The sequence below is a fragment of the Ascaphus truei genome, chromosome 1, assembly GCF_040206685.1.
Source record: "Ascaphus truei isolate aAscTru1 chromosome 1, aAscTru1.hap1, whole genome shotgun sequence".
Lineage (NCBI taxonomy): Eukaryota > Metazoa > Chordata > Amphibia > Anura > Ascaphidae > Ascaphus > Ascaphus truei.
The window spans coordinates 220,816,282-220,960,460 of NC_134483.1; the positions used below are offsets into that span (position 1 = coordinate 220,816,282).

Here is a 144,179-nt window from a genome sequence, read left to right on the forward strand (position 1 = left end):
CCCCATTAACTATGCTGTAACAGAAATTAAGTCTGTTTCTGTCTCTGGTGGTTCGTGCTTGCAAATATTTAGCCAAAGTTTTTGTTTATTAACTGTTTTAGTTAAGCCTAGGCCTCAGAACCAACAGGAGCAAGGAGAATAAGGCTTGCCCTGTCCTGTTTCTGATAGCTTAGGTGCATAATGGGTTAACTTTTTGTCTCTTACTAAAATGTCTACGATGCTGAAATTATGTTGCTTTTGCTGTGAACAGATGATGCTGTTAGAAATAACTTGTTGTGAGAAGCGCTAGTCTAGCTGGCCTCCCCCATTTCCCTAGCTGGCCCCTTGGCTGGATGCCTGAATGTGTTTCCTGATAGGTTTGTTCGGCACACAAGATTAACAGACTGTAACCCGTAGCTCACCACAAACGAGGCGCGACCGCGGGGCTGAGGTAGGGATTGATATAGAACGCCGACCACAACCGCGAGGGCGCGTCGTAGAATGTAGGATAGTCTTGCAAGCAGGGTCAGGGTTATAGAGGACAGCGTAAACGTGGAACTTGCCGGGTCTAAGAGTGGAGAGCAGCGGATCGTTGGGGTACGTAGCCGGAGTCAGGATTGGAGAGAGCAGAGTCGTCGTAAAGCCAAAGCCAGGGTCAGTGCAGGAGAGTATCACAAAGTCCAAGGTACAAGCAGGGTCAGGCAGCAAGGTAAGAGGTAGACAGGCAGGATGCAGTGAGGTTCAGCGTCACAAAACAGGAGTTATGCTCGGCAAGGAATGAGAGTTCAGACAAGATATTTAAAGGACCTCCCACCAATGGGAGGTATCCAGGAAGCAGAAGCGCCCTCTCTGATAGGCTGCTGGATCTTGCAGGTGCGTCCTATTACACAGCCGATTGAGATAGAGGATGGGACTCGAGAGAGTTCGCGTGCGCCGCGTGTACCCCGCGCATCACGCTGGCGAACTGGTCGCACGCCATTCGTGCGCTCCACGGTACCCGTGTCAGTTCGGGGGCGGAGACCGGAGACGGGACCCGCGGAGAGAGAGGAGCAGCGTGTGGAACTGCTAAGCCGCGTAGCTCTGATGTCAGAGCGGGGGCGGGACCGAGAGACGGAGGCCGCAGACCGGAGAGAGTGCGCACCGCGCATGTGTCGCACGTCAATGCTGCAGGTAGGAGAGTGCACCCTGGACACGGGAACCACGGAGACCGACAGAGCCCGCGCACTGCCCGCGTGCCGTGCATGAGTACCACCGCTGAGATGCCCTCCTTGAGTACCACTGGATAAAGACGGACAGGTGAAGGTTAATGGGGACAAAACCGACAGAATGGCAAATCCTCACAGTACCCCCTCCCCCCCTCTAGGAGCGACCTCTGGGCGACTCCATGAAGGCTTCTCTGGAAAATAAGATGAAATCTCCTGACCATTCTTGCCGCATGAACCCGATGACTGGGAACCCAAGACCTCTCTTCTGGACCGAATCCCTTCCAGTGAATGAGATAGTACAAAGAGCCTCTAGAAACTTTGGAATCTAAGATAGATTGAATTTCATATTCGGGCTGACCCTGTACCAACATGTAGGTGGTGGGTGGAACGGGGACCGAGTGGGCGTTCTGGATCACTGGTTTGACTAGCAACACATGAGAGACCGAAGGAATTCTCATGGATGGAGGTAAGGACAGACGATAAGCTACCGGATTGATTTTTTTGGAAATAGGGAACGGGCCGAGGAATAGGCCCGAACTTCAACGACGGGACATTCAGCATAATGTTTTTAGAAGACAACCAGACTTTGTCGCCAGGCCTGAATTTAGGAGCTGGTCTGCGATGGCGATCAGCCTGACGTTTCTGTGTCTCGACGGCTGACTTGATATTCTTTTGGATCCTTTTCCACGGAGTTTGAAGCTCCTTGATCCTGTTGACGGCTTCTGAGACCCCTGAGGTAGCAACTGTAAGAGGAAGAGTACCTGGATGGAACCCGTAATTGATGAAAAAAGGAGATTCATTGGTCGTTTCAGTACGGAAGAAGCTCCGACCAATCGTCCTGGGAATCGGACACAAAGCACCGAATGAATTGCTCCAAAGACTGGTTGGTCCTCTTCGTCTGCCCATTAGTTTGCGGGTGGTACCCAGAAGAAAAGTGAAGAGATATGTCCAACTGAAGACAAAAAGAGCGCCAAAATTTAGATACGAACTTTTGATCCTCTATCAAACAAAATCACTGTCGGAACCCCATGCAGACGAAAGATCTCCTTGATGAATATCTCAGCAAGTTTGGGAGAGCTAGGCAGGCCTTTGAGCGGTACAAAATGTGATTGCTTGGAGAACCGATCTACTACTACAAGAATAGTGTTCATACCCTTAGAAATAGGTAAATCCACCACGAAATCCATGGATAAGTGTGTCCATGGCTGAACCGGAACAGGTAATGGCTGAAGTAAACAAGCAGGGAGGTTTCTGGGAGTCTTAGTCCTTGCACAAGTTGGGCACGCAAGTACAAAGTCCTTAACATCCTTCTGCATCCCAGGCCACCAGAAGGTCCGGGAGATGAGATCCAACGTCCTCTTTGCCCAGGGATGACCTGCTGATTTGGAAGAGTGTCCCCACTCAAGGACCTGTTTGCGCAAAGGAGGAGAGGTAAACAGATGAACCTCAGGAACCGTAAGTTTATCAGGAATCTGGTTTTGTTGAAGAACGGTATCCTTTAAAGCCTCAAAGTTAGTGGAAAGAAGAATAAGTTTAAATGGAAGAATAGACTTGAGTTGATCCTCTGAATTATCCTCAAGAGAAAATTGATGAGACAGAGCATCTGCTTTGACGTTTTTCGTTCCAGGAAGGTAGGAGATAACAAAGTTGAACCTTGAAAAGAAGAGTGACCATCTGGCTTGGCGAGCTCCCAGGCGACGAGCTCCCTCTACTGTATGTACAACAAATTCTTGTGATCCGTAAGAATTGTTACAGGCACCTCTGTTCCTTCTAGAAGGTGTCTCCATTCTTCCAAGGCAAGATTCATGGCCAAGATTTCACGATTATCAATATCATAGTTACGTTCAGCTGCGGAAAATTTCTTGGAGAAAAAAGCACACGGATGCAACCTGGCCTGACGATTCTTCCTCTGGAAAAGCACAGCACCCACGCCGACATCGGATGCATCCACCTCGAGGGTAAAGGGGAGCTTAGGATCGGGATGAACCAGAACCGGGGCGGATACGAACATTTTTTTCAAGAGATCAAAAGACTTGACTGCAGCAGAAGACCAAAACGAGGGATCTGCTCCTTTTTTGGTAAGAGCCATCAGGGGAGCTACTAGAGAAGAGAAATTCTGAATGAATTTGCGATAATAATTGGAAAACCTAAAGAAGCGCTGTACAGCCTTGAGAGTGGTGGGTCGGGACCAGTCCAAAACCGCTTTGACCTTGACAGGATCCATCGTAAGACTGGTATCCGAAATGATCTATCCTAAGAAAACTGTAGAAGATTGATGGAAGTGACACTTTTCGAGTTTAGCGAATAAATTATTTTCTCACAGACGAAGAAGTACTTGTTTGACGTGTGCTACATGTTCCTGCACTGATTTAGAAAAGATCAGGATATCATCCAAGTAAACAATTACAAAAGAGTTGAGAAGATCTCTGAATATCTCATTGACAAAGTCTTGGAACACAGCTGAGGCATTACAGAGCCGAAAGGCATGACCAAGTACTCGTAGTGTCCATCCCGGGTATTAAATGCAGTTTTCCATTCGTCGCCTTGACGAATTCTGATAAGGTTATACGCACCCTGTAGGTCCAGTTTGGAAAAGATTCTAGCTCCTTGAAGACGATCAAAAAGTTTGGATATGAGAGGAAGAGGATAGAGATTTTTGATAGTCATTTTGTTGAGGCCCCAATAGTCAATGCAAGGTCGCAAGGTATCATCTTTTTTCTTTACAAGACAAACCTGGCGCCAGTGGGAGATGTGGATTTGCGGATGAACCCCCTCTGAAGGTTCTCGGCAATATATTCTTTCATGGCTTTAGTTTCAGGCATAGACAATGGATAGGTGGCTCCTCTATGTGGTGTGGTTTCGGGAAGCAATTCGATAGGACAATTGTAGGGGCGATGTGCAGGAAGTATTTCAGACTTGACTTTGTCGAAGACATCCTTGAAGTCAGTATATTCCTCCGGCAACAGTATCCTTGGTTTGTCCTCAGCTACGGTTGTAGCGCAGACACTATTTGGGACCTCGAGACAATTTTGAACGCAGTATGGACTCCACTGGATAGGTTCCTTGTTTAACCAATCAATCCGAGGATTATGGAGTTGTAGCCAGGGTAGACCCAGGATTACTGCTATGGAAGGAGTGTGAATGGCGTTCAAAGAAATATCTTCCACGTGGTTATCTGCAGACCATAGCTGAAGAATCTGAGTCTCCAAAGAAATTAACGCAGGCTGAAGTGGTCTACCATAAATAGCCTTCAAGGCAATTGGATTGTTCTTGCACACGAGAGGAATATTATGGTTCTCTGCAAAGCTCTGATCAATAAAGTTGCCACCGGAACCAGAATCAAGAAAGGCCAATGTGGATACAGAAAATCCCTTACCCGACAAGGAGATAGGCACAAGGATCCTTGTGGGATTAGAAGTGGCTACAGGGGATAAAGAGATTGTTCCCAATGAGACTCCCCTAGGCCTCATGGGAACCTTGGTTTCCCGCCTTGTTGGGGCAAGAGAATGTGAAGTGTCCAGGACCCCACAATACAGACAAAGTCCAGCGTCTATGCGGCGTTGCTTCTCCAAGCGTGAGAGAGTAGTGACACCCAACTGCATAGGTTCAGATGAGTCTGAGGCCGATATTTCAAACTGGCTCACCTGGCTGGTGCTTATTCTGGTAGGGGGCGTGCGATGAAGTCGTCTCTCTGTTCTTCTCTACTAAAGGCGATGGTCCACCTTGATGTAGATCGCAATGAGATCTTCCAGATCGGTGGGCCGGTCGTGAGTCGCAAGTTCATCTTTCACGGTTTCAGACAATCCCTGCCAGAAGGCAGCAGACAATGATTCTCCGTTCCAGTCCGTCTCTGCGACAATGGTCCTAAACTCGAGTGCATAATGAGCGACTGGGCGGTTACCCTGGGAAACAGAGAATAAAGCAGAAGCTGCAGATACCTTTCGACCCGGTGTATCGAACACCCTGCGGAATTCCTTGGTAAAGGCTCCTATGCTTTGGGTGAGGTCGGATCTTCGCTCCCAGATAGGAGAAGCCCAGGCAAGTGCATCATCTACGAGAAGAGAGATTTTGTAGGCTACCTTGGAATGAGGAGAGGTGAAGCGGGAATGATTCATCTCAAACTGAATGAAGCATTAAGGAAACCCCGACACTCGTGAGGATTCCCACCATACCGATTGGGTGTGGGAAGCCAGGGTTCAGACAGAAAAGAAGGCATGACTGGGGTACTAGTGACCAAGTGTGAGGGGTCTGTGCGTGACCCTTGTAGATGGAGGGATAGGTTTCTAAAGTCCTCCTGGAGGGTCCTCAAATGTTGGTCATTAGACTCCCATTTATTTTCAAGACTCGACAGGGCGTTGGCGTGCGTGCTCAGGACTCTTCCTACCTCAGTGGGGTCGAAGTTTGTTTGGTCGAGCATACTGTAACGCGTAGCTCACCACAAACGAGATGCGACTGCGGGGCTGAGGTAGGGATTGATAAAGAACGCCGACCACAACCATGAGGGCGCGTCATAGAGTGTAGGATAGTCTTGCAAGCAGAGTCAGGGTTATAGAGGACAGCGTAAACATGGAACTTGCCGGTCTAAGAGTGGAGAGCAGCGGATCGTTGGGGTACGTAGCCGGAGTCAGGATTGGAGAGAGCAGAGTCGTCGTAAAGCCAAAGCCAGGGTCAGTGCAGGAGAGTATCACAAAGTCCAAGGTACAAGCAGGGTCAGGCAGCAAGATAAGAGGTAGACAGGCAGGATGCATTGAGGTTCAGCATCACAAACAGAAGTTATGCTCGGCAAGGAAGGAGAGTTCAGGCAAGGTATTTAAAGGACCTCCCACCAATGGGAGGCACCAAGGAAGCAAAAGTTCCCTCTCTGGTAGGCTGCTGGATCTTGCAGGTGTGTCCTATTACACAGCCGATTGAGGTAGAGGAGGGGACTCGAGAGAGTGCGCGCGCGCCACGCATACCCTGCACATCACGCTGGCGACCCGGTTGCACGCCGTTCGTGCGCTCCACGGTACCCGTGTCAGCACGGGGGCGGAGACCGGAGGTGGGACCCGCGGAGACAGAGGAGGAGCGTGTGGAACTGCTGAGCCGCGTAGCTCTGATGTCAGAGCAGGGCGGGACCGAGAGACGGAGGCCGCAGACCGCCGGGGAGAGCGCACACTGCGCATGCGTCGCACATCAATGCTGCAGGTAGGAGAGTGCACCCTGGACACGGAAACTGTGGAGACCGACGGAGCCCGCGCGCCGTGCATGGGTACCACCGCTGAGATGCCCTCCTTGAGTACCACTGGATCCTGACGGACAGGTGAGGGTTAAGGGGACAGAACCGACAGAATAGCGAATCTGCAGCTGAACCAACTAGTGTGCTCGGTTCTGCATGCAGGACAAATGTATAAGGAATCTGGTGCCTCACCTCCCGTCGGTACTCAGGCGTCCCAGCGCCTGCAGCGCAATTCCCACATACCTCCGTTGTCTGCCACTAGCACTCAGGCTCCTCGCCATCACAGGATTTCACCTACCGAAGAGGTGCCTGTTGAACCGCAGCCTCTGCGTGTGTCTCCGGCTCTATGCTCACACGCGCGTCTGTCACCGAATCCACGCGCACACGCGCGCCAGCCCCAGACGTTATGCGCACGCATTCCCAGCTTACAAAGCACACGCCTAACAGAGGCCTGTTACCCACTGCCCCCGCAGTGAGGCGCCGCCCCCAAGCACCACACGGTTCCATGCAAATCAATGATTACACTCAGCTGGGCTGTAACACCTCCCTCCTATCAGGGAGGACTCCTTGCAGTCCTCCAGGCATGCCCCCTCTTCCCATTGGCCTGCCCAGCTTTATTATGCCTGTGCTTCCCATCACTCGTCGCTCTACATAGTTCTGTATGGAAGCATTTGACTACTCTCTCAGTGACTCCTCAGGTATCGACGCGGCTTGGACGACAACCCCCTCTGGCTCTCGACTTCGGCTCTACTTGGACTTCGTGACTGCTGATATCCATGACACACGGCTTATACCTTCGACCTTCTGCAACTCTCCAGTCCCTGACCTTAGCAACGGCAATAACTACCCTTCCTCTAATACCGGTAACGGCAAGTATTGTCTTATTTACTATACCTGGCCAGGCAACACTAACACCACACTCCGGACACGCTCCCTTTGCTGCGGGTGCGTGTATCCCTACGTCCCACCTCAACACAGGGGACGGCGTAACAAAATGTAATCACAGAAATACAACTTCTCTGAAATGGTGCGGGTCCCCTGGTTGATACTGTGCAGTATCCTGATTGCTGTAAGATGCCGAATATACCTGAAGCTAAGTGACTAATAAATTGTATTTGACTAACACCTGGTGTTGGTATTATTTATGTGTGTACTCGTGGCTGAAATCGACAATCCGAATAAATCTCTTGAATAAGTATATTCTTGTCAGAACATATGCACTTTCCTTAGCCTCACACCTTCCAATTAAACACCTCTCACGTCTCCATTGTCCCTTTTTCTGTCCCCATACCCTCCTAAAACACCAAAGTGTGGTAGTGACAAAACAAATATCTAGTTAAAGAGGGTACTGTAAATAGTGTTATGTAGTTACATTAACAGGCTATATTTCACATAAAAGTATAGTACCTGGACCTCCCTCACTGACTGTCCCATGCCAAGCTTCTGGCGCTGGAAGTCCCCGGACCTCTCTCTCATGCCGGTGCGTGCCGGAAGCTGGGCCCAGCTTGCTTCCGGCGTGCGCTGACGTCAATAGCTCAGCATGGGAGAGTCAGTGAGGGAGGCCTGTAGCTGGGGGAGAGCCAGGGCAGGTGGCAACTAAAGGGCCAGCAGCCGGGCCAAACCAGAGGTCAGGCCCAACTTTCAGCGCTGGCCGGGCCCTCCGCAGCCACTGGTCCCAGGACACTTGTCCAGGCTCTCTCCCCCTGTCGGTGGCACTGAAGGAAAGGACTGCGAAGTTAGGAAACCAAGAAGGATGAGATCACCGTAGGGGGGGTTAGAAGAGATATAGGTAGAGAGGACCACTTGAGCTGGAGAGAGAGAGAGAGACAGACAGAGAGAGAGAGAGACAGAGAGAGAGAGAGAGGACCTGTCATGAGGAGCCTGGCGAGTGATAAAACACAGTAGCAGAGCTATCTAGTTTGGCAGAACAGCACATACCAGAGGTAGTGGGTACGATCCAGGAGACTACATCATCTGTAGAAAGGGGACCAGTGTAAGATGGGGGGTTCCAAAGCTGTGAGTAGACCCAGAGCAAACTACATCCAAGGGATTACCCCTACCACACTCCAGAATCCTTTTCATCATACACAGCTACCGCCATTCTTTGTGAAGTAACAATCTGCATCTATTAACACACCTACAGATTCAGCCAGACTTACAGATTCAGCCAGACGGCAGATCAACGCGCTGAGATCTGTGGCCCCGAAAACAGTACATTTTGCAGCATGGTTGGAGGATTATAGAGTTAATTCTACCGGGCCAGACAGTCTGTAAGAGCTGCACAGAGGAGTCCCAGAGAGAAGCAGTCTCTCTCTGGGTCACCCCGAGTAACTTCTAAAGGAGAAATTCATGCGATATATTATTTTTTTTACGCAGGTTTGAAGCAGGGGGTCTCCGGAGCTGAACCTCATTAATTTCAGCGTCGGAGACCCCTTTCTCCCTGAGATACGTACTTCCGAAGAGGGTTCCAGTATCTTGGCAAAGTTTAAAAACCCCAATCATGTGGTGCCAATAGGAAGCCTCACCGAGACGTCACAGCTTCCTATTGGAGCATTACATGAACCCTGCTGCCAAGCAGCTACCAGCATCCGAGGGTTCCCTGGAGCTGAAATTGTTGGGGTTCAGCTCTGGAGACCCCCATGACTCAAACCTATGTTAAAAATAATAATATTTTTTTTTTTTTTTTTAAATATTAGGTCTGCCGCTGCTCTGTCCTGTCCCCTGACGACACAGATAACTGAATATGGATCTCTACATCAGGGGTGCACAAACATTCCCTCCTGCACCCAATCTGCCTGCTCTCCCCCACTGCTCACACCCCCTCCCCCTCACCATGTCTCCAACATCAACTGAAGCCGCGGGTCATGTGACGTCGCGTTACCATGGCAAGCACTGATCCCTCGGCATCATTTAAATGCTTTGGGGAAGAGCGCAGGGCCTCTGTAAGAGCCGCACGCCCCTCCCCCCACCAGAAAATCTTGCACCTCCCTGTTTGCACACCCCTCCTCTACGTCATGAGGGGAACACTACAGGACCATATTCAGTCATCATCTATGTCATCTAGGGGAAGGACAGACGGGACTAAATTACATACCCCTTTCATTACCTTAGTGACTAACCGCTAAGGCAATGAAGGGATTAACCGCATCACCAACCCCAACACCCACAACAAAACTACCCCCTTCCAGACTAAGGCCCAATATCCCTGTGACGGTCGGAGGTAGCTGGCTTTCATTAGGTGAAGCCCATCCGGTTGCTTCTAGAGACGGTGGGTAATGGGCCAAGAGAGTTAGCTCTTGGGTCCAGTAAGGTAAAACCATGTCTTTTCTGTAACCATGTTCCCATATACGTTCCCCTGCAGGGTTGTGAGAGAGGAATGCCAAGTAGGGTTGTGATTTCCCCCACGAGATAGCTGCAGGAAAGGTACTTTGGGAGCAGAAAAGCAGGGGTGATTATTAGGGAACCCCTTATAGTCATCCCCATGTGTATTTGGGCAGCAATCCACTGAACAAAATGTATTAAAAGTATTTTTTGTGTTTTTCCCTTTCCTGCATGCAATCGAGCAGGGATTTCTGGTGCATGAGTTTTAAGGGGGATTTTGCGGAGAAAGTGGTGTCAGAATGTGCATACCAGGTCGGGACCAAAGTTACCGGTTCCCCGATAAATGTATCCGACAATCAGGTTTATTTTCGGATACATGTATGCACATTGCCCCGGCAATATCTCCCCTTAAAAACATAACCACGACACACCACTAGGGTGTCCTGCTTCAGCACAAGCTCAGGAAAGAAAGTGAGCCACGGTAAAATGTGTTCTAATATATTTAGAAAAGGGGTACCCCCTGTACCGGTATAGCTCCCCGCAAACAGTGTAGGCTTGTGGGTACCTGTCCATACATAATGACGGGGGGGGGAGAACTATGGAAGTCCCAGGTCAAGTATAGAAACAAACTGAACTATTTAGGGGCTTTTGGGGTTCCCTGTGTCGTAGATACATGAGATTTGGGGAGTGTGAGTTTTAGGTGGGATATTTGGGTGAAAATGTATTCTTTTTGTTTTGCAGGAGTTCGGGGGCCAAGCTACTGGTGGTCCCCTGATTCTCCCGGCGTGCAGGCACTATTTGTGGGTATGCGGGGTGAATTACATTGGAGCTTCCAAGTGTCCCCCAGAACTAAGGTTCCCCAAGGTTTATTCTTTATTAAAGTATGGTTTATGGGGTGTTATACTGTATGTAACAATCCATGCAGTCAGCCTAAGCATTTGCATAGAAGCCAGGATGTCTGCATAGCCATCTGGGCTCAAATGAGAACCAGGATGTCCAGAGGTGTCGGACCATTTGGTAGAAAGGAGGGGCAGAGGAATAGGCCCAAAAGCCATCTTTGTTCTCTGAGACTCTGTAGAGCCTGCCCAGGAGGTGGCCAGGAGTAAGATATGGGTTGGCACACCCCCTGCCTCTGACATCATCAGCCAGATGAGTGCCGCTCTGATTGGCTGGTGGGAAAAGTTCCCACGCTCTTAGTGGTAGGACTGTCCCTGTCCATTTTACACATATGACACAGAAGTCTATGAAAGTCTTTTCAGACTTATAGGTAATCTTGGGACTAGTCCAGTGAAGCGCCGGTAGGGTTTCCCAGGGGCATTGAGTTGCCAGGGATTCCTAGCCAAAGCTAAGGACTGGTTCTGAGGAATAAGGTTACCTTTTCCAGGCTTATTCCAGTGACGTGGAGTGAACAGGCTTTTGCTGAAGCAGGCGCCCTGCAACTAGAAAAGTGCTAGATCTCAACCCCCAGGCTCCAGTAAGTGTGTATATTTCCTGTATTTTGTGTTTCCGAAGTCTTATCCACATAAACTTCATTTTATTTCACTGCCTTGTTTTGCCTATTGACTGATCCCTTAAATATAAATGTGTTAAAAGACCTGGTCTACCTTGACAATCCCGATTAGCCAAGTGTGGGTAATTGTGATTTTGGGAACAAAAAAAAAATGTTTTAAAAAAACAAATCAGAACATGAAACAATCAATCTTACAATCAATAACTACAGATACAGATACCTGCGGAATATGTGCATAAGGCAAACAAGACACGCAAAAGCACAATATTACTTTGACATTTTTTGCCAGAATACATCAAATCCAGCTAACTTCTAGAAAATCATCAACAACCATGTAATATCATTAAGGAGGACATTACTAAAACAAATCCCACTGACACTGCAAATGCATTCAATGATTACTTTGTGGGGTGTGCTAATAATTTATTAGCGAAACGCAACCCGAATCACAAACATGAACCTCATTCTGAGAGTACCCCTATAGAACCAACCCTCTCCCAACCCTGCCCACAATTTTCAATGTGTCCCAGTATCTGAAGAGGAGATTACACAAGTGCTCCTCAAATTAAAACTAAACAGCCAATGTGGATCTGACTTACTTCAATCTAAGTTCCTACGACTTGGTGCACCAGCCATTGCCAAATCGATTGCTTCCCTAGTCAACTCTATTTTGTTTTCAGGCCATATCCCCAAGACCTAGAAAACTGCCAGAGTTGTCCCAATCTTCAAAAATGGGGACAAAAACACTGTATCAAACTATAGGCCAATCTCTTTTCTCCCAATTCTATCCAAAGTCATGGAAAAGTGTGTTCACTCCCAATTAAGCGATTACTACAGTATACCAAGACAAATTTCCCTAGCCAATAGCAATCTGGCTTTTGCCCCAAACATTCCATGGTAACTACCCTCCTAAAAGTGTGCAATGAGATTTAGTGTGGAATGGAACGGGGACAACTCACTGGTGCAGTATTCCTAGATTTTGCGAAGGCTTTTCATACTGTTGATTATGTTATCTTGCTAAACAAACGCCAGTACTCTGGAATAGGGAAGCATGCTTTAAACTGGTTTTAGTCCTACCTATCAGGTAGCTCCCAACATGTGTTTATCTCAGACTCTAACTCCAACCCCCTGGATATCACCTGCGGTGTCCTGCAAGGCTCTGTTCTGGAGCCCCTACTCTTCTCGGTGTTCATCAATGATCTTCCTACAGCTTGTAAGGGAGCTTCAATACACATGTATGTGGGTGACACAATCTTATATGCACACAGCCATAGCCTCTCCGACCTTGAACAAATACTTCAGTCTGACTTTTTGAGACTTGAAAATTGGATTTTCCAAAGCAAACTGTTTTAAAAAAACTCACAAGACTGTAATAATGGTATTTGGGGCCAAGGCTAAATTTTTAAAGCTTCCAATGACTGATCTCCAGATCAGAACCAACGCTAATACCACCCAAACTCCTGTTACTAGTTTTAAATACTTGGGCATATGGTTTGACTCCCACGTAACATTTGGGTTGCACATTGATACCCTGACATCCACAACCTATGCCAAGCTAGGTGTACTTTATAGGAACAAATCCTCCCTAAGTTTGCTGGTCAGAAAGCGTATCGCACAGCAGATGCTAATGCCAATTATAGACTATGGGGACATAGTATATGGCTCGGCACCTCAAACCCACCTTAGAAAACTTGATACCCTCTACAATACCATGTCATTTTGTCCTCCAATGCAACTACAACACACATCACTGTGAAATGCTCAAAGAACTAGATTGGTCATCACTTGAGTCTAGGCGGAAGTTCATATTTCCTGTCTTGCCTTCAGATACTTTCTGGGAAAGCTATCCACCTATCTGAACAAGCTCCTCCCCCCTACCACATGCAGCACTTATCATCTGAGTTCTGACTCCAAAAGATTGTTTATGGTCCCATGGTTCAGCAAAGTATCCGGCCGTTCCTCCTTCTCTTACCGTGTACCCCAAAACTGGAACAATCTACCGGAAACTCTCACAGCCACCACCAGTCTAAGTTCTTTCAAAACTAAAGCTGTCTCACATTTTAATCTGGTCTGTAACTGTTACATACTGTATGCCCATAACATATATCATCAGTGCGCAAACTGGGGGGCCCGCCCTCCGGGGTGGCGGGAGATTTTTCTGGGGGGGCGCGGGCGGTTGCAGAGGTCCCACGCTCTCCTCCAAGGCATTTAAATTAAATGCCGGGGGACCACGTGAGGCCTCTGAAACCTCTACTTACCGAGGTTCAGCCGGCCTCAGGGCGTGTGATCATGGCAACGCGGCGTCTAATGACACCGCGGGGTCATGTGACGTCACAGTTGCCACGGTAATGTGACGTCAATTGACGCAAGGTAAGGGGGGGCGCACCACCAGACCAGCACAGGTAGAGGGGGCGCAGCACCAAAAATTTGCGCGCCCTGACATATATTATCTCTTACTGTGCATGCAATGTCTTGTATAATGTATAACCCTGGTCACTTATGTAACTATGTATTTGTAACCATGTATTTGTCATCATAACTCTGTGCCCCAGACATAATTGAAAACGAGAGGTAACTCTCAATTTATTACTTCCTGGTAAACCAGAATGGAAGCAGGGCACTACGGATTTCTGCAAAACAATTTATTAAGACAATTTTCTAGAAAATTGGCTGAATAAATAGTTTTGCAGAAATCCATAGTGTCCTGCTTCCATTTTGGTTTCCCGATTCTGTAGTTTAGACAGGAATTCCCTGAACCAGGAGCACTATATCGATAATTCCCTTTTTCGTGTGCAGCATACATCTGTTTTATTACTTCCTGGTAAAACATTTTATAAATACAAAATAAACAAAATAAAATCCTTCAGTCGGTGTGACTCAGCAAGTACAATGTATTCTGTACAATGCTGCTCAAACAGCTGGGAATATTGGCAACAAATGATCACAAAAAGAAAAAAGAGTTCCTCAGTTATTTATCATTTTCAAGATCCTGAGTAGTGACAGTCCATTTGTACTACTCCACAAGGCATTTCTAAGGTCTCGGGCGGGGTCAGTTCTTATGCGCTGACCCGTGCTGAGGTGCGTTGCTGCTCGGCAGTGAGCCCCTGCAGCCGCAATGAGAACGGCTTTAGCAGGGGCTCGCGCACGCTTCCACAGGTGTGCGGAAGCGTAAGTCTTAGCAAAATTTAAAATTTAAGCGCTCAAGGGCCGGTCACGTGAGCGGTTCGCCCAATGACGTCACAGGCCCCCCCCCCGACACGCCCCCCGGACGGCGCGCGGACCAAGGCCCGGGAAAGCACCCGCTTTACCTCAGCCTCTGCGCAGCCTAAGGCCTAGGACATAGTGCACTCAGCGTCGCTGAACCGGGCTGAGTCGCGCTGAACAGATGCACAAAGCCCCTGCATCTGTTATCAGCGCGGCTATAGTTTCTCCCTCTGCATGCTTGCTGATGCGTGCGGAGGCTGAGAAACTTCCCCGAGACAGGTAGGAGCGGTCACGTGACCACTCCCATCCAATGGGGCTGCAGCCGGTCCTACGGAGCCACCAGACCAGACAGAGGCAGCACAGAGGTGTGTGTGTATGTGTATGTATGTGTGTGTGTGTATGTAGGAGGGGGGGGGAGCGGATGATGTGTCCCCCTTCTACCCCGATCTTTGTGCCTGTCTCCCTGCCCGCGTGGGAGATGCAGGGATGTTGCGCTGCCCCCATGGGTGGGGGAGCGGGTGATGTGTCCCCCTTCTGCCCCAATCACCGTAGCTGCATCCCTGCCAGCGCGGGAGATGGAGGGGGGTTGCGCGGCCGCCGGGGGGAGGAGAGGAAAGGGTTGTGTCTCGGAGCAGTGGTGGCAGCAAGGTGGTGTGTGTGTAATTATATATATGTATGTGTGTGTGTGTGTGTGTATGTGTGTGTATTTGTTTGTGTGTGTGTATATGTGTGTGTGTCTGTGTATGTGTGTATGTGTGTCTGTGTGTGTGTCTGTGTGTCTGTGTGTCTGTGTGTGTGTATGTGTGTGTGTGTGTGTATGTGTGTGTGCGCATGAATATATTTATCAAATTGCACAATGTTAATAAATAATTTATTCTCACATGTCTTTTTTTTAAATTTGTAAAATATTATATAACACACACACACACACACACACACACACACACACACACACACACACACACACACACACACACACACACACACACACACACACACACACACACACACACACACACACGTTCCCCAGTGACACACAAACACACAGACCATGTCAAAGTCACACACACACACACACACACTGACAGCTACCAAGTGATACACACACAGTGATACCCGCCTCCCAAGCGCGCTTGCTGTCTCCTCTGCCAGGACAGCAAAAAGCTCCTGGTAGAGCGAGCGGCAGCAAGCAAAAGCGAGCAGCAGCACCTAAGCGCTTACTATGTCCCAGGCCTTAGGCAGAAAAGCTGAATAGGATTTGTGCAGCAGAGCAAGTACAGTATATCACAACGTTTTAAGAACTCTGACTGGAAATAGTCAAGTGCAAAATTGGGGTCCAGTATCAAATTGATTCTGTACCAAGGGCATTTGGTAAGATCAACAAGCAATGGTTGAAGGTAAAGTTTCTAAACGTCCTAGTGAATAGGACTTTAGGACAAGATTTTCATTGTCTGATTTTACGTACACAATACACTATGGCCTGATCTCTGAGAATGTCAGGTAAAATATCAGAGAATGGGATTCTGTTGTGACAGGAAGATAAGATCTAATCTTACAGCAAGTGGCTGCAAGACATTAGATTTGATCGGGTACTGTAGGTTGAGAAATCAGTGGGGTTACATTTAGTGATTTGAATTGTGTACAGATTTTGTTGTTTTTAGGGTCAAGCCAATTGAGGTTGAAGTCACCAAGAAGTGAGAGCTCACTCTTTCCATTCAGAGAAGAAATATTGATAAGAAAATTAGACACAATAGGGATTGTAATAGGACGGTAAATGCTAACAATGATGGCAGCTTTAGAGAAAGGGAGGTACATTTTGCCAACTAATTTTTGAAATGAGACTGGGCTATCTGGGTTATTTAGTACCACACATTTTAAGTAATCTTCAATACAAAATAACACCCTTCCTCTCTTAAACCAATCTTTCCTAAACATTGAGTAACCTTGAATAGACATAGATGTAAAAAGAGGTTTTTTTCTGTAAGAATTATGGTTTTAGGTTTATATATGAAGCACCATGCCCTTAGTTCATCAACTTTGGGCAGTAGACTATAGTTTAACTTCTGTTCAATGCCTCTTACAAATATGGGCATTTTAAAAATAATCAATGCTGCTAAACTGTGTCTGTCCTTAAATATATATAGGTCTATGAAGTCTCCTGAGCAAAATTCAACTCTGCACAGAGAGACAAAGGTGAATTACGACATAAGAGGCACAAAAGACACATGTTTATGTTAATTATTTAAAGCTTATTATAGTTTTGATACAAATGCAGTTTTCAATGATCCTGCTTCCTTACGCCCTACACCTTACACCACCGAGTAATACAAAGAAGCCATGGAGATTACCAATAAAAAGTGGCAAGATCTCCAGATGACATTGCAGCTTTTTTATTGGCGGGTGGAGAAAGGCTGACCCCAGTGGTCATATTATTCCCTTACATATTTGCACCTGAGATTTAAATGTTTTGGGAATAATGGGTTCCCAAGAGATGTGTAAACAGCGGTTCAGCTATGAAGTACACACACACACACAGCTCTCATTTCAATTTCACATAGGACTACAGAGATAAACTCACTTGTTTAATTGGCTGAAACTAAGTGATTCATTCCTTAAACAAATCAGACAATGTCTTTTTTTTAAATCTTTTCCAGAATGTTTACCTTGGCAATGGTCAGTTACATTTACTGAGCTTCTCTCTACCTTTCTCTGTTCCTTTTATTAGTTGGGGAAGCGTGTGCAGAAATCTGATTACCATGGCATTGGTGTGGATTAACTATCACTCCTTCCAGGGTCCTTGCTACAAAAACAGAAACAAATTATATCTTTGAATGTTTCACAAATTATTTTAATTATAATTTAACTATAAATGAATTATACTTTTATCGGATTTTTTTTTTTTTACAAGTCTACATTTGTCTAGGACCGATACATCACTGGAGCTAGGAATATTGATCATTACGTTATGTTAAGCCTTTTAGTGAATTTACCCCATAGAAAACATTGAAGGCACGCAAAACACACAAAATAAATCTTAGTGTACAGAGCTTGGGTATAAATCTATTATCTTAAACTGAATTATCAGATACTACCATGATTTGCATGCACATTATTGTACTACAATGAATTATCACAGAGTTTAAATCAATACTTTTAAGCAATTATACTTTATTGCAAACATATTACTTAAAAACATAAACATGTTGATTTGGTCATTTAAGTGTGTATAAATGATTACTGAAGCTAACACATTACTTACATACTGTAGATTGATTCTGTCAACAAATGTTCACTGATACTTGTACCACTATATCGAATGTTCTAATGTCAATTCTGACATGTAAAGGATCAATCCATGCAATAACCTATGTGTGTTTAAAATAAAATAAAAAAGCAGTTCTGTAGTATTAGACAATACTTACTGCATTTTTTTTAAATTCAACTCTTAATGCCATTTGTTAAGTGTTTTAATATACTGAGCATCCATTGATTTCTATAGCAGGTTTAAGCCCACTTCCCCAGGAGTGAAAGATCTTTGCAACACTTTCCTGTTTGTGATTATTTGTTGCCAATGTTCAACGGTAAGCGGAGAAGGGCTGTTAATCAGGTCCGAGAACTGGCTCTTGGCGGTGCAGAGCCTTTGTTCACCTGAGACACTGAGGCGCCTACCCAGCGGGAGGTATGGGGCTGGCCAAGGAAACCGTTGCCGGGTCATGGTCCCGCAGGCACGATTCCCATTGGCAAGTTTAAATTCCCCGCTTGCTAGCAGCAACCTCATCGATGGTGGTCCCGAGTGCCTAAGCCAGACCCCTACTCTCATTGGTGCAGCCGGGTGAGCCTTCGTCCTCCGATTGGCTGCACCGTCACGACCCGCGATCTGATTGGTCATCGGCCTCTGCTCCATGAAAAAGATAGGCAACCGAGGGCTATGTAAGGAGCAAGCCCGATCAGAGTAGCAGATGAACTTTGGAGTCAATCTGAAACATGGCTGGTGTGATTTTCGAAAGTATTATTATCAAATAGCACTGAGAAGCCGGGGAAGAAGACGTTCAGGGCAAGCCTACTGAAGCAGGCCCCTGCACCTTGTGGAGGCTAGATTCTTACCGCGCAGGCCCCTGCACCTTGTGGAGGCTAGATTCTTACCGCGCAGGCCCCTGCACCTTGTGGAGGCTAGATTCTTACCGCGCAGGCCCCTGCACCTTGTGGAGGCTAGATTCTTACCGCGCAGGCCCCTGCACCTTGTGGAGGCTAGATTCTTACCGCGCAGGCCCCTGCACCTTGTGGAGGCTAGATTCTTACCGCGCAGGCCCCTGCACCTTGTGGAGGCTAGATTCTTACCGCGCAGGCCCCTGCACCTTGTGGAGGCTAGATTCTTACCGCGCAGGCCCCCATTTGGTGAGTGTTTCATTGTGACTGTGTATTTTATATGTTTGCTGGCTTGCCAGAATAAACTTTAGTTTATTCAACTTCTGTGTCCTGCCTGGTGATAGAGATCCCGGTGGTTTCGGTGTTAAAAGTTCTGGTCTCCCGTGACAGTGATGATAATAAACGTTCCACGGTGAATGTTTCCTTTCCACTGTATGCTGCAGCGCTCTAGACATATCTGCTTTTCTCTTGCAGACGTAGCTAGGTTCAGGAATCTGCAATTAGGAAAGAATGCAGAGATTGTTCATTAATTGGCAATCCAAGCGACACTTTTTAAATATATGATTAGCTTAATTGAAATTAGATTACATGAGCTGCCGATCCATTTGTTCTCCCAAGATCAATCAGCAAAATCCTGCTTCCCAGGGTTCGCTAAATGGCTGCCTTTCAGTTTCAATCAATCCTTCAGACAGTGTAACTCAGCAGCTACAATGTATTCTTATATTACGAAGGTCACATCATCAATTGTGACAGTTTCCTGCTCAAACTGCAGGGAATATTGGCAACAAATGATCACAAACAGGAAAGTGTTGCAAATATTTTTCACTCCTGGGTGAGTGTGCTAAACCTGCTATACAAACCAAAGGACGCTCTGTATAAGGCCGCGCTTATAGTGCCGTCGATAGCGACGGGTGACGTCACCCGTCGCCACAGGCAAAAGTTATATTTCGCTGGGCTGTTGCGTTGCGGGTTTCCGGCCATTTGATTGGTTTAAGGGCCGTCACATGAGGCGACAGCCCTTGAAAAATCAAATTTTGCCGGCTTCCAGTTTTCGCGACGTCGCTCCATCGCATTGTTGCCGGCACTATAAGCGCGGCCTTAGTCATTAAAAATGGCATCAAAAAAAATGCAGTAGGTATTCTCAAATACTACAGAACTGATTTAAAAAAAACACACACATGTAGGATATGCTTAGATAGCTCATGAGTGTCCTCATTTCCAGGGGTGCCTACAAACTTAATATGGAGGGACATACCACAAATAAAGACAATAGGGGTAATTTATTAAGGTCCCCTGGCTGCAGACATTGGCCAAAACGTATGCAAAAATACAGTGCACTGTATGTATGTATATCTTTATTTATATAGCCCACAGTTGTACTTAGTGCTTTGCAAGAGAGACAATACAGTACAGGGAATTATAATACAATAAGTGCAACAAATAAGATGAGACAATAGAAAAGGAAATCCCTGCCCCAGAGAGATGACAATAATTATTTCCTATTGTTACTTTCATGTCTGAAGCGCTTATTCCCACTACGTGTTATAATATGTGTTATAATATGCTGTGGAGCCCTATGTACCTGGATTGCTCTATATAAAGACATACATACGTCAATTAATGAAGAAAATCAAATTAGTATGAATATATTTGGTGATATTATTTGCAGCAAGGAGCCTTTGGGGGTGTGGTGTGTGTCCCTCTCTTAATTAAACATACACACCTATCTGTGATGGGGAATAAGACTTCTCACAATCCTGGATATGAAGCACATGGGATCTGCCCTTTGCAGCACAGACCATGTTGTATGACTTTCAGGGAAGGAGGGGAGGCACATGGGCGGTGCTAATCTGTGCACGGATTGGGTTGCGCTCATAAATTTTGCACATCATGACAGCCTATCAACTTTATTGCATTTTTACCCCCCCAAACCGAAACAACTAGGATACCAGCACAGCTCTCTCTCTCTCTCCCTGTTGGTTTCCCATTTGCATGCAGCTCGTCTTGCAAACTTGGGCAGAGTTGCTTCCAGCTCAAGTCATTAGCTGCCTGGGGCAGTCACTCCGCCTCATTAAGGAGTAGAAGATCCTTTTATATTCGTTTTAAAATGATCGGGTCCGACGAAATCAAGCAATTCGGCTTCATAATGGACGCCCTCACAAAGAAGCAGGTGAGGAGTCTGTGTAATGTATGAATCATATCTTAACAGTACATAACAGCAAATGCTGCAGAGTGCATGCAAGTTACCAGCAATAATCATGGTTTCAACTGGGAAAAGTAAGACAGAGGTGCTGATTGGCAAAGACAAGAAGATGAAACATACAATAATTCTGATTTCCTTCTATCAAATGTGTATAAATAATAATGGGTGCTTTGTAGTGGAGCATGGAGATAGCAGTACCAAGTGTCACATCTTATACATTGTCCCCCTCTATGCTAGTTAACCCCTAGGATCATCATTGTTGTTGTGTAAACTCTGGTACTGTGAGCCTATGTTTGTTTATTCCTGTCCCAAGGCTGCTTGTGTTCAAATATGTTTTATTTCATAGGTTTTGGAACACGTTTTCCTATACATTTTAAACTTGTTTGGGCTAAATAATGTTTATCAAGGGCACTTTAAGTATAGGTTTAGGGATAATGCTTATTTGCACAGCAGAGACATTAAGAACCCATGGTTCAGTGCTAATCAGCTCAGCTTTGACCCTACATTGCCTTATCCTTGGTTTTTCCTTGGTGGTGTTTCAGCTGACGGTCGCTGAATAATACATTTCACAAACTGTGTGTCCATCCACAGCCCAGATAGCAAAGAAACCTGTCTTTATGAATCATTAACTGCGCATAAAGCGTTACACATCCATAATGTTGTTATGCTATGAATGCCACACCCTGATGCACCCAAATACAACAAGCAAGGGGAGTGGCTGCAGCTGGTACATCTTTAAGGTGCTATCTTTAATTATTGAATACATTTTTCTTTCCCATTAAAAATGGGGCCCCTTCTGGTTCCAGAGCCACCCAGCTGAAAGCCACAAACCTTGTATTTCTTACTCTCCTCTTACTAAAAGGAATGTCGATGTAAAGGTGCTTAGAGCACACATACATTCCAATGACCCTTCTCTTATTGATACGTTATAGAGTAATGAAGGGCTGCAATTCTTTTATCCCTCATGGAAGGTATACTCCAAAAAAATCCTTGGCACTAATATATATGTATGTCATGGACCTGGAGGCTCCCAGAAATTAAACGAGTCAAAATAAAAAACAAAGTTGGAGAAACTATAACAATGGACAAAAAGAAGGTATACCAGTAGAGGTGGTTTCATATCATTTTTTTTTTTTTATAGCCGTAAGGATATTTATTAAGTGCCGATGAGGGGTATTGCACTCTGATTTGGCGTTAACCGCCATTGAAGTTAATGGTTAACGCCAGATGATGGTGCGATACCCTACATTGGTGCTTGGTGACTTCCGGAATAAGCGTGATACTGTATATAGGAAGATTCAGACTATCAATGATCATACAATTCAACAGTCTGTGTCTGAGGCACAGACCGACTTAAGGTCACAAGAATGATATGGACACCACTCCAAAGGTCAATAGCTTAATTTCACCCTCTGACAAAATAGCTAGTAATACTCCTTTAATTGTTTTGTAGATATAGGGTTAAAATAAATTCCCTTCACCCATTAGCACCAAGAGAAAACAAATCTGATAAAGTTCCTTCTTATGTAATATGAAATGCATGCAGAATGTGTTCAGGCTGTGTAAAATTAACTGTTAGCTAGTATTCAATATGTTGTTTAAAAGTAGTGGTACTGTGAACTGATGGACCCAGCCCTGTACTTTGCAGAGGCATGGCAATTTGCTTCTGGGTTTTATCATTGGTGTGCAATTTATTTATTTTTACCCTCAAGTTAGATGTGGCCTTGCTATGGATGGGACTCGTGCACACCCTCTTTATGTATACCTTTTTAAAATAAAATAACCGGTTTTAGAAGGTTCTTCATATTATCTATTTCCCCTGGTTTATTTATTTTATATAGTTACGTGAGTGCGCATTTGTTTTTGGTTGAGAACCCCACCTTCGTTTTTGTTCTTCTGTGCCACTCCTTGAAACATAAACACTAATACAAAAAAAGCTGTGTTGTGGTGGTTTATTTTTTCAGATCCTAAACTTGTTCTTTAGATCATGTTACAGAGCAGTGGTAGGCAACATGATATACCTCAAGGGCCGCACATTACCCACATATACATATGGTGTATAGGGACGATGCAGCCGTGGGTATAAACTTCTCCCTGCCCCCAACACTTGGCTTCTAAAATGCCAGCAGACTGTTTAATACTGTCCCACTCCTCTCTTTTACACAGGGAACTACTAAATCAAATCAAATCAGGTTTATTGGCATGACGAACATTTCAGTATTGTCAAAGCGTGAATAATAGGGGGTGGGGGACAATAATTACACGAATACTAGAGGGTAGGGTATAATGATTGCACGGTCTATGGGTAACAGTTTCACACAGGGATGTGGGGGTTAGTGGACGTCTCTCAGCTTGTGGCAGGTGCTGATATAGTGTGCAGCCAGTTCTGCTGTGGTTTCATCTTCTCCCAGGAGGATCGCTATTTTTTGGTTCTCTTCTGTATTATTAAAGTTCTGGATAAGAGCAGTGAGTTTCTCTAGGTGGGCACTCCTCACTTCAGAGTATTGTGTGCAACGCGACAGGCAGTGTGTTTCATCTTCTACCTCTCCTAGCTCACATCTTTGGCATAGTCTCATCTCCCGGGGCTTCCTGTTCTGTCTGTCTGCCTGTTTCTATTTCTAGGCTGTGGGCACTTATTCTGTACTGGCCCAGGGTCTGTCTCTGTTTTGAGTCTTTTACCTTCAGTATACGGTAGGGTGCCAGAGTGTATTCTCTCTGTAGGCTGTGGTAGGTTTCCAGCTTCTTTGAGCGCTGGATATCATTTTCCCACATTGTCACATACTGCTTCTTCATTTCGTTGGAGATTGAGTTGATTTCTTTTTTCGGCAGGTTGTTGATCTGTGTGGGGGGTTTTGTCCTTGGAGTGAGAGGACAAGTTGTTTGATGGCACAGGATTTAGTGAGGAGGTCCTGGCTTCGCATTGCTCTATAGCAGCAAGACTAATTAGCACGGACATTAGGCTGCTCAGGGAGTGGGAAGAAGCAACATCTCCACTCCCTCTGGACTGAGGAGAGGGCGGGTACAGGGGTGGCCAGCGGTTGGAGGGGGGACCGCATTTAACGCCCTTGATGGCCCTATGCGGCCCAACCATGCTACTAATGCTATATTTGTACTCTGACAACAGATTGGTGGAAAGCCTTTTCCAAACAAAATACACACGGTTTTGTTAAAGGGAAATTGTTATAACAAAAGGTAGTTGTGCTTTATATTGCCCTTAAAAATCACACGGATCACTGTTGACATCAATGCAGTATATGGCATCCCCAGCAGAATCAAATTTTTTTTTTCTTTCTCTTCTTTCCGTCATTCATTCTTTGGGTATCAAGTGATTTTTGTGTCCCCCCCCCATCAATATTTTATAGCTATTGGTATCTGGGGAGTATAGTACTATGCATACATAATGTACTGCCATGGAGAGCTAGAAGTCCTGTCTCATTTTTCATGTCTGCCCCACCTTTTGGGCTCATTAAAAAGGCCCCCTCTGTACTGTAAGGTCTCGGCCAGGCAGGGAACGGGCGCTCGTGCGCTGCGCCCTGCTCGGCCGGGCGATTCGTGGCCGGCTAGACGCGCGCTCGCCTGGAGGCGCGGCCACGACGTCACGGAGCTGGTTCGCCCTCATTGGGCGAATCGCTCATGTGACGCGCTTGCCAGCAGCAAATTCAAATTTGCTTGCTCGGCAAGCGGCTAAGCGCCGAGTAGGCGCGCCCGCCTGCTCACGCTGGCCACACACATTGTCGCAATGTGTCTCATTGTGGCGAGCGGCAGCGTGCCCGCCTGCTCAGCGCCACCCTGGACGAGGCCTAAGATCGCATGAAGCCACTTCCCTGTGATGGAGAAGAGTTCAACTCCATTCAATTGAATGGGCGTAAAATCTCTAGCACAGGGAAACTAATTCACAGCACAGTGTTTGGGCCAAGCATTTGATGATGGACATGCAATATTTGGCTTCTATGAGTATTGGGTTATTTTACTGTAACTAGTGATGAAATCACCAGATAGCTATAAACTTTGAAATATTGATTTGGCACCTCTGCACTGTGAGCATATTTTTGGCTTGTGCTACGTGTAACATTATATACAGTCTAAGAGTTATTTTTTTTTGTTCGTAGAATTAATACAGTATATGGTGAATTACATACAGTATTACCCTATTAATACTATCCCCTTCACCAACGTGGCAAATCCGCACTACCTGATTTTATTTTTAACGTCGCCTTTCCCGGGAGGATGATCTAGCTGCTGGAAATGTTCTGGTGTGCAAGACATGAATAAGGAGAGAGACTGACATACAACCTGTTTTATATGTATTCACTAATTTTTAGAGAGAATATTCTATAATAAAGTTCTCCATTGCAGATCACAAAGTTTGTTCCACACAACTTTCAGGGCTGAAAGTTTTTATAGTAAATGAGGATGTTGGTAATTGAACAGATTGGAGGCTGCCTGTTACCCACACAGATCAGTCTGTTGCAGACAGGCACATGTGCGTTTCTTTGTCAGTTATCTGAGGTGCTATCCAGTGAGGGTGTATATAAAAAAAAAAATGTTTTACATTTTTTCTCACATTGATTACCAATGGGAAAAATCTCTAGTGAATAGGACACTGAGCAGATGCATTCTCTTCCCACCCGTTCACACAACTTATCGCATCCACAACCTGGAGGGTGCCACAAATGCAAAAAAAAAACCCAGAGGTCTGGACAAAACATCCCTGAGCAGATTGCATGATACTGGCTGCTCTCAGAATGCAAACAAGGAGATAATACCTTAATGAAGTTAGAGGATTGAACAAACAATCTGTGCAATAACACGCCCTGCAAAAGCAAACAGCCGGTCTGCTAGTAATATAGTCATAACAAGACTGCGAAGTAGCTTGGCCCTCAAGGGTACTGACTCGAACACACATACATAACCAGAGGGCTGCAGGTGAGCCTGTAATTTGTACTGAAGACACATTCTATTAGACACGCGTCAAAATGCAATTTTTCTGAGCTATAAAAATATAACCCCTTGAACATTTTAGCGCTCTTGACAGAGGCCTCAGCTAACCTTTTACAGTTACAATATTGGGTTCACCATCATTATCACTTCACAGTGAGTGAAATCTGGAGGTAGGGGCAGTTTTCCCTCCCACCCCCACCCCAAGCACGATTATGTTAAATATTTTGTCACAATACTTTGCAGTAGGATGTTTTTTCACCTTTAAAAAAAAAAAAAAAAAACGTGCATAGTATGAATCTGTCAAATATTTATTGCCAGAATATAAAAGATATGAGGTAACACTCGCTCTGTATACTGTCTGATATAATATCTCTGCTTTATTACTGGGTCTGTATAATATTTTTTTGGTAAGATACATACATATAAAACATTAAAAATAAGTCCAAAACCTAAATTAATATGGCTGCTAACCCTCCCTCAGTGATGTTGGTAGAACTCAAGAAAAATGATCTGAGAAGATTTAAGATAAAACATTCCCCCCCCCCCCGATAAGAGCGTTTGTAGTCTGCATGGGAAATGGCTCTGTGCTGCCTGATGGACTGGAGAAAGTAAGAATAAATGGCAGGAGTTGCCATGTAAGCCTTATTTGCCCTTTTTAAACGTTTTTATTGTATATTCAACAGTAATAATGGGAGGTTGGGGGTACAGAACTCATGGGGAAAAGGGAGAGTATTTACAGAGGTGACACCATTTTTAATACAGTATAAATGCAAACATGTACCATACAGATTATTGACTTGGGTAGTACCGGGGCAAAGCAAACAAAAAACAACCACGAAATACAAATCTAGTTAAATAAAGTAAATCAAAGTAGAATACATGATTGTGCTATGCATCTTATTACAGACGTCGTTACAAGTTCTTGCAATATCTATAGGCCTGACGGATACTGATAAACATTCTCCTGGGGGTGATCACGCCCTCGTGCACATCGGTAAAGTATTCTTAAAGAATGTCAACCACTTTTTAAGGGCGTTTTAATACCATTGATGGAACATTTTAAACTCTTTCTCCTTGATCAATACACATAGAGCTCTGTGCAATTCCCTAAAATATATCCTCCCACCCTTCTTGGTCTAGCTCCTCTCATAGATCCCTTTCCCATCTCCTGAATCTGGGTTTAGCTGGGATCTCTGTATCTGACAATATTCTAATACATTGTTGAGATCAAACGTTTCTGAGCCTCTTTGCTGAGAGAGGCCTTCAAATGTCGTTCCATTTGCATAGGGGGCCTTGGTTCTACTGGAATCTCTTAGCTGGTAGTATCAAAACAAAGCCAAGTGATGCAGCCCTATTTTGTTAAATAACCACTGTATAAACAAATGTAATTCCATCTTCTCCCCATAGGATATAAGCTCTGACTATTGGGATATTTCCTTCTGTGAGATTGGTTGATATAGTGTTTTTTTTATTTTATTTCAGAAAGGAATAGTCTAGGCAACTCCGCTGTCTCAAGATAGCTTTTCCATTTTGCCTGAAAATCCCTGTCCATAGCCACCCGTACCTCGTTATAAAGTTCTCTATAGAATTTTGTCGATTCAGTTGGCTGTATACTTTGGATTGGATGTGCAGTCACTATTTCCCTTTCTAATTCCTTGTATTCTCGATTTTGTTCCCGAATCTTGCGCAGTCTAGCTGCTAACATAGTCTGCCTTATTGGCTTTAAAAAAAAAATGGTTGTCTTGTCCACGACATGGACCTTCTTTACCGGACAGATACAAGTTCAGTTCTCCTCTAAGGAATGTCGGTTCTTTTCCAATAGATTCATAGTTACTGTTTTGAGTGCTCTCTCCAAGTGTTCAATTTTCTGTTGGAGGGTCGAGACTTGGTGTTTTTTCTCCCAAGTTTCCCCCCTTTCAAAATGGGACAGATTGGGGGACGCTGCACCTATGGCACATACAGCATTTAGTCAAATATTGTACACTATTGCTCTGAAGCACGTGCGATGTGAAAGCTTCAGATTCTGGATTCATCTGCGGTCGGCTGCAAACGTTGGGCGTCTCAGGGAAATTAATTTCTAACCTCTGTCACGAATGGCACACCTGTGAGCACGTGACTTGTATATGTGACCAGGGTTAATACACCGCTATCAGCTTCAATTTTTGCCCGCTCAAGGTCCCTCAAATTAATATCTCCTCCCCTCAATCCGTCACAATATGTTTACTTCGCTGCCACCCCCAGAGTTCTGAAATATTAATTTGCAGAGTCTTTGGTCCCAGTTTTACTAAAGAAAATATGCACTTAACACATCTGTTGTAGAAAAATGAGTCCAAAAAAGGTGAATTACTCTCTACAGAACATGCAAGCTCAATCAGAGCTCAAAGATATACTTAAAGTTTAGATTTAATATACAAAAGTAGTACGGAAAAATATTACAAGAACATACAATACAATAAAGGCAGACCGTTTCATCAAATAAAAAGTATAAACAAGCAGAATTCCTTACCATACGTTACCAAGAATGTATCAGGATACAAGGTAATAGAACAATGTTCTGGTGAATGGTGCTCTAATGACTGTGGTAACTAGTCTGTTGAAGACAGAATAATGTGCATAATCTTGATTGAAGATCTTAATTAGATACAAAAATGCAAAGAAAGTGAGTGCTGGGGTACACGGGTAAGCGCTGAATGGTGAGACAAATGTGTATCATGTCCTAGGAGGTGCTAGATTAAGGCCTCGTTCAGGGTGCTGGCTTCGGAGGGAGGGCGTGCTGCCGTGAGAAACAAAGTATTCAATTTGAATACTGGTTGTCGGGGTAGCAACCGCCCTGTCTCCGAAGCCAGGAGTTGAAGCTGACTACAGTTTCAATAAACGAAAATTTCGTTTTTTGGAGCTGCAGCAGCGTCACAGGGACCAAGGCAGCCAATGAAATCATTCTTCAGAATGATTTCATGACTGCAACCTCGATACTTACCCTGCTGTGTGTAACCCCACCCCCTCCCCAACGCTGAAAAGTCTGCTGGGGGATAAACACAGATCGTCCAGCAAACTGCCGCACTGCCTCCCTCCCGCCCTCCCTCCGAGTCCTGCAGCTGGCACCCTGAACGAGGCCTTATTGGCTCCACTGAATCACTTCCAAATGGGACTGTGTCCTGGGAGCTAACATCCACCATGTGTATACATCCCAATAGCCAATATAGGGTAACTCACATGCATAGTCCTGATGAGCTTCTGTAGGCGTGCATCCCCTGGAATCAATAGAGAGTTATCCTCCGAAAAGGTAGGTAAAGCGGAGCACAGCCGTGCTTGTAGGGATATTGCAGGCTAACAGCCAGTAGAATAAAAGCTTCTTTATTAGGACAACATGGTGCAGACAGGAAAAACTCTTGCGCGTTTCACGGGCGCTTCGTCACTCGAAGCGCCAATTGTGGCGTGAAACGCGCAAGAGTTTTTCCTGTCTGCACCATGTTGTCCTAATAAAGAAGCTTTTATTCTACTGGCTGTTATCCTGCAATATCCCTACAAGCACGGCTGTGCTCCGCTTTACCTACCCTTTCGGAGGATTACTCTCCAAGAATGTATCAGATTCCGCCTCAAATGGTTTTGAGTTGATAATGCAATTTGACGTGTCCTAGTTGGCATAAGACACTCCCTTGGTTAAAATCTAATTCTTAATCACAAATGCAAGCTTTTTATCCCCCCAAATCCTTCGGCCTTGCAAACAGGACAAGACAACATTTCTGGGTTGGTCCTTACCCACCCGTCATCAAGAGATTTGAAGAAATTGTAATGGCTGAAGTGAGAAAATGCTCTTAAAAACGGTCTTAATATTTAAAAGACTTGCTAACTTAATTTCTATCATATTAAGACAAACACCATCTTTACTGTTGCGTGTGCATACTTAATATGTGCACCTGGATATGACACGTCATGTTTTAGGGCTCCGTTTGAGTGATATGGATATCTCACATTTGCAGTTTAACCTGTCCAGTATTTCTAAACTCCATTTGAACAACTGAACGTGCTGGTTAGAAATATGTTTTTTTGTATTTTTGTGCATCACATGAGATACAAGATATAATATTTTATATAGATCTCAAACTAAGCAGTGACCTGTTCGTCAGCTCTTTGTTTTTCACAGGTCATGTTTCAAGATCTGAGGTTCCTTTTGAGGCTGACCGCACACGATCTGGGTACTGTCTTCCATACTATACATAATTCACTTTTAGTGTGCCATCAATACTGTAATAACCCCAAGGTTCAGTTCACTTTCTAGATCAAGACAGAAACAGGAAGGGTCTTGACCTGTCAAAAACAATTCTTGTATTTTTAAGACCATTTGCAACTAAAACTAACCTCTGACGTGCCAGTTTTATTAAAATACTTAATCTCATGACCTTTTCATTGCAACCTCCATTTGGCCTCCCCTGCAATGCGTCGCTGCTCCCTGTACAACAGAATTAAATATTGTTAAACAGAACCAAACTGAGACCCTATAGTTGTTTGACCTTGGACACCACAGACATTTTGTCTATTGGGTTTGGTTAGTTTGGGAATTTGTATATTTGATTCATCAGGTCCTATGAATGAAGTATAAAGTTGTTGTTAAAGGTTATATATTTTGTATATCGGAATGCTAAATGTTTAGAATAGAAACACCCCGCCCCCTACACCGAAATGAAACACAGGAATTTTACATTCTTCATGAACAAACTCTGATCAGGTAAATAATTTAGCCATCCGAGAATTATGTGCGCATTGGTTAATTCAAACACTCCCAAAAGCGTCCATGCTTATTGTGGTACCAATTGTGTAATATGACTAAAGCCACCCAATTTAGGAATATTGGCGATGCATGGTTACATAGAAAAAGTAAAAAAAAAGTGCAATCGCCAGTGTGTTTATGAATTTAAGCTAGCAGTATGGCTCGCTGCCTTCCTCAAACATCCCACTAATAGATTTTATCGGACGCGGAGACCCCTAGCTGGAGGGGGGAGCGAGAACAAGAACCAAAACGTTGTAATCTCACTCCAAATAAAAAGACAACATTTTAGAACAACCAAGTAATAAGTCCAGAATTCACTTTGATAAGCGGAATATACTCTACTAGTTCAAAATGGGATTTTGCCATAACAATTACTTAATCTTCTCTCAACGGCCTAGAAGATGAGGGGAGACTGAGTCTGAATTAGGACGGTGCCAAAGCGCCCCCCCCCCCCTTAATTTATCTTATCCCATATCGGTCTCGAATTTGATTTTTATGAGCTCTGGGAGGAGGAGGGTAATTATACTTATTACTTTATGTTTTGTCAATTGGATGTAGCATTGGGCTCCCCCTGTCTTTTTTGTTTGTATACATTGGCCACGCTCAGTAGCACTCTTATTGACATAAATGTATATGTGTGGTGGGTGTTGAAGTTAGAGCGTGCTGGGAATGTGTGTGTTAATTTAGTTCCTGACTGGCAACAGTCGCTTGGAGGTAAGTGGCACCCATCCCACCTTTTTAACTTGGGAGGTTCTAGCATTTTGCTGAATGGACAGGACTCACTGTGGTTGCTTCCCCTCATACAGAGGTAAAAGGAAGTGTTCACAGTTTAGTGTTAGGACCTGCATTAATTTTGGTTATACCTTGACGTGGTATGCAGGCTTATGACGCTTTGGCCAAAGGGTTTATCTAAATAACCAAGTAAATAATAATCTTATTATTGAAGTATTTAAACTTTATACTTATTAATTTATATTTTGTCACTTGGATGTAGCATTGGGCAGCCCCTGTCTTTTGTTTACATACTAGATTTTACCTACAGCTTTATGCACTTCCCAGGGGTAGACGTTTGTTTCATTGTGGTACTGAGTGGACAGCTCCATTACTGGAGAGCATTTGACAAGTCCCATGCTCTCCCTATAAGTATTTATGTACAGTATATAGAAGTGTTTTTTTTTTTTGCATGGATACTACTGCTCATTCTCCAAGCTGTCCACACACTTCTTCCCATCCCCCCCCCCTTAGGAGGATCTCATTTCAAAGCACTTTTACTTCCCCCTTCTGCATGGCAGTATTTATGGTGGAAGGCAAAACAAAGGCAACTTTTGTTCACTTTGCATAAACCCATCCTCCTTTTATACACACTTTTTCTTTTTGCAACAACAGTAGGGCAGAGGGACAGCAGCAAGCGCCTGCCTCCTGAAATACTTTAGTACTGCCTTTTCTCAGATATAATCTGGCAAAAACCCTTCCGATTTTATTAGATAAAATGTATTGAGTCCAACAAACATCTTGAATGACAAAAAAAACAACCTACAAACAACATTATCTCCATGCTCTCATCACAAAGCAACAGGAATGAGTAGGATTGTATGGGTCAGTGTTTACATGGTAACCCCTCACACAGTAGTAGGCCTGCTATACTTCGACATTTGTACAGAGTACTCAAGCCTACCTTTTCTGACTATCATGCTCCTTGTTTGCCTGAAATATGAGTAAATGCACTGTTTCAGTATTTATGGAGGTTGATTTGGCATCAAAGGGATTAAGGAAATTGATGCAAATTTAGCAACTAATGGAAACCGTTAGATGTTCCAATTATTTAAATGTCCTTTTGTGCACTGTAAAAAGTGCAACCGACTTATTTTAGAGCAGGGGTCTTAACTGAAGTCCCTGGAGTATGACTGGTTTCCTGTGACTTGAGTATTGGTCCCTAGAGTCCCGTTTAAAATTAATTTTAGGCATCTCTCAACTGCCCATTATTGCTCGTTCTTTCGCTGTCAGCAGTTCATTGCTGAAGGTTGATTTCTAATATATTGTTTTTCAGATTCTAGTCCTCCAGGTTTTTATAAATATTTATATTTTTTTTGTTTGTACTTTTTAATGAACGGAGCCACAATGTAGGTGTGTGCAAGTTCTCCTCCACACCATTATTAACGTCAAAGTGTTCTGTGAAAAGGCAATGTTGAGAACCCGTTCTAGAGAAAATAAGACCTAAGAACCGTACAGTAGGGCCCCGCTTTTCGGCATTGCGCTAATATGGCGGTTTTCAATTCTATCCATGTTCATTATGTTCTGCTTTTTCTGCGTTCGGCATGACGCACTCAGTAACTGAAAGGGCGTATTGTTGGTGATTCAATCTGTCCGTGACAATAAGCTAAGGACGAACATATTTTAAGGTAAGCAATGTGTGTACAGTACTGTAGTTCAGACATATAAAGTGAATGCTGCACACCTTGAAAAAATTATTTTAAATGATACAATTACCGGTGCTCCCGTGATTGAACGAAAGCGTTTCCAGTCCTGAATCAGTAGCAGAAGAAACACAGGGCACAACGGATTTGCAAATCTAAACTCATTTATTTGAGCCAACAGTGTTGGCTCAAATAAATGAGTTTAGATTTGCAAATCCGATGTGCCCTGTGTTCCTTCTGCTACTGTACAGTACTGTATACATTTTATTTTTGAAAACGGGAGTGGTGATAGGGAGTTATCAACTACAAACCATACTAATGATTTCATTTGTTAATCGATAATTATAATATGTGGGTGCAAACTATGAAGTGAATCAGTAATCCGTGCTTCAGCACAAGTTTAGCCACCTGTGCTGAAGCTGGGATAACCTGAAAACCTGACCTGTTGGGGGGGGGGGGGGGGGCTCTTGAGGGCTGGAGTTGTGCACCCCTGTTCTAGTGTACCATAATGTGTAACTTTCAATGCAACTCTGCTCACAATGTCAGCAATGCAGTGATGGATGCAGTGTACATGCTGCAGATCAATTTGTAAAACCTAGTATTTGATCTATTAAAGCAGATACAGTATGTACCTCAACTGTTGGCAACTTGCCTGGCAAAGGAGAGAAGTTGTTGAAGTTAATCATTGTTGGAGTAGATCTATGCGGGTAATGGAAATGTATTTCCAGACTTTGCTTAATACACATGTACAGTATTTCCGACTAATCCTTACCACTACCTTTTTAGTGCTCTTTAGTTTCTGATGCAAACCACTTAGACAAACTAATTCTCTGGAGGTTCATGTGTAATACTTAATGCACGAATCAATGTGTAATGAGAAAATGGTGGATCATTCATTGTTTGGAAGCAGAATATCACATTGTTAGGGGACAAAGAATTTAGTGTTTAAAAAAAAAAAAAAAACTTTTTCTTTTAAGTCTTCCTGAATATAAATTGGTTGAGATTAGTGTTCCTGGTGTTTTTGTAAAGGGATTTTTTTAAAGACCCATAAATGAGCACTTCCAATCAATTGTTGAATATAAATACTAAAATGATTATAAATCAAATCCCATTTTTAATGTCTTTCAACTTCCTGAGCCAATGTTGGTGACCTATGCTTAAGGATTCCAGTTTAGAACCCCACCCCCCCAGTGCTTTCATGTTGTAAAGAAATATGTGCTTGTTTGTGCTAACCATAAATAAAATGGGCAGACATTTGAATTGTTTATTGGTGCACTTTTATTCCGTTTCTATACCCCCTTGTGTTTCTGTTGTTTGCTACCTAAAGATTTGGTGGAATGCAATAAGAAATTATGCTTCATTTCTGTTTCAGTTTTAATCAAAAGTGCAAAACGATCAATCGGGGCATTTTTTTTCTGCTTTAAAACCAGACCATCTACTTGTACATTTTAAGGCCATGCATGCCATGAGCAAAATGGTGTGACCGAAATCTTGTTTTCTGATTTCCTAGAAGTGCAAACTGCAGTTCTGTGGAAAAGATAAATAAAATCAGTGCTTTGTGTACTACAAAAGACCAGCCACTCTTCATCCATTGATGGTTTTTTTTTGCAAGTCATAGCATTATCTTCTATTGTCCAGAGAGAACAATACATCATGACCACTTAAGTAGAAAGCCTAGTTTAGAGATGAACAAATAAAGGGCATTTCACAGACAACATTGCTGCAGAATAAATGTGTTGCAGAAACGCACCATAGATGCAATACGATTTGTAACAATAACTCGTGTGCAGTGTTTAAAGATCCATCCTTACAGTACCAGAGCATGCAACACATTGTTTGGTGCTGTTTGTGTTCTTGCAGTACATTGATGGCGCCTTCTAGCTCAGGCTATTAATAAATACAACTTTTAATTCCTGGCACCTATTAGTTTAACAATATGTTGTATTCATACATAGGTGATTGGCCAAACGTGCATTTTCTTTTTGCATTGCATGACTGTGCACATGGTCTTCCTGTGAGTTTGTGGTGATTTCCTTCCCCCCCCCCTCTCCTCATGACCCTGAGTGTCATCACATTATGCAGTGTGTCCTCGTCTCTATGGTGACGCACCGGTCCCGCCCCTTCCCGCGCCCAATACACCTGCCGTGCTTGGCAGTGTGTCCCCACGCACCCCGGAAGCGCGGGACTGGCAAGAGCCACGTCCTGAATTCGCCTCGAGGCCGGGCTCCCGCGTGCAGATGCCAGTCGCTCTCGCGCCCCAAGAGGCAAGAGCCAACACCGTCACCCGTCCCCTTCCTTGGCGTCCAGTCCGCCTCTGCTGTCATCCCTTCCATTGACCACGCCCCTATATAGTGGAAGCGGCACCTTAGCCCCGCCCACTTGGTGCTGCTGGCCCCGCCCCGCGGGCGTTGGATGATTCCGCGTTGAGAGCGGTGCAGTTCGAACTTTGAGGTCCGTCAGCTAGTCGCGTGAGTGAGGTCCGGGCAGTGCTCGCGCCGCCGCTGCTTCCTGTGCCCGGAGCCGCTTGTGTCTGACAAGGAGGATGGAGGATCCGCCGATCCGGGAGGCGGGGGACTCGCAGGTGAGTGTGCCCGGGAGAGCGGGTGGGTGGAAACATCCCGGGGGCGAGAGAGAGACTATATATAATTACATAGATCTAATACACTTTACACGCAGTGATGTGAGATGCACGCGGAGTTGGGGTGTTTGTATGAATACAGATATCTTATCATGCACACGGTGCCTGGCACTTGCCTGGTTTCAAATCGTTCACATGGCAGAAGATCCCGTGCTGTAACGTGTGGCGGTGCTTCCTGCCTCTCTGGGTTTGGGGATTCCCCGTGTCTGTGGATAGTTTTTGTTACTTGATTCCTGGACTCTGCCCTCGTCCTCTTGCAGCCTGCGGCCATGCTCATTAGGCACAGCGGTGTTAACGCAGTCTGACAGCTCCGCACCATAAGAGACCTTCCCTTCTACATGTAGTTAAGCAAATCACAGTCACATTCGTGCTTGGGATCATTATTAATTTAAGGTAGCATTTTTTTTTCACTGTCGTGGGCTATGTCAATGATTTGGAAAAAAGACTTGGACTTTTGGTCATTCTGTTACAATTGCATGCAAGGAGTTGGGAGGCAAATGGGCTTGGCATCAGGCCCCCTCTGCCTGTGAAATGTAGTGCAGTACTGTAAAGGGATTCGCCTTAATCCATGAGATCAGTGATAGAGAAGCCCAATGTGTCCCGTGTTTCCCTCTAGTCTTTCATACAAGAGCAGTTTCTCTCTATGCATCAGCCCCAGAAAAAATATCTGCAGCATAGCAATGGGCGTCTCCTGAGAGAGGCGCATGGGACATCTCAAGAGCAGCCTTCAATGCTGATCTCCCAGAAGTGATGGTGCAGCCTGAAGTCCTTTTTGTTTTTGTAATCCCCCAGATTAGTCTACAAAGCAGTGTTTGAAAACGATGTGATTTTTCTTTAGAAGTGAAGTGCACATAGGAAATCCTCTGCCTGTAGAGTTTACAATTCAATTTTTGCTGTCGGGCATAAGGAAATGAAGGGACTTGCCCAACGCAAGAAGATGCTGACCCGGTGTTCAAACCTGGTTCACCCTCATTAGGTAGTGACGCTATTTGATATCTGCAAAATGAATCCTAGTGGCGAGCTCCCAGTGAGTTGAGTGCATGATTGTGGGAGAACAGTCACAAATCTTTTTAGTCATAGTGACATAACTCAAGTCATAATCTTTTAAAAGGCTATATATCCTATTCTTTTAAAAATAGACCCTCTGTTAAAAATGCCAGGTTATCATTGGTTAGTATAGTTATTTGTAAATGCAAAGTTTAGTGGTACCCTTTACTGCTTTAGCTTATTGGTGGGCAGCAGGCGACGGGAGCCGCTTTGCCCTTAACCTCTTTCCCGGTGCAGTGGGATTGTGGACGTTAGCTGGCTGGGGAGAAGCTTGTACCCACTGCTGCAATGTCCCTTCTGCAGAGGAGTGGGGGATAATGTCTGGCTCTTTAAAGGGCACCGAAGGTATATCATGTTGCCCACGACTGCTCTAGTTCCATCAGTCTTGGATCACTGGTATATGATCCCCCTAATTGTGGTGATCTCTTGATTTTTTTTTTGTTGCTTTACACACACTCATTATTACACTTGTGTTGTACTGGCCACTTTCACCGCCCCTTATTAACGTCTGTCGCATTAAAATAAATAAAATGACTTTTACGTTTCCTTTACCCAAATCACATTTTCCATTGCAAAATCCTCCAGCAGTTTTCAATTCCACACAAGTAATGCTGAAAGAGATTTTTACTTTTGAAAAAAGATTATTTTGATAACGTTTTCGGTCTTGTGTTGCAGCTTTGTCAGGAGAACAATGCTCTCAACCAAGCCCTAAACGAGCACAGTGTGTAGTGTACACATTCAAGTGACAAGCCATAGTGTGTATTTTACAGAATTTGTCCTGGCCTTTTTGTTAGTTGTTTGAGAAGTCGTTAAAATATATTAAACTGCAATAAAAAAAGATACCCGTGCATGTAAACCTGGGAGTACCATTTTCAACCAGTGACACATGACCATTTCTAGACTGCCTGACATGTTTGTGTGTGTATATACTGTTATACATGTAGATATAGATAAAGTTATTTTATGGATGCGTCGTCATGTTTTCAATGCTAATGAAGAAAAGATGTCTCCAAGCTGCAGAGAACTTTTAACTGTGGAAAACTGAAAGCCATTCACTAATTGTCACGGGAAGATGGGGAAATTGCTGATCACAAATCCTGCAGTGCTTCTTAGTCCTGCATCAAATTGACAAAAGCCAGGCAAAATCGATTTTTGTACTCTGGGTTGTTTAAATGTGCAGGCAATTTGTTGACACTGGAAAGAACTTGCACTTCCTGAATCGAATAGACACGAAGTCTACTCTGCAGCATATAAATGTTGCTCTTCACTGGGCTGTTTCTCCCAAAGCCTGTTTCTTTTCCCACAGAAATCCAAAATGCGCAGACAAAACTCTGTTTCCAAATGATTAACTGCTGTCCAGGGCTTTCTCCCAATTCATTCAGCCAGACTCTAATTCACTCTGATCTGTGCCTCTGTGTAATTTTGAAGGAGACAGTCACCCCACCTCCTGCCGTGACCAAGTGTAATTCAGTTAGATTGTTATGGCAAGCTGTGTTGCACACATTCAAGGGTTAGATTGCCATAGCCTTGTAAGATCAATTACAAAAGTGCATATTTAAAGAGGTTGTATAACATGTAAAATCCTGCATATAGTCTTTACTCAAAATAATGATGCCTCCTACAATTTAAAGTACCATTTCATTTTTTTTTTTTTACACCTTCAAGTAAAAAGCCAATAGAAATATCTGTAAACATGGTGCAAAAGCTTAAGACCATCCCTGTCATTCTCTCCTTTAAAGAGACGCTTAATATATTAACAACCGTTTAGTGTTTTGTGAATGTATTTAATTGCGTGTAACAATGAGTAACTATCTTCTTTTATGCAAACACTTCCATAGAAGTGTGTGCGCCATGTGATTGTAACATACATGTGGGAATAATTGGTCTTTTGTTTTTTGGATAGGAATATAAATATTCCCTGAAAAATTACATTTCTGCATTCTCCAACCTGATGCAGGACCCTGAGAGGTTCGAAACCTCCTTCGCCTGTAACATATCAACTACTAATTGTTGGTCCAATAAAAGATATCTTGTCACTTGCTCCCTCTCCCTCCATTGTTACTACATGGAAGAAAAGGAGCAACGTCCCCACCCGCCTTTTACTTCTGTATTCTAAGACACGTCCAGTTAACCCATCGCTGCTACTTTTGTAATAAGGTTTATGAGGAATAACACAAGCAGGCATTTGTCATGTGCTTACTGATTTTCTTTGGCTGCCTTTCCTACCCTCTCTCCTATAGGAATAACCAGCTGAAGGTCTGTCTCCTAGCATGGGTTTCCTATTGCAATGCCTCCTAGGTCCAAAATTGACAATGCTAGTGACATTTGTAATGGGCGAAGTATGGACAATATGTTGCTTTGTTTCACAAATATACCTATAATCCGTGCTTGACAAATCCCTTTCGCCGGGGGCAAGTAGATTTTGTGAGCGGCCGAGGTGGTGGCGGGACTGGCAAGACTGGAGTGGATGAAGAAGCTAGCGACGGGAGAGGACGATCACCATGTCGGCAGCCGGAGGCTTTTGATGGCGATAGGCAGGTGGCAGTAGGGCAGCAGGAGAGTATTCAGATCCATGTGAGCAGCAGGAGAAAAGCCTGCTGTAGTCCAACCCTGAAGTCTTCATTTAAGTCACCTGAAGACGTCCGGGTCGGACCGCAAGGACGCGCTCCTTCCCCGCTTTTCTCCTGCTGCTCGCATGGATCTGAATCCTCGCCTGTTGCTGCTCTCGACATGGTGACAGTCTTCTCTTCTCCCGCCGCCGTCACCAGCTTCTTTAGCTCTAAGGCTGGGCCCATGGTACGTGTGCGGAGGCTGGGAAGTGACTCGCGTGAAGCGGCAGTCTGAACGCTCAGTGTGCGGACGCCTCCGCACGGTCTGCGGCACCATGACCCCAACCTTATCCTGGTAAATTGATGGGGGGGAGAGGGGTGAGTGTGCTTGGCAAGTGCATTTATTTATGTATTTCCCCCCCCCCCCCCCCTAAATTGTTGAGCCCTGCCTATAATTTGAAAGTTGTGTTTTTTTAAAGTTTGTGAACGTGGTAAGCAGACTTGATTTTCCTAGGTGTCAGAGTTGAGCAGCACTTTTCAGAAACCTGTTCTTAAAGCCGCATTTTCTCTGGCCCGTTTTTTTTATTTAGTTTGAATAAATTCAGCTTCCTTATGTAGCACCCCTATTTCCACCGCACCCCCCTGGCAAGAGGGACAGGGGGTAAACCGGTTTGTGACCTGAATAAGGCCGCGCTTATAGTGCCGGCGACGCGACCGATGACGTCGCCATTAGCGAAAGTTATATTTCAGTTTAAGCGAAGTTGCTGGCGACAAGGCCAGTGATGTCACGAAGGGGGAGGGGCAGCTCTCTCTGGTTTAGAGACGGTCACATGTGGCGACTGTCTCTAAAAAATTAATTTACCTGGCATCAAAATTTTGGGGCGCTCAGTCACCGGCGCGCTTGCCAAAAGCGTTTGCGACAGTCAATGTATTTGTTTTGGAGCGGCGTCGCCGGGCATTTATAAGCGCAGCGTAAAGGGTGCATGTGCTCAGTGGTTTACCTGGTTGCATCAACAGGACAGGTTTTCATCCGGTGCTTCTCAGGTTGGCTGGATTCATGCAGGCTTGTATAAGGCCCAGGCCATGGTTAGTGCTTGCTTGCTTAAGCGTGCTCTCGCTTGCTGATGCTTGCCACTGAGCCCCTACAGCCGCAGTTAAAGCGGCTTTAGTAGGGGCTCGCGCATGCTTTCCGTTGCTTGCTGAGGCGCTCTTGAACAGAGCCGACAGTGAAATTTTTTAATTCACGCGCTGACTCCGCTCACGTGACGCCTCAGCAACCAATGAAAGGACAAGCAGGGAAATGTGAATGTGGTACTTATTGTGTGCGTGCGTGCGAATATATTTATCAAAGTTGCACAATGTTAATAAATAATTTATTCTCACATGTCCTTTTTTTTCCTCATTTTTAAAATATTATATAATACACACACACACACGTTCCCCAGTGACACACACACGTTCCCCAGTGACACACACACACACACGTTCCCCAGTGACACACACACGTTCCCCAGTGACACACACACACACACGTTCCCCAGTGACACACACACACACACACACACGTTCCCCAGTGACACACACACGTTCCCCAGTGACACACACACACATGTTCCCCAGTGACACACACATGTTCCCCAGTGACACACACACACGTTCCCCAGTGACACACACACACACACATGTTCCCCAGTGACACACACACACACACACACGTTCCCCAGTGACACACACACACACACACACGTTCCCCAGTGACACACACACACACACACACACACGTTCCCCAGTGACACACACACACACACACACACACGTTCCCCAGTGACACACACACACACACGTTCCCCAGTGACACACACACACACACATGTTCCCCAGTGACACACACACACACACACACGTTCCCCAGTGACACACACACACACACACACGTTCCCCAGTGACACACACACACACACACACACACGTTCCCCAGTGACACACACACACACACACACGTTCCCCAGTGACACACACACACACACACGTTCCCCAGTGACACACACACACACACACACACACGTTCCCCAGTGACACACACTGACGGCTACCAAGTGACACACACACACACACGTTCCCCAGTGACACACACACACACACACACACACATGTTCCCCAGTGACACACACACGTTCCCCAGTGACACACACACACACACGTTCCCCAGTGACATACACACACACACACACACGTTCCCCAGTGACACACACACACACACACACACGTTCCCCAGTGACACACACACACACACACGTTCCCCAGTGACACACACACACACACGTTCCCCAGTGACACACACACACACACACGTTCCCCAGTGACACACACACACACACACGTTCCCCAGTGACACACACACACACACGTTCCCCAGTGACATACACACACACACACGTTCCCCAGTGACACAAACACACACACACACACACGTTCCCCAGTGACACACACACACACACACACACGTTCCCCAGTGACACACACACACACACGTTCCCCAGTGACACACAGACACACACACGTTCCCCAGTGACACACACTGACGGCTACCAAGTGACACACACACACACACGTTCCCCAGTGACACACACACACACACACACACGTTCCCCAGTGACACACACACACACACGTTCCCCAGTGACACACACTGACGGCTACCAAGTGACACACACACACACACACACACGTTCCCCAGTGACACACACACACACACACATGTTCCCCAGTGACATACACACACGTTCCCCAGTGACACACACACACACACGTTCCCCAGTGACATACACACACACACACGTTCCCCAGTGACACACACACACACACACACGTTCCCCAGTGACACACACACACACGTTCCCCAGTGACACACACACACACACACGTTCCCCAGTGACACACACACACACACACGTTCCCCAGCGACACACACTGACGGCTACCAAGTGACACACACACACACACACACACACACGTTCCCCAGTGACACACACACACGTTCCCCAGTGACACACACACACACGTTCCCCAGTGACACACACACACACACACACACGTTCCCCAGTGACACACACACACACACACACACACGTTCCCCAGTGACACACACACACACGTTCCACAGTGACACACACACACACACACACACACACGTTCCCCAGTGACACACACACACACACACGTTCCCCAGTGACACACACACACACACACACGTTCCCCAGTGACACACACTGACGGCTACCAAGTGACACACACACAGTGATACCCGCCTAGCAAACGCTTGCTGTCTTCCCTGACAGGACAGCAAAAAGCTCCTGGTAGAGCGAGCGGCAGCAAGCAAGCAGCAGCACCTAAGCGCTTACTATGTCCGAGGCCTTAGGAGTATGTTGGAACAATTGTACAGGCGCCAGGAACTTTTCAACTGGGTTCATCTCTATATAAAGAGCCTTTTTGCCCTGCTCAACACAATCCCACGATCCTATAGTTGGGAATCGTTGGCAGCTCTCCCGGCCTCTTCCAAGACCTGTGACGGAGACTACAACTCCCTCAGTGAGTGTAATGGCCTTGGCTCCTGTTTCTTGGGAGCCCCTAATACTTGGATACTGTCCCTAAGCTAAACGCTATACAAGGTGTCCTAATGGCCAGCCAGGATAGCTGGGAGACCTCCCTCCGGGACCCTGGGTATTAAGGTGCTTCTCTTAATGATAAACAGGGCCTGTTTCTCTTGATGGTAAAATGGGGTCTGACCACAAAATGGTGGATCCCCACCTTTTTATACTCGGGGGGGCGTGGCCAACAATCTGCCCCAGTAACTGGGCAGATTAGAATGTTGCGATATCATCATCGCGCCACATCCTGTAACCTAAGTGACAGTTTCCCGAACTAAAGCAGGCTAACTGTAACCTTTTTACAGAGAAACATATTACATACTAAAAGGCAATAATGGAGCCCTGCAAGGGATTAACCCCTACACTGCCTTCAGGGGCTAATACTGCCGAGGGTGCTACACTTTTATATTTACGCCAATGTAATGATCTAAGCTGCCGATCGATCCTTTCTCTTGTGATTGGGCGGTGAAGATCCTGTTTCCCTGGGCATGCAATATGGTTGCTATAGCAACCCAAGGAAGCTTAATACATTCGTCGTTTAAAAAGGCATGAAGAGTGGGAAAAGAGGCAACTTTATCTAATGCTACACTGGTTTTATATATTTACAAAAAAAGGGCTTTGATTGAAATGCTTTAAAAAGAAATGTAAACAGCAATATATTTGTTAAGCACAATTGCTTTTATTTAAAATGACTAATTGCTTGATATGGTGTTTCTAGATTATTTGTGTTTTGAAAGGTAGTAATTTGGACTGTGGAGCTAAAGTCATTAGAGGGGTTCGAAGTGTGCTTTAGGCCAGGGGTATGTGATTTTGTTTTTTATTTTTGGGGGGGGGGGGGGGGGGGAGCAGTGGCTGCAGAGGCCCAGCGTTCGTTCCCGAGGAATTTAAATGAACTGCTGGTGGACCACGCGAGGCCTCTCTAAATCAGTTACCGGGAATCAGAGCTGCTATGACACGTCGCCATGGCAACGTGGTGTCGTCATGTGACACCTCGGCGTCACTTGACGCCAGCAGACAAGGTAGAGGGGGAGCAGGCAGGGGGGCGCAGTTCCAAAAGTTTGCGCTCCCCGGCTTTAGACCATGAAATGCCACTTGTACCACGTTGGTGACGAACTGGGTTTGAAATGGACTTAATGAGCATTCCCAAAGTGTGGGGTGCATTTATTTTCTTAGTCCAGTATTTTGATTGCATTTATAAGACACAGTAAGTTATGATGAATAAAAGTTACCCGACCCTCCACTGTACAGCAAATAAAAATATCACTTGTGAGCACATTCACAGGTCTGCAACCCTGCTTTTCCCCATTATCTCTTAGGCTACGCTTATAGTGCCGGCGACGTCACGCTGCGGTTGCTGGAAAAATCAAATTGAGATGACTTCCAGCGATCGCGACCAAGCCGTTGCTGCGTCGCACTTTTTTTTTAAGCGCACGCGAAGGCGGCAATGCATTTGTTTTGACGCAACATCACGGTCGTTGGCACTATAAGCGCAGCCTTCGCATACAGTACTTCCACTTCAGGAGTTCTGGGAAATGACATTCAAAGGAGCACTTGGTGTGTAATTTTAGCTTCTTATCCATTTTAACATGTATCCCTATAAGCTTATGCCTCCCATATTACACCACGTTTTCAGCACAGCACTTTAAGGCTAAGGCCCCGCTCCCAGAGTCAGCGCGCCTGCACTGCAGACAGGTGGTGCGCTGACATACACAGACCGTGATATGCGGTCTGTAGGGAGCGGGAGTGGGAGGATTGACAGGGAGGGGGGGCGTGGCTTGAGCGGAGGGACCCGCTACTCTTCCCCCCCCCCCCTCCCTCCATGGGCTCGGGCTGGAACTGCTGATTGAAGGTAAGCAACACACACACGAAGGCACACACACACACACACGCAGGCACTCACACACACACACACACACGCAGGCACTCACACACACACACACACGCAGGCACTCACACACACACACACACGCAGTCACACACACACACACACACACACACACACACGCTGCTGTCACTCCACACTCCTCCCCGCTCCCCGAAGCCTCACCTCCTCCCGAAGCCTCACCTCCTCCCGAAGCCTCACCTCCTCCCGAAGCCTCACCTCCTCCCGAAGCCTCCCCTCCCCATTGGCTTACAGCCATACCACGTGACGCGTCAACGCTAGGGAACACCATTTTCTTGTGTCCCATAGGGGCTGACGCACCACAGCGTGTAGTGCGCTGTGCCGCCAGGGGGGACCGGGACCGGCTCGGGAGGATTCCCCTGCTGGTGGGGAACTCGCGTGTGGCCGCCCGCGCCAACGAGCGCAGCGGGACCGAGGCCTTACTCAGGTTGTGCTGAAAAAGCTTGGTAATACCGCAGGCATAAGCTTATAAGGAAAGGTAGGGTTGCAGACCTGTCTGACATGTGAATTGTTGTATTTTTTTTGCTTTTTAAGAAATATTTTTATTACAAGCAACTATTTCACCCCCATTCCTACTGTTTCACTTTATTAAAGCTCTTTCACTTTTAATGGGAGAAGTAGATCAATGTCTTTATCTCCCTTTTTACTCACAGCAGCTGGTAGGAAAATATGACCTCACTCCCGCTATCCAGGCTAACAAATGTGACACTTCACCCGTGACCAAGTAATTGAGGAAGTCCATTTGAGATTACTCAGGGAATCTACAGCTAGTGACGAAAATGTATAGAAAACGTATTTCTGTTATGTGCAATTGCAGTTCTGTTTTGAATCTTTCTCTGGCACTGACAATGTACTTAAACTAGCACATGTGCGAGATGTAATGCAAGTGAACTGTATTTCAGATAAACACCAGTAGTTTTATATAATTTAATATATAAATGCTCTTTTTAATGATAAAAAAAATATATAATTTGTTGGAAATGTTTGATCTTTTGGTTACCAAAGATTCAGCGATTTCACTGATCACCGATCCGGCATTTTCTGCTATGCACTCGGATCATTAGGCCTCGTCGGCGCTGGCCGCGATGAAACACATTGCAGCAATGTTTGCCGCCAGCATGAGCAAGCGCCTGCTCGGCTCTTAGCTGCTTGCAGAGCAAGCAAATTTTAATTTGTCGTCCACATGAGCGGTTCGTCCAATTAGGGCGAACCAGCTCCATGACGTCATGGCAGTGCCACCCCCCGTGCGTGCACTTAGCCGGACACAAATCTCCCGGCTGAGCAGGCAGCGTGACGTCACCGCGCATGCGCGCTTGCTCCCTGCCTGGCCGCAGCCTTAGGCTTTGCCTATAGTGCCGGCGACACGATGGGTGACGTCACCCGTCGCCACCGGCGAAAGTTATGTTTCGCCGGTCGTCGGCATCGCGGGATTCCCGCAATTTGTTTTGTTAAAGGGCCGTGACGCGACGGCCCTTGAAAAATCAAATTTTGCCGGCGGCGGGTTTTTGCGACGGCGATGTCGCTGTCGGCGGTGGCGGCAATGCTTTTGTTTTTGGGCGAATTCGCGTCACCGTCGCCGGCACTATAATCACGGCCTAAGGAAAAGGAGCGACTCAGTGTGTAAAGACTCTGACTGGCAGTGAGCAGGGGAACCTGGTTCAATTCCCAGCTCCTTGTGACCTTGGGCAAGTCGCATTATCTCCCTGTGCCCCAGGCACCAAAAACATAGATTGCAAGCTCCACAGGGCATGGACCCGTGCCTGCAAAATGTCTCTGTAAAGCGCTACATTATACAAGAACATGCTGCTGCTATTATTATTATTTTTATTATTATTTGGCTATTCCGACCATAGATTCCTCATCAGACCATGTTTGGCAGAGTATTTCCGCTGTATCTCTTGATTACATATAATAACTTAGAACTTGGTCATTCTGAAGTGGGAATTAACAGGGGCTTTGTTAAAATAAATAAACTGTAGTCCATTATTGTCAAAATACGGCTAAATCAAAATTTGAACACTTGCGTCATTAATCTTTTGAGATTAACACTGTATTGCTGGTATGCATTTTCTCTCCCTCCCCAACCCCTTTATAGCAATAAAGCAATATTGGCATTTATCTTCAACATTAAAGTGTTAAAAAAAAACACTTGTGTGTTGCTGCTTTAAAAAGATTTGTATCCAGAATGATTAATAATTTAAGGTGGGAAATCACTTAGCATGAAGGACAGGACTTACCTCGGGGACACTATATAAAGGGTCTCCCTAAGTTATTCTAACATGACAATTCAGACAATTTAGAGCAATTCTTCTCCGTTCCATGCTGTGTACATTTTTTTTATCTTGAACTGTTTTTTTGTAGAATTTAAAATACAAATGCTTCCTTTTCTGGCTAGAAACTTTTCAAAATGGGTTATGCGAAAACAGTTTAAACCACGATCAGGAATATGCTTTTATACTCCTTCCTTCCTTCTTTTTTATTTTTTTTTGTATTTGATGGACATTCCTACACTGCAGTAAAAAAACTATTTGAACAGTTAAGTTGTCCTCTTCTCTACGAGGTAAACTGTTAAGTTGGTAATTGTAACAGTGCATATTTCATTACGTCAGTTAGTAGCGTTATGTGAAATGCTTGCTTTTTTGTTTTGGGCCTGTACTACAATATTGGAGAGATCTAGTACAGCATTTCTAATAGGCCTAAATAACATAACTACGGCAAAAATAAGAGAAATGTGACTGCATATGGAGGATCTACAGTATACACATACCCAACAAGCTCAGCGAAACCCCTACCATTACCACATAATAAGTGTGTGTGTGTGTGTGTGTGTGTGTGTGTGTACTGTATATATGTATGTGTCAAAAGGAGTGATAGTGGGCGTGGCTAAATGTATAGAACAAAAAACGACATGCCGAAGGCTACTTCCAATGTGACAAAAATCAACAGGGCAATACCTATATATTCTCTTGAAAAAGGGTCATTTAGTTTAACCTTGGCTAAAGCGTCTTAAGCCTGCTGCCACTTTCAAGGCATGACCGTAGCAGGTCCTAACTCTCAGCACACACATACTCCCATAATACCCCCCCTCCACATCAAACACACAATACCCCCCTGCACAGCACACACATCACACACCCCCTGCACCTCACATCCCTCTCCCCCCTTGCACCTCACATCGCTCTCCCCCCTTGCACCTCACATCGCTCTCCCCCCTTGCACCTCACATCCCTCTCCCCCCTTGCACCTCACATCGCTTGCACCTCACATCCCTCTCCCCCCTTGCACCTCACATCGCTCTCCCCCCTTGCACCTCACATCGCTCTCCCCCCTTGCACCTCACATCGCTCTCTCCCCTTGCACCTCACATCCCTCTCCCCCCTTGCACCTCACATCGCTTGCACCTCACATCCCTCTCCCCCCTTGCACCTCACATCGCTCTCCCCCCTTGCACCTCACATCGCTCTCCCCCCTTGCACCTCACATCGCTCTCCCCCCTTGCACCTCACATCCCTCTCCCCCCACCCTTGCACCTCACATCGCCCATGGGGCCCGGGACAAATGAAAGGAGCAGGGCCACCCCCGCCCCCCCGAACCTATAGCGCACCTACCACGAAAAAATATCTTTTAGTGCACAACTTTTACTTAACTGTTTTCTTATTGTGATAAAAACATTACAATGCAACCTTCGTCCCTCGTTGGGAGCGGGGGGCGAGCGGGCCCTGCGCATGCGCGCCGAGACCGCGGGGAATCGCCGCCATTTTTTTCCCCCAAATGTTTTTATTATACATTGATACATCAATAAACGTACAAGTCACATTGCCTAATTCAGAGTCATTTTAACATTTTTTTGGGGAAAAAGAGTTACAACCGAAGCCGTCAAGTAGGAGGGATGCCTTCAGAGAAGGAAGTCAGTTGGGAGGGAGGGGGGGGGGGTGGAGAGGGACTCCACCCTGGCTGTCGGGACCTCGCCTCAAATGGTGGTTAGAGTGCTAGCTCCTTCTGTCCCCTGTTCCTTCCAGGAGTAGGTGGGATTCTATCTGACTGGACCAGGTTGCCTTTCTCTCGTAAGGAGTATCCATGGCTCCCATCTTATACTATATTAGTGAAAGCACTGTATGTTTGCCTGCCTGCCTGGATGTCCGGTGTCCCTAGGGGAAATCTCATTGGTCCCTTGGGTCGCCCGCCCCCGCACACCTCTCATTGGCCTGAGGCGGAGTGACGGCCCACACACACACACACACACAACACAGCAGCTCTATACACACACACAACACAGCAGCTCTATACACACACACACACACACAACACAGCAGCTCTATACACACACACACAACACAGCAGCTCTATACACACACACACACACAACACAGCAGCTCTATACACACACACACACACCCTCTGTCCGCCCCCCTCCCCCTCTCACGTGCGCCGTCCTGCACTGGCTCCGGACGGGAAGCGCGGCCCTCCTACCCCAGCCGCTCCCTTACCTCCCCGGCGCTACCACCCGCTCAGGTAAGTCACTGTGCGTCCCGCCTCAGCCTCAGGCCCACTGCGCATGCCGCCTCAGCCTCAGGCCCACTGCGCGACCCGCCTCAGCCTCAGGCCCACACACACAGGGCGCTTCCTACCGCCGCTCAGCCAGACGCCACATCGAGCGGGCGCCGGGGGGGGGGGGGAGCGAGAGTCCTAGGCCCACACTGGGCGCTTCCTGCAACAAATACTCACCTATTGTTCCACGAGTTATAAATAATACTACCTATTACACATTTACATCCCGGGCAACGCCGGGTCTCTCAGCTAGTACCTTATAAAATGCAAATAGGTTATGTCTCACTGTGGCAGTTAGTCTCTCCATGAGCATCACCTCGTTGATTCTTTTAATCGTTCTCTTAGCTGGTGTGGTTGTTTTCTTCCAGGAGGCCGCTATCTCACATCTCGCCGCAGTAAGAATAAAGGAGATTAATTTCCTAGTTGGTTGGACATTGGCCTGGCCAGTAGGAAGGTCAGTGGTTCAATAGGCAATTCTAGGTCAGTGACCTCTTTTATCAAATTTTGGACCTTGGTCCAGTACTTTACATACAATTTCTGGGCATGACCACCAGATGTGGATCATGTCCCCTCTCTGACCACAGCCTCTCCAACATAGATCTGATGCCAGAGGGTAGATCTGGTTTAAACGTGCTGGGGTAAGATACCAATAATACAGGATTTTATAAATGTTCTCCTTAATTGTAGTGCATAGGGAAGTTTCTGAGGCTGCCTGCCAGATTTCTTCCCAGGTCTCTCTTTCTATAGTTATATTCAAGTCTGCCGCCCATTTGAGCATATAGTCATGCTGTGCGAGGGCCCTTGGTTTCTCTAGTTCCAGGTAAATTTCTGATATGAGACCTTTTTGGTGGGCATTAGCTTTGCAGAGATATTCAAATTTGGTGAGAGTGGGGAACTCTGGGTGTGGGCATATTTTCCGAATAAAATGTCTGATTTGGCGATATTTGAACGTGTCCAATTCTCTAATTTTGTATTTGGCCCTCAGACCTTGATAGCTCAGGAGCTTCCCAAGGCTTAGGACATTGGCAATCGCCCCAATTCCCTCCATTCTGAGTTGGTCGAACAGCAAGATGGGAGGGGGGGTATTCTATATTTGGCCCTATCTCCGGGACAACAGTCTAAATGCTACATAACCAGGTCAAATGTTTTTTTTTTTTTTTCCCCTTATAAACACAAACTGATTTTAACCTTGCTAACTAACTAAACTTATATATATAGCTCTCCTCTACAGACCCTGTCGGCTCGGCAACATCTGCGAGTGTTCATAAGGTGCTGCAGTCAGGGACGCGAATGTCCTGGAGGGCTGTCCTTCTCGGTGTCAGGCCCCGGAGGACGCGGGCATTTGTCCCGTTGCTTCTCGGGGGCTGAGGCGTCGGCCCCCCCTCAGCCGAGGGGAGGCGAGAGGGTCGGACGCAGACTGCTCCTAGTCCGTTGCTCTGGTCTTCCTCGTGTCACGGCCCCTCCTGTGTAGGTAGTAGTCCTCCGCGGCTCATCCCGTGGGTTATGGTGCGGTGTCGTCAGGCGGGGATGGGTCCTGCGGGAAGGCCGCATCACCGTCGTCTTCACCTCGCACTTCTGGGGCGCCTCTTAACAACATGAGGCGCTCCATGGCTCCAGTATGCTGGTGTGCGGGTTTGTTAACGGCTCCGGGCGCCGCCATAACAGGTGAGAAGTGCAGGAGTTGTTTCACTTATCTCTTGTCTGCCTCTGCTCAGCCAGTCTCTCTGAGGCTCTTACTGGCGGGTCTTCTGCGTCTGGGCTGGTATCTTGAGGATTCAGCGGCTCTGTGTGTCAGCAAGGTTAGGCCCAAAGCTTTCGCCATTTGCTCCATGTCCTCGGGATAGCGGATCGTGAGGAATTTCCCTTTGTTTATTATTAGCCTGGCGGGGAATCCCCATTTGTACTTAATGCCCTTCTCCCTCAGGAGCAGAGTGAGGGGACGCACTTCTTTCCGCCGGTTGACAGTCATTTTCGACAGGTCATTATAGACCTGGAGTGGCTCGCTGCGGAACTGGATTGTTTCTTGCTCTCTGCAGGCTCCAATAAGCTTCTCCTTTGTTGAGTAGCTGTGAAGCCTGATGATCACATCGCGTCGGTGGTTCATGTCTTCCGACCGCGGCCCCAGCGCTCTATGCGCTCTATCAATCTCCAGGTCTCGTTGGTCCATTTCACCGTTAATTTTTATTATTTAATTAACTGAGTCATCGCGGGCCTCACAGAGAGGCCAGGGGCCCGCGGGCCGTACGTTGTGCAGGCCTGATCTACAGTACTTAGACTATAGACTCACAATAAGTAATTGCTGATTTTACAGAAGCTAAAAATGTTCTCTTCCCTCAGTGCCCTCTAACCTCTACTAATCACTAGTACTAAAACTTGTTCTTTGAAAGAGCCGTGGTCTGTTAGTGATTACTGTGGGAATGGACAACGCACACATTTTATAGCAATTTTTTTGGAGCAGAGTGGGGACCAGAGGGTATCCTGGACCTGAACTGTGCTACTTTCCAGTCCACTGACTCCTGCTTCTTGAGATACTTACTGTTTTAAGTTCCAGGGTTTAAGTCTCCCTCAGAAGAAAACAAAAGGGCTAACATCTAATCAAGCATCCCAGTAGCCTGCACTCATGGCTATTGTCCCACAGTCACTCCTACCACCCATTGTGGCCAAGCACTGCCATCTTCAGCACTTATTCCCTCACCTGCTGTCTCTGTAAGTCTCCCATCGTACCTCTTAGATTGTAAGCTCTTTGGGGCAGGGATTTACTTTCCTACTGTCTGATTTTTGTTTAGCTTATTGTATTATAATTCCCTTTACGGCATCTGTTTTGAAGCGCTGTGTACACTTCTGGCGCTATATAAATAAAGACATACAATACATCTCAGGCCGAATAGGGTGCCGCAAAGTCGTCATTTGTGTGTTCCTGTAGTACAGCCATTGAAATAATATATATATATTTTTTTGTTGTTACTTAAGTTTTTTATTAATCATTTTTCCAAAAGTAAGGGGGGTACAAAAAGAAAAAAGGGGGGGACGACGACAATGTAACGGTACAATATTGCAAATAGTCTGATTACACATTAGGAGGGGAGGAGAGTATGGGAAGGGGGGAAGGGGACAGCATTTGAAACCATGTAACATATTAAATAACAGATGTGGTACAACATAGATCATAAATCTTAAATCACTCTGTTCAGAATAATCTCGTCTAAATATGGGGATATACCTGCATGTCTAAACCAAGGAGCCCACGTCTCTGAGAATTGTGAAGTGGAACCAGTTGGGTAGGCAGTGAGTTTTTCCATGTAGACTATATGCCAGATTTTGTTATTGATTTGGTTTAAGGATGGGGGAGTCGGTTGTTTCCAGTTTTTGGCGATGGTGCATCTAGTAGCATTTAGAATTTGGGAGATAACTTTAATTTCTTTTTTGTTATAATTGGCCATTGGTTTTCCCAAGACTTGTATGTATTGGGTCCTGTGGGACAGTGATTCCCAGAACCCTGTGTATTAAAGCAAACACTTCCCTCCATGTTTGCTGAATTTTTGGACACGACCAAAATATGTGCAGTATATTCCCCCTTTCGCCACAACCACGCCAACATAAAGGAGAGACACCTGGGAGAAAAGAGTTCAACCTGGTAGGAGTCATGTACCATCTATATATTAGCTTGTAAATATTCTCCTTAATCACCACACAGGAAGAATTTTTGGAGGCGGCTTCCCAAACATCTTTCCAGATATCAAAATCCAAATTGGTATTTAACTCCTCCACCCAGGATGTCATATATTTATCAGGGATTTGGCTATTTTTGACAGGTGTCAAACTATGGTATAGCCTGGAAGTAATGCCCTTCATAAGAGGCTGACGTACACACCAGTCTTCATATAGTGTTAACACATGTGGTTGGTTTGGCTTGTAAATGGATTGGATATAGTGCCTAACTTGGAGGAATCTGAAAAATTCAGAGGAGTGAATGTCGTGGCTCGTTTGTAACGAGGTGAATGGAGGGGCTTTACCTTTGATGAGAATATCATTAACTCTTAGGAGTCCTTTTTGGACCCAAAGGTTGGATTGTCGGTTATTAGTGTAAAAAGGGAGGGCGGGATCTGAAAACAGGGGTTGCATGAGGGATGGGTTACCAGTCAGTTGGAACCTAGCTTTAAGGGAATCCCAAAGATTACATGCGAAAGATGACACCGGGTTTGTGTAAACCTCAGCTGGTCTGGATTTTCTATTAAGCCAGAGGAGAGTCTTAATTTCGCATGGGGAGCAGATCGATTCTTCTAGTTCGACCTATCTTTTTTCGGTTGGGTTTTAATGCCAACTAACTAGTTGCCCTAGTTGTGCCGCTCTGTAGTACTTTTGTAGGTTTGGAAGGGCTAAGCCCCCTTCTAACTTAGATTTATAAAGGATAACTTTGCGGACTCTAGGACGTCTATTTTGCCATACAAATTTCAGAATTTTATTTTGAATATTATTTAGGTCCTTCTGACAAATCTTAACTGGAAGAGGTACAGGATTCTAGGTAAGATGTTCATTTTAATGGTGGCGATCCTTCCGAACCAAGATATGATGTATGGATTCCTGGTGGAAAAGTCTTTTGCAACTTGGTCGAATAAAGGTTTAAAGCTTATTTTGTATATGGATGAGTAATCTTTTGTTATTTGAACCCCTAAATATTTAATGTGGGTCTGATTCCACTTGAAGTCAAAATTAAGTTGAAGTAATTTTACCATATCCTTGGGAAGGTTTAAGCTAAGAGCCATTGATTTAGAGTAGTTAATTTTGTATCCTGAGAGGGAGCCAAACTCAGAGCTTGGAAAAGGTTGGGGAGGGAGATAAGAGGGTTTGAGAGCGTCAATAGTATGTCATCCGCGTAGAGAGCTATCTTGAATTCCTTCTGTCCAACATTGATACCCGTGATATTGGGGTTCATTCTTATCTGGCAGGCTAATGGTTCAATTGCCAAAGCAAATAACAAGGGGGACAGTGGGCACCCCTGTCTGGTTCCGTTCGATATTGGGAAAGGGTCAGACAAGGAGTTATTCGTTTTTACTATGGCTGTTGGAACAGAGTATAACGTGTTTATGCTGTTTAAGATTTTGGGAGTAAATCCCATTTGTGAGAGTGTGGCCTTCATAAACTGCCAATCTAGCCGATCAAAAGCTTTTTCAGCGTCTAGTGAAAGTAATAATGATGAGCGTGAGGTTTGTTTTGCTACATGTATTAAATTCACCGTCCTCCTTGTGTTGTCAAGGGCTTGTCTGCCCAAGACAAAGCCAACCTGGTCCGGATGGATCAATCTTGGAAAATATTGTTTAATCTAGTGGCCAAGATTTTTTGCGTATAATTTTAGATCTGTATTTAATAAAGATATAGGTCGATAGCTAGAGCACATCCTGGTATCTTTTCCATCTTTTGGGATAACTTCTATGGTTGCTCGTAGCATATCTCTGGGAGGGGGGAGGCCTAAAAGCATCTCATTAAATACTTTGGTTAAGTGTGGGAGGAGTATTATGGAGAATTTTTTGTAGTAAAGATTTGAAAATCCATCCGGACCAGGGGCCTTCCCATTTTTCAAAGATTTGATAGCCTCCAAGATTTCAGAGGGTTCTATAGTTTTTTCAAGATTTATTATATCTTCTGGTTCCAGTGTGGGGAGCCGGCATTGAGTTAGAAAGTTTTGAATTTTTTTCGCTTTTTTGTTTTTAGCCGATTCTTCCACTGGGCCAGGCAGATTGTAAGGCAGATTGTAAAGAGATGTATAATATTCCCTAAAAGCGTCACTTATAACTTTGGGGCTATTTGATATCTTTCCATTTTTAGTATAAATATTGTGGATCCTAGCTTTAACCTGCTTTTGTTTTAGCCAGCATTTTATCTGCCTTATTGCTTTTTTCATAGTATTTCTGTTGGGTCCATCGTATAGCTCTCTCTGCGTTTGTCACTAACAAAAGATTTAATTGCCCTCTAACTGAGTATTTGTCTATAGTTTTTTCGGGAGGGATTTGCTTTATGGATACTTTCTAGTTCTGATAACTTTTGTGTTAATGTCACAATGTGTTCCGCTTTTTCATTCCTTTTCCGAGAAGCTAGAGCGATCAGCTTACCTCTAAGCACAGATTTATGGGCCTCCCATAGGGTAAAAGGGGAAACGTCCGGAGTGTTATTTATATCAAAATATTGGACCAGTTCCTCTTCCAATTATTGGAGATTTTGTGGGTTTGACAATAATGATTCATTTAGGGACCACAACCTTGTTTTTGGTGGTGAGGCCATCCAGTTTAGTTATAATTGTAGAATGGTCCGACCAAGCAGAGGGGGCAATTATTGCTGAGGAAATGTTATTGCTAATTTGTTGGTCAATTAAAATATAGTCTATACGTGAATAGCTATTATGGGGGTGAGAGAAGAAGGAGAAATCTTTTTCCTTGTTGTTCATTAATCTCCAGGAGTCTACCACCATCAGATCCTTGGTCATGGATACGAGACCACGAGTTGAGGGAACTATTTTTTGTGGTAGTGGGAGACTGGGAAATGTATCTAAATTTGGGTCCATGATTGCGTTTAAATCCCCTGCAAGAATTAGAAAACCTTTCTGGACAGAGTTTATTAAATTTGTGAGTTCCTGGAAAAAGGATTCTTGGTTTTCATTAGGGGCATATATGTTAGCTATTGTCACATGGGTAGAGTCTAGTAATCCTGTAACAATTAAAACTCTCCCAGCAGGGTCATTTTTAATTTTGTCTACGTTGAAATTTAGATTTTTGTGGAAAAGTGTAGCCACCCCATTTTTTTTTTGTATGGGATGATGAGTGATAGATTAGAGGGTAATCGCTACTGTACAGCAGTGATTGATCCTCCTTTTTCAGATGCGTTTCTTGTAACAAAATTATATCTCCTGCTAGTCTTTTGGCCTCTGAAATGGCTATTCGTCTCTTACGGGGGGTATTGAGGCCCTTGGTGTTTTGGGAAATTATATTAATCGGCATAGTGATGCTTGAAAGGTCTATGATACAGGTGAACAGAGTGATGACTTATATATAGCAGAAGAAACAGAATCTTAACTATTGTAAACAGTCTGTATCGTGAACATACACCTTGAGATACACACATATTAACTTTCTGTAGTAACAAATGCTTGTAGAACTGGGTGTGGGGGGAGGGTGAACAGGGTAGGGTGGGGTAAAAAAAGGACCCCGGTTTCCAAACTATGTTTGGGGGGACCAACCATCTCAGGTCCCGTGATGCGAGTGTATCGCAGTCACGGGATGCGCAAACCTGTGGGGGGCGGGTTGCAGCCCAATGGCTTAATGCCACAGTGCTCCTTTGTTTAGGAGCCAAATCTTCAGAAATCAAAAGCAACACCCCGGTAAGTACGGGGTGGATTGTATGTGTAGTCTTACACATCAGGATACAGAAAAACGAGGGGGAAATGAAACATCGTAACTTTTTACATCACCTTATCTTTCCTTAATTTTCTCACATTGAGTAGATCAGACTGGCATCCAGTGCTCGGCCATCTCGAAATCTATATTTAGTCTATAGGGGAAGAGAGACACAAACGGAACAGTGCAAAAAATAAATAACCTAGATATCCTGCAATCAGGACATACTTTTACCTAGAAAACGGTTTTGAATTAGGCCCAGGGTGTCCAAACCCGGGCCCCAAGAGCCACTAGCGGGCCGCCCCCCAGCACAATCGGCCCAGCCAGTGACCCAGTCAAAAACAGAGCCACCGTCCGAGCCACCCGCACCGAGACAGGGACACCCACAGAGGCCGGCCCGCCGACGGCCCCCGAGGACCGAGCCCGAAAACCCCCAACTTGGGCCAACATGTGTCAACTGCACGAAACATTCAACTTGGATCAGGCTGTCTGTCAGTTTCTAGGTGCTTTGAGACTTTTAGTCCATTTAGAAACAGTCAATTTTTGAAAAAAAAACATTTCCAAAGCAACCCTCGTGGTAGCCTGTCTTTTAAAACTAAAACCTTTCACAGTATGGGAAGTTATCTTCGGGAGATTCTTGATAACCAGATCGTCTTGGTCTTTGAGAGTGGTTCGAGTTAGTGAATTGACGCCAGGTGTCTCCACTCCTGTTCAAGAAAAAGAGCTTATCTGGAGTAAACGACAAGTTCAGCTATGCCTTATGTTCCGAACAACATTCCGTCAGTCTGTAAAATTAACTGGAAACTCAACGATTGATCCGCTCCAAATTTCAAGCGGGCTGGTTCTTTTCTCTTCGTGAAGTTGGGGTCTTTACCCATGTTGGGCGTTGTTGTTTAGGTGGGGGCTGAATCTGCCCGGAGGCCTCCATTTCCTCTGGATCAAGGAGACCCATTGCTCTCAGTTTCTCTTCGCCTTCTTCTGGAGAGAGAAATATATATGTTTTTTTCTTGGTAGAGAAATATTATCTTGCATGGAAAACCCCAACGGTAGCGTATTTTGTTATTTCGCAGTGTGTTTGTGACCTGTGCGAACATTTTACGTTTGTTCAGCGTGATTTGAGCCAGATCTGGGAAAATGAGAAGCTGAACGTTGTCTTGTTCTATCCTTGGAGCAGATCTAGCGGCTCTCAGTATCTCCTCTTTACTACGAAAGTAGTGTAGACGTGTAATCACATCTCGTGGTTTTTTTGGGTCCAGGCCTCTAGGTCTAGTCAGTCTCTGTGCTCTGTCCATCTGGAGTTTGTCTTCCGACAATTCTGGTAACAAAGACCCAAAGAGCTGGATGAGATATGCGTCCAGTTGAGCATTGTCCACTTCCTCCGGGACTCCCCTGATCCGCAGATTATTGCGTCTTGATCGGTTTTTCGTATCTTCCAATTTTTCAAAAATTGTTTTAACTTGTGTTTTTAATTCGTGGATGTCTTGGGCTTGGGTCTCCTGGGCAGAGGCGGTGGTGTCCACTTTCTCCTCCAAGTCCACGATACGGTCTCCTATAGACGCTATTTCCTCTCTGACACTCTGACGGAAACTCTGTATCTCGGAGCGGAAGGAACTTTTGATGTCTTGGACAAACCGCAACATTTCTTTGCGAGTAAGCGGAGTATTTGTCTCTTCTTCGGAGTCAGGTTCTGGTTCTGGTTCTGCGTCTTCGCCTGCGATAGACGCTTCCTGATCTTTAGTTCCTGTCTTTGGTTTTTTAAAGAAGAGTGCGGACTCTCGCGGGGTTTTTTTTTGTGTTTTGGTGAGTGGCATATTTGTTGCTTATTGGTCGTTTTTATATATACTGTAGAATTGAAGCTGATTTTGTTTGGGTGATGTAAGTTCTATATTTCCTTTTTTACATTGACATAAGCCCCCTCATTCCTGAGGCACCATGCTCATTCACATTTTTTATTTATTTTTATTTATTAGTTTCCCCCCCCCCCCCCTTCTCTGGGGGGGTTGACCTTCTCCTAGGTAGGTGGGTAGATAGTGGGGCTGAGTTGGAGTGGGGAGAGAGTGTGTTGGTGAAAACAATTCAAAACTCTGTTTTTCAATTTTCAGCCACTGAATTTATTTGTGTGTTTGTGCCTTTAACTTAGGCAGGCGGCGGCCATTTTGGATTCGGCTGGGACACAGCTGCGTTTCAAGCTGGAACGCATGGTACCTCTCCCTCTCCTCTCCCTCTCCACCTCTTCGGAGCTCCCCCTTCCCCTCTCTCCGCTCCCACCACTGCTCTGGGTCCCCCCCTGCACCCTGCAAGCCCCACGCAAGGTTTAAGCTGCTTTGTTATTTTTTTTTGTTTTGTTTATTTATTTATTTTCTTGTGGGGAGCTGTGACTTTAAATCAGACCTGCGGCGGCCATCTTGGATTTTGCCGACTTGCAGGCTGAAACGCAGGCAGCCAGGCAGCACTACTCCCGGCAGCAGCTCTGCTCAGTCTTCACCACAGGGGCACAGGAAGGCGGAGGAAAGCAGAGGGAGTGCAGGCAAGCAGGGAGCAGATCGTATGGCTCACCCCGACCGGCCGCCGGCCAGGAGCAGGTAAATCCGGCACTCAGCCCCCTCTCCCTTACCAAGCGGCCATCTTAGGCAGCCTGCATCTGCACCAGGGCCCCGCACCACCTCCGTATGCCCCGCCGGTAGCCCCAGTCCCCCCCCCAGTGGAGTTGACAGGTGGAGGGAGGTACAGAGAGGTGCTCTCCGACTGACCCCCGGCCGGGGGAAGGTATGCCCGGAGCTCCGCTCCCTCTCCGTTACAGGGCCATGGCGGCCATTTTGGGTGCTAGCCAGCCACTCCAAAGCCTCGTGCTGCCTCAGGGTAATAGTCAACGGGCTACTCACCCAATTCTCCCTCCTGCGAGTTTGCCCTTGTGGTAGCTCTTGCCCCCCTGCTAGCAGGGGATGCCAGGGGAGTGCCAGGGGAGAGATGGTTACCGGGCCACTTTCCTTTAGGCGGCTCTGCTCTGGGGCTGCAGTTTGCTGTTCCGTCTTGTAGGCCTCAAATCCCCAGGGTATTCAAGCAATGTCCAATTAATTTCATATATGTGTATTTATGACTTTGAAATATGCAGCGCTTCGTGGGCTATTCGTATTTGGGTAAGATCACTTATTTTGGCGAAGTATGGGCCAGGATGGATATAGATGTTTGATCCCTCTTTGTGGAGCTATAGCATCACACAGCCATCTTGGTTCGGCTCCAAGCCACGCCCCAATAATATATATATTTTTTAATGGTATATAATACCAGTAAAGCAACTCGGAGCTGAAAATGGCATAGTTTAACTCTGTTTATTCCCCCCCCACCCACAATTCTAATGCGCTAAAAAGTGTTAGGTTGGATGCTGCATATCAGCTTTGAATGACAGTGTTTGCAGTTGCACTGTATGAGTATTTGTAAACTGGTGTATGTGTGCAAGAGGGTTCCTTCTAAAAAAATAAAAAATAAAACTATTTGTTTAAAAAAATTTTTTTCTTTCAAGCCTTGACGTAACGTGTGGGAGGTTTGTTTGGTGTACCGAAGCTGAGGGCCCGATCGGTCCATGTTAGGGTTGAGAGTTGTGTTGAAGTCCCCCGCTACTATTATTGGTCCCTGCGCAACCTTACTCAGTTTATTAAAAACGCATTTAAAGAAGTTGGGTTCCATATCGCCCGGAGCGTAGATAGATGCTAGTGTTAGTGTTTGACCATTTATGGAGCCTATTAGAATTATATATCTTCCAGCTTTGTCTCTGTCTTTTCTGCCTTGAATGGACATTTATTATGAAATATAATCGCTACTCCCTTTGTTTTCTTTGTGGCGGATGAGAGGTAGAATTGTTGGAACCGTTTGTCTAGATATTTTGGGGAGCTCTTTATGCTGAAATGCGTCTCTTGGAGTAGTATGATATCAGCTTGTTTTCGCTGATAATCAGCGAATGCTACTCGACGCTTACCCGGGCTATTTAAGCCTTTTACATTATGAGATATAATTATCAACCCCATTGTAGTTTATCTAACTGGACTGCCCAATCCATAGAGTTTAGTGTATAGTGTATGTGATTGTGCTTTACCTGCTCTTCATCTGTCTGAGACCTCGGTGTCCCTCTGAGGGATCCTTCAGTGTGTCGCGAGTCCCGCGGCCGACCGGGAGGGGGAGGGGGAGGGGTAGGGAGAAAAAACATAGGGTGAGACATACAGTAAAATAACTTCGGAGATCCTTTAGGAGGCTGAGACTCCAGTGGATCTCTTGCCTTTGGAGGAAAGCTTGTAGCCCAAACACCAAAACCTGGTGCATGGTTAACCGATTTTGTTCGGTCCTTTCCTTTCCAAACGGCTTGAATGGAAGTCCTGCGACTAGGCAGGACGTTCCCTTTCGACAACATGGCGAGGGCTGGGGATGGGAGACTCCTCCCCTCGGCTCTGCTTAAACTAAAATATAGAATAACACTCATAAACTTTTAATAACATTAACTAAGAGATTGAATAAACCTGCTTTGTACGACTCTAGGAAGGTATGTGGCGACCATTCCAGTATATACCCCGCAATGGATTGTCCTGACCTGCAATGATCCCTGCTTATCTTGGGTAGCTTTACGAAACTTAGTAAAGTATTGCTTGGTCTATTCTCATGCACCCCTCTATGCTTCCCAGCTGTATCCCCTCGTCTGTTTGTTTAGCTCACCCCCGCCCACCCCATCCCCTGTGATGTGCCTCCGTGTTGGTGTTTCCCCGCCTGTCTCTCCGTCGGGCCGCATTCCGTTAGTGAATCGTGCTGGGTAGCGAGTTTTAAGCGGTCTAATCTAATTGCCCTCCACAGTCACTCCGACAACGGGGAGAGGGGGGGGGGGTAATGGGGGGGTGGGGGCGGTTGTGCTGCCCCCGCTGTGTAGTCTGCATGGCGCTTATCTGTTGTGAATTTCCCCTCTCCTTCTCGGTATTCAGCTCCGCCGCCGGGTGCACCAAGATGGCCGCCAAGTCAGGATGCAGGTTTGAATTGTCCAACCTCCCACACGTTACGTCAAGGCTTGAAAGAAAATAGTCTCCTAGACATCTGGAGGGAGCAACATCCCCATGATAGAGACTACACCTTTTTCTCGCATCCTCACTCATATAGCAAAATCGACTACTTCTTTGTCTCTAGCAGACTGGTCCCGAGGATCTCCCACACAGGGATCCATGATATTTCATGGTCAGATCATGCGCCTATAGAGCTAAGGTGCACCCAGCTAATTGAAGACAGACCTAGAGCAAATTGGAAGCTTAATGAAGCCCTCTTGAAAACCCTGACACCGCCCAATTAGTAGCCAATGAAATAGATCAATACTTCCAACTAAACCAAGGATCGGTGAACTCCTATCTATCCCTTTGGGAGGCTCACAAAGCCACGCTAAGGGGCGTATTAATTAGTACTGCGTCAAGAAAGAAAAAAGAACGAGAGGTTAAAATAGGGCTATTTCAATCCAAACTAAAAGCCCTCACGGACAACCATAAGCAGTCCAATAATCCCAGTTTACTCAAACCTATAAAAGATGCCAAAATAAAATTAAACCTACTATTAACTTCCCAGGCTGATATATCCCTGAATTGGTCAAAGAGGAAATTTTTCGATACGGCAAACAAGCCAGATACTATGCTCGCCAACAAACTGAGACACAGACCCCCTAATTATAGTATACCAGCCATTAGAAAATCCTCGGGCTCCATATCCGGAAACCCGACTGTAATCGTGGAAGAATTTAAATCCTTTTACGAGAAATTATATAATGGGGATAAAATAGTACATAACCAGAATACAGAAAGAGTTTGCGAGTCCTTCCTTACAAGCTCAAAGCTGCCAAGGCTGACAGAGGAGGAGAGAGAGCGACTGAGTCGTGACTTTACCATGGAAGAGCTAACCTTAGTTGTTGAAAATCTAAAGTCCTCAAAGGCCCTGGGACCGGATGGCTTTTCAGGTCTATATTATAAAAAAATTAGTAAAGCCCTGGCCCCGAACCTGCTTAACATGTTTAATGCGGTGTTGGCAGGAGAACCCTTCCCGGAAAACATGCTCCAAGCGTCAATCTCCATAATTCATAAACCTGGTAAAGAGCCCCTAGATTGTAAAAGCTACAGGCCCATCTCGCTTATTAATACGGACATAAAAATCTATGCTAAATTGATTGCCAACAGATTAAGTCAGATCCTACCTAGACTGATACACCCAGATCAAGTCGGATTCATTAAAGATAGACAAGCGGGAGACAACATCCGACGAATCATTGATCTGCTAGAAATAGCCAAATCACAAAAAGTACAAATTATGGTGTTAAGTCTAGATGCAGAAAAGGCCTTTGATAGGATCGACTGGGCATATTTAAAAGCTACGCTTGGAGCATTTGGTTTCGAGAATAAATTAATATCAGCTATTATGGCTCTATATGCTGGTCCGACAGCTAAAGTTATCCACCAAGGCTTCCCTTCGAACCTATTTAAGATCAAAAGTGGTACGAGACAGGGCTGTCCCCTTTCGCCCCTACTATTCGCCATGTGCATGGAGCCTCTAGCGGCACAAGTGAGAGATAATCCGGATATTTCCGGACTTAAAGTAGACGATCAAGCCCACAAAATAGCCCTATACGCAGACTATGTACTAATGGTCTTGTCAAAACCACCTCTCTCCCTAATCTTTTCAGTTTGCTGGATAGGTTCAACAAAATCTCAGGGTTCAAAATAAATCAATCAAATTCAGAGGCCTTGAACGTCACCATACCAAAACCAGACGAATAACTAATTTCCCTAAACTTTAACTTCCGTTGGCAGCATACAGTGATCAAATATCTAGGGGTATTTATCACTAGCAACTTTAAATCAATTTATAAGGCAAATTACCCCAAGTTAATCAAAACACTGAAGGAGGATATAAGGCGGCGGGCGAAATTCAATATCTCCTGGATAGGCAAAATATATAGTGTAAAAATGAATATTCTCCCGCGCATCTTATATTTGTTCCAAACACTCCCAGTGCCGTTGAATCTGAAAGAAATTAATGAGCTACAAGCCTCTATTTTCACATTTATATGGGGGGGGGGGGGGTAAAAAAGCTAGAATTAAAAAACAGACCCTACTAAAACAACTATCAGAAGGAGGCTTGGCAGTACCTTGCTTGATATCATACTATCGTGCGGCCCAATTATGCCAACTTTCCCAATGGCAGACACACCCTGATTTGAAGAGATGGGTTGCTTTGGAGAACAAGGCTTGCTCCCCACTGGAGCTAAGCAATTTATTGTGGTCCCCAAAAATAGCAAGAAAATATGCTATACAACCGCCGCTATCCTCAATGACCAATTCATTAGCAATCTGGGACGCTACCAAATTTAGATGTGGACTTGCATCTAAAAATACCCTGATGACACCTTTATGGGGAAACCCTCACTTTGCTCCAGGTATGCATAGCGCAAACTTTCAAATTTGGAAACATAATAATATAACGAGATTAAAAGATCTGGAGGAGGACAACATAATCATAACATTTGCACAAATTAGAGAAGATAAAAATATCCCACACTCAGAATTTTACAGATACCTCCAGATCAGAGCCTTCTACAATAACTCGAACCCACACCCACCATTGACAACATTCGAAAAGCTCTGTCTGAGAGAGACAAATACTAAGGGACTTACATCGCAGATGTATAGAGAAGTGGTCGGTTCTGGCGTTAAAGTCACCCACAAGTTAGGGTGTATGCTAAAATGGGAAGCAGATCTGGGGAGACCCTAGAATTAGATGAATGGACTCAAATAGCAACTGCTACTGCCAAGAGCTCGATTTGTACAACATTAAAGGAGAACGCATATAAGGTGCTAATGAGGTGTAATCTTACCCCGCTTAGACTATCTAAATTTGTAAATGGAAGCTCCCCATTGTGTCCCAGACAATGTGGAGAACCCGCTGATCTGTTACATATGCTGTGTTCTTGCCCCCAGTTGGTTCCATTATGGAATAAGATCAACGATTGGCTACAGAGGATTTTGGGCCTTGAAATTCCATTCGATCCCGGTCTTTACATACTGGGCAGAGCACGACAGGGCTTCGCAAAAACAGATCTCAAGCTAATAGCTCATTTTGCTACAGCTGTGAGGTGTGAGATCGCAGCATTATGGAAACAAAGTGAAATTCCTGTTATCCCCAAGATTCAGAACAGAATTTGGTACGTATGCCAGATGGAAAAATTGACGAGTTTAGTTAATGACACTGGCGAACATTTTCTAAAAGTCTGGACGCCTTGGCTGGCCCAGACAAACATCCCAGGGGTTGAGAGATCCACCATATTGCTTTAATATTCGGTAAATGCGTTCTCCTGTGATGCTCACTCGTCGTTAAAAGGGATACCAGAGGAAGACTAATAGATAAATTACTATTGTTCACCACCAAAAAAACACAAAAAAAAAACCACATGGACAGGCGATCCTTGTGCGTTGAATGGTGTCCTGGCCTCCCATCCCCCCCTCACTCCCTCCCCTTTCTCTTTAATTATGTATTATGTTTTATTTATTATGTATGTCTATGTCTATGTTTATGTTACCTTGTTAATGAGCAATGTTTGTGTTCAGCCAAGATGCACATGAGATACTGATAGCGCATGACACAGTACTGGTTATAAGATGTATTAATGCTGAATTTTCAAAAATAATAAAAACTACAAGTTAAAAAAAATTAATAAAAAATTGTGTTAATAATAATATTTTCCCCTTTTTGTCGTGTTGCCAATTTTGTATTTTTTTTTTTTTTTGGCTCTGATTTTAAATTGTTTTTTTTGTTTCTCACTTAAAGGTTACAATTAAAAATATTGAACGAGAGCTGATCTGTCCTGCCTGCAAGGAACTGTTCACACATCCGCTAATCTTGCCATGTCAGCATAGCATTTGTCACAAGTGTGTCAAAGAACTTCTCCTCTTGATGCACGACGACTTCACTGATGTGAGTTCAGAAGCGTCTACTCCCGGGAGTCCACGTTATCGCGGGCTCTCCCCTAGTGTGGAGCGGATTGACAGACTTTACAGATCAGGTATGTGCTTGTATTTCGGTACAAAAGACAGGGTTTTTTTTTAATCTAATTGTTATGATATGGGTGCAGCAAGCATGCAATTGTTCATCTATTTAGCTGTTGTAGCTGAAAACAAAGTCACTTTCTGACTATCAAAAGTGATGCAACAATACTATGCACTTGCCTGTTGTAAATATTTTCTTGTCAACCATAAACAGAACCGATGTAAAACCACTTAAATCCATGCAGTTGCACCTCAGGTTCGCATAACACTAGTGCAGACAGAAGGGACATTTGGGGTGTGCCTTTCAAAAATAGAATATGTAAAATGGTCATTTAAAATAAAACCTGCTGTTTTTAAATGAAGGGTTGCTCTTGGTAACCTGTGAAACACATGCTTTCAAGTAATGGCCAATTAAAATGAACTAACGGCAGTAACGCGTGTAAGGGGGGGGCAATGCTAGATTATTTTTATTTATTGTTTTTAATACAAGGGACCTACTTTATGTTTAATGTTTTAAAGTCCGTTTGTTGACCTAGTACAACTTACGATGGGTTCAATCTCCTCTTTATTATTTTTTCTTGCTTTAAGGGATCTTTTTGCTCTGTCCAGCACGGTATGTTTTTTTTTTTTTTTTTTTTTTTTTTTTTAAGTCTGATGCTCCGTTCAGGTGATGCAACCATTTTAAATATTAAGTGGCCACAATATTAAAATAGAGTTCCCTCGAGAGCCTAGGGCCAGGTCCCGCTATAGTGGGCGCTGCAGGGACAAGAACTGCCCCTCAATAGGGCCAGGCCTGCCGCGTTGTGCGAACAGATTTCCCTGAAGACAGGAAATCTGTGCTCGCGACAGAGCGCTGGCCACGCCCTCCCAGCGGTTCAGCCAATGAAGGTGAACCTGCCGGGTGACGTCTTGGCCGCTCCCCCTGTCTTTTCCCCTGCAGCTCACGGCATACCAGGGATCTTGGCTGCACGCGACGCCAGCCTGGCAGGTGCGTGTGCAGCGCCGACACCAGGGGCCTCAGCCGTAAGGTAAATTTATCTGGCGTGCCAGAGCCCATGCAGTGCCAGGTACATCATTAAGGGGCAATCTTCTAACAGCAACCCAACAATTTACCAGTCTAATTGGGTTCCTTAGGAATTATCCAATCGCCCTTCAAATATCTTTTTTTTATTTGTATCTTGTGAAAAATGAATCTTTCTCTGTTCTGCTCAAATTCAGTGTTATGGCACCATAATTACTTGGCAAATAAAAAACAGCGGAAAGAATAATGAACTTATTGAGGATTTCAAACAGTTCTATCACCCAACATTATATAAAGATTGTAAAAACATGTGTATGTATCTTTTATCTCTCTATCTCAAAATAAAAACCCACACCGGTTGCACACAAAATAAACTTCCCAGTGGCATTCCTGCACCTTTGTCCTAGGAGGGACTGCCCCTTTTTAAATGTGGGAATGTAGTTTGAAAGTGGTACAGGAACAATGATGGTTTGTATCGGAAATCCAATATATATTGAAAAGTGAAGAAAAAGAAGACCGAAAACAGACTTGCAGTATCAGTGCAGCTGGATTCAACTCGCTTTTATTGCAGAATCCATTTTTTGTGGAGTTTTTACAAAAATCAATAGAAGGGGATTTGACCTGATCTAGTGCTCTCCAGCACAAGTGCAACATTTTAGGGCCCCCATGCCCTTTCCTCAGGCTTGTAAGACCTAATAAACATCACACTGTCATTGGGTCACCTTTTGTTCTAGGAGGGACTACCCTTTTTAATTTGGTAATTTAGTTTAAAGGTAGTGCACCATGTTTGTTGCCAACAACGGCTTCTTAATGAGGTTTTTCCTTTTATTTTGCTGCTTCATGGTGAGGCCTTTTAATTAACATTCTACTGTAGTTCATTGCTCTCCATACAAAGCCTTCTGAAGTTAATGTGCTGACTTGGCAAGTAGATTTCAGTGTCCAGTTTTAATTATTCCTTTCTTTGCTGGGGGAAATTGCAATTCTGTTACTTGTGCCACAGACCTTGAATAGGTCATATGTAATTTTAAATACAGGTTAGGAAAACTGACCCAACATGTAGCAATGTCAAACATTTTAGATTTGTGATGGAGTGTTATTGGTACAGCCAGTCCTCGTTATCCAACGTTTCACTTTACAACGAATGGCATATCCGACTCTTTACAATGTAACCTTATGGGCCGTTTTTTGACGCCGAAATGCGTTATCCAACGCTCACCGCCACTGATTAACATGGGACTCACTTTACAGCGGTTTCACTAGCCCAACGCTACTTCCAGAACGGGTTCTGTTGGATAACCGAGGACTACCTGTATGTGGAACGTGCCAATGCACTTCTCATCTTGTTGCATATTTTGGCCAAAAGATGGTATAAGCCTGCCCGCCTCGCCAAAAGTCTGTTAATAATAAATCTATATAAATAAATATTTACCTATGTCCCTTGCGTTATTCTATTTTCACTGCAACATCTTGCTACAAATTATTGCGCACATGCAGTTCAATTCTACATTGATTCTCTGCACATTGGTATAACCGTTAAATCCTGTATTTTTATTTTTATTTTCTTAATCGTGTGTGATTCTTTTCAGCAGCCCAACATTAGAGTTCTTTGTAGATGAAATAGTATTGTAGAGGTTTTGAAACTGCAGGTATTAAGTGTTCAGATTTATCCACAACAACATACGACTAATGACAACGCACTGTCTAACTCGCTCTCAGGAAAGCTGTACACCAAGCAATTCTTTAGAATACAAAAACTGAAATGACAAACTACCAAGGACTATATACTTGAAGCATAAACCTCCACAGGCTCTAGGCACTAGTGTTCTTCAGAGATGACATTGTAATGCCGGTCCGCTAAAAGGCATCGCAACCTACAACAAATCTGCTCCCCAGGACCAGTACGGCTACTAGTTTTGTGGGAAGAGGAAAAACCTTAAATATACTTTTTATTTGGTTTGTCATGTTTTTTTGCTTTTAAATTAACTGGTAATTCATTGTAATGAGAAGTATTCGGATTATTTCAAGATGACGGGTGACATCATTGTTTTGTTACAAAGCACACTTGAGCTTTTAGCAGGCTTGTTGTAAACTTCGAAAGCATCTTTCAATATTTGTATTTATGTACCACCAAATAAGTTATGACTGACCCAGCGTAACTTGTGGACAAATGTAAAATTGAATCTGGATAACACTGAATTTGTTAATATCACTCGATGACTGACTGGCTGGTTCATCAAAGCTAAATCAAGAAAAGCAGGGATTCCTACTTGAACAGTCATTACAGTCTTAAGAGCATAACTGGACCAATAATCAGAAGAGCTGCTTGACTCCAACTCAGAAAAGGAGATTTCTGGGAGTGTTATTCAACAAGGAGGGAATGGATTTCCTCCCTATTGAGAAGATCCCCAAAACAACCTGATGTTTGTTAAGGACTCATCCATAGTGCAAGATACGGAGCGTGCTACAAACAAACGTGTGTATTCCAAAGCACATGGCCATAGTGAGCGTGAGATACAAGGATACCAAAAGCAGCGGAGACAAGCTTGTTTTCTATTGCAGCGAGAAAGACGCTCACATGACCAGGCTAAGGGCTGGACCCCGCTGCAGGGACGAGAGCCCTCCCCTCAATAGAATTGAGCAGGACTCGCTACGGAGCGCTAAGCCACGCCCCCGGCGGTTCAGCCAATGGGGGTGAACCTGCCGGGTGACATCATGGCCGCGCCCCCGTCACTCCCTCGCCACGCCCCCCTCGGTCTTTTGGTCTGCAGCTCCCTGCAGACCGGGGAATCGGCTGGGCGCGTGTGCAGCGGGAGGTACTGGGGCCTCAGCCTAACAACCAGTGAAAGTTTAGTAAGCTATACTGCCTGGATACTGGTCAAATTCGTATTTTTTTTAATTTTTTTGAGTTGTGCTTGCTGTGAGACTGTGGGTGGGGGGGGAAACTGGTACTTGGGCTGAAGATACAAATAGACAGAATGGGACATTTGGTTGCGGCCGTTTCGCTGTGACCAAATGCCACCGCAGCCAATTCACTAATGAATCCTCGCTGCTGGCCGCTTCGAAGGCGAGTTTTATTTATTTTATTTTTATTACTGGTTAGGAAAGGGGTTTTAGTGGCTGGCATAGGGTAATAAAAGTAGGGGGGTTTGGGGTAGAGGGGGGCTTTAGGGTAAGGGCTACGGCCCCAGTGAGTGTCTGGCGGCGTGTGCACACGTAAAAGTTGCGATCAGTGGACTTGCCACTCACTTTCTGCTATGGCACGCACGATGAGGGGGCGCGGCCACAAAGTCTTCGCTCTCATTGGTTAAAATTTAACACGCTGTGTGATTGGCTTTAAAACATCTGCGCCATCTTTGGTTTACAGGAAACCACGTGGCGCCGTCACCACGAGAAAAGAAAATCCTTTTCTTTACCAAATGCGGTCGCGCATCGCTCCTTCTACTGGCGCGTTGCAGGTAGCTACTGGGTCTGGCCCAGATTCTGTTTGCGCCTTGTATGCCAAAGCAGTCGGGACGAGGCCTTGGGGTAGGGGATTTACTTACCCCGGCGGCAATGTGGCCGACGGTGGCAGCTTCCGGGGCAGTAGAAAATGGTTCCAGCCAGCTGACTGTTTTACTGTAATGCACATTTGTACAGTATGCCAATGTAATAGTGTGGATAGAATTCTTTTTTGTTTTAACGTGTCGTCATGCAAAGATTTCTAAATGTGTGTGTGTGTGTGTGTTTTGGGTTGTTGTTTTGTTTTTTTGTTTGTTTTTAGTATCCAGTAGTGAGGTAAGCCAGTTGAAATGCAAAGTTGGATGTATCTGGGAATTTTCATTGGCAGTGGAAATGTACTGGTTCAGGGTTATGCAAATGTAGAAAATAGACTACAGCACTGTAGCTCATTTGCAATAATGCTAAATCCATTTTAACCCTTCCGTTATCGTGTTGGGGAAGGAGAGAAATTCCTTGCAAAGCTGGTATTGCAGGCACCCGTACAAGGCATCCACCAAGTTTTGAGAAATCTTTCAACCTTTTATGTTCTGTACAGGCATACCCCGCTTTAAGGACAGTCACTTTAAGTACACTCGCGAGTAAGTACATATCGCCCAATAGGCAAACAGCAGCTCACGCATGCGCCTGTCAGCACGTGCTGAACAGCAATATCAGCTCCCTAGCTGTGCGCAAGCGGGGAGACTATAGAGCCTGTTACAAATGCGTTATTTACATCAGTTATGCACGTATATAACGATTGCAGTACAGTACATGCATCGATAAGTGGGGAAAAAGGGAGTGCTTCACTTTAAGTACATTTTCGCTTTACATACATGCTCCGGGCCCATTGCGTATGTTAATGCGGGGTATGCCTGTATCAAGCTCCAATTACTCAACAGATACAGACAACGGCTTATAGTGTATGAAAGATTGCTGCCCTAACTTTTCCATTTTCTGACCGTATTTTTTAAAATCGCTGTTGATTATTTGCAGCCTCGCAACGGAGTTCTTTTGTTCGGAGAGGTAGAAGTGATTTATTCTGTGTATCAAGATTGTGTACTGTTTGTGTGCTTTTGTGTGTGAATTATCTTTTTATTTCTAATTCTACATCAGTTGTAATTATAAGGTTTTCATTCTGTTGGAGCAATAAAACAATTTAACAAAACAGTTTTAATCTAAACACAATCTGAAAAAAAATCTCCCTCTTTATTTTCCTTAAAGAATAGTTTTTGCCATCTTTAATCTTGACGTATGCCCTTCTGAAAAAATTACCACAGATATGTTCATTAGTGGATTAATCTAACATATTTAGGTCGGCAAAAAATATTGTGGATTATAGTAAAAGGGATTTTTTTTTGTTTTTGGTATTCACAAAGAATTATCTGTGCACAATAACAAAGTGTTAATGACCTCATTTGCATATGGCCTTTTTGCTGACATGCAGGAGAACCCCGATTGTCACGATCGCAATTTCTTAATGTCAAAAATCCAAATACAGCTAAACCCCGTTATAACGCGCCTCGTTATACCGCGATTCGGTTATAACGCGGTTTTCCCGTGGCTCCCGTTTTAAAAAAAAAAAAAAAAAAAAAAAAATTATAATTAAAAATTTTTTTTTTTGCACACTGCACACACTCACTGCACACACACTGCTCATTGCTCACACTGCCACACTGCACACACACTGCACACTGCACACACACTGCTCATTGCTCACACTGCACACACTGGCACACTGCACACACACTGCTCATTGCTCACACTGCACACACTGACACACTGCACACACACTGCTCATTGCTCACACTGCACACACTGACACACACTTACACACACTTACACACACTCAGACACACACACACTCACACACTCTCACACATTCAGACACTTACACACTCACAGACACTTACACACACTTACACACACTCACAGACTGCACACACACTGCACACACACTGTACACTGCACACACACTCCTCATTGCACACACTCACAGACACTCAGACACTCACAGACACTCACAGACACTCACAGACACTCACAGACACTCACACTCACAGACACTCACAGACACTCACAGACACAGACACTCACAGACACTCACAGACACTCACAGACACTCACAGACACTCACACACACTCACACACACTCACACACACTTACACACACTTACACACACTTACACACACTTACACACACTCACACTTACACACACTCACAGACACATACACACACTTACACACACTCACAGACACATACACACACTTACACACACTCACAGACACATACACACACTTTCTCTCCCATATATACATACACACACACACACACACACACATACACACACACACACACACACACACACTCTCTCACTCTACACAGACGGGGGGTGGGGTCGGAGCAGAGGAAAGGCCGCGACCAGCACCACCACCCGCTCCCCCCCCTCCTCCCGCGCAGGCAGCGGGAGCGCCAGGGACAGCGGTGGGGAGAAGAAACCCCCCGCTACCACCTCCATGCAGGCAGCGGGAGCACCGGGCACGTGGAGGGATCAGAGGTAAGCGGGGACCAGAGGGACATCCCCGCTCCCATCTCCTTCCCCGCGGGCTGTCCTGCGGTGACAGGGGGAAGCGGGGACCGGAGGGACATCCCCGCTCCCATCTCCTGCCCCGCGGGCTGTCCTGCGGTGACAGGGGGAAGCGGGGAGCGGAGGGACATGCCCGCTCCCATCTCCTGTCCCGCGGGATGAATCTGCATTAAAGCGGTGGCCATTTTTTTCCCCCACGACCCCGTTAGTAACGCGGTGGTCTCGGGGTGGACCCCGAGACCCGCGTTATAACGGGGTTTAGCTGTACGTTATTACCCCATAGTAGCCTTTGTAAGACAAATCATTGTATTATCCTCTGGAAGAACAATCTCTTAACCCCTTTGTCTTAACCCTTTTGTCTGAGCTTTTAATGCATTGTTTGAGGCAGGCATGCAGGCAACAAAGACTATACAAACACCCTACCACAAGACTAAAGATCTCCCCTCGCTTACCAAAGAGGCTACTAAGGCCCAATATCGGCAGGTGTCTGTTTTTAGTGAATGAGAAATTTAGGATTAAATATTTGCATTCAGCACAAAATATGGTCACGGTAAAAAGCCCTTTACCACTAGCGATGGATTTAGCAAATGCTGTCAACAAATAAAATTAAAAAAACGTGAGGAAGCCTCGCTCTAACCGATCTGCGAAAAAGACTGTGCTGCCTGGGAGAACATATGTGAAAGGTAAGTACAAAATAGCTCCCTGTGTTTAACAAGTGTTAAAGTCCAAACACAGTATCTAATACCATCCAAATAACCGGTCCTCTAGCCCAGGGGGGCGCAAACTTTTTTCCCTGCGCCCCCCTGACGGCTGTCCCCTCGCTCCCGTGCCCCCCTCAACCCCAACTTACCCGCGCGCCGGCGTAATGACGTCACGTTGCCATAGCAACGTGACGTCACATGACCTCGCAGCGTCATTTTGACGCCGCGTTGCCATGGCGCCGCAGGGAGGAAGCCGCCGGAGCCACGGTAAGTTAGGTTTACAGAGGCCCTGCAGCTCCCCCGGCACTTAATTTAAGTGCCTTCGGGAAGCGCGCGGGGCCTCTGTAAACCCCGTGCCCCCCGTCGGCAGTGTCGCGCCCCCCCTGGGGGTCGCGCCCCACAGTTTGCGCACCGCTGCTCTAGCCATTGTTAAAATCGTTGCCTTGTATTACCCTTTACTGTGGTTACATGTCCAGACAGGCTTATTAGTTTCCACACCTAGATCTCGCATTTTATTAATTTTTTATACTTTGGGTGCCTATTCTTTTTAGAATAAAGATTAAGTTTTAAATCAATTCGACCCTCACATTCAAAACATATCTAAAACCTGTTGCTTTTTCCTCCGCAATATAACAAAGATATGCCCTTTCCTCTGTTGCTCGACTGCTAAAACTCGGACTCAGGCCCTCATTCTCTCCTGTCTTGATTACTGTAACCTCCTGCTGTCCGGCCTTCCTGCCTCTCACCTGTCTCCCCTACAATCTATCCTAAACGCTGCTGCCAGAATCACTCTACTCTTTCCTAGATCTGTCTCAGCATCTCCCCTCATGAAATCCCTCTCCTGACTTCCAATCAAATCCCGCATCTCACACTCCATTCTTCTCCTCACTTTTAAAGCTTTACACTCTTCTGCCCCTCCTTACATCTCAGCCCTAATTTCTCGCTATGCACCATCCCGACTCTTGTGTTCTGCTCAAGGATGTCTTCTTTCTACCCCCTTTTGTATCTAAAGCCCTCTCCTGCCTTAAACCTTTTTCACTGACTGCCCCACACCTCTGGAATGCCCTTCCCCTCAGTACCCGACTTGCACCCTCTCTATCCACCTTTAAGACCCACCTTAAGACACACTTGCTTAAAGAAAAATACGAATAGCACTGTGAACATTCTGAACACATGATACATAAAGCTTGGCCCCCTGCAGACGCACTTACCAGAACTCCCTCCTACTGTCTCTGTACGTTCTCCCTACCTACCAATTAGACTGTAAGCTCCTCGGGGCAGGGACTCCTCTTAATGTCTAAAGCACTTATTCCCATGACCTGTTATTTATATTATCTGTTAATTATTTGATTACCACGTGTATTACTACTGTGAAGCGCTATGTACATTAATGGCGCTATATAAATAAAGATATACAATACAATCAATTAACTATACATGAAGATATTCACTTTGGTGCGCAGCAGAGGGAGCTTTCTCTCAAGTGCTAGTTTGTACTTGCCTTGCACAACAAAATTGCTGTTAAATGATTAAGCCAATTTTTAAATTATCCTTTTTTAAAAAAAAAAAAAAATCTGATCTTTAGTCTTTATCAAATTATGGTGTCAAATTATTTTCTGAAAATATCAGATGACTGTCGCATAAAGTCTGCTACTGCTAGGTTTCATGGGAAAACATATGGGGGAGGAGGGAGGGAAAACCTTTATCACATAACATTACCCGATAAGTGCAAATGTATTGAATGAATGTTTTTCCTATTTCGCTTGCGAGTTCTATTAGAGACTATGGGGCCAATGCAGAAAGCTGCGAGAAGCCCTATCTCGACAGTTTTTTGCCAAATATGCCTACATCAATTCAGTAAATGGCGAAAAACTGGCGAGATGAGGAAAAGCCGCCGGTTTTTTTTGGCGTGAAAAAAATCTCGCAGCGCGGGTGGTGAGATGCAATATCTCGCCAATTTTAAACCCCGCTGTGTTCTAGTAGCCCCGATCAGCTGATCGCGGCTATAAAATGGAGAGATTTTCTCAAAATTGCTCCGCCAACAAGAAAGTGGTGCTGAGCTGCGAAAAGGGACATAGAAAAAATCAATGACACTATAGGGCTCGCCATCTCTCTGCCGGATTCCTCTCCCAGATATGCGCACTTTCCTGCATACTGCGAGGGGAATCCGCCAAAAAACATGGAGAGTTAAAGTATGGAGAATGGCCATTCTCGCAGTTCTTTGCATTGGCCCCTATAACTGAGGGTCTCATCCAGAAAGTGAATAATAGCAGGAGTTTTCTGACTATTCTCCTGGGAGATGTCATTAATACGCTGCTTGCTTGATGTATTTTTATTAATTTTGCCATATAGATTTATTTGTAAGTAGCTACTTTAAACCCCCTTTTGGGTGTACTGTCATTTAATAGTATTTACGTTGTTTTTTGCCGGCCTTAGTTTTGGGTAGATGTTGCATATTTTGAATTGCAACCCCGTTAGCACCAAATAAGCCCTAGGTGCATAGCAGCATGCAGAAGCCTACTTTGATATGAAATATTTAATGTATTGTTACATATTTTTAAATTTATGTAAACGTGCTATATTCCCAGGTTTGTTTTGTTTTTGTTTCCCCATCTTCTCATGAGCATTAGCTCATCGTTCATATTATTGTTTGTTAGTGAAACGTCTCATAAATATGTGCGAGCGTCTGTCCAGTTTGCTGCATCCATTCGTTTATTTATTTTTTGTAAAAACGTTTTTACCAGGTGTAAACACCTGTTCATGTATTTCGCACTTTCAGCATAATTTTTGCAAAATCCCAAGCTTTATCCATTAGGAATTTTTCTCCAATATAAATTATAAATTAACTTGAAGCAAGCGTCGACCCCACTTGAACACTGATGTAACCAGTAGCCAAGCTATTTAAACTTGCTTATAATAATTTTTTTTAATTAACTTTGAAAAATGTGTAGTATAAATGGAACATCTGTTTGGTGTATTATGATTTAATTTAGTTAACAGTTACTGAGTGAACAGAAAACTACTGGAAATCTTTAATTGCATTAAACCCCTTGGTTGCAAGCCATTCATTCTAACCGCAAAGCGGCCTTATTCCAATGTCTCATTTGTGGTTTCATTTGCATGTCCCTTTTCATGTGGCATTTTGTACTAGTCTTCCAACAGAATGAAAGTTTGCAAAGCTGATGTAGGAAATGTGTACTGCGCTTTCTTTCATTGTTATATACTGTATGTGCTGTTTCATTTGCTAAACACTATCTTTGTAGCATCGCATAATGCTTTTAATGTGTTAGTAATTTCCTTCCTAATACATTTTGAGTGTTTTATAGAAGTGGTAATTTTTATATTTTTTAAACCGTGCTCTTTATGTTTTGATACCCCTTTCAGCAGCTCTCATCTCACTTATTTTTAAAAGAATGTTGATTTGTGGTATGTAGTCATTTCAGAATATATTTAATTAATCAAACATTGGTCATAGTTTACTTTTGATTTATGAGATCTTGCACACGTTTTAGGAGCCTGTTCACAGGTGGCTAATGAAAAACATGCCAAGCTCTGAGTTTAATGTGACACACCCCCACCCACATAAAGAAGCAGAAGGTTGTCCAAATAAATTATGGGAAACTTACAAGTGGCTGAATTTTCTGACAACTCGAAGTGCACAGCTAGAAGTTGGTTTACTTATTTTGTGTAGGTTTATTGAAGATTACAGTTTAGTGGAGTAATCTACACTTTGTGACAATCGCACATTATTCAAATATTTGTTGGCATTAAACCATCTCTCAATATTAATTAAAAGCACGTCCTAGTTTAATGCATTCTTAAACGGTTGCAATTTCCATGAGTTTAGCAGTTCTTTATTGTTCACAAGGATCCAGTGTCCTTTCCGAGTGCGATATGAGCGGAAAAACCAGGACCTGATCAACAAGTCAAGCATTTCTTTGACGCAGCAATGACTACATCTGATTAATCCATTAATGCATGTTGTTGTCTTTCTATATCAAACGCATGTAAGACGTAATGAGACGTATTGTGTGCAAAGCTGCTTTAATATCCGTGATCCAAATAATATAGCATGGCAGCTTGTACATGAAAAGCCATGTATAGTGGGCTTGATCAGAACTATGGTTGATATCTGTGTTTACTTACAATGCAACACGCTTTGTTATAGTATTCGGCTTGAAAAATAGGTAGAATAGGCTCAATGTTAAGTGAAAAGTCACTTTATACTTGACTATATATCCCTACACTATTATGTAAAAAATTAAACCTGCCATTTGAAAACTGTCAAAGCAAAATCCAAGAATTATGAGCGTTTAGCCTAAGGTATTCATTCTTCAAGCTGCATGCTATAAATACTTGCCTTTCTACCCCTTTTTTGTTGCTGTAAATGTAACGAGTATTTACCATCTGTGCAGGCTCCAAGCGCAATTCGTTGACCCCAAAGCTCACCACTTTATCATGCCCCGGATGTTTGCACGATATAGACCTTGGCGAGCGGGGCATCAATGGCCTCTTCCGCAACTTTACACTGGAAGCTATTGTGGAACGGTACCGGCAGGCAGCTCGTGCGGCCACCGCCATAATGTGTGACTTTTGCAAACCTCCAGCCCAAGAATCCACCAAAAGCTGCATGGACTGTAATGCCAGCTTCTGCAATGAGTGCTTCAAAGTTAACCATCCTTGGGGGACCATCAAAGCCCAGCACGAATATGTGGGACCAACAACAAACTTGAGACCAAAAGTAAGTGTTTAGATATCTGTAGACTGATGACTGTGTTTTTCCCTCAAATCAGCAGAGATAGTGGAGTAGAAAGTCTAATCCTTTTTAATGGAAAAATCAATGAAAGGTTTCTGTGTGCCTTGCTCAGCACTACATGTCTGATGGAGAAAACCTCTGTTTGTATGTTTTAGACATTGACTAACCCTTAAAGGGATAATTTCTACACAAGTACCACTGCTTTGAGAAGGATCGGCTTAAATGTGATGTCCTTTGATAATACAAAAAGTTGAACTTTCTTTTTTTGTCTAAAGTGACCTGTACCGTGTGTGTGTGTGTGTGTTGATTTTACAGCGTATTATTTCTAAAGGTATATGAGACCCATGTACAAAGTGTTTAAACCACATTTTAGCATATGGACATCTCATTTTAAATGTAATTTTAAATTGCGCTTGTGTACACCTGTGTAGTAACCTGAAATGTCTCATTCTGCGCAATCTGCATCAAATTACGTTTTTTCCTTTGTGTGCCTCGCACTGTCCATTTCTGCGTGCCAAATGTGAAGAGTATGTGTGAGAAGGATTTCCGTGTGCCCCCCCAAAAAAGTGGACAGTGCATCAGAATAGTCAACTTGCCATAAACGAACTCCCCCCCCCCCCCTTTTTTTTTTTTTTTTTTTTAAGGTGAATGGTGTTGGCGCAGATTTAAGTTGCTATGTATTTACGTAGAACAGATGTTTGATATAGTTTAATAATATCGATTTTCACAGTTTAGCCATTATAAATATTACACCTAATACAGCTAAACCCCGTTATAACGAGCCTCGCTATACCGCGATTCGGTTATAACGCGGTTTTCCCGTGGCGTACGCACACTGCACGCACACTGCACGCACACTGCACGCACACTGCACGCACACTGCACGCACACTGCACGCACACTGCACGCACACTGCTCATTGCTCACACTGCACGCACACTGCTCATTGCTCACACTGCACGCACACTGCTCATTGCTCACACTGCACGCACACTGCTCATTGCTCACACTGCACGCACACTGCTCATTGCTCACACTGCACGCACACTGCTCATTGCTCACACTGCACGCACACTGCTCATTGCTCACACTGCACGCACACTGCTCATTGCTCACACTGCACGCACACTGCTCATTGCTCACACTGCACGCACACTGCTCATTGCTCACACTGCACGCACACTGCTCATTGCTCACACTGCACGCACACTGCTCATTGCTCACACTGCACGCACACTGCTCATTGCTCACACTGCACGCACACTGCTCATTGCTCACACTGCACGCACACTGCTCATTGCTCACACTGCACGCACACTGCTCATTGCTCACACTGCTCATTGCTCACACTGCTCATTGCTCACACTGCTCATTGCTCACACTGCTCATTGCTCACACTGCTCATTGCTCACACTGCTCATTGCTCACACTGCTCATTGCTCACACTGCTCATTGCTCACACTGCTCATTGCTCACACTGCTCATTGCTCACACTGCTCATTGCTCACACTGCACGCACACTGCTCATTGCTCACACTGCACGCACACTGCTCATTGCTCACACTGCACGCACACTGCTCATTGCTCACACTGCACGCACACTGCTCATTGCTCACACTGCACGCACACTGCTCATTGCTCACACTGCACGCACACTGCTCATTGCTCACACTGCACGCACACTGCTCATTGCTCACACTGCTCATTGCTCACACTGCTCATTGCTCACACTGCTCATTGCTCACACTGCTCATTGCTCACACTGCTCATTGCTCACACTGCACGCACACTGCTCATTGCTCACACTGCACGCACACTGCTCATTGCTCACACTGCACGCACACTGCTCATTGCTCACACTGCTCATTGCTCACACTGCACGCACACTGACACACTGCTCATTGCTCACACTGCACACACACTGCTCACACTGACACACACACTACACATATACATAAATCAGCCTTACCTTGGGGATGATTGGTGAGGCATGTGGCTGCGGGGGGGGGGGGGGCGTGCCGGTGGGGGTGGTGCTGCGGTGGAGGGGGATGATGGCTGCGGGGGCCCCCGATGCTGCGGGGGCCCCCGATGCTGCGGGGGCTGGTGGGATGGCCCGGTGCAGCGCGGGGGGGCATGGGGGGGGGGGGGCAGAACGGCGCTACGGCCCTGTATTGCGGCGCGAGGGCCCTGTGCTGCGGCGGAGGGGAGCCGGACCGGAGGGGAATCCCCCCTCCCATCTCCTGTCACGCGGTGACAGGGGAAGCGGAAGCCGGAGGGGCATCCCCCCTCCCATCTCCTGTACCACGGTGGCAGCTGGAAGCCGGAGGGGAATCCCCCCTCCTGTCCCGCGGTGACAGGGGAAGCTGAAGCCGGAGGGGAATCCCCCCCTCCTGTCCCGCGGTGACAGGGGAAGCGGAAGCCGGAGGGGAATCCCCCCTCCCATCTCCTGTCCCGCGGTGACAGGGGAAGCTGAAGCCGGAGGGGAATCCCCCCTCCCATCTCCTGTCACGCGGTGACAGGGGAAGCTGAAGCCGGAGGGGAATCCCCCCTCCCATCTCCTGTCACGCGGTGACAGGGGAAGCTGAAGCCGGAGGGGAATCCCCCCTCCCATCTCCTGTCACGCGGTGACAGGGGGAAGCCGGGGTAAATATGCACTGATGCGGTGGCCATTTTTTTTTTTTTAAATTAGCGCGACCCCGTTAGTAACGCGGTGATCTCGGGGTGGACCCCGAGGACCGCGTTATAACGGGGTTTAGCTGTGTACTTTTTGAAGTGAAACTTCCTTAGTGGCACCTCATTCGTGATGGGGCAAAAATGGATTGTGGAGACAGAAATGAAACGGATGTGACGTTAGTGCTGGCAGTTGAGGCCGAGCTGTGTTCTGGCTCAGCCCGACCCCAACCCTGACATCACACCCGCTCCACAAATCAGATGCCGCCGCCGCCGCTCATAACGGCTGCTGCTCCCCCCACATGGCTGATGACATCGCCGCCGGCGCCGCTCCTAACGGCCGCCATTCCCCCCGCACACCCGCTGCCAAGCCGCGCATGCTCAGTAATCATGGGGACTGGAGGAAAGCCACGCATGCGCAGAAGCGGTTGGCAGCGGCGCCGTTCCCCGCCCGCTGCCACGGCTGTTGACATGTGTTGCCGTTCCCAGTCTGCTGCCCGGGACAGCAGAGACCGCCCGACCGGGACAGCCCCCCCCCCCCCACCCTTTCTTAACCCGAATGGTACCTCCCTCCCAGCCCACACATGGGCCCTCCTAACTTCCACTACCGCTGCCATGCCGCGCATGCGCAGAAGCGGCTGGCAGCGGCGCCATTCAGCCCTCCAGTGACGCGGGCGTTTGCGGGCCCCCCAGGAAGCGGTGGTACAAAAACCCGGGCGCAACCCGCGCGAACCCCCCCCTGGACCCCCCACACACTGACGAACCCCCCCCTGGACCCCCCACACACTGACGGACCCCCCCGGACCCCCCACACACTGACGGACCCCCCCACACACTGACTGACCCCCCCAGACCCCCAAACCCACTGACTGACCACCCCAGACCCCCACACACACTGACTGACCCCCCCAGACCCCCACACACACTGACTGACCACCCCAGACCCCCACACACACTGACTGACCCCCACACACACTGCCTGACCCCCCCAGACCCCCACACACACTGCCTGACCCCCCCAGACCCCCACACACACGCACACGCACACTCAGTCACACGCACACTCAGTCACACGCACACTCAGTCACACGCACACTCAGTCACACGCACACTCAGTCACACGCACACTCAGTCACACGCACACTCAGTCACACGCACACTCAGTCACACGCACACTCAGTCACACGCACACTCAGTCACACGCACACTCTCAGTCGCACGCACACTCTCAGTCGCACGCACACTGTCACACGCGGAATTCACACTTAGTGCAAATAGCTAATACAAGGGATGTGTGCCGAGCACGCGCATTCTAAGTCAAATTTATTTGCGTTTTGTGATTGAGATTGTATTTTGATTTTTAATTAAAACATCACCAACACAAATACAATTTCTGTGACAAAAGTCAAAGAAGTTTCACTTACTATGCGCGTGCACAGCACACACATTTTTTATTTTTTATTTGACTAGTGTCGGTAAATGGCACACTGTTTGATTCAATTTTAATTAAAAAAAAAAAATCGGGTATTTAACATGATGCAAATTGCTGTTTTGTAATTAATTTTGATGCGTTGCGTCATGTCGATAACTGATTTTTGTTTTCATTTAAATATTTTAAATAGTCAAACCACATTTTATAGAGCAGTTATTTTCAACCGGGGTTCCACGAGCACCTTTCAGGAGTTCCATGGCCGCCAGACGGGGAGAGCTGGGACCACTCTCCCAGCTGTCCCAAGCCCGGCGGCACTCCACATAGCGGTGACCCGGTGGCTCCCAAGCTCAGCAGCAGCAGCCGCCCAGTCTCTGCTATCCTTCCTGTCCCTGTTCCGGTCGGCGCCGGAAGTCGCGTCAACTCCCGGCTGACAGGAGGGAGAGGAAGGATCAGGTAAGTGTTGTGTGGTGTGTAGGGGGCCGGGAGATGGGGACGAGGGTTGGGGTTCCCCAGAATTTCAGAATCTAATTCTGGGGTTCCTTAACCAAATAAAAGTTGAAAACCACTGTTCTTGCCGCACAATAAAAATTAAAATATGGGTTACTTTGTCTCATTGTGATCCCCAAAATAGGTTATTGATTTTCAATATTTCAAGAGTTATAAACTGGAAACCTACAACTATGCATTTGAAGAGATGCAAAGTGTAAGTGATCTTACAAAAGTATTTATTTCATCAATGAGCATTTAGCTTGACTATAGAATTCACAATGGTAAGAGAAAGTTTGCATGAAATGAGGACGTTGTTAAGGAAGCATTTAGTTTCCTCATTGCTTGGGTGTTACAATGCTGACATATATCCTAAACGAAAAGCAGAAAATGGCTTCTGTGCGCTCACTGCAGCAGTGAAACTACACCAACAATTAATGAAATTAAGTGAAAAGTGGAAAGATGGTAGTAATAATGGTATTTAAATAAAGTGATTAGTGGGAGAAAGTGGAAATCATTCAACAGTGATGTAACTAGATATACTGTATTAATAGTAATATTGAAGCAATAAAGCAGATGTCAATAATATTAATAGTGAAAACAACACTGGATAAATGAGAACAATAAAACTGGATGATGATGATGATGATGATGATGATGATGATGAAAGCCTATTAAAAATGTAGTGCAAGGAATGAGTACTATGCATGGCAGTAGTGGTATGTGTGCAGTTGGTCCTCTGTCGGGTGTAAAAGTCTGAGGGATGCCTTATATGCTGCTCACGGGGGTGGGGGTGATCGATGCGTCTGGAACAAGAGCGCAAAGAAAAGCCCCCAATGGTGTAGTATGTAAAAACAATGCTCATGAACGCCTATAAACCTAAACATTCTGGGTCTGATATTTGGGGCCACAGAATCGGAACTAGTTGTAATCTTTTTATCTTGGTTTCAGCCAGGGTTATGTTCTTATTTTGGGGTATGCATTTCATGATTTTTTTTAAATATTTTATTTAAGCACATATATATCTCTATATCCCTCTGTGATGGGCTGAGCGGCCTGTCACTCACCCAGGGACAGCCAATGAGACTGCACATTGGCTGTGTAACATATGAAGTGTCTTTGGAATGCAAATTTGAGGTGGAGACTAACTTTCCAAGTTGCTGTGTAACCTTCGGTGAGACACTACCCTCCCAGGCCTGATTTATTCACCTGCTCTTTCACTTTCTACTCGTCATCTCCAATACTTTCCTCCTGCCTCTCTCCCTTCATCTCATTATGCATCCCTATTGCTTTTTCTGTTTGCGGTTCCCTCACTCCTTTTATGAACTTTTCTGTTCTCTCCAACTTCCCATATATTTCTCTTCCTTTCTCGTTCCCTTCACCTATGCCTTTGCCCAGACACTGCACCACTATTTACACCTCCTTTCCTAACAACTTACACCCTTCAATAAAAAGCAACCCCCACATATCGTCCTCTCATCTCTCTCTTCTGGCCCCCCCCCCCCCCTCCACACCCATACTCCTCCTTGCTGGGGATATCTGTGACGATGGAGAGGCTTTGGCCCGGGATTAAAGGGGTTACACCACAATTGGCCACCCTCTACTCTCACCTGGGAAGCAAGGGGTTAACTGGACTGAGGTCCAGTAATGTGTTTTTACCTCGCTTCAATATCAAAATGCTTATTCCCCTGTGTAACTGTATTGTGTTATGCCAGTGTCTGCACCACACACACTGGGGTTTAAGGGGTTAATAAGCTACAGTTTAAGAAAATACAACTGGTGTGTCTTTTCAGAAAATCTGGGCTTCCAAAGGCTTGATTGAAGTTGGGTGTGAAAAGCAGAAGGGGTTTTTAGTGTACAGTATGTTAATACCTAATTTGCAGGCCAAGGGTATATTGCTGGTAGAGACAGCTAGGCCCAGGCTGGGGGCATTGGGTGTGAAATCTAACACCAGGTGACAAATGTCCACTACACAGGGGTCCCTGCTTCAAAGAAATTTATTGATGGGGTTTTGGTGCACAGTATGTTAATACCTGTTTGCAGGAAGCTGGAGTGGGTTGTGAGCGTTATAACTCACACTTACAAACGCCTCTGGTTTAGGAGATCAGAATGAGTGACCTTATCAAATATAAGAATATTATGAGATGTCCTCGGCTGAACATGCTAAAAATTACAAGCCACAAATAATGATTCTAAACACTTGATATCTAACAGATACTAAGAGCCAGATATTAATATCTCTCTTAATTTTAGTACTACATGGTAATATTTAGTCTCATTGGGAGCGTCACACGGGCCAGAATGTATTAATATGTCTCGCGTGCCAGTAAGTAATACTGAACTGAAGTTATGAAGTTATTTAGATAGGACAAGCAGTTTGTAAACGTCCTTGGGTGGGAGGAGTTTTACTCTGAGGAAAACTGTCAACTTCACCGCTGATTTATGAGAGGCTGGGTTTAGGTTGTGTTCAATGGGAAATAATGGTATAAGAACCAGGCTCAGCCTATGGCTATTGTCTTTCATGTTTTTCGTGTCTTGGTGATTATGAAGGTTGCTGTATGAACTGCCAGTCCAGATATGACACTTTCATCATTACATTTTAAGTAAGTGTCCATATTTTGCCTGTTATTTGTATATCTCGTGTGTTCACCTTTATCAAGGAATAAATTATATTTTATCATATCTAAGTCTCGTCCCAGTTCAACCCAGTTATATATATATAGTATATATATTTTGGTGTATTATTAATAGCCTGTCACAAAGCTCCCGTCACAGGCTTATTAATAAAACTGGTGATCCCACCTCTGCCACCAGTTTTATTAATAAGCCTGTGACGATAGCCTGTCCCAGGTTATTAAAGGTTACACAAATCACTGGGTCGAACTGAACGAGTCTTAGATATATATAAATAACAGGCAAAATATGGACACTGGTAGACTAGCTGGCATTCCTGATGTAGAGGAGGGGTTATAGATATGAGACCCCAGAGCTCTACTGCGCATGTACCAACTAGCAGGGGGGCATGTGTCAAAAAGTGTTCCCACGTTAACGAGTGGCTAGAGGTAATTGAAAACCAATCCACGGTACTCAATGTTAAGGATAGGGCACAAAAGGTTTATAAACTGTTGTTCCCCCTTTATCCTTGGTCTTCTAAATATCATCTGAATGCTACCTGATTGCGAGAGAATTGCTATGCTTCATACTTCTCATTCTCCAACCCCAAAGTAAGTGTACTTCTTGTTTGTTACTGTATTATTAGTGTGTTCACCTATCCAAAGGAATAAATATACTTTATTATATCTAAGACTCGTTCAGTTCGACCCAGTGATTTGTGTAACCTTTAATAACCTGGGACAGGCTATCGTCACAGGCTTATTAATAAAACTGGTGGCAGAGGTGGGATCACCAGTTTTATTAATAAGCCTGTGACGGGAGCTTTGTGACAGGCTATTAATAATACACCAAAATATATATACTATATATATAACTGGGTTGAACTGGGACGAGACTTAGATATGATAAAATATAATTTATTCCTTGATAAAGGTGAACACACAAGATATACAAATAACAGGCAAAATATGGACACTTACTTAAAATGGAATGATGAAAGTGTCATATCTGGACTGGCAGTTCATACAGCAACCTTCATAATCACCAAGACACGAAAAACATGAAAGACAATAGCCATAGGCTGAGCCTGGTTCTTATACCATTATTTCCCATTGAACACAACCTAAACCCAGCCTCTCTCATAAATCAGCGGTGAAGTTGACAGTTTTCCTCAGAGTAAAACTCCTCCCACCCAAGGACGTTTACAAACGGCTTGTCCTATCTAAATAACTTCATAACTTCAGTTCAGTATTACTTACTGGCGCGCGAGACATATTAATACATTCCGGCCCGCGTGACGCTCCCAATGAGACTAAATATTACCATGTAGTACTAAAATTAAGAGAGATATTAATATCTGGCTCTTAGTATCTGTTAGATATCAAGTGTTTAGAATCATTATTTGTGGCTTGGTCCCACGAATACACATGTAATTTTTAGCATGTTCAGCCGAGGACATCTCATAATATTCTTATATTTGATAAGGCCACTCATTCTGATCTCCTAAATCAGAGGCGTTTGTAAGTGTGAGTTATAACGCTCACAACCCACTCCAGCTTCCTGCAAACAGGTATTAACATACTGTGCACCAAAACCCCATCAATAAATTTCTTTGAAGCAGGGACCCCTGTGTAGTGGACATTTGTCACCTGGTGTTAGATTTCACACCCAATGCCCCCAGCCTGGGTCTAGCTGTCTCTACCAGCAATATACCCTTGGCCTGCAAATTAGGTATTAACATACTGTACACTAAAAACCCCTTCTGCTTTTCACACCCAACTTCAATCAAGCCTTTTGAAGCCCAGATTTTCTGAAAAGACACACCACAGTTGTATTTTCTTAAACTGTAGCTTATTAACCCATTAAGCCCCAGTGTGTGTGTGGTGCAGACACTGGCATAACACAATACAGTTACACAGGGGAATAAGCATTTTGATATTGAAGCGAGGTAAAAACACATTACTGGACCTCAGTCCAGTTAACCCCTTGCTTCCCAGGTGAGAGTAGAGGGTGGCCAATTGGGGTGTAACCCCTTTAATCCCCGGCCAAAGCCTCTCCATCGTCACAATATCTTTCCTATTTCTGGACCCAGCCATATACACACCTCCTCTCACCCACATCATCTCATTGCCAACTCTTTCCTGGCTAATGGTGTTAACCTATTTAATTTAATACTGACCAACCTTAAAACTCGCATCCCAATAGCCTGCACTCATGGCTCTGTCCCAAATACAGTCACTCTACCAACCATTGTGGCCAAGTACTGCAAATCTACTGCACTTGGTCTCCTAACATACCACTTACATTGTAAGTTCTTTGGGGCAGGGATTTCCTTTACTATTGTCTGACTTTGCTTTGATTATTGTATTATTAGGATTCCCTGTACTGTATTGTCTTTGTAAAGTAGAGTATACTATCAGTGCTACATGCATGCATCCATCCCCCTCTGGGATAGACTGGGCGGCCTCTGCGCACAGAGAGGAGCGGACACAGTAAGGAGGGAAGCAGAGCGTGCAAAGGCACAGGGCGTGATGAAGAGAGTAAGGTGGGGAAGAGGGAACAAGAGGCAGCAAGGCATTACAGGGAGGGGTGAAAAGAGTAATATTTAATAACCTTTATCATCTCCTTGATCTGCGTATGTTATGCCGGGCACAGCTGCGTGCTCGTGCTCTTTAAAAAAAACAAACAAAAAAAAAAAACACATTTTATTCCCTGTAATATGTTTTTCATTTACACTGGCCTACGGTGTTGGTTTATGTATTGTTCTATATATGATGGGTTTTTTTTCTCTAACTTACCTTAGGAGATTAGAATGATCTTGAGTCATTTAGTTGAAGTCAAGAATGATTGAAGTAGGCTTGAACCTCTTTTATCAATACAAGAGCCTGTTCAGATTGCCGTTTTAAGCTCTGTGTTCTACATTGTTTCTGCGCTTGTACCTGAGAATACAGCAGGTCTGGTACTATGATGGATTAAGACAGGGATAAGAAAATGGATGAAAAAGAGGATACTTCAAGCTATATGTACAGAAAACAGACTTTTTGTGGTCTAATTTTTAAAACCTTGAATAAGCTTGTTACTGATGCCAACAAAAGCAACAATTTTACCTATTAATTGCAAAATTGCACTATTTACAATCTATTTGAGAGCGGTAACATGGACTCTGTTACCCATTATGTATTGTTTCTTAACTCTGTTAAGATAACATAAGAAGCTATCATAGAACCAGAGTTTGCGCTTGCACAATCCTGGCCTGTATTTTTGCTGTAAGATTGCTTGGCAACACGGTTTGCGGCTTCAAATTGCGTGAGAACATGCAAAGAGGAAACCGGTTTTATTTTGTATCTGATACATACTTGAACCCAATTTTGCAGCTTTTAGTTGTTCTGTGTAGTTGCCACTCAACTATGTTGTTTTTTTCTGCTCATGAGGCTTTCAACCTGTTGCCTCCTCGTATTGGAGGCTAACCAGGAGTCTTTTTGCAATTAATTTTCCCTCATTTATTAATAGATGTATTTCTCTTGCCTGCGGCATCTCCCCCTGCAAGGTCCCAGTCAGCATGGCTCCACGACGTCAAATGGCGCGCGTTGCCATGACAACGTGACGTAACTGCGTCCTGATAACGGGACGCCGTATGGTGCACTGGCTTCACGTGATGCCCTGTTGACATGGCAATGGGTATCACATGGCGCCGTGACAAGTAACGTCCCGTTGTTATGACAACGTGGCACCATGTGACGTTGCGCAACCATGTTAACAGGATTTCCAGGGGGAGATGTTGCCACCTGGAGATTGTTTTGGGTGGGTAAACCCGCATCCGAAACCCGGAGTGGTGGTAACCATGCCTGTTGCCAAAACACTCTACACCTGTGCAATTTGGATCCACCACTTACATTTCTTTCCTCAATTGTAAAGCCATTTAGAAATGCACTAATTCCTTATCATATTCTCCATCTGTTAAAAACAATACTGCAAGCAATTAGTGGACATGTTTAAGGCTTCCCAGAACATTGATTTTATTTTTGCAGCAAGTAATAAAATGGCACAATCAACATCATTTTATCACTTGCATATGATTTATGGCATTAGTGTACATACTGGATTCCATATGACATGTGGCTGTACGTTCTCTTTGAGTCCCATGTGCTTTTAATGTTCTCCCCAGTTGAGGTATAAGGTTTCCCACTTCAGGAGAATCATCTGTCTCACGCAGTAGATGTTTGAAAGATATAACACTCCGCTTTAGAAAAAAGGCTGGTGCGTTTTACCTCATTTTCTCTGTTGCCTTGTAAATGCAACAGACAGACCGTTACAAAACCATTTTATGTGCTGTGAAGTTAAGAAGGCAATATCTGGGTCGTGTGAATAAGAAGTTCAACAAGCAACCAATGTGCATGACATAATCTTGTTTATGTGCCAAAAGCAGATTGCATGAATGTTTGCCTTTCCTCCAGCTTCCTTATTGTGACAGAGGAATACTTTTCTCTAACACAAGAATAATATATCGTACCAAAGGGGATTTGTACAAGATTTTGATACTTTCAGTATTCAATCTGATTTGTCGCATTCAAATAAGTTGGAGTTGAACTTTCATTTCAAGAAGGATAATAATATTTTTATTTTTATAAAACATGCAGCACTTTGTAGTGTAAATAGATCAACACATTGTAAATTCAAATAGAATAATGGCTCGTCAAAGAAACACTGGTGAAGGAGGAACTTTTGTTAGACTTGTAGTGTGTATATGCTGCAGCAGATTCCCGACTAGAATGCTGCTTAAATTAATGATGCTATATTTAGAACAGTTTCCGTAAGGGTTTAAGACCAGAGCGGCACTATAGATGTTTTGAACCATATATGGTTTTGAGAGACCATTGACCTTTTCTCTGGCAAAAAATAGTTTTGCAAAGCATTGCTTAGTACTCTGGCATCAGGAGAGTTAGTACTTTTTAATTGCAGGAGTTTAAAGCTGCAGTTCAAGCTGCCGTTTAAAAATAAATATATATCTATCTCTAGCTATCCTAGCTACAGTATTACACATTCCCAGCTAGCTCAAACTCCTACACCCACCACATCATGAATATATATTTATGTCAAAATGAGTGCTACTGGGCGTGGCAAATGTATACAACAAAAGACAGGGTTGCCCAATGCTACATCCAATTGACGAAACATATAAAGTAATAAGTATAAAGTTTCAATACTTCAATAATAATAATTACTTGGTTATTTAGTTAAACCCTTTGGCCAAAGCGTCATAAGCCTGTATACCACGTCAAGGTATAACCAAAATTAATGCAGGTCCTACATTACACTGAACCCTTCCCTTTACCTCTGTATGAGGGGATAAAACCATAGTAGATCATGTTCTTGCAGCAATGTGAAAAGACCTCCCAAGTTAAAAAGGTGAGGAGGAGTGAGCTCTGGGGGAAGGGGCCACCTACCTCCATTACAACTGTTACCAGACAGAAATTGATTACACATTCCCAGCTAGCTCCAACTCCTACACCCACCACATCATGACTATATATTTATACTTATTACTTTGTGTGTGTGTGTGTGTGTGTGTGATCCTGATCTACAAAATCCGCAGCACTCGCCAATTCAAATGCAAAAACAATTTAATGTAGAAACACAAGCTAGCAGGGAAAAAGAAGCCACGTTTCTGACCTCCCGGTCCTTTTCAAGCTACCTCAGGGCTTGAGTGGTGCGGATTTTGTACATCAGGATTTAGTCTATTTTTGCTGCTGGATGGTGATCCTGCTTGCACCACAACTGACCAGATAAGTTGCTTTCCTTATACTTTCCCCCTTTTGAGTGCCCTGAACATTCTTGTGTGTGTGTATGTATATGTTCAATATGTGCATCAATACAATCTGAACACTGACAAGTGATTAGTTAAGCTGCATATCGATCTGTTCTCCTGTATTCAACTGCAATAGATTGCTCAGGGTTATTTAATTCAGTTCTTGCACAGCATTCTGGGCAATGTTGTTCCTAGAATGTGATTGACTGGGCAGTTACTAGATACAATTGGTGCACTGCTAGTGAGAGGGCGGGGCTCGAGAGCCAGAGCCTATCAGAAGTGAAAGGGGGCGGTCACTTTGGAAATGCTTCTACATTAGAAACATTAAAAATGTCTTAAACTTTTTTTTTTACATTTTTTAAATGCTATATGTATTTTCTTAGTACAGAACTGATTTATTAAAAAACAAAACAAAACATGTAGGATATTGTTTGAACTGCTGCTTTAATATTCCTTTTCTAATTTTTTTATTTTTGTTCTGTAATTTCATTGCCAGGTTCTAATGTGCCCAGAGCATGAAATGGAAAAGGTAAACATGTATTGTGAAATATGCAGGAGGCCGGTCTGTCACTTGTGTAAACTGGCTGGCACACATGCAAACCACCGAGTGACGACAATGAGCAATGCATACAAAACACTGAAGGTAAGCTTGTCTTTTATTGGTTAAAAATGTCTTTGGGTCTCGCTGGGGCTTTAACGTTACTAGTGTAATGTCATTGTGATAAATCCAGCATCATAATGCAATGTCTCCATTGTTCTCATAAATAACAGAAGCCTCATTGTGCAAAAGTAGATGCGTTAAAGATGCAGTTTCCCCTGTTGTGGGTTTTTTTTTTTTTTTTTTTTAATGCCACCTTTCCACCAACTCCACCCTAAATGTAACTCCTTTTCCCTCATATACAATGGAAGATGAAAGTTACATTAGTAGATGAGGTTTAACTTTTTCCAATCGCATGTTACATTTAGAAGACAGATGCTTATTCTATATTTGTACTTACAGTATTTTGATCCAGAGGAAGGCAAACAAAAAAAAACAACCCAGTGAAACCTTATTCAATGATAAGGGGAAAAAGAAATACCTTCCTGACAGCAGTAATGGCAATCAGATTACTCCCTAAATCAACATCCTTCCCATGTTTACTTAATTGGTATATCCCTGTATACATTTCCTTTCTAAAAAGATGTCCAACCTTTTTCTGAAGATATCTATTGTATCTGCCATCACTGTCTCCATGGGTAATGAATTCAACATTTTAACTAGCCTCACTGTTAAGAACCATTTTCTTTGTTGCTGGTGAAATATCCTTTCTGCCAACCTTAAGGGATGACTCTTTGGGTTATTTTTTTGTACTGCCCTTGTGATGAATAGTTCTTTAGAAAGCTGTTTATATGCAACTATATATCCGGGATCAATACAGTTATCAAGACCCCTCTTTTCTAATGTAAACAAATCTAATTTAGCTTGCCTCTCCTCATAAGTCGGATTTCCCATCCCTTTTATTAATTTGCTGGCTCTTCTCTGCACTTTATTCTGGTTCTAATGGTCTTTTTTTTTTTATGGAGTAGTGCCCAAAACTGTACTCCATAATAAAGGTGTGGTCTTACTCTTTGCTTTATGCAGTGGAATCATTATGCTTACTACACTTCCATCCATACCCAGTTTAATGCCAGATAAGATCTTGTTTGCCTTTGCAGCTACTGCCTGATATTGGCCACTATTGCCAAGCCTGCTTTTTACAAACACTCCTAAATCCTTCTCTATCAAGGATTCTCCTTAATTTGACCCATTTATTTTGTATGTCATCTGTTTGTTCTTGTTTCCCAAATGCATAACCTTACATTTATCTGTATTAAACCTAATATGCCATTTACCTGCCCAAGTTTCCAGTCTATCCAAGTCCTTCTGGAGAAAAATTACATCCTGCTCTGATTTTACTACCTTACACAATTTAGAGTCATCGGCAAAGATAGTGACTCTATGCACCCTCAAGGTCATTAATGAACAGGTTGAAAAGCACGGGTCCTAATACCGATCCTTGAGGTACTCCACTCTCAACTTTAGCCCAACCTGAAAAAGTTCCATTTATGACAACTCTCTAGCCCCCTTTCCCACGTGTCTAGGGTGACTACGTGTGGTGTGTTACCTATTGGGCTCACAGGAGGTCTGGTCCTCCGCTGAAGGGAGACTGGGGTTTACCTGATATGGGTGATGACATTGCCTCCACCTGGGACCTAAGGGGGCAAACTAGGCCTAGTCACAGCTCCCTGGACACTATCTGCTGTTTTGCTCCCCCTTCCGACTGAAGCGTGGCTGCCAACGCGCCAAATTTATATCTCCTGAGCAGGAGAATGCTGCAGCCCTATTGGCTGCTCTGCGCCACGTGATATACAAGCCCTGGGGTGCTGCTGGGGTTTGTAGTTCCCCTGCGGAGCTTCCATGTAATGGCCGCCGCAACTCTGAGGCCATCACTCATGCGCAAGCTAGCTATGCGCATGCGTGGCTAATTAAAGATGGCGGCACCCTTACAGGCGTTCTCACCGAGGAGCTCCCCGGTCGCCCCAATACCTGCCACTCGCCCCAGCCTCCGCTGCCAGCTGCACCAGGAGGTAAGGGGGACCCAGATGGGACCTGGCTATATCTCTATTGTCTGTCCTTCAACCAGTTTTCAATCCAGGTGCAAATATTTTTACCAAATCCAATTTGATTTCTTTTGTACACTAACCTTGTGTGGCACTGTGTAAAAAGCTTATGCAAAATCTAAGTAGACCATATCAACTGCATTACCTTGGTTTAAATGCCTACTATCCTCCTCAAAGTAACTAACAATGTTAGTTAGGCACAGTCTATCCTACATAAATCCATGCTGACTTTTTGCTAATTTTGTTAACCATTCCTGAATATTATCCCGTACTAAAACTTGAAGTAGCTTCTCCACTATTGATGTCAGGCTTACAGGTCTGTAATTTCCTGTTTGTCATCTAGCTCCCTTTTTAAATATAGGCACCACGTCTGCTTTCCACAAATCTTGTTGTACTGAGCCTATGGAAATGTACTCCTTGAATATTTAATGCAATAGTTTGGCTATTAATGAACGTGGCTCATTAAGAGCTCTTGGATGTATGCCATCGGGAACAGGTGCCTTATTTATTTTCATTTTATCAAGCCGCCTATTCACTCCTTTCTCAGGTAACCAATTGTTTGTTAATATACAGGTTGTCCCTTCCTCCAGTTGCAGTAGTTTTGCAATTGACTCCTCTCCTGATAAATACACAGGTGCCGTTGTTGTTTAATGCCTCTGCCTTTTTCGTTGTCCATTAATTTGCGTGTCAATCTCACACTGAAAGGGTTCTATATTCTCTCTTCTAATCTTTTTGTTATTTACTTAAATTACTTTTATGGGTTGATCTTACTTTCTATTGCAATTCTTTTTTCATTTTCAATTTATGCTAATCTGGCCTTTTGCAACTTTTCTTAAATTTATTCGAATACTTATACAATGTCTCTGTCCCTTCTGACTTTAAGACTCTAAATGCCCCCCTCTCCTTGTCCATTTCTTTCCCTACCTGTTTATTTAGCCACATTGGTTTAGACTTGTTTCTTTAGATGAATTACCCAAGGGAATACACTAAGTACACTTTTTTTTAACAATGTATTTAAGACTGCCCATTTATCTTCCACATCATTGTTTCCTGCAAAACGGTCATCCCAAATTATTGCTTGTAGATTATTCATCAATTTATTAAAATCTGCCATTGTAAATGAAGTCTGCGTTTAACCCGTATAATATGGGTTTTCGATCATTTATTTCAAATAAGACCATGTTATGATAACTGTTTCCCAAATGTTCCCTCACTTTAATATTTATTATTACTTCTACATTGTTTGATATTACCAAATGCAGTAATGTCCATCTCCTGGTTGGTTGGTTCCTCAATCATTTGGGTCATTTAATTCTCTTCGTACCCCAAACACCTGGTTCCTTTAGTTGTAATGCTTCTCATTGCTCTAGTCTGTCTGGATAATTAAAATCGCCCAATCGATCCCTCTGAAATAGGGAGTAAACATCTAAATGAACTGCCCAGTCACAAGTTTCATCCCACCATGTCTCAGTAATGCCTATGATATCATACTGCTCCCTTGTAGCTATTAATTCAAGCTCCCCCATTTTATCTGTTGGGCTTCTTGCATTAGCAAGCATGCATTTAGGGGTTTTACCAGTGTGTACTATTATCTCATCTGTTACTAAATTAAATGGGAGTAGAAAGGTAGGAAGTCTGTAGACATTTACTAGTATTATCTGCATTTAATGTGTCTCCCTGCTTGCCGAACTCCTACTCCACCCCTACGATCCCTAGCTATTTCCCTGTTCCTATCTGTTCTGTTTAGTCCTTTACTTCTTGTTGCTTGTCCCTCCCCCTCCTTTCAAGTATTAAATATCCTCAAACCTTTTTAACCTCTCCCCCCCCCTTAACGCAGAAGATTCCTCTTCATTGAGGTGCAATCCATTCCTACTATGAAGATCGCACCTCTTCATAGAACTCCCAGCGCTCTAAAAACCCCAAACCCTCCTTCCTACACCACTTTCTTAGCCATGCATTAACCTCCCTGGGATAGCGCATGGCACTGGTAGTATTAAAAAATGAATACAAAATAAACTACCTTGGGGGTCCTTGCTTTAAGTGTGCACTCTAGATTTGTGGACCCTCCATCTTTCTATAATTTGTCATTGGTACCATCATGTACCAAGACTGCCGGCCCCTCTCAACAATCCGTCTACCTGATCCGCAATGTGCCAAACACGAGCACATAGGAGACCTCAAACTGTTCAGTTAATACGGTCACTACAACAGATTGCCCTATCTACCCTCAATAATGCTACAACCCCAACCTTTCTTGAGTCCTCTCTCTGCTGGAGGTATTATTCTCCTGGCTGGTAGAGGAATCTGTCTCCCCCATCCTTGCCGTCCATCCTTGCCGTTCCTGCTCTGGCGCTCCAAATACCTTTACTCAATCTGGCAAATCTATTGGGATGTGTCCGCTCCGAACTGGCCTGCCTATTTCCCCTTCTTCCTCTTCTGTTACCCAGCTTCCTACTTATTCGAGTCACAGCTCCATCCACTGCACCACTAGTTCCAGTCAGTGCCTGCTCCATGAGTAATAAACTCCTTTTTAAAATTGGCCATGTCCCTCAGTGTTGCAAATTTAGGGTGACAAGACCTTTCATTTTAGCTGGGACAGCCCTGTTTTTTTTTTTGCCCTCTGTCCCGTTGTCCCGAGATCTGATTAAATATCCCTGATTTCTATCTAAATGTTTGTTAACTTTTGAGATGAAAAAATAAATAAATCTCAAAAATGAACACACAGATTTTTGCCGCATTTTAGGGAATTTGGAATACGCCTGAGACTTAATCGAGGAACCAAAACAAAGTAACAGAGTATTTGTACACTCCGCCAGTCCTTTTACTTGTTTCCTGAACGGGCTGAGAACTAGCAAGACTGATCACGCAGCTAGAGTCAGCTTTCAATCATTGTGCCCCGCCATGCCTTGCGTGGTGCTACACAAAGCATTTTGGGGAGTTATTTTGGTAAGCAGATTGGTAATTGAAAGCTTTGCCTCAGACGTGGTTCTTCTGTAGCCTCAGACTTACACCACTGGAGTCAGTTGTTGGTGCTATGCCATACTACTCCTTGATAATTGGTAGAACACTATTTTTACAACATAAAAACAAATCTAGTGCCAGTTCTGTGGAAATGTATACATTGGCTGTTTCATCCCCTGCAAAGTCAGCAGTGTTACGACAAAGTTTTAAATGTGTAAAACAAAAAACAAACAAACAAAAAAATACAAATTCCCACCCCAAACTTTATAGTGTGGCAGGGACAGTTCTAATCTGCACACTTATTACACTAAACGCAATGTATTGCAATTTTGGAGTGATTTAATCTCCTTCCTGCCGAAGTTTTCATGCCGTCAGAATAGTCTCATTATGGAACAGAAGTAACGTTCTGTGCTACTTTCTTAAAATTAAGACTTGACTATCAAACTAAGTGGCGTAAGCTGTACTTTGTAAGTACACTACATTAATTAGATCAGGGGTGCGCAAAATAGGGGAGGGGGGCGAAAGATTTTACAGGGGGGCGCGTTGGCTTCAGAGGTCCCACACTCTCCCCCAAGGCACTTACATTAAGTGCCGGGGGGACCGTGTGAGGCCTCTGCAGCTTCTCCTAGCGGATTTTTGGTGACGTGTCGCCATGGTAACCGGTGTCAAATGACGCCGGAGTCTTGGGGGGGGGGGGCGGAATTGTGCGAGCCGGGAGATGAGAAAGCAGTGGGTGCGCAGGGTCAAAACATTGCGCACCCCTGGATTAGATGTTAATTTTTTGCAATGTCTTTATAACTTTCTGTATGATTCTTCCTCATTCTATTGTCACAGAATATGTTTGTGGCATATACATTTGTAATACAAAGAATGTAGATTGGACTGATTTTTATGTAGCGAATTGCAATGAGTTCCTAATAGTGCCATTTCTTAAGGTTTTTCTAGCTTTTGGTGAAGGTATGCATTGAAACAAGGTTACCTGTAGTACAGTATATCTGAGTATCAAAAATCTATTGGCTGAAACGTAAAAGTTTCAATAAAAGTGTAAACATTTGTCAGTGCTTTAAGGGAAGTTGCAATGGAATTCTTTTATTTTTAAATGTTGGAATAACATAGTAAATTGATCTGTACATCATAGCATGTCTGTTCTACTGTAACACGTTGGCTCTCCAGGAGCCTTCATAAAGGATTAAAGTAAAAAGTGTGTGTGTTGTGTATTTAGCATTAACTTACTGTTCTCTTATTTGTTTTCAATAGGAAAAGCTTACAAAGGGCATTAGTTACCTTATCAGCAAGGAAAGCCAAGTAAAGGATCAAATATCTGAACTGGAACTCCTGATTAAACGGACAGAGGTAAGAGGAAATCTCAAATATACTTTTAAAATATTTTGTGCCATTTTGCTTTAGAAAGTGTAGAAGTGTACACTTGGCATAGAATAAAGCTATACAGCATATATGGGGCACAGAAAGTGCTGTGTTCAAGACTGCGAAATGCTCAAAGAACTAGATTGGTCATCACTCGAGTCTAGGCGCAAAGTTCACCTTTCCTGTCTCACCCTCAAATACTTTCTGGGCAAGCTACCCAGCTACCTGAACAAGCTCCTCGCCCCTACCACATGCAGCACGTATCACCTGAGATCAGACTCCAAAAGACTATTCATGGTCCCAAGGCTCAACAAAGTATCCGGACGTTCCTCCTTCTCCTTCCGTGCACCCCAAAACTGGAACAACGTACCAGAGACTCTCATATCCACCACCAACTTAAGTTCTTTCAAATCTAAGGCTGTCTCACACTTTAATCTGGTCTGTAAGTGTTTCATACGCTCATAATATACATTTTCTTTAACTGTGCACGCAATGTCTTGTATATAATGTATACCTTGTTCATTTATGTAACTGTACTTGTAACCATGTATTATTTGTTTTACTCTGTGCCCAGGACATACTTGAAAACGAGAGGTAACTCTCAATGTATTACTTCCTGGTAAAATATTTTATAAATAAATAAATGTTTACGGTTTCAAATCTTAAGAGTTGTTAATTAATCTAATAAACATGCAATTACAGCAAAATGGTCAACATTTTGACGTAACTCCCTTTTACCCTGATTCCACATAGTCAGCAAGTGGAGCCCTTATGAAATGGAGATGGTCTCATTGATATCTGGTATTCATGCTCATACATGTTTGCTACAGTCACACAAGTGCCCTCACAAACATGCTTAGAAGTAAAAAAAAAAAAAAAAAAAAAAAAAAAATTTGTGACTACTCTCCAATAGGGCTCAAATACCACACATGCTTGTCTAAATTCCTGGAAACTACCAAAACACAGACACTCATTCCGTTTTATTATGACTAGTTGTGTTTTCAGTCTCATTGTACAGTCATTACAAGGTCAGAACAACTGAACTTCTATTATAACCAGAGCTAGGTTAGCAGCTGTCAGAATTACTTGCCCATCTATCAAATGCTCTTCTAACTCTTAGAGCTGGAAATGTCCCCACATATATAGCGTTGCTGTCCTAAAGAGGCAGAACCCACAACTCATTCATCCCAGAATTTGTTCTATTGCCGTGGTATCATTTATTCAAGCTTCACTACACACAAGACTCCTTACAAACTATTTTCTGTGACTGTGAAAAACATCTACTTATCTAGAGTAACGTGAGGCTGAAATGTGCTGCAAAGTGTTTGCGCTACAATAACTTTGGCTCATTAGCTTTATTTCTGTTCTCCCTTCCCCCCCCTTCCCAGTGCAACGGAGAGCGATCTCAAGACGAAGCAACTTACAATTTTGAGAAACTTTATAATATATTGGAAGACCGGAAATCTTTTGTCCTCAAGTCAATTAATAATTCAAAGAGTGTAAGGTTGGAAAAACTACAGAATCAGATGGAAGAATACCAGGGCCTCTTAGAAAATAATGGGCTTGTGGGATATGCCCAGGAAGTGCTGAAGGAAACGGATCATTCTTGCTTTGTTCAAACCGCAAAACAACTGCATGTCAGGTACATGAATGAATTTACGGAGATGTTCCCATATTCAAACAATTAAAATATTTTACAAGGCACAATAGCATGACTTTGGGAAATACCAGAAACATCCAATAGAAAGTGCAAAACCGTGTGTCATTGGTTACTGGTTGCTCCCATTTTGTATAGAAGTTACTGTATGTTTGTGTTAAGATGGTGCAATAGTGATCATAGTGGAATGGTTGCCTTTTAATGTTTATTCAGTTTTTGAAACTGCCCATCGTTGTATGCAGAATCCTTTGTCTACTGCTGAAACTGCCACTATCACAACATAATGGATAAGCTTCTCTGAACCCAAAACATTTTGAAAGTGTCCAATTTAAAATGCACGTTTTCCATGTGGTGCATTTAGACTCATTAATTATTCAAAGACTGAATTCTAGATTACATTACGTAGGACCTATTTTACTGTTGCATTAATTCATACTGTTTTTACCATTTTACCAATGGCTCACGACGTGTAGATATGTATTTACATAGCGCTGTTTTGAGGAGGGTTCTTGGACACATTCTACAGAAGTTTGTTGCAGAGTGAGACAACTGCATGGACTTGGTTGTTATGGCAGTTGAAATTCAGAAAATGGGGTTGCACAGGATGTGTATTTGTTAACTGGGGCCTAAGAGGGAGGAACCAGAGAGGTTCTGGGTGATTACATATTTGTAAACATATTATGCAGTTCTAAGGTTGCGTTTATAGTGCCGCCGACAGCAACGCGGCGTCAACATGCATTGCCGCCGTCGCGTGTGCTTATAGTAAGAGCGATGGCTTGATCGCAATCGCTGGAAGTCATCTCAATTTGATTTTTCAGTAAACCTGTATCTTAAATTAGCCCAATTCCTATTTGGTTACTTTAAAAAAAAAAAAATGTAAATGTGAGTGATCAGGGAAACCAGGGAAAGGTATCACTTACATTTTAATAGGACGTGACAAATAGCATTTGATATGTATTATTATTTTATTTTTTTTGTATTTTGGTTTTCTCATTTGCTTTGTATTTTTTTGCAGAATCCAAAAAGCAAGCGACTCCCTAAAAACGTTTCGTCCTGCTGCTCATTCTAGCTTTGAAGAATACTTTATTGATGTGTCTAAGGAAGAACACCTTTTGAGCGACCTGACCTTCTCAAGAGGTACACAGTGTACACTGCTTTCAGTAGGCTAGGTTTCTCAGCCCATGCTTTTAATTTTAGGGTTTTGTCATCAACATAGATTATTATTAATGCCTTATTCAGGATTTTGACGTGGTCCAGTTGTTGAGTAATAGCTAAGCGGTTACTTAGTGTCTTGTCACAACGTATTTCTCAATGTTTTGTTAGGTAAAATAATTTTCCGTTTTAGTATGCGACTTAAGTTGCTACTGTAATCACAAGTGCACACTTTTTCTGTATGCCGGCATTGTCATTTATGCCAGCATTGTTTCTTCTTTGGAAAAGCTTCAGGACACCCTTTAAGAGGGGACCCCACTACATTGCATTTGGAGTTTAGGTGTCTATTTGTTTTAATGAAGTACTACTGTGTGTTCCAGACCCTTCTGATGCAGAAGGGTTTTATTTTGTTTGACTTTAATTTACAGTATTCTACCTACATCCTGATCACTCTGGCAGCAAAAGGGTTAATCTAGTTCATTCAGCTTTAGTTATCTTAATAGATGTATGCATTGATAATAAAATGTAAACCCATGTTCACTCCATGTTATTTTACTCCATGTTCTTTTTACCTGTGATAAACTAGTTTATTTCTTCTTGTATATTACATAGTGAATTTAGTTGAAAAGACATACGTCTCTTCAAGTTCAACCTATGCTAAATTTAGACCAATGTTTCCCAACTCCAGTCCTCAGGGAACCCCAACAGGTCAGGTCTTAAGGATATCCCTGCTCCAGCACAGGTGGCTCAGTCAAAATGACTGAGCCGCTGATTGACCGACATTTGCTGGAGCTGGGATATCCTTAAGACCTGACCTGTTGGGGTTCCCTGAGGACTGGAGTTGGGAAACACTGATTTAGACAGATACGTTATCCTATATTTGAACTTACAGTATAGCGATCCAGAGGAAGGCAAACAAAAAAACCCAGTGACATATCATTGGATGATATCTCATAAGGGCAAAAATAAATGGCTTTCTGACTCCAAATATTGGCAATCGGATATCTCCCTGGATCAACATCCTTCCCATGTTTACTTATTTGGTATATCCCTGTATACCTTTCCTTTCTAAACAGATGTCCAAGCTTTAGTTATTTTGTTGGTGAATATAATTAAATGAAAGAGAATGAACTTTTATGGAATACCCTTAATCACTGGAAATATGAAACTATGGATGCAAACGTGTAAAATGTAGGTTTGATATTTAAGAGTTTTTCTTACTCATCGGTATTGTGCATGAGTTTCAAGACAACATTGTTCTCATTTGGTTATGGTTAGTGTGAACAAATGTTAAAAATATTTGTAGTCTTATTAAATATCACACTCCTTTTTTTTTTTTAATTTAAAATGTTCAGCTCTTGATGCACCAGAAATTAACGCAGAACAGAGCAAGATCTATAACCAAGCAAAGATTTGCTGGCAACAACCCGGCGATTCCGTTTCAATGGACAGCTATGTGCTTGAATACCGAAAGCTAGATAAAAATGAAGACCTCTTGTGGAAAGAGGTTGACGCATCCAGTACCAGTAAAGTGGTTTCCGACCTTGACGTGAACAGTGCCTACACCTTCAGAGTACGAGGATTTCGGGGTTCAGCTTGCAGTTCCTACAGCAAGGAAGTCACCTTTCAAACACCGCCTGCACCAGGTATACTTGGAATTTAGCCAAGTTTAAAACCTCTAAAACGGTTGAGAATCTGCAGATGTCACCATCTGCCCTTTAACTAAATGCTTAGATCGTTCTGGTTACACAATGTTTGTACAGTATTCCACATCTCTTCATTTTATTTGTGTAATAGGATTCACTTTTTAAAGCGTAGCCTCATCTAACAACATCTTATGGGATTGCTAGTGAAATTTGTTCTGCTACGCAACAGTTTGTCTCAATTTGCTGCAATGACATGTACATTTTATACATTCTCAGTCGCTTTCTAACTATCTAGGTAATAAGTATAGACCCCTTACGCTTTGTGGTTATAGATAATGTTAATTATAGTCATTCCTCTTGTATGTTAGATTTTCTATGTATGTTTATTTTTTTTTCCCAGAGAACTTTTACTGTTCCTACTTTTAAGGTAAATTTATGTGTTTTTTAGTTTTTAGTTTTCTGTTTGATGAGAAATGTGGATACAATAAGGAGCACCTCATGCTTAACATTAGAAGAGATGCAGTGGAGAGCATGGCTGGGCTTCCCCTCTTGCTTGGAGCGGAACGTATTCAAGTAGGATGCTACACGTGCCTTGATTATATCATCGGTGACACTGGAATCACAAGAGGCAAACATTTCTGGGCCTTCTCTCTGGAGTCCTACTCCTACCTGGTGAAAGTTGGCGTTGCATCAGACATTAAATTGCAAGAATGGCTTCATAATCCCCGTGACATCAGTAGTCCAAGGTATTGTACTGTATGGTTTTATATGAATTTGTTTGCAGCTGTTAAGCTTAACGTTGTTGGTGGTTTGCCTTTGTTTTGCCATTCCATTTTAGGGTTTGTTGAGGAAGACTGTTTTCTGTTTCACAAGAAAAATGCCGCCTTGGTGTTTGTACAAGGTTGTTGACCAAGAGGAGATTAATTAAATACTTAGCTGAAATATATTTTGCATTCCAGGGACCCCGCTGCAAAAATAGATTATTAAAAAAAAAATTATCAAGGAAAAAAACAAATGTCTCCGTACCACAGCAGCGCACACCTGTGGGTACTAGCTCCTTCCTCTGGTAAGACGGGTAGCATTTTGAGGATTGGCTATATAAGGCTTTCTCTCCTCCAGGTTTGTGTTTTTTATGTCCTACATAACAGAAGGATGGAAGGTGTTCCGTTTTCGATTTGTTAGTTTGAGACTTCAACTGAGACACGTAGTGGTTGCTCGTTAACCTAATGCCCGTATGTGAAGGCCAGGCACTTCTCCTAGTTGCAGATGTTCATCCGCAAATAACACACAGTGATTTGTGTTGTCAGAGGGGGTTTTCTTACCTGTTCGATTCCCGGGTGTCTCTGCCTTCCCCCTCTCCCCATCCACACCCCCTAGCAACCGAATGCACTGTGGGTAAAGTTCTGACCAAACCTCCAAGGTTTCCGGATCAATATTGCACCACACGCATATCTGCATTTTTAAGCGACTTTTAGAGTGAGAGGTAAATAGGAAAAAGAGAGAAAACCAGCGCACTGCAAAAGTGGGTCCCAAGCAAAGGAATAGTAAAAATCTTCTTTATTTAATACATCTAAAAGTGGAGGTTAACACTCTCCTACGCGTTTCGTGTAAACATACACTTTATCAAGGAGTCCTAAATAAAGAAGATTTTTACTATTCATTTGCTTGGGACCCACTTTTGCAGTGCGCTGGTTTTCTCTCTTTTTTTCCCATTTGCTTTCAGAGACCAGCATCTCTCTACCAGGCTGCACACCTCTATAGGACATTGGAAAAGGGGATTTGTGAGTATTATTCATTATTCAATACTTATTGTGAGTCCAGAAACCATCCCAATGAGGGCTTGATCTACGTTATTTTAACCTTTTCTTGCCCTTCAGGGATTATTTCTTCTCTTGGGGACTTTACTTCAATTCTCTCACATACCCTTATGTCCCATATTGTTCATTTGTTTATTACAATCATACAAGGGATCAAACGTTGAGCGCCTTTATCACTTCAATTTGTTATTCTAGAGTGAGAGGTAGACTAAGATTATTTTTTTTTTAAAGTCACGTATGGCATCACATCAATGTGTGCTGCAGAATTTGAGTATCCTCCCTTAAGAGTTCTCGAAAATACCACTGGAAAAATTAATGCTTTCAATGTCGTCTAACCCCTAAAAGATAAGTATTGATGAAAATGAACAACAACCTATCCCATCTCGGACACCATTATACAACTGCTAGCTCAGGAAAGATTCAGATGAACATACTCTGTTCTATTCTTTGTTACACAATCATTTGGAGGGTTCTGAGCAGTATGGAATCTAAAGTCACTCAACATATAAGTTCCATACATAATCTTCAAGATGGAAATGGGGAAATCGGTTAACAGCCTGCATATTTTATGGTGGCTCTAGATCTAAAAGATTTATATCTTCGTGTCCCAATATGCAAGACATACCAGAGATTCGCTGGCAGGATCTGCCTGGAGTCGTCCACCATTTTCAGGTCATAGCTGCTGCTTCACATTAGCAGTGAGGTGTGTTTACAAAAAAGTTATTTGTAGTCGCTGCTCTTGGACTAGAACGTATCGTGATGAAAGCATATTTGGCAGCCCAGTTGAAGACAGTGGTTCCTTGGGTGATAACCTTCCTATAGAAATATTAATGGGTCATCAACTGGGACACGTGTTCTTGGTCCCTTCTCAGACTTTACAATTCCTAGGTCTTATCTTTGACACATACTCCAAGAAACAAACAAAAAAAAAAAAAAAATCTTGTTCAAGATGCTGTACACTGAAGAATGGATGCCTGAAAGTGATGAGGTCAATTCCGAGAACAGTAAGAAATTGTATGAAGTTGCCAGGCTTGATTTCTGTTTCTAGAGGCCGTACCGTGGGCCAGGGAGAATATGCGGCCTCTCCAGGGAAACGTACTGCACTCCTAGATCAAGAGGATATCTGCCCAGGAAAGCGCAATTTCCCTTCTACAATCAACCAGACAGTCTCTGCGTTTGCAAACAAATATGAAGCGCATCAATCAATAGGATGCATATGTAAAATATACGGGAAAACAGTGATGTATAAGTAACACAAATATAAGTAAATGTATCAAATACAACCCCTTTTGAAAGTTTTAAGGTTCTTCTCGAAAGAAAAAGACCATCCACAAGGTCTCGCAGGAACATGAATACAAAGATTGGAGCGCAACGCCCAGGAAGCACATGCGTGGTACATAAAACACACACTGTGCAATTCTGTGTATCGAAGTGCGTATTCTGAGGTAGAAAGGTAATAGATGAGCTCGCAGGTTAGTTGGATAATACAGGCATGTATTGCACCTAAACTGGGCAATTAGCAGTTACTTTGGGAATGTGACATCAAGCCTCAGTATAGAAAGGATATCCTATACCCAATGGTGGTGTTCGGGTGTCCAGGAGCACTTAAGGCATATAGGTATATCAGAAATCCTCTCCAGTGTGTTTGTTTATAGTGAGAAGGAAAATGGACACAGTAAAAGTATTGCTTTTAATATCCATTAATTAACAGGCGTAAACATAGAGGGTCAAACTCGCATGCTGCAGGTAAAAAACAGGCATTGAGACCACCCAGGGTCACAGCGCGGATGCCGCTGCAGACCTCTGCCAGTGCTCCGATCCAAATTCCTCATCCACCATGGCAGATATTCTATTCTAGTAACCACTAACCTCCACGGGAAGAAGGGGAGCAGCACACATAGGTCCCAATGGACACGTGGGTGACAGCTGTGGCAAGTCCAGACCTACTAGTGTCATGGTTAAACTGCTTCCTGGGAGGTCTCAATGCCTATTTTTTTTTATAGTATTATTATTTTTTTAACTGTAGCTTGTGAGTGTAACCCTATGTGTTTCTTGATGATCAACAAATGGGGATGCCTCCAGGGTTGATGCAAAGATTCCCCTTTTCTGTTTAATGAATCAGACGGACAATCCATATCATCCGGATGCCATGACTCTGAAGTGGAACTTTAGCGTGCCTTTCCCCCTCTGTCCTATGATTCTGAGAGTTCTAAGGAAAATAAAACAGGAAAAAGCAAGCATGGAAGCAGTTCCATTCTGGACCAAGAGGGCCTGGTTTATGGAGCTAGCTAACTTGGCGAAAGAAGCTCCATGGCAACTACCCTTGAGAAGATCTCATTTCATCAAGGGGCAAAATACAATCCAGACCTGGGCCGACTCCACTTGATGGCAGGGAATTTGACAGGTGGAGCTTAAAGAAACAACAAGTTCTGTTGCGACAAGTGATTCACACCCTTCAGGTATACAAATGTTCGACTTACAGTTCCTCTAGCAGTGTTGTCAACATTTCAAAGACTGTTTTGATCTTCAATAATCAGCAATGGTATCCAAAAGATTTTAGATTTTCTTCAACTAGGCTTTTTAGCAAAATCTCCGTCCACTCAATCAAGGTCTAGATGGCAGCCATCAGTGCCTTCAGAGGAGAATCTCGCACCCTTTAATAAAAAGATTTCTGAAGGCTATTTGGAACAGAAGACCTACTAATTAGATCATTGCTCCTTTGGATCTCCATTTTACTTTTTAAAAGCTTTGTCAGAAACCCTGTGAGCCACTTTCAGTAAGTGGAACATAAATGGGTAACTGTAAAAAAAACTGCTTTCTCAGTAGTGCTTACATCCACTTGACTGATAGCAGAAATTCAGACTCTTTCATCCAGCCATATAATTTGTATCAGGATAAAGTAGATCTAAATTCACCTACTTTTTCTCTTAAAGATAATTTTCCTTTTGTCCGTATCCAAGGAATAAAAACGGAATGTCATTCTTTTCAGTTTGTCAGATGTTTAAAGATTTACCTTGAGAACACAGCGTCTTGGAAGTTTGACGTATTTATTTTTTAGAGTAAAAAATGGGGGGGAGGGGGAGAAATGTTTTAAATATCTTTAAAATTTGTCGAGGGCAAACGGTATCTAGAGATTCCGTAGCTAGATAAGGCTACCATCCAAGACAGTCGTGGCAGGGAAACCAGCCCCTGTTAGCATTCAAGTTTTATTCCACTAGAGCAGTCTCCACGTCTTGGGCAGAAAGAGGAGAAGCTACTGCGGCAGATATATGCAAAGCAGCGACTTATTTAGACCACACATTAAAAGCGCCCACCCCCCAGCAGATGCAACCTTTTTGAGGAAGATTCTGCAAGCTGTTTAAAACCTCCAGTATTTTTCGGTATTGCTGTGGGACATGCCACTGATTTAGCCTCCTTATAGTTCAATCATGGAGTCGTTTTATCTTGTAATTTTTTTAAATATATGTTTTGCAGGCTGTTTTGTTTTGTTATATCCTGCTTTGATACAACACTAACCTGGTGGAGAAAGAAGCCACATATAGCCGCCGCTCCAAATTCAGTCTTCCGTCCTACCTTGGGGAAGAAACTTGTACCCACAGATAGGTCTGTGTTGCCATGTTTGAACTAGAAAGAAGAATATCGGGTAGAATAATTGTCTGAGGGATGACGACATGTATTAGAGGAAGCCAATGACCTTGTCAAGTTGTTTAAAAACTAATTTTGTTTGAACTAAGCAGAACTTCCCTTAACAGTGCCTGCAAATGTGATCTTACCTACACTTGTTTTGTTTGTTTGACAAACAATTGGGGTGTTTCATGACTAGTTTTGTGATCAAGATCAAAAATGGAAAGAAAAGGTAATTTTGGAATCTATTGGGTTTCTTACACTTTTCCTGTAAATGACTGCTCAATTGTATATTATATGGATTGTGACTTTTCATTAGTAGGCTTTACATTACGTACTATAATTAGCTAAGGAGAAGACTTTAAAGTAATTGCATAACAAACTGCCTTTTTGGTGACGAAGAACATTTCTTTTTCAGGTACGATCAAGACAGTGGTCATGACAGTGGCAGTGAAGATGCTACCTACGACACATCACAGCCTTTTACTTTGGCTACTGTAGGAATGAAGAAATTCTTTATCCCGAAGGCCTCTAATGTTACCAGCAACTGTCCAGAGAGAGTTATCCCCCTGCCTTCCCGCATAGGCGTTTGTCTGGACTACGACAAGGGCAAAGTTGGGTTCTACAATGCTGATGATATGAAATGCCTTTATGAGCGGGAAGTGGACTGTACAGGAATAATGTACCCAGCCTTCGCATTGATGGGGGGTGGAGGAGTTCACCTTGAGGAATTCATTGCAGTTAAACATTTGGATTATTCCCGTGAAATGTAATGGGGGAAATCTTGAAATATCAGATAATGTGATTATGCAATGAGAAACACGTTTTTTGATTCTTTGGTATTCTCAAAATAATTCTTTACCACTGACCTCTCGTGCATTGTTTGCACGTTCATTTTAAATCTCATTCCTTTATTTCCTTTAGCTGCAGGCTTATGTAATGAGCTATATTCCTTTTTGGTGTAAACTTTGTATGTTACCTATGAACTAGCTCTATCAAAGGAGCTTGATTTCTACACTTGCACTGTAAATGAAATGATCCAATGTTGGTATCGAAATAGTTATGGTCATCTACTGTTTACCTTTACCTGATGTTTACCATTACCTGCTGGGTTGCCTGCCCTTTGATTAATTTTAACTAAACGTTTTGAATGACTGAAGCATTCTTCACAACAATATAATGCCTAAAACAAACTGCTTGTTTTAAAAAAAATAAATTACTATTCGTAACAACACTTTTTAAAGATGCAGCAGTGAGCTATAATCTTTAAAAATAAACAAACACACTGTTTTTAAACCTGCACCCTGCTGAAGCGGTTAAGGTAAAAATATATATGTATATTTATTTGCTGTTCAGCTCTGACCTTGTGCAGCTGATTTGTGACTTAAATGTCACAAATGGAATGTTCTCTTAAATGACATTTTGTCCGTTGTCTATAAATTGATGTGATATTTATGTTGCGTGAGAAAAAAAGCTGTAAACCTCTTACCCATTGCAAACATTGGCACAAATCGTAAACCACTCCCCCTCACACACACACAAAGCACTGTAACACAAATATGTTGGTTAATTTTGGGTGGGTGATTTAAAAATATAGAAACGGTACATTATGTAAAACGGGTCCATTTAGGTATAAATAAATCACTGAATATTAGTAGGTTGGTTCATACTTTGTTTTTACAAACCACGCGTATTTATATTCATGGGGGCTTCTGATATAGCTCCACACTACACACTCATTTTAGTTAAGTTATAGATTTTGACACATTTTTCATCACATGCAGAGGTCTAGATGTTTAAATGACTTTTATTCTTAAATGTGTTCATAATAACCCCTGTGTTAAGGGCTTGGGCACATAATGACGTGTACAGTTGCTTATTGGTCTGAAATTCATAGACAAACTTGGAGCACACCGTGGATGTTGTGGTTTAGTGCATTGCCTATAAACGATTAATAAGAATGGAGGAGGTGAGGTGGCTTTTTCTCGGTTAAATGGCACTTTATAGATAGACGTCGCTAAACACTTTTCAGTGTTGTGTGGATTGTGCAATTAAGCTTCTAAACTAATAAATATTTGGTAATAATGTTATGAAAGTAATTTATACATTATGCAGTTCATTGGTTTCACCATGAAAGCTTTATAAGGCATGTGGAGAATACAAATACTAAATGTTTTTTTTGTTTTGATTTAATTCTGTTTTTTTAAAATAAAATATTAAAACGTCTTTTTTTAAAACTTGAGCCTTTTAAATGTCATTTGGTGTGTCAATTATGCGTGTCTAGTTCTATAAATGTATCTGTGCAATAAGTAGAGTCTTGCAGACAGTCGTTTTCACCCCCCTCACTATCGGATTACATTATAAGAAATGCATCTTATCTTGCTCAGTCGTTCCATTCTTAATGTATGTATGTCTTTATATAGTGCCATTAATGTACATAGCGTTTAATCGTATTTCCTTAGTTACCTGTTACAAGTGCTTTCAAATAGTACTCTGGTTACACACCTTGCAGCACTCCTTTTCCTTAAGCCACTATTACGTGAATGGGTAAGCAGATGTTTGACAGGACACCTGTACTGCAGTTAGTATAAACATCTTGTGCTTGATGGGGGTCAAAGACTTTCACACTGCAATGCAGCGGTTTCTTTGGTCCAACTAACAAACACTAGGAAATTTGCATAAAAAAGCGCTCCACCTAAAAAGTGATCTATTTGTGATATTATACTAAACTAGTGGTGTACCACTAAGTTTTGGTGATATATTAAATTAGTGAATCAATAATTAAATGTGATTACACACAATACATTAACATGTGAATTAACCCAAATATAACTAGTGTGTAAAGGGGTTTGTACTCTGAAAGTAGGGGAATGGGGAGGGGAATGAAACAGATAATGAACTAAATGGAATAGAGGAGGATACAAAGGGGTATGGAGGTAGAATGGGGGCAAGTGCGAGTTTGACAAGCAGTGAGACACCCATAGTAAATACAGATAATACTAGAAAACTTCTAAAGACTAAACCAAGTGGGCGCAGAAAGGAAGGAGAAGATAAGATAATGGTACAGGCTGAAAAAAACTTAAATGCATGCTTGCTAATGCAAGAAGCCTGACAGATAAAACGGGGGAGCTTGCATTAATAGCTGCAAGGAAACAGTATGATATCATAGGCATTACTGAAACATGGTGGGATGAAACTCATGACTGGACAGTTAATTTAGAGGGTTATTCCCTTTTTCTGAAGGACGGAACAAATAGAAGGGGAGGTGGAGTATGTTTATATGTTAAACCGGATCTAAAACCTATTAGGGATGTTGTTTATGAAGGGAAGTATGAAAATTTATAGACCTTGTGGATAGAAATTATTAGCAATGGAGGTAAAAGTATAAAGAAAATGTTTGTGGGAATATGCTATAAACCACCAAATATCTGTGAGATTGAGGAAGCTAAAATACTTTTGCAATTGGAGAAGGCATCAAAACTGGGTCATATTTGCAAAATGGGGTGTTTTAATTATCCAGACATAGACTGGGGAAATGAGATTAGCATTACAACAAAAGAAAACAGGTTTTTGGGGGCCTTAAAGACAATTATATGACCCAAATTATTGAGGAACCAACCAGGAGCAGGCAGTACTGGATTTGGTAATATCAAACAATGTAGAAGTAATACCCAAATGCTCCAGGACATGAATATTTGTTAACAGTGATCATAACATGGTCTCATTTGAAATAAATGATCAAAAAGCAGATTACTTGGGTTCGACAAAGACCTTAAGCTTTAGAAAAGCAGATTTTAATAAACTGAGGTCTAATCTACAAGTAATACACTGGGATGATGTTTTTGCAGGGAAAGATGTAGAAGATAAATGGGCAGTCTTTAAAACATTTTTAGAAAAACACTAATCAGTGTATACCTGTGGGTAATAAGTATAAAAGAAATAAGTCTAAACCAATGTGGCTAAATAAACAGATAAGGGAGGAAATGGACGAGGAAGGTGTTTAGATTCCTTAAATCAGAAGGGACGGAGACCTTGTATCAAAAATTATATTAATGTAACAAACATTGCAAAAAGGGCAATCAAATTAGCAAAAATGCGTAATGAAAAAAGGATTGCAATAGAAAGTAAGGTCAACCCTAAAAAGTTCTTTAAGTACCGTCATAACAAAAAAATGAGAGAAAAAAAAAATATAAGACCCTTTCAGTGATAGATGGGTAGACAGATTATTGGAGATAAGGAAAAAGCTGAGGTATTAAACAAATTCTTTGCCTCTGTGTTTACCAGGGAAGAATCAAGTTCAATAGTAGTGCTGCCGGAGGAAGCCACAACCTCCATATTAATGAACAATTGGTTAACTGAGGAAGAAGTTCATAAGCGGCTTGAAAAAGTTAAAGTAAATAAGGCACCTGGCCCCGATGGCATACATCCAAGAGTTCTCAAGGAGTTAAGCTCAGTAATAGACAAACCATTATATTTAATATTCAATGACTCAATTTCCACAGGCTCAGTACCACAAGATTGGCGTAAAGCAGATGTGGTGTTTATTTTAAAAGGGAGCTAGATCACAACCAGGGAATTACAGACCTGTAAACCTGACTTTAATAGTGGGGAAACTACTTGAAGGTATAATACGGGATAATCAGGAATACCTAATGGAAAACAAAATTATTAGTCAGTCAGCATGGATTTATGAATAATAGATCATTCCAAACTAATCTTATTTGTTTCTTTGAGGAGGTAAGTAGGAATTTAGATCAGGGTAATGCAGTTGATGTGGTCTAAGATTTTGCAAAGGCTTTTGATACGGTTTCACACGAGGTTGGTGTACAAAATAATACAAAATAAAGAGACTTGGACTCAGTAATAATATATGCACCTGGATTGAAAACTGGTTAAAGGGCAGACAACAGAGGGTTGTCATAAATGGAACTTTTTCAGGTTGGGCTAAAGTCGTGAGTGGAGTACCTCAGGGATCGCTACTGGGACCCCTGCTTTTTCACTTGTTTATTAATGACCTTGAGGTTGCTCTCGGTGCCAAAGTCTCCATCTTTGCCGATGATACTAAATTGTGTAAGGTAATAGAATCAGAGCAGGATGTAATTTCTCTTCAGAAGGACTTTGAGAGACTGGAAACGTGGGCAAGTAAATGGCAGATGAGGTTTGATACAGATAAATGTAAGGTTATGCATTTGGGATGCAAGAATAATTACAAATTAAATGGGGATACATTGGGGGAATCCTTGATGGAGAAGGATTTAGGAGTGCTTGTAGACAGCAGGCTTAGCAATAGTGCCCAAAGTCATGCAGTAGCTGCAAAGGCAAACAAGGTCTTATCTTGCATTAAACGGGCAATGGATGGAAGGGAAGTAAACATAATTATGCCCCTTTACAAAGCATTAGTAAGACCACACCTTGAATATGGAGTACTATTTTGGGCACCAATGCTAAGAAAATACATTATGGAACTAGAGAGAATGCAGAGAAGAGCCACCAAATTAATAAAGGGGATGGACAATCTAACTTATGAGGATATGCTAGCTAAATTAGATTTATTTACATTAGAAAAGAGGCGTCTAAGGGGATATGATAACTATATACAAATATATTCTGGGACAATACAAGGAGCTTTCAAAAGAACTATTCATCCCACGGGCAGTACAAAGGACTCGGGCCACCCCTTAAGGTTGGAGGAAAGGAGATTTCACCAGCAACAAAGGAAAGGGTTCTTTACAGTAAGGGCAGTTAAAATGTGGAATTCATTACCCATGGAGACTGTGATGGCAGATACAATAGATTTGTTAAAAAAAAAGGTTGGACATCTTTTTAGAAAGGAAAGGTATACAGGGATATACCAAATAAGTGTACATGGGAAGGATGTTGATCCAGGGATTAATCCGATTGCCAATTCTTGGAGTCAGGAAGGAATTTATTTCCCCCCTTATGAGATATCATTGGATGATATATCACTGGGGTTTTTTTGTTTGCCTTCCTCTGGATCAACAAGTAAGTATAGATATAGGATAAAGTATCTGTTGTCTAAATTTAGCATAGATTGAACTTGATGGACATACGTCCTTTTTCAATCTCATCTACTATGTAACTATGCACGTAATATGCATACAATGCAGAGTGGCAGCCAGAGCACATATACAGGTCTATCCAAGGACTTGTACAGATACCAAGATGTATACGAGAAAACAACTGTCCTTGGCGCAAAAACAGAACAATAATACCAGCTCAAGTCCCCAGTGAAAAAAGTCAATCTTGTCTTTCCACTTTGAATCCTTTAATTCCCTCGGACCTCCTCAGAGCTGGGTGATTCTGTGAATAAAAGAGACAGACCATTGCGCTGTAACCTCTTGAGCCTAGATTCTCTCACTCTACAGATGGCTACTTACAACAAATAAGTAGTAATCGGACATATGTGATGTCTTTCAATTCAATCACTGATCCCCACATCACCAACTTCCACAGGTACTCCAGGTTATAGTCACCATAAAATGTGAAAAAAAAACACATCGTACGGTACCACAAAAAAATTATTAAAAAAACCAAGACCACAAAGATTACATTCACATTGTTTCTATCCTGTGTTGAGCAGCAACCAATGTGTGGTTAAAGAGAATAGGTTCATTTACTTAGTGTGACCCTTAGCACCGGTGAAGCGTCAGTGTGTGTGTGTCAGTCAGTGTGTGTGTGTGCGTCAGAGTAAGTGTGTGTGCGTCAGAGTAAGTGTGTGTCAGTCAGTGTGTGTGTGTCCGTCAATGTGTGTGTGTGCGTCAATCAGTGTGTGTGTGTGTATGTGTCAGTCAATGTGTGTATGTGTCAGTCAATGTGTGTATGTCAGTGTGTGCGTGTCTGTCAGTGTATGTGTATCTCTCTGTGTGTACACACCGTATGTCTCTCTGTCTTTGTCCTGCCCCCTCTCTCCTGACTCCCCCCACCCCCGGCGGAGCTGCGGACCCGGGGGGCTCAGTCTGAGTCTTCTGAGCAGATACCCCTCCCACCCCCCGGCGGCGCGCTCAAGCTCCCCCCTTCCCCACCCCCCGGCGGCGCGCTCAAGCTCCCCCCTTCCCCACCCCCCGGCGGCGCGCTCAAGCTCCCCCCTTCCCCACCCCCCGGCGGCGCGCTCAAGCTCCCCCCTTCCCCACAACCTGGCGGCGCGCTCAAGCTCCCCACTTCCCCAACCCCCGGCGGTGCGCTCAAGCTCCCCCCTTCCCCACAACCCGGCGGCGCGCTCAAGCTCCCCCCTTCCCCACCCCCCGGCGGCGCACTCAAACCCCCCCATTCCCAGGCTGTTAGGAGCGGCACCGGCGCCAGCCTCCCTCCTCCTGTCCATCGGCATGGCAGCAGGCGGGGAACGGCGCCGCTGCCAGCCGCTTCTGCGCATGCGTGGTGCGCCGCATGGCAGCGGGCGGGGAACGGCACCGTTGTCAGCCGCTTCTGCGCATGCGTGGCGCGCGGCATGGCAGCAGGCTGCGGATCAGCGGCATTTAGGAGCGGCGGCTATCGCCGCCGCATATGTGAGCAACCGGATGGGCGGTGTGTGGGAGGGTGAGGGGTGCGGCGGCGATTAGGAGCGGCGCCGGCGGCTATTGCCGCCGCCACATGTGACAGGGGACGTGTGAGCGGAGCGGTGTCCATTACGTGACTTCACTTACGTATCACATTTCGCCCCCCATCTATCCAGTTTTATCCCATCAGAGGTGCCACTAAAGAAGTTTCACTTCATAAACCCTTCACCATACAGCAATTATTATCACTTGTCAGCACATTCACATGTCTCAGACAGGTCTGCAGCCCTGTCTTACCATTATCTTATTTTTATGTCCAATTGCTAAGGCATAGCATCATTTATTTTGTATTGAACCTTCCTAAATCATAACACTACAATGTAAGATATAAACTGTTGTAAAAAAATTCTAAGCAAAAACAAATGTTAAAATCTTTGCCATCACAAAATTATTCTCGTGGAACCACCTGCCATGGAAATTCAGGACTGTGCAAAACACAGGTTAAATAAAAGCCACTCTTACATGACTATGTTGCCCTCTTGTGGTCAAACAATATTTAACAATTATACTAAAATGTGTTTAATATTGAGACTAGAAAAGTAATTATGCCCTTATTAACTACTGACCTTAAATGTGACCACTAGAATTTGAAGAGTATAATTACAGTATTAAAGTAGTGTAGATGTACCAAATATTACTTTAATTTGTCACCTACAGTATTAGAAATCTCCAATATAAAAAAACGTCCCATTCATATTGTACTTTGGTTCTGTATATTATTTCTAGTTTTATGTATTATGTTACACAGGTTTTTTTCCGCTCTTCTTAAAACGTTTCCGATACATTCTAATAAAACATCTCATTTCTTCATTGTGCATTTACTTTTTATTTCCTTATTGTTCAGAGAGCAAAATACAAATTCTGTATTGTATTGTATGTCTTTATTTATATAGCGCCATTAATGTACATAGCACTTCACAGCAGTAATACATGTGGTAATCAAATAAATAACAGATAATATAAATAACAGATCATGGGAATAAGTGCTTTAGACATAAAAGTAACATTTCGGAAGAGGAGTCCCTGCCCCGAGGAGCTTACAGTCTAATGCAGCCTGTTACGCAGAACTGTAAATGTATCCCTGGCGCAACTGCAAATGTCACACAATACAAAATATTTTCTTTAATAATTGTGGAGTCAGGGGGACTTCCAGTGACGTCAACTGGGATGGACGTGTAGAATACAAACAAATACACAAAGACAAAGTAGGGTTTGTTGCAGGGCGACAGGCCTTGGACAATACCTGGAAAATAAATTGATATAATAGACCATGTCCAACTTACCGGTACCAAAGCTGTTTTACTAAGCTTGGACTCAGAGAAGGCGTTTGACAGAATTGATTGGCGATTCTTAGATAAAACACTCCAGAAATTCGGATTCAAAGATTCCTTTTTAGAAGGGGTCCGGGTACTTCTAAAAAGACACTGGTCAAACTGCCGGGGAATAACCCAGAAAAGATAATAATTAAGAACGGAACAAGACAGGGTTGCCCATTATCCCCTTTCCTCTTCGCTCTGACGATTGAAACTCTAGCAGAGAAAATCAGAGAGAAAAGTTGAATATACGAGGTATAGAAATTGGCGAAACAAATGATAACATTTCTCTGTTCGCAGATGATATCATACTGACACTAGCGAATCCTCAGATTTCCCTTCCTAACCTCAATAAAGAATTAATTGAATTTGGGAAAATATCTGGATATAAAATTAATAACAACAAGTCTGAGGCCCTAAATTTAAACATGTCTGATCCAGAGGTCAAACTACTCAAATTGAATTTTGATTATAGATGGAGTTCCACAAATATAAAATATCTGGGAGTGAATATGTCCAGGAACTACCAGTTATTATACCAACATAATTACCCAGCCCTGTTTGACAGAATAAAGAAAGATTTGGCCAAATGGGAAAAGTACCAAATTTCGTGGATAGGGAGAATGATTTCGGTTAAAATGAATATTCTCCCTAGATTGTTATACTTTTTCCAAACCCTACCTGTCCGTGTACCCGATGTGGAATTGAAAAACCTCCAAAACAAAATATTTTACTTTATCTAGCTGGGCAAAAGACCCAGAGTGGCTAGATCATTATTGATGTCCGTAAGGACGAGAGGGGATCTGGGGGTCCCGGACATTACCAAGTACTACCAGGCTGCCCAATTGAGACAAATGGTGGTATGGAACGCCAAACCAACCCAAAACTGTTGGCTAACTATAGAAAATCAATACGCTAAAGCGCCATCTCTGTTAACCAGTCTCTGTGTCGCCGATAAGAGGGACATGCAGGTTAAAAAGTTTGAGCTAGGCGCGATGAGACATACTTTGGAAATTTGGACAAAATACAAATTTAAACTCTCATCCGCCGCATCACAACTTGCCCCGATTGTAGGCAATCCTAGGTTCCCACCAGGATGTGATTATAACCAATTCGATCACTTTAAAAAAAGGGGAATTAGGGTGAATGCTGACCTATTGAGCGAGGGGAGGTTTTTGAGCTATCAAGATTTGCGAAACAAATACAACGCACCAGAATTGGATATGTTCAAATATCTCCAGATCAGGCACTTTATTCAATCACTTTACCCAAAATTTGAATTTCCCCCTCTCACGAAGTTTGTTGCTGTGTAGAAATACTTCAAAACAAAAAGGGATTAATAACTAAAATATACGCTGAATTGGAGACAGCGGTAGAACAACCGGATCACGATTATATGCTTAAATGGGCAGCAGAATTAAAAATAGAGATTGATAGAGAGGACTTGGAAAACATTTGGGAATTAGCAGCAAAGACCAAAGAACAGCGACCAAGGAAAATATTTACAAAATATTTAAAATACAAAGGTGTCCCAGCACTCACTGTCTATAAAGAAAAGCTCTACTACACGAGTATGTCTGAAATATGCAATAAGTTTTAATGAGAACACAAGGTAAAAATGACTTGGAGTTGCACATCACATTGGAAACAGAGTCTTAGGGAAGGGGAGTGGGAAAGGGAGACAAGGTGACAACACACTACAAAAATAAGGGGAAAAAAACACACTAAAAGGAGGAGGGTATGTAAGGGGGGCAACGACAATGTTGAGGTACTAACCTCTTTCTCAAGCCCGTTCCCTCTGATCCAAAGGGACCCAGAGGTACTTCCCTATATCCTCACTCCCCTATATACAATGCGCCCTGTCCTGCAATAAGGAACAACTGAATATCTGACCAGGTAAGGCTATTGGTAATACAGATACAGCAATACAGCAAATGAAGACCAGCAATAAAGCAATCAAGATCCAGTAAAGACCCCCTGTAAACACTTAAATTTCCTACAATAAGGATCAACAGTATATGAGATCAGGCAAGGTTATTAGCAACACAGAAGTAGCAATTCAGCAATAATGGAGAAACAGCAAAAGGAGTCCAAGATAAAGCAATATGTGCAAGTCAAGAAAGCAAACCGTCCTTTGCTGAGTCACTGCTCCTCTGTGTCTCTGCTACTGACAAGCGCTGGTATACAAAATATTATTCCATTGGTACCTCACACCACTGAGCTTGAAACAAATTTACCCTGTGTCGTCAGATCTATGCTGGAGGGGATGCGGGCTGAAGTGGGATATGTTCCACATATGATGGACACGTCCGGAGATTAAGAGATATTGGATCATGATCCAATTCATTGTTACAGAGGTCACCGATCTTATAATTCCTATTGACCCGTTATGGAGTTGTGTAGAGAATGATACTCAATATAAGTGTGTACATGATTTTGAAAAAAATAACTGGAGATGGGAACACTATGACATCCATAAGGTCAAATAGGTATTATACATTTAAGGGGGGCAAAATAAGGACCTAGCGGTCAGTCTGCCAGACTACCGCACATGTGGTCAAAATGCACACCCATCTCAAAATATAAACATCCCCAATAAAAGGGTCAAAGGTAGTAATATAAGGGCTATTGCCCATTACCTGTCCTTGGGGGTATCTTGAAGTCCAATAGTCCAATGATGAATAGTTGTTCCACTGCGTGCAATCCTGATGGGTAGGAACAAAGATTGAAGAGTAGAGCAAAGGAGCACAGCTACCAGAAATAATCCTGAAGAAACAAATATCACGGGCAAACTCCAAAGATAAAACTGAAGGTGTTTAATGAATAAGCTCACAGGGGAATGAACACAGCCAACGCACCAACGCGTTTCATCCCGTGGGACTTTATCAAGGTGTGATAAAGTCCCACGGGATGAAACGCGTTGGTGCGTTGGCTGTGTTCATTTCCCTGTGAGCTTATTCATTAAACAGTTTTATCTTTGGAGTTTGCCCGTGATATTTGTTTCTTCAGGATTATTTCTGGTAGCTGTGCTCCTTTGCTCTACTTTTCAATCTATTGACCTGTTAACCTACCTATTGGCTAAGCCCATTGCGGAAATCGACCGACCAACTGCGAGGCTAATCCCCTTTATTTTTACAGCGGCCAGATGTGCCATCGCAGCCTCATGGAAAAAAATATCTCCCCCCTCCAAACAAAAGGTCAAAAAAAGGATAAATGAGGTCAGGTTGATGGAAAGGCTGACTGCCTTCCTAAAACAGTCAACGACCAAATTCTATAAAACCTGGGAATTATGGCCGAATCACTGATCAAACCACCTTTGCCCAAACAAAGAGCTGATTAAACTGAGTCCAATAATCCTTTATATCTGCACTTCGGTGACTCATATCTACCTCTACGGATATAGGGTAGCCAAGGATGAGAGGGCCACTAAAGCCCCAGAAGAATGAAAACCCACCCACAGGTAGCAAAAAGTAATCCGTGGTACGGTGCCGGGGTGGCCCGGGTCCAGTGGCTGGACAGAGGGGGGGGGCTATTATTCCCTCCCCCCTTTCCATTAATTCCACCCCCTTCTTCCCTTTTCCCTACCCCTTAACCTCCCCCCCTCCAACCCTTGACCGTCTCTATACCCATCTTTCTCTTTTATTCTGTTACTTTCCTCTTTCTCCCCTCTGGCTGGCCATTTGATCCCCACGGTTTGGGGCTTGTCAGTTTCTCAGTCTAAGTTGTGGGAACTGTTCCCAACCAATGTAGAAGTCAGGCGATAAGGCAAAGAGATCTTTCTCAACCGGTCAATGTTTCTCTAAACTTTAAAAACTGATTGTATTAGGTACGGAAGAATATCTGTATTGTTGTTTTATCTGATTTGTAACATCTACCTAATAAAAAATGTTTATACAAAAAAAAAAAGAGGAACATTATAGTGCTCAATTAAAGTGACGATTTAAATTAAGTGCAAACATTATTACACAAAAGGGGATACACAATGAGAGGATAACTAATCATCCAATATAAACAGTGAATATCAATGAACAGATATAAATAACAATACTTTACAGCCTATAATAAAATAAAGTCCCATGGAATAAAAATAATCAAATAGTGATAAATCTTATCTGTAGTGAAATAAATGGTTCCAAAATTGAAGTAGAACCAGGGATCTCAGGCATGTGCTGCTCTCTGTGGGAGGTTTTCCACTCTCCTTCAGTGTACAGTATATGGGGAAAGAAAAAAGGGAAAGCGCACAAAATGCCCACAGAGAAGCATAGTTTAAATAGTATAGATGCAGCATCAACCTGAGGAAGCATCTACGGATGCGAAACGCAAAGTTTGGAGCCCAGACGTGTATCTTTTGGACCCTTGACGGCCGCTGTAGTTTTCCTTCCGATCAGCTGTATTTGCTGTTCTGTGCACCGGACGCGGGAGCTGGAACTACTCTGCACCACTGCTGACCGGAGCTGCGGCTGCTATCGTCGGAGGAGTCTTACCTACATGTAAGTGCACTATTGCCCATGCATTTTATTCTATGTAGCAGGGTTCCCCTGGTGCCCCCTTACCCCCGCTCTGTTGCGGTGACCCCTGCGTTATGTCATGCTGCTGCGGGAAACTCCCGGCGACGTCGGAGGCAGGGTGCCACCATCTTTGTTAGGCTTGCGCATGCGCAGCAGAGTTGAATGAAGTTCCATTCAGTCATCTCAAGATCGAGAGATTGCTGATCACTTTGGAACTTGAATTATTTCCACTGGATATCCAGGACTCTACCTAATCGGACTTATTAGGCGCCGGTATCCTTCTTTGTTTTAGAGTTGCGGCGGCCATTACTAAGAGGGAGGATTGGCAGAGATGGTGCTCCATTGCGCAGGGGTTCCCCAAGGTCGCGCATGTGCAGTTAGCATTGGAGGCGGCCATTACAGACTCGCGCATGCGCAGTGCAGATCACTCACGCGGCCCCAATAATAGAAAGCTCTATGGGGAACTACAACTCACAGCAGCCGCAGGGGCTGGAGCCCAGGTGACTCACAGCAGTGAATAGGGTTTAGACATTCCCCTGCAGAGTTAGATACATTGTTGGGACTAGAGCAGGAAGTTAGTTGGTGCTGGGATGAGGTAGGGGGAGGTAGTGTGTGCAGGGAGCAAGTGCTCCTTCACTAGGCTAGGTTACCCCCCTAGGCCCCAGCTAGGCCCTACTCACCAATATGATTGTGGCTGCTCTAGGGAAGGCCCCTGCAGTTAGGGACTTTACCCTGTAAGCAGTCAGTTTAGTCAGGGACACAGAGTGCAGTGCTCGTGCTCGGACAAGAAGGGTCAGTGTTTGCAGAGAATCATTCTCTGCAGTGACAGAGACTGTCTGACCGGCAGAGGGAGACCATCCACCAGGAGGAGGACGCTGAGGCTTCGACGCATGATACAGACAGGTCCTCTTCAGTTCTGCGGTACCCAGGTGCAGGAGCCCCGGGCAGGTACAGTCACCAAGTGCACCACCATTACCGGTACCAAACAGGCACTGATCACGCCTAAGGGGTGGGTTGCAGAACACTTGGGACTCTGGGATATAAGGTGTGGGGTACCAAGCCCTGCGAGGTGACCGGGTAGTTGTGCCATTAGTATTATAGAGTGACACCCTTGCTAATGTGAATGTTATATTGTTATGCTATGCAGTAAACTGTTTTATATATACCTTTGGTGTATTGGTTACTGTATGTGAGTCCTGTGTCAGGGTCATTCTACCCTTAGAATCCTACACAGGTGGAGGCGCTGTATATTTGAGTATTGTTCCAGAGGATAAACCCCAGGCTCTCACTGGCGGAGGCTCAGGCCTCCTGTGAGCCTGACAGGTAAAGCACCACATACCTGGTAATACAGTACATCTAGATTCCCCACACCTGTCCCTATCTGCCATTTGGGGGGGGGGGGAGGGGGTATGTGTTACATCTTAATAAACATCTTAGTCACACATTGTCTCTCGTCGCATTTGTCATCCCAATACTATTTAATACGTGTTCGGGAGACAAAAGGCAAGAGACTTACCCACTTCCCACATGAGGAGAGGCATCTTTCCCCTGCATGAGGAGAGGGAATTTGTTTACAGATATACCTATTGAGGATTTCACTCATACATGGCCGTGTGAGTGATTCATTTATCCAGCCTTTGGGCTCTATATAATCCAACCCACTATTTGTGTGTTTTGTGCATTTGATGTACATATGTACATTTGACAATCTTACCTGTTTGTTTATTTTCTATATTCCTGCACTCCCCTATTTAACCCCTACGGTTTTCAGTTAGGGAAGGTACCTCAAGTAGTTAGAGTCACAACTCTCCTTTGCAACCTATCCAAAATTCTTCTGCTAGAAAAATGTAACGTTCTCCCTAAACAGTATCTTCTCCTCCTTATATCCATCTTATGGCTATTGCTCTCTCCTGCCTTAAACCTTTCTCCCCTCACTGCCCCTTACCTGTTGAACGCCGTCACACTCTGTATATGCCAAGCACCTTGTCTCCCCACCTTCAAATCAAACCTTAAATGAAGCATTCTAATAGCCCAGCTCATGGCTACTGTCTCATACCCACAGTCTTGCATACCAATGACTACCGTCTACTGCACTTACCTCCCTCACCTGCTGTCTCTGAAAGTGTCCCAACCTTCCACTTACATTAAAAGCTCCCAGGGGCAGAGTACATTCTGGGCAATATATAAAGAAAGATGTACATACATAGACAATTGATCAGAGAAATGTGACTTTATTGTAAATCCTTCTACAGAATAAATAGTACGGGGGAGAAGATACTGAGGGACCCAAAGCATCAGGGTCCATCAGGGGTCACACAAAAAGCGTGCAGTTGGCCCACGCTGCCATGCGGTTGTTGATCGGGGTCTTCTTGAAGTGAGGGGACGTTATATACGCAGCAACAGGAGGCAAAGCCTGGGAGAGGAAAACATATTAGATTAATGAACAGCAGCCGACCAATGTTAATGAACTAATTGTGGGAGAAATTCAGGTTCGAAATCTCACCCGATGTGACACAGCCAAGATATCTGAATAATTATAGGAATATAAATACCCGATTAGTCATAACGAGCTGTGCAGAATCAGCACATTCCTGGACTCAGCAGATTTCCATCCACACTCGACCATTACACCACATATACTTACTGCCCTCATGTCCAGCTAGAGTGGAGGCTGAAGGAGCCCTGATGGTTACAGAACTCCTGCAGTTTGCAAAAATACCCCCTGGCCTGGGATGACAGCTGGGGGATGTTAACAAGAAAAAGCCATGGTGAGGATAATAAGACACCTCTTTGGTTAATGTCACCTCAAGTCGGGTCAGGAAATCCTGTAGGTTCTTCAAGTTTTGCAGACACTGTGGTTCCAGCACCTGGTGTTGATCCAAAACATCATACATCAGGAAGTCAGCAAAGGTGATCTGGGGGAGCAGGGGATATGGGGGGGGGGGGGAGGGCAGTCAGGATTCCTCCCATACACCCTGGCAATTTATCATCTGGCAGTGCCACAACCCAGGGGAACAAGGAGAGAATACAGATAAGGGAGAAGAGGAAATAGAAGCAAGAGATAATAGGATGTATCAGGGGGAGGGGAAGAAGGATAGGGTGCTGAAAGGGGCAGGGCGAGAGATAGATTGAGGTAATAGATGGGGTGCCTGAGGGGAAGAGGGGCACCTTTTCTCCTGCAAACCAAGCTCCGTCTCCAAGGAAGCGAGAGAATCTTGATAGAGCAACAGGTAACTTCTCCAGGTATTGCCCTTTCCGGGTCTCCTGGAGGGGGTTGGAAATTAATAGGTTAATATCTCTCTCCCTAATTGGACCTCTGCCCTCCAATATCACCCCAGCCCTCAGACTCACAAACAGGGGGTTATAGGCAATTTTGTGAAGAGCCATGCGAAAATCCATGACCTGGTTCTCCATCAGATCCACACGGATCTTCTCCCCCTCCAACTGCCCACCTGAGAGAGAGAGACACTTGAGGGAGAGACAGACACACACTCGAGAGAGACACTTGAGAGAGAGACACTTGAGAGAGAGACAGACACGAGAGAGAGACACAAGAGAGAGACACACACACTCGAGGGAGGGAGAGTTAGAGACACACACTCGAGGGAGAGAGACACACTCGAGCGAGATAGAGACACACGAGAGAGAGAGAGACGATAGAGAGACAAGAGAGAGAGACACACTCGAGGGAGAGAGAGACACACTCGAGGGAGAGAGAGAGAGACACACACACACACGAGAGAGAGAGTCACTTGAGGGAGAGAGAGAGAGGTTTGATAAGGAATGCAACACCATTAGAAAAAGCCTGCGAACAATATCAAACCAAAAACACAGAGACCCAAACAATACAGAACTACGAATGAGGTACCACCAACACCTAAAGCACTACAGGAACACCCTAAGGAAGAAAAAACAAAACCACATTGCCAAAAAACTAGAAAGAATTGAAGAAGCATTAGATGAAAATACTTTCTGGCAAACCTGGAAACATCTGGATACAAAGCAGAATAACAGACACCTGGCCATTCAGAATGGCAACATCTGGAAAAACTACTTCGAGGACCTTTACCAAGAAATCCCAGAAAAAAACCTGACGCAAGAACAAAAACAAATCCTCACCAAACAAACATCACTGGAGAACACTATAAAAGATAACCAAAACCCCCTGGACATACCAATCACAATCCAGGAAATAAAAGAAAAAATACAACTAATAGAAACCAAGAAAGCCAGCGGACCAGATGGCATTCTACAAGAGATGCTGAAGTATAGCAATCCATCTATACAAGAAGCAATACTGAAAATGTTCAACCTGGTCCTCACTACTGGCTACTTCCCTGAACTGTGGAACGAAGGACTGATAACCCCTATCCACAAGAAAGGAGACAGGATGGACCCATCCAATTACAGAGGAATCTGTGTCAGCAGCACCCTGGGGAAAACTGTTCAACAGCATCTTGAACAGCAGAATCCTCACCTTCCTGACAGAGCAGAGTGTACTGAGTAAGAGCCAGACAGGCTTCCTGCCAAAACCACCGCACCACGGATCACATCTATACCCTACACAGCCTGATCAATAAACACATCCACAACACCAACAAGGGCAAAATCTTTGCTTGCTGTGTGGACTTCAAAAAAGCCTTCGACTCCATCTGGCATCCAGGCCTATTGCTGAAAATACTAGAGAGCGGAATAGGGGGGAGAACATACGACACGATCAAAAGTATGTATTCTGAAAACAAATGCTGCGTGAAAGTAAATAACAAAAGGACAGACTTCTTCCATCAAGGCCGTGGAGTTAGACAGGGCTGCAGCCTGAGTCCCACACTTTTTAACATATACATCAATGAGCTCGCAGCAGCCCTAGAATCCTCCTCAGCACCTGGGCTCAACTTGGCTGGAACTGAGATTAAGTCTCTACTATACGCAGACAACCTACTCCTGCTGTCTCCAACAGAACAAGGCCTCCAGCAGAAACTGGCAATACTAGAAAAATTCAGCCAGACCTGGGCACTCTCTGTGAACCTAGAAAAAAACAGAATAATGGTATTCCAAAAAAAATCAAAAAAACATCCGACCATATCTCAATTCACACTGGACGACAATGCACTAGAACAGACAACGAGCTACACGTACCTTGGTCTAACAATCAGCTCATCAGGGAAATTCAACCTGGCCATAAATACACTGAAGGAGAAGGCCCGCAGAGCATTTTATGCAATAAGGAAACAGATGTACCACCTCAAACCACCAATAAGAATCTGGGAGAAAATATTCAACAGCATCATCACACCCATCCTTCTGTATGGCAGCGAGGTGTGGGGCCCTGTAACATACCCAGACTCCACAAAATGGGATACCAGCCCAACAGAAATACTGCATCTGGAATTCTGCAAACACCTTCTCCAAGTACACAGGAGTACATCAAACAATGCATGCATGGCTGAGCTGGGCCGCTTTCCTCTACTGCTTACTGTACAGAAGAGAGCACTGACATTCTGGGCTCACCTAAACACCAGCCACCCAGAGTCTTACTGCTACAGAGCAATGCAAAGTCAGGACCTCCTCACTAAACCCTGTGCCATCAAACAACTTGTCCTCTCACTCCAAGGACAAAACCCCACACAGACTAACTACCTGCCGAAAAAAGAAATCAACTCAATCGCCAACGAAATGAAGAAGCAGTATGTGACAAGATGGGAAAATGATATCCAACGCTCAAAGAAGCTGGAGACCTACCACAGCCTACAGAGAGAATACACTCTGGCACCCTACCTACTGAAGGTAAAAGACCCAAAACAGAGACAGACCCTGAGCCAGTACAGAATGAGCGCCCACAGCCTAGAAATAGAAACAGGCAGGCACAGACAGAACTGGAAGCCCCGGGAGATGAGACTGTGCCAAAGATGTGAGCTAGGTGAGGTAGAAGATGAAACTCACTTCCTGTTGCGTTGCACACAATACTCTGAAGTGAGGAGTGCCCACCTAGAGAAACTCAATGCTGCTATCCAGAACTTTAATAATACAGAAGAGAACCAAAAAATAGCGATCCTCCTGGGAGAAGATGAAACCACAGCAGAACTGGCTGCACACTATATCAGCACCTGCCACAAGCTGAGAGACGTCCACTAACCCCCACTCCCCTGTGTGAAACTGTTACCCATATACCCTGCAATCATTATACCCTACCCCCTAGTATTCGTGTAATTATTGTCCCCCACCCCCTATTATTCACGCTTTGGCAATACTGAAATGTTCTTTCGTCATGCCAATAAAGCTGATTTGATTTGATTTGATTTGAGAGACACTCAAGGGAGAGAGAGACACACTCAGGGGAGAGAGACACACACGAGGGAGAGAGAGAGCGTTTACACTTGAGGGAGAGAGACACACTCGAGGGAGAGAGATACACACTCTAGGGAGAGAGAGAGACACACACACACGAGAGAGAGACACTTGAGGGAGAGAGAGACACTCGAGGGAGAGAGACACACTCAGGGGAGAGAGACACACATGAGGGAGAGAGAGAGAGTTTACACTCGAGGGAGAGAGAGCCACTCGAGGGAGAGAGACACTTGAGGGAGGGAGAGAGACACTTGAGGGAGAGAGACACACACTCGGGAGAGAGAGAGACACACTCAGGCGAGAGAGACACACACACTCGAGAGAGAGAGAAAAAGACACACTCGAGGGAGAGAGAAAGAGACACTCAAGAGAGAGAGAGAAAGCGACACTCGAGGGAGAGAGGGACACACTTGAGGGAGAGAGAGACACACGAGGGAGATGCACACTCTAGAGAGAGAGACACGAGAGAGAGAGAGACACACTTGAGGGAGGGAGAGACACACACACTCGAGGGAGAAAGAGAGACATGAGAGAGAGAGACACACATACTCAAGAGAGAGAGAGACACACTCGAGGGAGAGAGAGAGAGACACTCGAGGGAGAGAGAGAGAGACACTCGAGGGAGAGAGAGAGAGACACTCGAGGGAGAGAGAGAGACACTCGAGGGAGAGAGAGACACACTCAAGGGAGAGAGAGACAAGGGATAGAGAGAGTTTACACTCGAGGGAGAGAGAGAGACACACACACGAGGGAGAGAGATAGAGAGTTTACACTCGAGGGAGAGAGAGAGACACACACTCGAGGGAGAGAGGCACACTTGAGGGAGAGAGAGGGAGACACACACCAGGGAGAGAGAGACACACTCCAGGGAGAGAGAGAGACACTCGAGGGAGAGAGAGAGACACTCCAGAGAGAGAGAGAGACACAATCGAGGGAGAGAGACACACTCGAGGGGGAGAGAGAGATAGACACACGAGGGAGAGAGACACACTCGAGGAGAGAGAGACATACTTGAGGGAGAGAAAGAGACACACTCGAGGGAGAGAGAGACACACTCAAAGGAGAGAGAAAGAGACAGAGAGAGAGACACTCGAGAGAGAGAGACATGAAAGAGAGACAAACTTGAGGGCGAGAGCGAGATACATGGGAGAGAGAGAGAGAAACACACTTGAGGGAGAGAGAGACACTCAAGGGAGAGAGAAAAACACTCGAGGGAGAGAGAAAGACACTCGAGGGAGAGAGCGAGAGACCCTTGAGGGAGAGAGAGAGACACTTGGGGGAGAGAGAGAGACACACACTCGAGGGAGAGAGACCCTCGAGGAAGAGAGAGACACACTCGAGGTAGAGAGAGAGAGACACACACGAGAGGGTGAGAGAGACACATTTGAAGGAGAGAGAGACACTCGAGAGAGAGATACACTCGAGAGAGAGAAAGACAAACTCGAGGGCGAGAGAGAGAGATACATACGAGAGATAGAGAGAGAGAGACACACTCGAGGGGGTGAGAGTGAGACACACTCGAGGGAGAGAGAGAGAAACGCGAGGGTGTGAGAGAGACACACTCAAGTGAGAGAGACACTCCAGGGAGAGTTAGAGACACACTCAAGAGACAGAGAGACACACACTTAAGGGAGAGAGAGACACACACTCAAGGGAAAGAGGGAGAAACACTCGAGGGAGAGAGGTAACGAGCGACAGAGACTCAGGGGCTGATTCTAGATGTGCTGAGCTGCCAAATGGGCCTTTTTCTGTCAAAATTCCCAAATTAAGTAAACGAGCAATTTTAGCCAAAAACGGCTAACCCTTTAATTGGGGGAAGGAGAGACACATCCCTCAAGGTGTATTACTCGGACACTATGGGCAGATTCTTACACAGTCCATGTTTGCGTGCAATGTAGCGCAGGATGGCGTTACTCTGTGTCAGCTTCACATCTTCGTCCAACAGGTACGGCAACTGCAGGAGGAGACGGTAACTAGTATCACCCCTCAGGAAATGGGATTCCCCTCCAACCTCCCACAGTCTACAAACTGAATCATCCCACCAATTTAGGAGGTATTAGACCACTTTTACACTAGGGAAATAAAATTCCCCTCCATATCCCCCACCCACTTCCCCATAGCCCACCACCCCTCCCTGGGGTCACTTGTACATTGGGGAAGTCCAGTCCCAGCTTCTCCTTCTCGTCCAGCCACTGGCTCTGGTCATAATCTGGGGCTAAGGAAGAGATGAATCTGTGTGACACCGATACACTGCACACAGGGAGTGGCACACACTGCACAGAGGGTGGCACTGTGTGTACACACTGTTACAGGTTCTAAGATACATAGGCTGGGAATCATTAAGCCGCAATGCATTGTAACACTCCTGATGTGGCATTAATGGCCACTGATGAACACCAATTAACGCAAGATTGGGGTGTGATACTCTTACCCTGCATCACAGCTCAGTGAGTGCCAGCTATAGTGCAATAGTGTCACACCACATGCAAGTTATCAATGCATTTGCACTCACAGCTGTAAGGCTGATCCATGCATCTTCTACAGTCAGGATAGAGCACGATAGTACAAACTACTTTTATTTATACAGTCACAACTCTGCTTTCTCTGTAAAAGTAAGTTATCAGAATTATTGTGTGAATCTTTCAGAAATTCTCTGCCCCATCACCCATCTATATTGAAGTCAGGTGCAGTAACAGCTTTCAGGAAGACACTGATGCAGGGAGAAGGTTGGTGTATATAAACTAATCCACACCAAATAGGAGAGAAAATACTCCCCAAACAGACTGCTTAACCCCTTCCAGGGGTCCTGGCAGAAGGCCGTAGTGATACCAATGGTGCATAGATCAGAGTGGTTATTCAAGGGAGTCACAAAACATGGCACTGCCTGCTACCCCACACGTGTGATGCACTCACCATCCCCAGTCACATATAGTTTCTCCTGATACAGAGTTCCCGTATATTCCAGCAGTAGACGGATGGAGTGAGCCATCTACAGGACGGAGAGCAAAGGAGAGGTAGAGAATGGATAAAGGAAGAAACTGTTACTCCAACACCTAGTTAGAGACATACTTCAATATTATCCCCCTCCCAGTATACCTCCGTATACCTTCAATATTACTCCCCCCCTCCCTGTATACCTCACCTTACCTTAAACATTATCCTCCTCTCAATATATCCCCAATACCGACAAACGAACAAGACAGTCCAAGTATCAGTGCGATAGAACCTTGAACAGGTTAAAGATGAAACATTCTTTCTTCTTAATGTCCCTTAGTGTGAGCCATTTAATACATTCATTGGAGTATAGAATCAAGTCTTTGTGCAAGCTCCTTAAGCACTCCAAATGCTTTAAGCACAATAAGCAGCAATAGCCACAAACGAACTCATATAATAGTAGTAGCCATAGAGTAAGGCATGAATCTCAGAGTGGGATTTATGGTATTATAAGGAAAGAAACAGCTCTTAGGGCAAACCAACCACATTAACCACCACACTCAATGAGAAACTACTTAGAGTATAGTGGCAGCAGTAATGTAGATAGCACAGGATAAAAACCCCATAGGGTGACTCACGGTTTGATGAAGTAAAAGCTCCACAGGCGTGCATCAAGCGTGGAAGTGTTTAGCAGTAGTAGAGTCCTCACAAGATGGGTGTGTGGAGCACAGCAGGCAGGGGAAAACTAGGATACAGCACACACCAAAATTAGTAAAACCAATTTATTTGGGAGTGTGGCTCTTTGACAAAGGGCATTTTTCACCCGAAACGCGTCAGAGTTGCTCTCTTACCCTTTTTTGATGTCTCTCTTGTCTATTCCCAAATAAATTGGTTTTACTCATTTTGGTTGTGCCATATCCCAGTTTTTCCCTTCCTGCTGTGCTCCACACACTCCTCTTGTGAGGACTCTACTACTGCTATCCCCAATACCTTCATTACCCTCCTCCTCACAGTAAAACCCCAGTACTTCCCCTTCCTCTCCATATACCCCCATACCTTCATTACCCACTGCTCCCCATACATTCAATCTTACCTCCCACCATCCCATACTTGAATATTACCCCCTCACCATAACCCCCCTTCTTTATTACCCACCTCCTCCAGTATACTCCTTCCATCTATTCAATATTACCCCCTCCTCTCCATATACCCCTCATAACTTCATTACCACTCTTGTGCCCCATACATCAATATTACCCACCTCCTCCCAGTAACCACTTAGACTGTAGTATGATATCACCCCTTCTCCCCACAGTAACTCACCCCTCGGATGTTCCAGTACCCCAGTATCAGCATCCTGCTCTATATCAGGTTGTGACTCTGCCCTCCTAATAAATTCTCTTAACTTTTGAGCAGCTAAAGATCAGGCTCTGAGCTTGTCACTTGATATACTGTCTCACAGCCAATCAGGTCTGGCAAAACTCCAGCCTCCTCTGCCCCAGAGGCCATTTAAAGGGACAGCACAATCACAAGCAGCAATTGAGATATTTATTTTGGATTCTGTGGTTTCTACAACAAACCCTAGTAGCCATTTTATTCTATCCCAGAGGCTCAGAATGTCAGGATTGAGAACATAAATCAAATCAAAATTTCACGCTCCTCAAACTCGCAGAGCTGAAGCTGCAAAAAAATCTCAAACGCGCATTTTTTCTGATATCACACTATTCAAGTAGCTCTGATGAGATAATCGGAGCTCTGGAATTGCTAGTTTATTAAAGATTTATATTGCCATCCTTAGGCTTGTGAGAAATGATGTGCGAGCAGGACTTAGACAAAAAAAAAATGGATTTTTCCTGCGAGTCTCCGAAGCTGATACACATTAATATCAGCTCCGGAGACCCCCGGCATCAATATGATGTAATAAAAATATATTTACAGGCAGCTTCATTACCTTAGCTGCTACCCGCTAAGGTAATGAAGGGGTTAACTACCAGTGCCAGGTTTCTTGTGGGTAGCGGCCATGGGTGATGGTGGTATTTGGTCCGCGGTGTGTGTTTAGGCCTTGTGGGGGGTTGCGGGAGGAGATAACCCCTTCATTACCTTAGCGGTTAGTACCGCTAAGGTAGTGATGGGGTTAATCCCTCACGCTACCCACCCGGTAGGTATAAACACCCACCATTGGCCAAATACCACCTTCACCCACCCTCGATACCACAATAAACATTACAACCAAATACAAACAATACACCCATTCATTGACAGTGGGGTTACCGATGCCCTCAATGAGAATGACTGGGCACCTCCTCTACCCTCAACAACCATAACATTACAGTAAAATAATGGGCAAAATTACTATTATACATATATGGATAATAGTGCATTTGTCCATTCCAAATAAAACATTTTCCAGCCAGCATAAAGTAAATAAAACTTGCACTTACCCCTGCCAGGATGAAGGCTGTTCTCATCACCATCCTCCACATCCATATCCTCCATTAGCAGAAACACAACAATAAAAATACAAACTAATGGCCTCTAACCCCTTCCCTTAGCGGTTAGTAAGCTCTAAAGTAATTAAGTATGGGCATGATAAGCCACTTTAACAGTCAATGGGAACCTAAACAAAACTGCACCAAAAAGACACAATAATAAAAAAAATATCCAAGCACCTAAACACAAGAAGAATAAAAGAACTAAAAAGCCTAAACACCACATCAATAAAAGAAATCAAATGCCTAACCAATCCAAACATTTAAAAAAAAACAAGCCCTACAAATACATAACAATTAACTCAAAATAATAAATAGAAATACAAAACATAATTACTTAAAAACAACTATACGCCAACAAATGCATTACGTGTCACTGTATTTATCTATAACCTATAGGGGCGCAGATAATACATTACCAGTCAATGGGCAAGCAAAAAAAAAAAAATACAATAAATAAACCAGAAAAAGGAAAATTACATACATTCAATATTTTTGTTACATTTAGCTGTTCCCACCGCTATGGTATTGACAGGGTTAACTCTTCCCACAACCTTTCCGGCAGGCCTAACCACCCACCCTTGGGCAACTACCTCTTCATCCACCCCCTCTGCTGCCAATAAACCGGCTATTCAGTTTAACCCCTTCATTGCCTTAGCGCAGCGTTTCCCAAATGGTGGGTCGCGACCAAGCCCCGAGCCACGGAACCGAAATTGCCGGATCGCAGCGAGGCTGGCGCGCGGTGTCCCCGTTTCTCCCCCCCGCTCAAGTTAAAAAAAAAATGGCGCCGATTCCCCCGTGGTCCCGCGCGCATGCGCAGGACAAGCAGGGGCTCCACCCCCGCTCCCAACGTGGGACGAAGGAGGAAGTACCAGCTCCTACTGCGGCCCGCTTCCCCCCGCGGCCAGCTTTCCGTGCTCCCCCCGAGCTCACCTCATGTGGCCCCCCCTCCCGCACCCCCAAGCCCATCTCCCGTCCCAGGCAACTGCCGTTGGGATATCAGGGGAAAGCGTACGGCGGCAAGGTAAGTCACCTCACCCAGTCACTCTCTCCCACCCAGTCACTGTCACCCAGTCACTGTCTCCCACCCACCCAGTCACTGTCTCACACCTAGTCACTGTCTCCCAAAGTCAGTTGGTGCGGGCGATGGGCGCGGGGGCAGGCAATGGTGGCTGAGGGGTCGCTGGTGGGCAGGGGAGGCGGTGGAGCCACCTGCTTTGATCGCCGTCCTTTCCTCTTTCCCCCGTCTCTTCCCCTCCCCTCCCCCTCCAGTCACTCACATCCGTCGTTGCCTATAATTCACTGTGTGTGTCTGTGTGTGTATAGGGGAGAGTGTGTGTGTATCAGTGTCTGTGTGTGTGTGTGTGTGTATCAGTGTCTGTGTGTGTGTGTGTGTGTGTATCAGTGGCTGTGTGTGTGTATATCAGTGTGTGTGTATCAGTATATCAGTGTGTGTATCAGCATATCAGTGTGTGTGTATCAGTGTCTGTGTGTGTATGTGTATATCAGTGTGTGTGTGTGCGCGTGTGTATCAGTATCAGTACCAGTGAGTGTGTGTATCAGTGTGTGTGTGTATCAGTGTATGTGTGTGTGTATCAGTGTCTGTGTGTGGTGTGTATCAGTGTGTGTGTGTGTGTATGTGTGTGTGTAGCAGTGTCTCTGTGTGGCTGCATGTGTGTCAGTGGCTGCATGTGTGTCAGTGGCTGCGTGTGTGTCAGTGGCTGCGTGTGTGTCAGTGGCTGCGTGTGTGTCAGTGGCTGCGTGTGTGTCAGTGGCTGCGTGTGTGTCAGTGGCTGCGTGTGTGTCAGTGGCTGCGTGTGGTACCAGTGGCTGCGTGTGTGTAACAGTGTTTGTGTGTGTGTACCAGTGTCTGCGTGTGTGTACCAGTGTCTGTGTGTGTGTACCAGTGTCTGCGTGTGTGTACCAGTGTCTGCGTGTGTGTACCAGTGTCTGCGTGTGTGTACCAGTGTCTGTGTGTGCGTGTGTGTCAGTGGCTGCGTGTGTGTCAGTGGCTGCGTGTGTGTGCATCAGTGGCTGTGTGTGTGTGTGTGTGTGTGTGTATCAGTGGCTGTGTGTGTATCAGTGCCTGTGCTTGTGTCTGTGCAGGCCGTCTGTGTCTGTGTGGGTGTCTTTGCGTGGTCAGTGGCTGTGTTGGTCTTTCTGTGTGAGTGTCTGTAGGTCAGTGACTGTGTGCGTCTGTGCAGGTCAGAGAGAGAATGAGGGGTGGGGGAGAGAGAATAGAGGGGATTGAGAGAATATATGAAATCTGTATGGACATTCATAACTGTTTTATTTTACCTATAGGCGATAACATTTTTAGTTGGTGTGACAGAGTGAAGTCAACTCCTATCAGTTACGCCTGGGAGACATATGTCTGAGTGCTTCATCCAGCACTCATAGGGGTTAACTTAGGTAGTCAGGAAGTAAGCTGACACCTGCGAGCCAGAAAGGTAGAAAAGGATCTTGTTACCAGCAGTAGCTGTCTCTCTCAGACAAGAGCACATGGATGTATGTGCTGCTAGCCAGAAGGATACAACACTACTTACTGCAGCCAAAGTAAGATTTGTTTCATTTGTTTTCATGACTGCTTAAAAGACTCTGAAGGTTTGGTTATGGTTTAGCCAGCCAGCCTGCTAGATAGGTCTGCTGTGTTAGTCAGTTTTTCTCCCATCATGGAGCAGAATTTATTTTGTTAAAGGGACAGTGTACCCGCATGTTATGTTACTGTGGAGAAATAAAGCCATTGAATATTTTTCATTATCCTGAAACTACACGTGTGGACTGTTCCCTGACCTCGGCTACAGGCCATCCTGCCACAGTGGGTCACGAAGGAGAAGTTCAAAAATAACCGGGTCACGGAAAAAAAAGTTTGGGAAACGCTGCCTTAGCGGATAGCCGCTAAGGTAATGAAGCTGTTTTGATAAAAAAATACATGAGTAGGGGGTCTCCGAAGCAGAACCGTGTTGATTTCAGGTCTGTGGACCCCCTGCTTCCCAAGATACAGGCCCTGTTATGGGGTGCCGGTATCCCCATACAATGTTTAAATATCCCATGTCACGTGACTGGGACATTTAAACACATAGGAGATACTGGCACTCCATACCGGCTTGTATCTCGGGAAACAGGAGTCCCCGGACCTAAAATCAACGCGGTTCTGCTCCGGAGACCACCTGCTCCTGTACACTAGTATAAAAATTAATAAAAACACTGCGATCGCCTTTGAGAGTTGTGCAGGGTGAGGCGGCTCTCTGTGCAGCTGCAGCAAGATCGTTCGGGGGAGAATTTTGAGGAAGGCTGAGGTTATTTATTGTCATGAACGGTATTGACATTTTCCTGCCTCGCGGTTTGAGAGGGTTTCAGATTCTTTCTGAATACCGTGATAACACAAATGACAAACCGTTCTAGATAGCAGCAAAGTTATTGAAGCTACTAGCATAGGCCCCAATGTATATAAAACCTCATTAATTCTACAATTTGAACAGGTTTTATAAATTGTATATATGATAAACCAGTGTTAGCCTTGGCATTGTGAATATTGTACAGTATGAATTGGTGTTAGGGGAAATGGGAATTCCAATTTGTACCAATAATTTCTATGATAGATATATAGATATTATAGATATAAAAAGATATATCATAATTAGATAAACACCCCAGACGTAAGACAACCTTTATCTTTCTATAATGTAGATGTAGTAATTTAAAACCAGAGACATAACATAAAACACAGACAAAGCTCAGTGCACATCCAGAAAAACTTATATACGGTACAGTGCCTAAATATACATGTATAAATAACTAATAAATAAAATGGTCTTTTAGTTTAACATTTTGGCCAAATTGTTGTAAGCCCTTGAGCCAAACTTCACGGCAGACCACGTTCAAGGGTCCCTACACTAATATAAATTCTTAATAACCTGTGCATTGCCAGGAAGAATGATTTATAATAAATCTGTCAATATGAGTTGCAAAAGTTCTAAGTCTGATTGAAGCTTTTATTAACCTGTACATTACCAGGAAAAGCACTCTGTAATAGATTTGTCACAATCACACTGCATGCAGGCAGGGGAACTTGCCTGCATGCAGTGTGATTGTGACAAATCTATTACAGAGTGCTTTTCCTGGTAATGTACAGGTTAATAAAAGCTTCAATCAGACTTAGAACTTTTGCAACTCATATTGACAGATTTATTATAAATCATTCTTCCTGGCAATGCACAGGTTATTAAGAATTTATATTAGTGTAGGGACCCTTGAACGTGGTCTGCCGTGAAGTTTGGCTCAAGGGCTTACAACAATTTGGCCAAAATGTTAAACTAAAAGACCATGTTATTTATACATGTATATTTAGGCACTGTACCGTATATAAGTTTGTCTGGATGTGCACTGAGCTTTGTCTGTGTTTTATGTTATGTCTCTGGTTTTAAATATAAATTGCCATGCTCCGTAGCACTCCTCTGTGAAACTTATATGCTTATATATATGTTGTGGGTATTTTGGGGGTTCAATTTGAGCTTGTAGGTGTTCTGTATGTTTTATAATTCTTGTGCAGCTAGTCTTGGCTGTTTTGGAGGGTGGCAACCTCCTATCCAATTGAAGCTCACTCCCTCCCACATTTAAATGTTTAAAAGCTCACTCCATGGCATCTCCAACTATCAGGGGAACTTGCCTGCATGCAGTGTGATTGTGACAAATCTATTACAGAGTGCTTTTCCTGGTAATGTACAGGTTAATAAAAGCTTCAATCAGACTTAGAACTTTTGCAACTCATATTGACAGATTTATTATAAATCATTCTTCCTGGCAATGCACAGGTTATTAAGAATTTATATTAGTGTAGGGACCCTTGAACGTGGTCTGCCGTGAAGTTTGGCTCAAGGGCTTACAACAATTTGGCCAAAATGTTAAACTAAAAGACCATGTTATTTATACATGTATATTTAGGCACTGTACCGTATATAAGTTTTTCTGGATGTGCACTGAGCTTTGTCTGTGTTTTATGTTATGTCTCTGGTTTTAAATATAAATTGCCATGCTCCGTAGCACTCCTCTGTGAAACTTATATGCTTATATATATGTTGTGGGTATTTTGGGGGTTCAATTTGAGCTTGTAGGTGTTCTGTATGTTTTATAATTCTTGTGCAGCTAGTCTTGGCTGTTTTGGAGGGTGGCAACCTCCTATCCAATTGAAGCTCACTCCCTCCCACATTTAAATGTTTCAAAGCTCACTCCATGGCATCTCCAACTATCAGGGGAACTTGCCTGCATGCAGTGTGATTGTGACAAATCTATTACAGAGTGCTTTTCCTGGTAATGTACAGGTTAATAAAAGCTTCAATCAGACTTAGAACTTTTGCAACTCATATTGACAGATTTATTATAAATCATTCTTCCTGGCAATGCACAGGTTATTAAGAATTTATATTAGTGTAGGGACCCTTGAACGTGGTCTGCCGTGAAGTTTGGCTCAAGGGCTTACAACAATTTGGCCAAAATGTTAAACTAAAAGACCATTTTATTTATTAGTTATTTATACATGTATATTTAGGCACTGTACCGTATATAAGTTTTTCTGGATGTGCACTGAGCTTTGTCTGTGTTTTATGTTATGTCTCTGGTTTTAAATATAAATTGCCATGCTCAGTAGCACTCCTCTGTGAAACTTATATGCTTATATATATGTTGTGGGTATTTTGGGGGTTCAATTTGAGCTTGTAGGTGTTCTGTATGTTTTATAATTCTTGTGTAGATGTAGTAATGACACAATATAAATAACACGTTAATAATGGGTAAGTATTGGAAGCACAATCGGGAGAGATTTTACACCCCAGAACGTTATAGGTATCAATCATCAGTTTATGAAAGAAGGGAAAGATACCGATCCCCAGAAACCGCTATTAGAAGGAGATATTCACCTTTTTTATGGGAGACGGAGGGGGTGAACAGCAGGAAAGAGAGGAGACCAGAGGTCAGCAGGGATATAGGGAGAACAGAAAGTTTGGGTGCGACAGCTAGAAGAAAAAGAGAAAAAGACATAGAGGAAGAAGGCGGGGGGAGGGGGAGGGTGAACGAAAGGAAAAAGCAGGCATTAGAGAACAATCATTAAATGCAGCTAGTAGTAACATCTTTAATATTAGCAAGCATACACTTACAGAGGTAGAAAGGGGAGTGTTGAATAAAGGGTTTTCATTTCCACCAACAAAGGGGCCCAATTCATTTAACCTTTAACCTTTACATTAATGTTCATAAATTTGTGAGGAAACTCACCTTAAAAAAAGTCTATTTATGAGGGATGCGGTGAGTAGAACATTATTGGTTTTAGGAAGGTCAGCCACAGTCCTCCCCTCTGTAACAGAGTTAGGGAACTAATCAAATGAGCAGAGTGTACAAACCTGTCACTCTCCATTCAGAACACCCTTAACTTTCTACCCTAGTTTCTGTAAGGGGAATTTTATTGACACTTCCTCTAAAATGGTGTTTGAGGATCTGGAATCTACTGCATCTAATTTTTCAAGTAGAAAAAATAATTTGTCAATAGAAGAAAGAGATTACATTAGAAATATTGAGGATAATAATAATATTGGGATTAAAGCCGCAGATAAGGGAGGAGGGATTGTAATCATGGATCGGTCTTATTATATAACTGAAACCGAAAGGCTATTAGGTGACGAAAGCACTTACCGCAAACTGAGAAAGAATCCTACTGCAGCATTTTTGTCAGAATTAAGAGAACGGCTGAAGGGGGGATTGGAGAGTAAAACTCTTACGGATAAAGAGTGTGAATTCTTGGACTCAAAGGATCCAATTATCCCGTTTTTTTTACTTTATACCCAAAGTGCATAAAAGCATAACCCACCCTCCGGGGAGACCAATAGTCTCAGGGATTAGGTCCCTGACTTCAAATCTATCGCACTACATAGATCATTTCCTACAAAAATATGTTTGTAAATTGCCTTCATACCTTAGAGACACAATACATGTTCTTGAGGCTCTTAAAGATATACAGTGGCAACCAAATTACTGCACCGACACACTTTATTCGAGCAAATACCCAGTATGTACCTGGCAGATACCTGGAATGCGCCGCTCCTCACCTCTGACAAGCCCCGTTGCGTTTGCCTTCCCAGCCTGGGTTCATGCCTGGCTGACGGGCGGCTGATCTGTTAAATGATAATTATTAGGATTTAATAGGCTGCAATGCTTCGTGTGTCTACCAGATGGCATAAATTCATGAATTGTAATGCAGTATATATATATATACTGTGCAGTATTGCAGCCAGCGGGAATAAAATGCTTCAATCCCTGCCTGGAAAATAACCCAATGCACTCGGGCAGAAAACAGTCACAAACCTCAATACACCCGGGTATACCCGAATTCGTGGGACTAGCCGAGCTCGAATAAAGTGTGTCGCCAGTGTATATCTGGGGAACATGCGGCGTAACGTCTCTCTACACTGTTATTGACCATCAATTGGGTAGTGGGGCTGTGAAGAAAGTACTCGAAAGAGATCCTGATCTATCAAAGGATCTGATTTCCTTCCTTCTGGACTATATTCTACACATATTAGCGCATAATTATTTCTGTTTTGAAGGAAGCTATTTCCTGCAAGTCTGTGAAATGGCGATGGGACCAGGTTTGCACCGAGTTATGCGAATATCTTCATGGATATGTGGGAAGAGGATTATATCCTGTCCAACAACCCATTCAGTGCGAGCCTGGTGCTTTGGCGTCGTTTCATAGACGATGTGCTTTTTATTTGGGTTGGCACAGAGCAAGATTTGAATAATTTAATCGAGTACATTAATACAAACACCCTCAATTTGAGGTTCACAGCAGTACGTGATAGTCTGTCGGTCAATGTTTTGGACTTTACAATTTATACTGAGGACAACTACATGCACACTAAGACATTTCATAAAGAAGTGGATGAAAAACAGTGATCTCTTAGCAACAAGCCACCATGATCCGAAATGGATCCAGAATATACTGCAAGGGCAGTTTTTGAGTGTAAAACGCAACTGCTCTCAAAATGAGATCTATAAAACACAGGTAGACGAGCTGAGCGAGAGATTTTTGAATAGAAAGTATAAAAAAAAGTAACAGTGAGACAGCCCTCAAAAAGGTAGAGGCAGAAGTTCAGCCAGTGCTTATGACCGATTCAGTACGAATGTCCCTTTTTATTACGGATTACAAATCAATGACCCCAAATATTAAAAGAATTATAAGGAAACATTGGGGAATTCTCTTCTTCTACTGAGCTGCCTGAAAAAAGTTGCCACTGGCACCACCTGGCTACAAAATCTACTTGGCCGAGTGGATGTAACGGCTACTTTACATGCACGAATTGCTGAGCGTGTAAATTCAGAACTAGTAGCAGTAGATTCATTTCGGATATAACCAACAAGGAATATGAAGTCAACTCTTTTATAAATTGCAGCAACACCCATGTAGTGTACATACTGGAGTGCCCGTGTGGACTCCAGTACGTTGGCAGAACCTGCAGACCTCTGAAACAGAGAATGTGGGAACATATTAATAACATCAAGAAAGGGTTACAGTCCCATAGTGTCTCAAATCATTTCAGATTGGTTCATGGGCAGAATCCCATCGGATTCAAATGCATGGGGATAGAATGCCCTAAATCAAATTGGAGACGAGGGAATAGAATTATTCAGTTATCCAGAAGGGAAACCTTCTGGATACACCAGTTAAAAACATTGTCTCCGCAGGGGCTGAAACTGGATTTCGATTTAGGTTAGTTCCTTAAAGAGTAGGGATGACTCTGGTGCTATACCCTTCTGCAATTTTATGTATCTTTCTGCATTTCATATAATAATTGTAATTGGTAATTTATCATTGAAGTGATCATTTCAAGAAAGTTAATTACATCCTATTCTAAATCCATTTTTTGATAGATTTCTCTAGTGATGGGACTTAAGATGTTCATCACTCTTATACAAATATATTTTTAATCTTTTAAGATGAGTCAATTATATTTTTTATTGATCTTTTTCAATTATATATTTCTAAAACTTGTGTTCATGTAATGGTTTGAACTCCAGGATTATGTCTGATAATTCACTGCTGGTTTGAGCATTGTTGATATATATATGAACAAAGAAGGAAAATGTTAGCGCCTTCCAGTCCCCACTGACCCAAGCCCTGTAAGCTGTGAGATGACTGCAACCAATGATTGACAAAAAATATAGAATAATAAAAAATGATAATACATATTATAGGTAAAAAACAACACAAAAGTAATATATATGTAAAAATAAATAAAAATATATAAAAAATAAAAGTATACAATACAAATGAAGATCCAATCATATAAAGAACACACTGTCCTCCAGAGTAGATGCAGCCTGATAAAAGAGACCACCAATCCCTCAAGGATATCTAAGAAAAAAACAAGAAAACAACAGGCGCACTCATGTGTAGTAAGTATGAAAAATTTATATGGAACTAGAAAGGTAAAAATTGCGCACTCACAAAGGTGACAGGAACATAAGCATGTATGAGTAAAACTCAATCGCCAACGGTGACCGGAAAGGCAGGGTACAAGCTTGGGCTCCACCGTGTGCTGCAGGTGTCGATTGCTGCGTAGCCTCTGTGTACTAGGTACTTCCTCGCTGCAGTCTCGCGAGAGTTGTGACGTCAGCGGGAGCACTTGGATAGCGGAAGCTCTTGGGTAGGTCTTGCCTCCTTTCCGTTTAGGAGACTCTGCACCCGCTGGATACAATGTAAACATGCAAATTGCTCCGGAAAATAGTCCGATATTGACAAGTTCGTCAAAGTGCACAAAAGTACATAAAATAAAGTTGTGTTGGCTCAAATATCACCGTCACGCATTTTCGTGTCCATCAATCAAGCTAATTAACAAATCTTAGCTTGTTTAAATGTGGGCATATACTCAAAATGGACCCTATAAAGAGGAGCCACTAGAACATGTAATTACAACCCCTGACGAAGCCCTTGGATGGGAGAAACGCATAGGGTTAATTTTTTTAAGCATCTACAACCAGTGGGAGAAGCGCTACATGCGTAGAAGTGAGAGGAGGAATTTTCAAAAAAATATTGTTGGCGCCAACACCGGATGAACGGCTGTGGCGTGAGACGCAGGCATCACACGCAAGACGCGGAAGTTGCAGACACACCCTGACATCACGGAGAAGACTGCGGTCCAACAAACACTCTGGCCGAGCAGTGGAAGGGGAAGTGAGACAGCAAGTGAGTCGCAGTACCCCTCAAGATCCCGGCAGCAACTGCATACTAAAGCTAGGAGCGGCAAAGTGAAGAGGTAAAGCACCCATATCTGCACTATCAGTGGAGACAGGGATTAATGTGCTAAGAGCTGTGTAGGCTCTAGGTGAAAGGCTACTCACTAGCTTTGCCTAAACACACACCTGAATACATCTTCACTCTATGAGGGTTGAAAAACAGAGTGCACAAAGTCTGCTCAAGAGATCTGTGACTTATTTGACATCTCTTCCCCCTTGCCCAGCCAGCAAACATCATAGATACCAGAAGCACACAGTGCTGCCATTCCCCATATCACTTATACCAATTTAACACAACTCTAAGTGTTTCCACCAATACTGGGAAATACACTAAAGAACTTATCATTTTTGGATTTTCTAACAAGTAGTTCTAAGTGGATGCACCTGTTATACTAGGGTGGACATTAGAAGATCTTTAAGATTGTTACCCATGTATATGCAAATACAATAAATGTATGCTTAATCATTTTGCAAGTAACAAGTGCTTGTTTTAACAGGCTCCTATTAGGGCATTTTTTTAAATTAAGTTTTATGAGTTTAAATGTTATTTGGTTTATTTATTACCCAGCTGGGAGAATTTCATATTTTTGTATTTTATTTTCAGAACTATTAGGTTTTTGATATTATTAAAAGTATATTTGTATCGCACATAT

General features: G+C 43.9%; 2 protein-coding genes across 8 annotated transcripts; one reads left to right on the top strand and one right to left on the bottom strand.

Moving 5' to 3' along the window:
- The first annotated feature begins 20,493 nt into the window (after positions 1–20,493).
- On the top strand, positions 20,494–110,319 carry TRIM36 (tripartite motif containing 36). 3 transcript variants are annotated; one of them, XM_075601450.1, is made up of 10 exons: positions 20,494–20,750; positions 65,456–65,690; positions 77,873–78,198; positions 91,717–91,863; positions 98,079–98,174; positions 99,575–99,828; positions 100,859–100,980; positions 102,351–102,641; positions 103,090–103,387; positions 108,501–110,319. In XM_075601450.1, exons 1-10 carry the CDS (start codon positions 20,688–20,690, stop codon positions 108,853–108,855), a joined length of 2,187 nt encoding a protein of 728 aa, XP_075457565.1. In that variant the 5' UTR covers positions 20,494–20,687; the 3' UTR covers positions 108,856–110,319. The 3 variants fall into 3 exon arrangements, with proteins under 3 accessions (XP_075457565.1, XP_075457574.1, XP_075457584.1); XM_075601459.1 differs by lacking the exon at positions 20,494–20,750 and adding an exon at positions 35,035–35,487; XM_075601469.1 differs by lacking the exon at positions 20,494–20,750 and adding an exon at positions 59,025–59,205.
- Positions 110,320–123,688: 13,369 nt separating this feature from the next.
- LOC142470293 (glutathione S-transferase Mu 5-like) lies at positions 123,689–132,219 on the bottom strand. 5 transcript variants are annotated; one of them, XM_075577221.1, is made up of 10 exons: positions 132,080–132,206; positions 131,395–131,501; positions 130,970–131,048; positions 130,736–130,811; positions 129,973–130,037; positions 129,695–129,776; positions 124,829–124,929; positions 124,646–124,741; positions 124,282–124,344; positions 123,689–123,890 (listed from the first exon to the last, which is right to left on the bottom strand). In XM_075577221.1, exons 1-10 carry the CDS (start codon positions 132,110–132,112, stop codon positions 123,789–123,791), a joined length of 804 nt encoding a protein of 267 aa, XP_075433336.1. In that variant the 5' UTR covers positions 132,113–132,206; the 3' UTR covers positions 123,689–123,788. The 5 variants fall into 5 exon arrangements, with proteins under 5 accessions (XP_075433336.1, XP_075433335.1, XP_075433338.1 ...); XM_075577220.1 differs by having other exon boundaries at positions 124,282–124,392; positions 132,080–132,204; XM_075577223.1 differs by lacking the exon at positions 131,395–131,501 and having other exon boundaries at positions 124,282–124,392; positions 132,080–132,204.
- Positions 132,220–144,179: the final 11,960 nt, after the last annotated feature.

Coding starts and splice junctions, on each gene's coding strand:
- TRIM36 (XM_075601450.1), top strand. CDS start 20,688: ATGATCGGGTCCGACGAAATCAAGCAATTCGGCTTCATAATGGACGCC. Junction 98,175..99,574: donor TCCTGATTAAACGGACAGAG/GTAAGAGGAAAT, acceptor CCCCCTTCCCAG/TGCAACGGAGAGCGATCTCA. Junction 102,642..103,089: donor TCAAACACCGCCTGCACCAG/GTATACTTGGAA, acceptor TGTGTTTTTTAG/TTTTTAGTTTTCTGTTTGAT.
- LOC142470293 (XM_075577220.1), bottom strand. CDS start 132,112: ATGCTGATACTGGGGTACTGGAACATCCGAGGG. Junction 131,502..132,079: donor GGTACTGGAACATCCGAGGG/GTGAGTTACTGT, acceptor GCTGTATCCTAG/TTTTCCCCTGCCTGCTGTGC. Junction 124,742..124,828: donor TTGCCTATAACCCCCTGTTT/GTGAGTCTGAGG, acceptor AACCCCCTCCAG/GAGACCCGGAAAGGGCAATA.